The following is a 118,690-nucleotide window of genomic DNA, read 5'->3' on the forward strand; positions in this document are numbered from 1 at the left end:
GCACGCGTGGCTACAATGGTCGCCCGTCATCCGCGACGTGCACGGCTACGGTGGCCAGTCATCATCATCAACTCGCACGGCTACAGTGGTCGGTCGCCACGCACGTCTCGCGTGCTCGGCTACAGTGGCCGACCGCTGGGTCATCGATGGGACCCAACGGCAACCACCCCTCCTCGGTGGCCACGCTGACAGGACGCAGAAATCAGAAGGGAAGGCGGCCACCCCGGTGGCTCGACCCCTCTCCCTGTGCTTTACCTTCCTTGCTTACCTTTTTTTACTTCCCTTTACTCCTGGCTCAATGGTAACTCATGTGTCCTCTTTACGCTATAAAAGGAGGACCAGGGGGGCCGAGAAAGGGACGGCTCTCGAATGGAACGATCCAACTCCGACCCGCAATCCAACCTCACGAGCATCAGTGCACACCCACAGAGACTTGGGACCAGCTTCCCTCTCTCGCCCGTTTGTAACCCCTACTACAAACTTGGCACGAGTAACACGAGCAGCCTCCCACTCTGGACGTAGGGCTATTCGTGTCCGAACCAGTATAAATCTCGTGTCCTCTCGTGCAACCATCTGAGCCTTACACGCATAGAAAACAAATTTACTTGCCGGAGTCTTGACCCGTGATTCTTGACACCGACACAAAGGTAAATAAAATCTAGGCGAACCTTAATTGGGACCCATCAAGATTAAAAGTATTATGTGCATAACAATTTGTATTGAACATGAAAGTAAAGGTGAATAGGACTTAAAGAAATGATCAAGGACACGACTTGCCTTCTTGACCTTGCTCTTGCTATTCATACTCCTCGAAGGCTTGATCTTCAAATCCCTCGAACTGCTGAACGTCTACACGCGTCACATGAGCACGTACAAGCAAACAAATGCGTAACATGAAAAACAGTACACCAATCATAATAAACAGAGAAAACAAGATTGAAAAACTAATCTACGCATTAAAACGAACACGTGGATATAAAGAACGCGAAAAACGAAGTTAAGATGCAAAAGATATGATTAAACAAGTTTTAGGGGCTTTTCAGCGAGAAAAACAACTTCCAGGGCTAAACTGTGAGAAACCGAGGACTTATACGTAATTACGCATACAAACCGAAGGTTTAATGCGCAAAAACGCCACTCCGGATGGCGGGTTAATTTTATAAAAGAGCAGGGTTTAAAACAGAAGAAAACAGGACCGGCTCGTAAATATTTTTGAACTAGCTTGGACTGCAGGTTGATTTGCGGAGAACGCGAGGGTTAAAATGCAAAAATGATGCGGCGTGGCGCGGTTGACCGGTGCGCTGCTAGTTGACTCTCGCCCAGGCCGTCGATTCGAGATCGAGCGGCTGGCGAGGCGCTGCGCTGACGCCAGCAGCGGTGAGCGGCGGTGAGAGGCGGCAGTGCGGCGGTGCTCCGCCGGAGCTGCTCGAAAATGAGCTCCCGGCCATGGTTTCACGTGCGGATTGCACAGGAAGCACGAGGGGCGCACAGCGAACTCGTTTGGAGCTTCGGCGAGGGACTAGGCGCGGTCGAGACTCACCATGAGGCTGAGCTTGCAGCAGCGGCGCTGGAACTCGGAGGCGGCTAGGGTTTGGTGGTGCGGCAAAAAGGACCAGGGGTGGCGGCCTTATATAGGGGCGGAGGCGGCACCGGCTCAGCCCGAGCTCGACGCGGATGCAAGGACTCGGCGTGCGGAGGAAGGAAGGCGCGGCGCAAGAAAAAGGAAGGGGGCGGCGCGCTGAGAGGAAAGGAGCGGGAGGAGGAAGAAAGGAAGGTGAGGGACGACGCTGCCCACCTATCGGCGAGAGGAAGCGGTTGCTGCGCCGCGAGCAGGCTGGCGCGGAAATGGGCCAGGGAAAGGGAATGTGGGCCTGCGGAGCTGGTGGTGGGTTGGAGGAGAAGAAAGGGAGTAGTGTTGGAGGAAAAGGAGAAGGAAGGGGATGCAACCAAAAAGAGAAAGAAACAAAAAAGCCTTTTTATGTAAAAAGGGATTTGAGTTTAGAATTTGAATTTGATCAAACACAGTCAATCAAAATCAATGCACCAGCATGCATGCACAATAAACTCCTATGGTGAATCATTTTAATTTGAGAAAATAAAATTAAATGCCTAGAAATTTAAATAACATCCTAATTGAGCAATTTTTAGTGGATTTGAATTCTTTTAATTTTGGGTGTTACAATTTGGTGGTGCAAGCATACAGGGAGGGATGGACACTCGATAAGGAGCAGCTCCCGCTGGAAAACTTAAACGTCTCATCAATCGGGATGTTTAAGTTTAAGAACGCGCTTATTAAGTATGATCTGATTGAGGACTTTTTAGCTTTGTAGCTGGCAGTGGCTTCTCAAACGCTGGCGGTTTGCTTGCATGTAACTTGTTCCGAAATTAGAATTCAGAAGTACCCGGGAATGGCAGTTGAGTTGGACAGTATCATAGGCAGAAATAATGTGTGTATGCTTGACCATGCTCGTCGGAATGGAAGCCTCTGAACAGGCTAGTAGGTAAGATGAGAATGAATCGTTCAAATTCTCTCCGTTCCCCTCGGCTGTCCAGCGGCCAACTTGTTCTTATGGTTCTCTGAATTTTGATGCTGCTGTGATCTGGTACATGCTGTCAAGCTGATTGATCGTTAGACATGTGTGTGCTTTATTCTATTTGATAAACACATCTATTCCTTTCACTGTCTGCTAACTTGCATCAATTAGTATGGGTGTATGCTTGACTATGCTTCCAACAACGTTGGTAGTCTTAAGATGTGAAGGTGGTCCAATATCTTTAGACTTTAGGTCCCATCAGAATTTGTGAAGCATCAGTTTAATCATTTACATACAGACAAGCTTGTGTCAGCGGATGAGGATCAGGTCTAACCTCTTCGGATTGGGAGAGATGAAGCAATCTCCCAGGTCCCAGCAAACCACCTCTTCGGATTGGGAGAGTTGAAGCAATCTCCCAGCAAACCTAGGGGTTGGATATAATCCCTGGACCGCTATCATTCTTCTGAAGTAACCAATCCTGTCACATTTTCTACATCACAATAAATTATCAAAGTCCTTGTCTGTTCTAAAGTTTACAGATGGAAACCCGTATCGGTGAAACATGTTGTGTTAGTGATATTTGGGATTGCAATGACTGCGGGAGTTTACATTTTCAACAAGTTATATTTGCAAGACTTGGTAAAGATTTCTTCACAAGAAAGCTACTAACCTACAAGGCATCTCACGTTTGCCTTTCTGTCTTTAGCAATTGGATGGAACTGTTAGAAATGGACCATCCACTCTACTGACTAATGGATTGGATGATACTGTGCAATCCCACGTTTTGGTGGTAGTTTCCTTAAGATGAACAGCACCAAAGACGATGGCACAATCTCAACAAGCTGCATAAGACACAGTGAACACCAGCAATTATATCAGCAAGTGCGACGATTGATCATAAGGAGATATAAATGATATCACAAAGTTAGCTCATATATGCACCAACGATGCTACTAAGCCTATATGATTGAAATGAACTGACATTTATATATGTATCAAAAAACCATTTCCTATCATTATATATGAAGAAAATCTCCTAGAAGACATCAATATCTACATCAAACAAATGAAAGTGAAATCTAAACTTGCGAAGAAACACCAAGTGATCTGAAATAGCATGGTTAAAATTGCAGGTACTAACAACATACCAAGTAGTAAAAGAAGTTCAGGATTGGATGATTCAGAACATCGAGATCAGCTTCTTTATTAAAAGCACTAAAGCACATCTGTAAGATAGATATAATAAATCAAAATGTTTATTGGAATTATTTCAGAACTTAAGTTAGTGCCGTATAGGATTTACCATTATGCATCTGATCAAGAAGCAACCAAAGCATATGGTGGGCACATAGCCAACCTGTGTAAAAGGGGATAATGTTAAACATACAAAGTCATCTAGAAATTTCTACAATGCAAGAATCCTGATAGTGAAGTACCCCATTCAACTTTTTCCGCCGACCTTCCGACTTGACAGGGAAACGCAGCAACATCAGGAATAGCTTACACAAGGATATACACATTATTATAAGTAGCTCCTCTGTTATCAAAAGGATCAGAACAACATGACAGAAATCTACAGGCCCATGCTTGTTTGCATGTCCTCATTTTACATAAGCACATGGACGCATTTAGTGTATGGGAAATATTTATAACTTAGCAAACACCCTCATATTGCAGAATGCAGATATCAAGGGGCAACACTGTACAGAAAATTTTTTGCTCTCATATTAGTGGCATGCTAAGCTTCTTGTTTTCTGCAGTAGCAGTGTAACCATAATAATGCTCAAGGCCAAACAAAAAAAATTATCTAGTTTAAACAATGGAAATAGTATAGTTTTCATCTGATAAAGAACCATGATATATCAAGGAATAAGTTATTACCTTCCTCCATAGAGAAGGAAACGAAAAGCAGCAAATAAGGATGTAGCTGAAAAATAGCTCTGTGTTAGTAGCAGAGGTAAATAAGTACACAGTATAAAATCACAGACTGCGATATAATTTGCTTTAAATAACTTAATGTCCAATTTTATGTCTCTTTCCTGTCAAATAGTTGATACAAGGAGCTAAGGTTAAAAAATGTAGCTTCTGGAATTTGCTAATTGGGTATTATTTACATGAAACTAAGAATATTTTCATAACTAATATCAAAAATTTGTTTTTGAACATAGTGATAATGGGGGAGAAGTCATCGCATTATCTTTTTTTTAAAAGCCTCGCTTATGAGAGTACAAGTTGTAGTATCTGAACTTACACATAGACACACACCCCCACACACACCCAACACCACAATCACACATATCGCAAGCTAAATCCTACCCCTACACTCACACTCACATGCCTGCCATGAAGAGATGGTCTCGGACAGCAATTCCCAACACGTGTTGAGGTTGCAGCAATCCAGGAAAAATCCTAGAAAATCCCCTCGAAATCCGGTTCCAAAGGGATTCGAACTTGGGACCTTCTACTGAGGTTTGGTGCTACTACGGCTTCTGGTGACCAATTGGTCCCAGGCCTGTTCGCATTATCTCTGACTACCGCTGGAAAAATTTGTCTAAATGGTTATTCTTCGTTTGCCTTATATCCCACAGGTTGCTAGAGGTAGACCGTAGGTGGTGACAACCCTATTGATCCTTTGTAATCCTCCACGTCCGGATACAGCGTAGAGCTGGGTTCATAAAACCGCAGGCAAGAGTTGCCTGACAGATCAGGGGTAAGCCGATGCCCGAAGAAAGTTCTATTTGAGAGATCGACCCCTAACTCAACTATAGTGCTATCTTAGGAATCCTCTCTACGTTTGCCTCCTACCTTGGTGTGTCCTTGGACCGACTAAACTAGAAGTTAGTACACACGTTCCTTGGGATTCGATACCCTTGGAATACTTTGAGATGAAAGCTACAATGGTATCCGTGCGCTTGCGGATATATTCGTCATCGTTAATATATCCAACAGTAGGAGTTAACAAGAATCAACTGAGGGCAAGGTTGTTCCCTTTCTCTCTACTTTGGAGAGCACTTCAATGGTTTCGTTCTCTACCTACAGCAAAAGTTCAAAATTAGGATGAGTTGATGAAGGCTTATATGATAGAACATTATTCTCTAGTCAAGACGTAGAATCTGAGGAACAAGATCATCACTTATCTTAGTATATGTGATAGGACTGACTCGTCGCAACACATCGATGCGGCGGACGGTGCCTTGCTTTTGGGGTCAAGCAAGCGCCCGGCCGGTCTTCCACGGCTGAGGGCGACGCATGTGATGCTTGGGTAATTGGCTTGCTTGGTGGAGACAGGTGTGGAAGCTGCGGTAGTGCACGGCCATTTTCAGATCCTTTTCCGGCGTCCTAGTTGCCACTCAGGCACTCAGCGCTTGGCACTCGACCCAGACAGATAGCCTCTGGGATTTTCGTGTCAAATCGTGCTTGTGTGGCCCACCTCGAGTGAAAGGGCATGTTCGCTTCAGCTTATAAGCCGGCTGAAAAGCTGAAACGGCTGATTTGTTGTGAGAGGAAAACACTGTTCGGTGGCTGATAAACCGGCTGAATAAGCTGAAGGCGAAAAAAACTCGCTGTTTCACCTGTCCTTTCTTTCCTCCTTCGAACTTGCGTCGTAGTAGAGGGTGGCAGACTTGTAATAGCTGTGTTGACGCCTCGGATCCACACAACACTTGTTCAAAGTCAACGCGCCCGTCTTTTACATACGACCAAGTTCGACCTTTTGGAACTAGTCAACCCTTGGAGGTTAGTTTCGACGTGTTGGACCAAACAGAACAGCCACACCAGACGAAGAACCAACCTTTTTTTTTTCCAGTGCTACAGAGCGTATCTGTGCAGCAGCTAGCCAATAGATTCTGCCACCTATCCGTAGGAAAATAATGTTACACTGCTCCGTCCTCAATCACCCAGGTTAAGAATTATAAACACACGTGACATCGTCATGTCTTAATCCGACCTCATGCCTGATGCTCTCCTTTCAAATGAATCGAATTTCGACGCGTGTCCTTTTCAAAACCAAAAAAAAAAAACTTTTGACGCATGCCGTGCCAGGCATTTCCTGCGTAAAACAGCAGCATGCAGTCCACAGCTGAGTAACACAGAAACACACCACGGCCAACTCATCAAGCAAAACCAACAGAAACACAAACATCTCAGACAACGGCTAGTAGCACACATGACTAATCACATTCAGACACAAAACAATGGACATGGTGAAAATCAAATATGAGATGCTACCCGTCACATTCAGAATGCTCGGACTTGTGTAAAACTGATGATTTGTATCAGATATAAACAGGATTCCATGAGCGAAGAGAAACACGTCACAGCACCGATAATTCAGGCGACTGGACGAATAAAATCAAAATGTGAGACAAGAAAATGAATGAACTCTGGAGTTATCATAAGCAGTTTTCAGTTTTCGCTTCAGTCCCATGGTCCAATCCCCTATATATATTGTCTTAATAAACGGCCACACTGAAATGGCAGAGCAGGAGAATTAGCAGGCATTGTTCTCTTATATAATAACCAAGGGGGATGCAATTTACAGTTCATATATCAGCCATAGGGTGGTTTAGCCAGAGCAGAGCTTTTCGAGAGCCAGGTTCTCATCCCCATCGACACTCTTAAGGGTACTTCTCACAAGATCCTCTGGGAAGCCCATCTCAACCAGCTTCTGCACCTGTACTCCGCACGAACAAAAAGGCTCATCAACATGTACATGTCTTACATACACAATGAAATGATGAGCAGTACTGTAAGTACCTTCTCTTCCATGCCAGTGGACGCACTCTTTGCGAAGGCCTCTGTCCAGTAGCGAGCCGTAGCAGCGAATGTTGGATAATCACGCAGGTACTGCAGAAACAGAATCAACACATAGAAATTATGGGAGAAGGTTGGCAATAGTAATTCAGTTAAGAATCTCACAAGTTCTTCTACAGCTTTATGGGTCCACACTGTTCCATTCGTTCTTGCAGTGAATTTTCAGAGCTTATGCTTACACTCTGCATCACTGGACTAATTCTTGCAGTACAAATTCCAGAATGAAGTTACTAAGCCCATCCTGTAGGCTATATAATGCCTCCTCTGGGACTGGCTAGTGGCCTAGTCTGTTATCAAAGTAACAACCACAACATCACTAGCACACTCCAACAAAGCACCTAGCTGTGTTGCTGGACAAATATATCAAAGAGGTATTTCCTTGGAATTTGCTATCCTTCATTTCGGCTGAGGACATGGTCATATGTCATAGTAAAAACGGTTCATTAGAAACTTCTTACACCCAGCTTTCCATACAGCGTTATATATCCTTGTGGGCCATACTAAATGCATACGAGCTTGCTGAAAACCAAATAAAACTACCTTACGCCCTATCTTGCAGTCTAGCATCTGCATTAGCACATGGAGAACATGCAGGACTAATTGCACTAGTGGAAAAATTCTATAGCGGAAAAATAAAACATACAGGACTACCACAAACATATTCACCTGTGTAACATTACAACTGTAAAATTGCCAAGTGCGCTGCAGGCACAAGCTCATGTGATGGATGCAACAAAGTTCACATAGAATCTCATGCTTAATTTGCTGCGAAAATGTATGACGCTATTCAACCAACAGCATGACGAGGCAATTATGCAGCATAAACATATTTTCTGGACAAACAGTCATTCTGACTCATTTCATGGGAATCCACCAATGACAGGCTATGGCAATTTAACTCTCAACCAACTTTAGCTTAAATTGCAAAAATTAAATATATAGTGCACTAAAAATAGATCCACAGCAGGAAACAACCAGTTCAGACCTGTTGTGCAACAACAGCATCCTGAGGATCATCAGGTGCAGGAGAAGAAAGCAGAGCTTGAAGGGAAAGCAGTGCTGTCTTCAAAGTAAGGGCTGGGCTCCACTGATCTTTCAGAATGTCCAAGCAAATTGCCCCATTTTGGCTACTGATGTTAGGGTGCCTTCAAGATAGGTTGGAGGAGAAGTCAGAGCTGAACTGAAAAAAAAAACTAAGAGAGGGCAGCAGAACTTAGGAACACAAGGGGAGACATGTAACAAAATGGCAAGATAATAATCACTAAATCAAAAGGCTGAAGAAATGGATATAAGGAATCTGTCAGTGCTAGTTGTTCATGATCAGAGAAAACATAACAACACATATATGTAGGAGCATTGTGTAACAAGAATAAAAAGTCATCAATAAAAACAGAGGGGGTTAACCTGCATACCATACTTTGGTGACGAACTGCATCTTTGGAGGCTCAAAGGGATATCCACCTGCCAACCAAAGACAAAAATCAGTTAGGAAATAACATTTGCCACACCGTACTCTCTTACTTCTGAATTCCAGTTATTAGCAGATGGCGGTGCACAAGACATTTAACTCTGTGAGTTCTTAATAAGTGAATACAAAAGCACCACAAACACGACACCACAGAGGCACAGATTATTTACAACAGAACAGATAAAAGTGAAATGCACACTGAAGTGGTGCATATTAACACGTGTAAACATGGAACAGACACATCTGCCTGTTCAGATGCGATGCTTCATTGCACAGGTTAGCAAAGGCGAATCCACAATTCCACATGCAGCGACGCACCCACCGACGTCTGCCCTCCCATACCCTAATCCGGAATTGCAACCAGCCAAGGAGCGCGCCAAGTTCGCAGGCAGCAAACCCTAATCGACCCTAAACCCCTTCCGCGGGAGAGGCAATCGCGCGTCGCGGCAATCTATTCGGCCGACGAATCGCCCGGGGGAAGCGGAATCTGCAATTCCAGGCGCGCGAGGGCGAGGCCGACGAGTGGAGGGGGGATCCGATGGAAGGAAGGCGCGAGGTGGGGGAAGGGATCGGAAGAGGAGGGGCGGCTCACCGGGGAGGCGGATGTCGATGGTGAAGGTGCCGCCCTCGTAGGGGCTATCGGCGGGGCCGGCGATGGTGCCGGTGAGGTGGGAGATGTTGGCGCCGTCGTGCAGCGTGATGGAGACGCCCGAGACCTCCCGGTCGCGGTTGCACTCGGTGAGCTCCTTCTGCACGCGCGAGACGTCCACCATCGTCGCCGCCCCGCCCCCCGCTCCCTCCCCTCGCGCCCCGCCCGCGGCACCGACCCGCCGTCGCCTCCTGGAGAGCGGCGCGAGATGGGAAGAAGGGCAGGAAGGGGGCGGAAGGAGAGAGATCAGGAAATGGCAGCCCCCCACGCTACTAATAATACGGCCACTAATGATATGATATACTTAATTACCCTGCTAATAATCATCCTCCACGGTAATCTTGTTTAGTGAACTGCTACTAATTTTAAATGTAGTGCGTAGGAATTTGCGTGCTGGATGAGCGGAGATTCTTCTTTTGGGCTTGGTTGCTTGCCTTGAGGTGTGGGGAATTCCGAATCCCTTCACTTGTAGTTTGTTTGTTCTGCCGAATTCCTTCACTTGTGTTGATTGTTTAGCCTACTCCGTTTGGAATCTTACAAGTTTAAATCCATGTAAAGCCCATTGACATCGATCTGGCGATCTGCTCATCACAAGTAGTCGTAGGCTAATCAGATCAAAAACTCCAGCTTGTGGCAGGAGTGAAAATTGAAAAACAACTCCATCAGTTGCCACATTTGGAAGTGAAATGTTTTCTATGGGCTTATTTGGGCTGCAATATTTCAGGTTGCTTTGGGCTCAGTTTCACCGGCCTGCAATTTCTTCCACCCCCGCCACCGCCCCCGCCCCCACCGACCGGCGGAAAGTAGTAGGCCCAGCCTGTGCTTGCTGTATAGGCCGCGGAAAATCGGAAATGTCACGATCAAAATTAGGTAACAACAAGTTAACCTTCCCGATTGCATGTGCAGAATCTGAGTTCATGCATGTCCACTGCATTCTGTGTATAAATTGGCTCGTACTCCTTTCGTTCCAAATTGTAGATCCTTTTAACTTACTGGCTCGTACTCATTTCGTTCCAAATTATAGATCCTTTTAACTTTTTAATGTGCAGATGCTTAAAAAGATAAAATGACCTATAATTTAGAACGGAGGGAGCATGTGTTAGATGACCAACATCATAGCAACTTTTCTTATCTCCCGATGCACTCACGGCCGGGCCACGGGGCGCCTTGAAATAAACAAGCAGAGCAAGCTCGATTCTTCAATTTCCGAGAATCAGTGTAAAAAAAAAGATTGAGACTGCTTCAGAATATTTTGGCCAATTCAAAAGAGCTTCACGCCACAGCCACTCCGGGGCTTTCACTAGGATCCATCCATCTCTCTATCGACGACGCTGATTCCGGTTCCGCTTTGCCAATTCCGCTTCCTTTTTCAAACTCTATTGTTTTCGTATGGCAATCCCTAACCAAAGAGATAACAACTATATTCGTTTCGTAACATTATTTACAATGGGTTCCACTTTTTTTTTTGAAAAAGAAGGATTCCACTTGCTGATGGTTAAAAAAAAAAACCTAGCATGCATTCAACCCGTTTATACCGTGAGCTCCTCGACGGCAGTCTAGGTCCATGGATGCCCGGCAAGCTACATACCATTAGGGATCTTTTGTAACTCCAGGTACGCACGGCTTACCTTAGCATAATCACTGGATTTTGACAAAAAGAAAAAAAGAGAGAAAAAAAACGGAGGGAACATGAAAAGGAACGTAGTGGTTACAGTAAGACGTAATGTGCCAATCCCACTGTGAAAAAGGTTGCTCTTACTTTCTAGTATGTGTCGAGAGAGACTGCCATGCCGATAAGAGTACGTAGGATTCAGTTCAATCTGGTCTGGTCCGAACTTGTTAGCATGTTCGCTTCAGCTTATAAGCCGGCTGAAAAGCTGAAACGGCTGATTTATTGTGAGAGGAAAATACTGTTTGGTGGCTGATAAGCTAACTGAATAAGCTGAAGCGAACAGGCTAATGAGCTCCTGGAGGCTGGAAGCAGCCAAGAGCCATATGCGTGCGCGCCAACTTTAAATTATGTGTCGTCTACGCATTCCCTTCTCCGGGGCGGTGGTTCGTGGCTTCGTGCTGGGCCGCTGGCTGACGAGCTGTCGCAATCCGAACCAATGGAAGATGGACAGAGTGAAGGGTCTCTGGGCGACTGGGCGTAGTAGCTGGATGGCCCGAGCAGGGAGAAGTAGGACGAGACGCAACGGGCAGGCACATGCACGACAAGACCCGTCGACGAGACCCCCAGGGCGAAGTCGTTGGCTGGATATAGGCAGTGACGCGATCATACTAGTACACACGCGTGCTGAAATGGACTTGGTGCACAGTGCTTTTTCCCCTTTTCTTCGCAAGCGATGAGGAATCCTACTGTGCTGTGTGTGATATTCGTAGCATGCAGTTTCTGGCTTTTTCTCTGAAGAAAGAAACCATGGCAAGATGGCATTTGTATATCCGTCGCAGCACCCGGCGCTGGAGGACTGCCGGCCGGTACGAGGCGAGGCGCAGTCCGGCGATCGCCGGACTCTAGCTGTCGTGCATATGCCTGTTTCGTTCTTGTTCATAGGCGCCACTGTATCCTGCTCCTCTTTATTATGCTCGCCCTGTGTGGCTGTGTGGCCGGTGGCTACCATATTTTACACGTGCTCTTATTTAGCATACGCTTATTAAATCTCTTTCAATTCAGAATGCAAACCGGGTTAAAGTATTCGACAGAGTACCCCAAAAGCAGTTCTTTGTTTATCCATTCAAGTGTCTGCCTCTCCCAAGCAAGCGCCCAGCCTGTCCTGTATCCGTCTCCTCCTCTCTTTGTGTAGCTCGTGCCTGCTCTCCAAGGGGCAGCTCGTACTATACTTAGCTGACATCGACAGACGGGCGACCGAGCAGGAGTCCGATCGATATGGCCAAGCACGGGCACCCATCAGCTGACCACCCGCTGATGCGCAACCCCAACTCCTCTTCACCTCAAGGTAGATGTCTCGATCCATCGGATCATATAAGCATAGTTCAGGTCGATTCGCCTTTCTGTGTGATCTCACGCCGGTCGGGCTGGAACTGTACTGATTGCTCATGTCAATTTGTCTGTGTATATATTGATCATTCTCTATGTACCTCATCAACTGATTGACGTTGCGGGTAGTGTTCGTCGTGGGATCCTCGCTGCCGCCGCCGCCGCCGCCGCCGCCACCGTTGCAGACGAAGATGGCGAGCTTCTCCGGCGACTTCCTGACCAGGTAAATCGTCTCAATCCGATGATCGCAGTAGCAGGACCCTGCGTCTGCATGCCGCTGTTTATATATCTTTATTATCACATCAGTGTCGATCTTATTCTTCCTTGTTCGTGGCGGCGATGCAGCGGCGCCACCGCCAGCACCACGACTGCGGCGAAGACGAAGCCTCTGACGATGTTCTACAACGGCGGCGTCGCCGTGTTCCATCTCCCACAAGATAAGGTCCATGGACTGTATATCCGTCGATCTATGGTTCTTCTGTACAACTGAATCCGATCACTCTAGTTCAGCATGTATCATCAATCTTGCCTAGTTCTCGTTGCTCATGCCTTTTAGCGCGCGTGCCCTATGTGCCATGGCGGCAGGCGGAGGATCTCATGAAGATGGCGGCGGGTGAGAAGGGTGGGGACGGCCGCGCCGGTCCTCGCCGGGCAAACCACGGCGAGGAGTTGCTGGCCAAGTTGAGAAAAGGTATGTAATTTCTTGGTAAAATGATTTTTCTAGTATTACTCTTCAGTAGTCCGATCCTCTCTGTGTATCCGGCCGGGGCAAAAATGCAAGTTCAGTGTATCATATCCGGCCAAAATTGGTGATCGATTACATGCCTTATTTTTTGCACTATAAAGTTTACATGCCATGATGCCATTGCCATGCATGCAATGCTTTGGAAACTAGAATAGGGAAGGGAATAATGCCCTTTCTTGTTCCGTTGCACACGCAGAGATGCCTATTTCGAGCAAGAGATCTTTGCAGCGTTTCTTCCAGAAGCGCAAGGAGAGGTACGCATGCATCTCTCTCTCCCCCCTCCCTTTGTGTTTGTTTAGTTTTGCTTCACGAGTTTGTTTGAATTTTGAAACAAAAGAGTTTTGTTTGTTGCTTCTACTAATAGTGCAAGCAACGATAGATTATTAAAACCCTCGAATAGTAGTACTATATATAATTATATAGGCGGCGTGAAGCACGTTTGGATTGACGAAACACTACTCGTAGTTCTCTTGTTCTGTCCATATGTCGGTTCTCGGAATTGACGAACCGAGCTGTGCTAACTAAAGGTTGTTTATTCCATGGGCGCCCCCGTGACCCGGCCGCGAGCCAAGAAAAAGCTGTGGATGCTGTCGTCGTCCAACTGCGACCCGACTCTCTTCAATTCGTCACAAGAGAATTCCATTTTGACGTGAACTTGCCGTTTCCTTTCTCTCTCTTTTTTTTTTTTTGTTGTTGTCAATTATTCGTTGGTTTGTAGGTAGCTGGATAGGTTTGTCCTCTGCTAAAAGAAACACTAGCCAGGGTCAATTACTAACGCCACTTTAAAAAAAATACACCATATTTAAGGGTCATTTGGAAGGGCTTCTCCCAAAAGGTTTCACCGACGAAGTCAAAGAAACTGGTCTCATGTGGCAGAACCGTCCAAATTAAACTGGTTTAAGTGCGCTAACTATCCTCTTAATAGTTAACCCGGTCAATACGCACTTAAAACGGTGTAATCTCGTAGTCTGTCGGGTCAAGTCCGATTGAACCACTGAATATCTTGATCGAAACAATATGCAACAAGTCTCACACGAAGGTGAGTGCAGACGATACAACATGATATTTCAATTTACAAATATGGAGTACACAGATTTAATTTACAAACCGAGTTTGAAATACTTAAATAGATTACAAACCATAGATTACAAACCAGAGTTCTTAAATAAACACATCAGAAGACTAATACGATAAGTTCGAACAAAGATACATGATAACATGAGTAACCCGACAACATGTAATCCAAACACAAGACCATCTCAAAGTGAGGCCAGGACCCACTCAATCGACCACCCTTCTAGCAGAGGACGGTCATCCCAAGGTAGACTAGAACTCATCTCAAGAAAGGTTTCTTCGCTAGCACCTAAAAGTAATCAAGGATGAGTATACTAATACTTTGCAAGACTTACCCGACTATGGTATTATACTTAGCCGACTCCTAATATGCAAGGCTTTTGGTTGAGGGGTTTATTTTGCCAAAAAGCAACAAAGAGTGGATCCTTACTTTCAAGTTTTAGCATCCACTTTAAAGTTGAACTTAACCATTCTAAATGAGCAAGTTGTCAAAAACTTTTCAGTGTAGAAAAACATTTGATTAGACAATAGCTGCATCATCATTCACATTTCATTCCATTCCACTTCTTACTACGATATGACTCAGCGATCGAGGTTCTCTTAACCGAGAGCGGTGGCGAATCGATTCGATTTATAATATTGTAAGGTGGACCTAGACACACGATTTATGCATGCCCCGTCGAGCTGCATATGGCAAACGGTTCCCTTAAAGAGCGATAGCATTTGAGAACTCCTGCGACCCTCGAGTACTAATCACCACCGGTACCTCCCCAGATCAGAAGTGAGTTACTGACTAGCACACGAATAGAAAACAGGACCAACTCAATCTACTATCGTGCAATAAGGTACTAGATTTTACCGATTTCAACTACCTCTTACTTCTGGCATGTGGATAGTACAGTTCAAACTCAATCAAAGGGGCCAAAACGAATGGGCCTTAAGCAACACAGGCGGAGCGCAACCAACAACAATATCATCAATTTCATTTCTATCTCCACCTGATCTCCAACTTTTCTCATGTGCACCATTTACTTTAGATTTAAACCATAACTAGTAGAGGAACCTATATTTCGCGAGTGACAGACACACTCGACTTTGAAAGGATCTTGATGTCACCTAGGGGGGGAATAGGTATACCCTAAAATTATCGCAACTTAAAAATAAGTTTATCAGCGACTTCCGGTATTTCCAAAGATGTTTCCGGAAATTCCGTAACCTACGAAATTTTCAAAGAAATCTACGGAAATTTTCGAAGCTAGGAGAGTAAGCACTTTTGAAGCGGAATAAAACTCTCTCTACCAGAAATTGGAACCTCCGATTTTGGCTCGGGCAGAGAGAACCCCCAACACACATAGTGGCAAATGAGCTCGAGGTCCAACTAGACTTGGTGTAGAGGCTCAGTAGGTGTTTCTCATCAGGCTCACAAAGTTGCTGCACTTTACAAACACAAACACCCGAGTAGATCAACCAAATTCACAAGTTCAATAATGAATGAAAATGAGAGCAAATCAGCGAGGAGACACAATGATTTGTTTCACCGAAGTTCAGATTCACCACTATGAATCCTACATCTCCTTTGAGGAGCCCATTGGAATACGAGTCTACTCAACTTCCTTCCAATGTGTCGGGTCTAATTCAACCACTTTCCTCGTTTCCACTAGATGACCTTTTTTGCTTGCGGAGGCAAGATCGCAGCCTTCACAAACTTGCCGCTGCTCACCACACCTTTGGGAGCTAGCCGGCGACGCCTAGCCATCTAGGAGGCACACATCCAAGAATAACAAATGCTTCACTTGAAACTTAACAAGGCAAACGAGTAGGAGCTAGCCGGTGATGCCTAGCCGTCTAGGAGGTACACCTCCAAGAGTAACAATTGCTTCTCTTGAAACTTGACAAGGCAAACCAGTGCTCAAGGAACTGAGTGCTCTACTTATGCTCACGAATGGCTCCTCTCTGCTACCCAACTCACAAGATCTAATAAAGATCACACAACATCACAAAGAGGGGTTGTAGAGAGCTATTTTGGCTTTAGTTTAGTTTAGAACAAGCAGAAAATACATAAGCAACCTCAGAAGCAGCAGCAAGCAACTAGAGAGGGCATCGGGTATAAATACACGACCCCTAAAAAACTAGCCGTTAGTGTGTCAGACCAAAACCGGAACTACTGGTTTCCCAAAAACCAGAACCTCCGTTTTTTCAAACCAACTAGCCGTTAGTGACATGTGGCACCCATAGCCGTTAGTGACATGTGGCACCCAAAACTGAAACTTCTTGTTTATAAAATCGGAGCTTCCGATTTTTCCACTGTCTGACTCGACAGAGCGTGTACGTGTGGCTTTTGTGTCTCCCATCAACTCACATAGGAAACTTGAGCACTGAGACCTTTTCAAATGACCCTCTTGATAGTACAACATACATATACTTAAGATTAAAACATAAACACACTATTCCTTTACTCGAGTTTCATCATCATGAACCATGCCATACTTGATCAATATATCCACTTGAGAGCTACATCCATTTTTGTCTCTTTGGTTTGAGCACTTCAACCTTGAGTTAGTGACTTGGATCAATATTCAACACATATGAATGAAATCCAACTTTAGATCACAAGTCACCCTTTAGATGACTTGATAAATATTTGATGCATCCCATTGCTATACTCGGTAAAGCTTGACTTGATATCTCGAAATCCTCCAAGCACTAGCCACTTCACCCTAGCAAAGCTCATGGTCACCACTTGACCAAATTCCACTTAGTAATCGCTGCCACATTTGAGTCTAGCTTTGTTTTGACATCAAGAATGAAACCCACTTGAGATCATATCTTCTTTTGAATTGAATATTCCATTTGTTGCTAACAAACTTCTCATTTTATTTAGAGATCGAAGACTAACCCAATGCCACTATATCTCTATCTTCACCTTAATTTGCTTGTCATATATTACACATAAACACCATGGGATTATATAATATTCATTACTATGACATTCATCTTCAAATTAAGCAATCTTGCACTATGAGGCTATCAACCAAATCTCAACTCATCTTTAACACCATTGATTACTTTTCATGCTTAGATGAACAATGCCATATATCAAACTTGTTCTTTTCACCATATGAGCCATTTAATAGAATCTTTCCCCAAAAGATTATTCATCAATAATATTACACCTGCTCACATGCTTAGCAAGTTCATTAGACCTTTAATCTAGTTGTCATTCAACACACCAAAACCTACTAGGGGCCTAGATGCTCTTTCAGACTTTTACCGTTCTTAATTAAGCATAGTATTTCTATGGATCTACACATACTAGTATTTGAACTTGGGAGTCCTAGGGATCATGCAGCTAAGGTTTCATTCAACTCCTAGGAACTTAATGCATAATAGTAAAATATGTAAGTAAGATAATTGCATAGTTTTGGAATTAGTGATCATGCTCCGGTGCTTGCCTTCCATGGTAGCTTTGAGATCTCCTAAACTTTTGTTCAAGTCTTGTGACGCTTCAACTAGAGAGGCTTCACGCGACTCACTCTTGGACTCGGCAATCAATTCATACAATCCATCAGCTAGCAGGTTATCTACATGACAATGCATATGAATGAGTTGATTGAAAGGTGATGACACATGCACAACATCAAGTTTAAGGAGTGCAGCAACTCAATCGTACATGGTTTAAAGATCCAAGTAAAGCATAAAACATAATGCCATCTACACAAAGAAACATGGTTGGTGCAATAGAGTTAACTAGAGCTTTTCATGTGAAACACAACTACCAAGCTAAGTCAACAATATTTCAGTAACCTTGGGTTGCAGCATGGCATGAACATCAGGCTCTAACCAAGTGATTAACATGCCATGATGATGGCAAGATCTAAGTAAACACGTGTATGAATGGAACTATGGTGACAACATGCTAAAGACCATAAAGATTTTGGTAGCAACTTTTTCAGGGATGAATATACTACTAATGAAGAGCATAAAAATAATTTATGGGGTCACAATTTTAGCAGTAAGTATTTTTAATAAAATAAACTAGCTCACAACAAGAATAATTCTTCAGTAAGCATTCGTTCCTATATGAACATGAATCATTTACAGGAGCTCAGTCATCATACAAACACCTTGCTATAAAAATTGTAGCATGATTGGACTACCACAGAATTTAATAAAAATCAAACATGTTATAACTGTAGATATGAGGAATAAATTATAAATACAGTTTTATCCGACATTTAGTTCTACAAAATTCCTAGAATAGTTTTCAACACTAATAGATTATTGTGATTTTATCGGGATTTTAGGAGTACCGGAGCTATTTATTCTAAATTAAGAAGGTCAAACAACATGCATTTTAATCAGCAACAGAATCATATATTTCACATGAGCAAGTATTTTACTAGGTAGAAATGAGCATAATGAAACCGACAAAATTTAGTTTGCATTTTTATCATTTTTTCTATGATTTTATAAGGATTTCACAAGTTTCAGCCCCTTTCAACAAAACTAAGGACGAAAAAAGAAGAAGTACTTCTACAGTTACGCTCTTGAAAACAAACTTTACCATCAGCTCTACCCTTCCCTTTACAAAACCGCCCTTAGATCTAGCTCTTAGGCCCCTTGAAGATTTCGCACCTAGCACTTAAATCCTGCACTCTTACACAAAACTCCCCGAGCTTCTATTTCCTTCACACACAACACCCCGTCCCCTTCCTCCTCCTCAGGTCACCCGTGCGCGCGCACGGCCAGCGGCGGTGGCGCAACCACGCCGGCACGGAGATGGCTTTCCCCACCACATCGACTACCCGATAACCTTATTTTCACCCTAGCTCACCTTCTCCCCTACTTATTGCCTCGAAAACCTAGCCCTAAGGCTACCTATGATGAGCGGCGGCGGCACTCCGGCGGTGAGCGCGAAATCGAGCGTGGCAACTAGCCTAACTCCAAGAAATAGCAAGAGCATCATGACCATGGGCTCACCAAAGCTTGTTTTGTGTAGTTTTTTGGAGAAGAGAGGAGCGGGATGATGGGATTCGACGGTGAGGTGTGCCGGCAGCAATGGCGGCCACTGGAGCTTCAATCCCCAGCGCCTGGAGCTTCAATCCCTAGCGCCTGGGACCATGGAGCAGGGCAAGGAGAGGTGGAGGAGGTATCCGAGCAGGTAAGGCAGGTGTGGGCGGTGGTGATTTGAGAATGGTGGGGTGGAGCTCGGAGATTTTTGCCGGCGGATAGAGCTTGCTCTATTCGAGTTTTCTTGGGCTGGAGGAAGAAGAAGACTGAGACAGGGAGAAAAAGAGCCGGCTGGTTTGGAGAGGATAAGGCCGGGCGAGCGACGGTTGGACGTGTCGAGTAATGTCGGGAGGACGGCGAGCATTGGAGCAAGGACGATGCGAGGACGGCGCAGCAGTGGTGAGCGCGGTGCTGGCACGGACGTCAGCGGTATGGCGCAGCGGAGCAAGTGGGCAGGGGCGTCGCATCGGCTTGACCGACCCGCAGGGCCGTGCAGCGATGGCCACGGAAGCCGACGCGTGGCGACGGCACCGCTCGCCGGCGACGCGATGGCCGACGCGCGTCGTGCACAGGCAGGGGCAGTTGTGGTGCTCATGACCAAGGACAGTGCAAGTCAACGACTTAAGCACGACTATTGCTCTAACTTTTGCATCCACTGTGTCTGGAATTTCAGTGTTTGACCATTTGAATACTTAAACATAGTTTTCATGCTCCAATATCATACTCCTTTGGGAGTATAAAGAAATAACTCAAAGTTTTATATTGGACCAAGTTAAGCGTTTAGGTAAAATTAATTTAATCATCACCAAACAAAGCTACTTTTAGAACTTCCAACACTTAGGATTTTCTTAACATTTCATGGGTTTAAGCAAATTTAAACGGGAAAATTGTGTTTATTTCTTGTTGAAAACGTATTCATGGATCAGAAATGATTCATTTGTCATTATGAACAATGTTTGGCATAATTATCATATTTTTCATATTTATGCTTTTCATTAATATTTAAAAGTAAATCTAGCCTAAACTCTTCTAAGAATGTATTTTCAAAAGAGAACTAGCATCTTAAGTGCTCAAGTGCTAACAACAAATTTTAAATGCATTTTTGCATGCATGATTAATGTTACTACCATGTTAATTGCTAAGTGAGTGTCATTAACACTAGGGGTGTTACACCTCACCCGATTTCTAATTTATTTTAGCCCCGACTTACAAAATAGTTTCACACTATAGTGCGAGGTGAAGTTGAAGCCGAAATAAACCCTGCCAAACAGGACGTTAGATAGATGTGCATATCTAGATTTTGAAAATCTAGTTCAATTAATCAAGCTACGTATTGAAAAAAAATAGTTCGATTAAAGAGGATCGGTGGTGACTAAGGATTGGACTAAGAATAGAGTTTAAACTATTCTTTTAAAGGAACTAAATATTGAAAAGCTAAATTTTGAAGGAGCCATTTTAAAAAATTACAACTAAGAATTGAACTAAAGAGGGAAAGTCTCGGCTACTATATATACGGTGACGCCATTAGATAGAGTTTAGCACTAATAACTGAACTAAAGAGGAGGGTACATATTTTGACCTCAATGCATTGAGGGCATTCTACTGAATATAGTGGTCAAAATAGGACCAGTCTGGACTTTACCTTTTTTCAATAGAATCGGCATCTCTTGTATCTGTTTTTTTTTTCTAAAGGATGAGTTAACGTTAAAGTTCATTTACAAAGGTTAATTTATTTTCCTACGCAGGCTGTACAGGCCCTGATCAATGGCAGATGGATGATTGATGGAGCAGCTAGTTTGCACTATCAGGGTCCCGACGAAGAAGAATTGAAGATGGGCGTTTTGTTACGACTTCGTCAGTAAAATGATGTTCCATCTTGTTGGTCTTGTATATACCAGCAGAGTAACCATTTGTTCATCCGTTTCATGTTTCCGCAAAACAAAAATGTTAATCCGTTTTATGGACTGAATGTTAATCCGTCTGGAACTGGGATCATCGGTGTTGCCGTGGATAGTGGTTACGCAAACTGCCCCAAGGAGATTCTGCTGCACAGTACTGTTGTAGTCGTGTACCTTCTCTCGTGTTGGGCCTTGTAGTGTGAGTTCTTCGATCTTGGGCCTTTGCGGCACGGAGGCCCAACCGGCCGTTTGCTCTCGTTTCTGGTCCTGGCTGGTCTGCTGGCTGGATCCACCCACCCTAGCTTTGTTGTTTCTTGGGCGGCAGTTGCCAGCGCAGGTACACGGCGGCGCGGGGAGGCATGTGGCCGCCAACTCACTAAGCTCGCCGGATCGGAGGTTCCGCTTCCGATGGCAACCAGCAACATCCCTCGAACATACCTGCAGGAAGACAAGGCACTTGAAGTTCAAAGCCTAAAACGCGGATTCCAGAACTGGCAGATCTGAGAAAAGCTAACAACTACACGCCAGTAACTGCCAACTCGCCGGCGCCCTATGGCCAGCTAAACGCCACGGCTTGGATCTTGCTGCCATTCCATGCAAGAAATCCGGCTACTTTAGCATACAATTACACATGATAGTGGAGTGGTTACATTACCAAGCTACTATGTGTGTATGGGTGGTTACAATTTAGAAGAAGATTTTAACGTAGGAAAAAAAAAGTCTAACGACGAGGGATCTATATGTATTGTATTGTGACGTTTCAAGTCGGTCCGTGGCGGCGTGAAGTTTACGGTAGCGATTGGTTGCCTGGCTAGAATCTGGAGCCAGGCTAATCCAAACTTGTCTAATGCAGTGCAATCTATTTGTGTTTGGTTGCTTGCTCAGTCTAAGCCTGACTAGTCTAAGATTATGTTTGGTTGGCTGTCCAATTTATTAAGATGATCCTATACAAGCCATAGGTGAAGTTACCATCATATTTCCCCTTCTCTTCTCCACCACCTCCGGCCAACCCTTCACTCCCCCGCATGCTCCTCTCTCTCCTAATGCCTCCGCCTCCTACTCTGGTCCCCTCGCCGCAGGTACCTACGAAGTAGTACGGCCACTCCCTCCTCTCCTCATGCTGTAAGGTGAAAGATGATGAGCTTAATCGAGATCGTTGACTTCCAAATCAAGCTCAACACCATCCAATTTCAGCTAGTGAACTTCTAAATTGCGGTCACCACACTCCAATTCGAGCTCCTCCGTGGTAAGAATAGCAAACAACAAGGAGCGAAGGAGTACTACGGGACCGCGGCGAGCTCACGGAGTCACGGCAGCGGGTCTACTTGTGCGGCAGGCAAGGCGCGAGAACATCCAGATCCATGACAAGCAGCCGCCGTGGCACCCGCGCGCGAACACCAAGGTGACGTCCAAGAAGCCGGGCTAACACGTTGCCACCAGTGCCATCAATACGGGAGGGGCAGAGTCCGCCGTGCTTAGATCCGGTGCGAATCAAGGTTCGGCCGATCGCACGGGACGGGGAGGGTCGGCCGCGGTGGGCTCGGCGTGAAGGTAGCGACGCGGGACGGTGAAGGAAGGCGCGACACGAGATGGCGGAGGAGGTACCCGACGCAGGAGGTGAGCAGATACGCAAGTTCGAGCTAGACGAAGCCCACCTCCGTGGATGCGACTTCCTCTCTTATTTTCAGCTAGCCAGGCTAGGAGAGCCATGGTGTATAAGTTAGATCTGAGCTCATGCACCCAACCAATCGTACCTAAAATGCTAAAATGCATAAGTTAAGTGAAGCCGGGTGGAAGCTCACTACCACCTGGCGTGACCATACAGCGACACCCCACCGCACCGCGAGCCACTCCGCACGCGCACCAACCCTCTCGGCCTCTCCGCTCCCCTCCCCACGGCCTCCACCCCCCCGACTCCTCCGCGGTCCAGTGCTCCAGTCACCTCCGCTTCTCGCTCCCCGTCTCGTCGCTTTCCCCTCTCCCCCGCCCGGGCGCCGCGGCCGCCCGACCAGGCCTCGGAGGCCCCTTCCGATCCCACTTCCGCCGCCGACGTCGGAGCCGGCGGGCCGTAGGAGAGGTGCGCCCCTTCCTCCTTTCATCAGTCGCTCTCAGTTGGTGCTCGGTCCCTGAACCCAGCAGTCTGTCGGCGCTACTCAGCTCTTCCCTTACCCTCGCTCCGGTGCTCCCCTCCGACTCCGAGCGCGCTTCTAGGGTGCCCGCGTGCCGGCGCGATTCGGTGCGTCGCTTCTTATACGCTTATTTAGGAGATGCAGATCGGCCGCTGGTACAATTGTATGTGTGTTCGGACTTCGGAGATGCCAATGCTCTGAGCAAGCGCCTCGCTCTACTCCTAGTACTTAGTTCCCTTGATAGGTGCAAGGATCTAGCAGCGTTACCTAGGATGCTTTAGCCGGCCTAGTGCTGCGCGGGCACATCACTTGTATGTATTTCCAGGGCAATGGTTTCATTCTTTGGATTACCTCGAATATGCATACTTTTTTTAAGAAATCAAGTGTGGCATTTCGGGTTACAGTTGTGATCCCTATGCATCAAACCGTCAATGCAAGTATAATGCGTCTATGAACTGATGTAATACCTGGAACATACACAATGGAAGAATCTATCTTGCAGCTAGAAAGGCGTATACAAAAAAACAGGGCGTATGAACTTGGGCTTAAGACATTTTTTGCAGTTTTACTCTTCTGCCTGGTTACACACATGTTTGATCTTTTTTTTTCCTCAATGCAGTAACCTAAAGATCACACCTTTCGTTGTTTGGTTGCAGCTTGGAGAATGCTTTACTGCTATCGTTGATGGTAGACTTGGTTTTCCACGACCACCTGGAAATTTTGTTCGAGCTCCGTAGCTAGTAGCAACCATTTTTTTTTGTCCAGGGGGACTACTGGACAACTTTCTGAGGTATTTTTTTTTATCTCATACCTTATTTTATTTCCTTTTATTTGTCTGCATATGATAATGTTGTGGATGTGGGAGTTTCAGAACTAGTCCTATTTACGTCTGCTTACTCGGATTCTGATACTTCTAAACTGTGCAGTTTCCAGTGAATTATGGGTGGATTCTGCTGTTGCTTCAGTACTGAAGATTTTGAGGAATATGTCCATCCAAGCAACCCTATCTATAGGCAATGCATATCCTTGAGGCATTTTTTCCACAACATTTTTGGCGGGGTAATATGCATAACCGATTCTTTGTATTTTATAGGCTCTAGTCAAATATCACATAGTGTCACCGCTTACATTTACATGCGGGTTTGCTACTTATGTTGTCTATAGAACTGATGATATGCTAGGATTTTGTTCTCACAATCGATAATAGCGTGTTGATATGATCCAGTTCTTTGACTATGCTTGCGAAGAGTTAGATATTAACCTATAATTTTCAACAGTCACGTCCGCTTTTCTTGTTTCTGTCAAGGGGTCATGTACGCTGGCCATGGCCTGGATGCATTAGCTTTATTGATCACATGATGTTCAAAGCTAACCTATATTGCATTTTCTCAAGTATATTAGATAGCCCATATATTAGATGGCACCGTTGATGGATATTGGGTAAAAAGGATACAAAATTGTAGTGAACATGCAATAACTTTCTGAAGATGACTAAAACTAGCTGAAAAGGTGAAACATGGTCAAGGTAGAGGTTGAGGAACATATACGCTTGGCTAGATAGATACATCGTATACTTGTTAGTTATGTTGTAGATAAATCATATACTTGTAATGAAGCAAGTCCATCTAGTTACATTTTTGCCAGTCAATTACCAGAGTTTGATCTGTCCATTATCATATCTTTGGACTATTACTTGTTATAACTGTAGCATTTCTATTTCCTTGTTCTATGTAGTATACTGCAACATTCCAGAGGCTTGAGTCTAGGCCGAGCAACCCAGCCCAAGGGGCTGCTCCATTGGGATCCACTAATCCAAGTGCCAGCCTAAATGACAATTCACTGGATGAAACTTATCGCCTTGTTTCTAGACCACCCCCATATGATACTGATCCTAGATATGCCCGTGTTCAAAGAGAAGGCTTGGTATCAAGGCGTGAGAAGTCCATAAATCTCGCACAGGAAGAGTCACTAGCCCTTAGACGCAACGCAAGCAGCTCAGGTATTGAGCATTTAGCTGCTCAGAAGAAACGGAGCAGCACTGAAAATGAGGGTGAATATAAGGTCCATCGTTCTGAATCAACCAAGAGTTTGTCTGCAAAAGCTTATAACAGCAGCTATGCAGCTGTCGGTTCAGAAGATGAGGATGTCTGCCCTACTTGTCTGGAAGGTTTGTATTCATATAGCTTTGTGTAAATACATAACAGTTTATCTTGGTGTCTGAACATATTTTCCACCGATTCATTACGATAATTCCCTGTGCAGAATATACCCCGGACAATCCGAAAATTATAACAAAATGTTGTCACCATTTTCATCTTGGTTGTATTTATGAATGGATGGAGAGAAGTGATACATGTCCAATGTGTGGAAAGGTATGATACTGATAGTTCGGCATTTATAGTTTTCAAATCTCAATCGAAGATCATAATTGCTAATCACTCATCATCAGTTTCTAAGGAGGAGTAATTTTATGATACCGAGCTGACAATTTATCCCTCAATCTGATAACACTGCAGGAAATGGAGTTTTGCGAGAGCCCATGATAGACATTTGTTTTACATGATCTCACATCAGAGGAAGGGAAATGGTCTACAGTATGGAATGCTGGGGAATTGTAAATAATAGTAATGAGCCGTCCAAATAGATCTCTTTCGCGAGATCAGTTTCTTACATGTACTGAAATGATGATCTATATCTTACTAAAATTCGTGCTGGAATTTGCTTGCCCAATCTTTGGTTATATTTTCAAATGGTAGTTCAAGAATGGAAGCACAGATTAACCTGATCTTAATAGTGATTGCCTGGTGGGTTCTGTAGCCTATCTGATGGTGCCTCCTACTGAAGTGCGTAAAATGCTCAGCTCATCTTGCTGCAAAGCATTCGATGGTTGCCTAAAGCGTCTTTCCTAAAGACAATTGGTCGCAGAATATAATCGCAAGCCATGAACTTAAGTGTTTCGCAATGGCAATTTGCAAGAGTAGCAGCCATCAGGCCTTCAGGCACCGTTTTTAGCCCTTTTTTTAATCTAAATCTTAATAAAAACACCCATAAAGCTAGATTTTAAGAAGATTCAAGAGGGCAGCTGTCACGAGGAGATTAGTGTGACCCTAAATTATCACAAGCAGTTTGGCACGACTCACCTCTTGAGTCTTGTCAAGTTGATCAGCATAAATAATAGTTTTGCATGTACTATTATTGAAATTTTATTAGGTTAAAAATGGATAAAATTTAAAATTATTCACTGCCTCATCAGAGATTCAAGAATCGCAGTGTCATGGGTAAAACAAAATGTATCTTAGACAAACATTATATAAAACAAACATGATATATCCAGACAAATAATCTGCTCAAAAATTATTTATCGAATAGCGCATAGCAGTTACAAGCCATGAACATTGGTTACACAATGACAGCCAGGCAAGCCTAGAATACAAAGCCGATTCAGAAAATTGAGCGCAACCGTACACTCACAAAACTAAGAGGAGAACCAGCAAGCTAGCATTTTATTTTGTAATCGTTCACCGGCGGGTACCAATTCATTTCAGTTTTACACACTTGCCGTCTTGAGGCTATTGCCCTTCTCCTGCAGGCTCACAAGTAGGCTGTCAAAGCTCTTTTTGAACGAGTCTACGCCTTCCAGCTCAAGCTGCTTCCCGACCTCATCCCAGTCGATGCCAAGCTTCTCCAGGGCACTGTACACACCTTCCGCCTCAGACACATTCGCATCAACTGTCCTAGAAACAGTGCCATGGTCAATGAATGCCTGCAGCGCTTGGTCGGGCATTGTGTTGACCTGAAAGCAGAAGGGAATAGCTCATGTTTAGCATCACTCTAAGGCCACACTTTGCATGATGATAGAAAGAGAACCTATCTACGATTCAAACAAATTCGATCTAGGATGCTCATCGTGCAAACACACCGTGTCGGGTCCAATCAGACTGTCCACATAAAGGGTGTCAGGATAAGCAGGGTTCTTGACGCCAGTGGATGCCCACAACAACCTCTGTTTCTTGGCACCTTTCTTGGCCAAAGCCTCCCATCTTGGTCCAGAGAATTTCTTCTGGTAGAGCTGATTTGCTAGTTTCGCCTGTGCTACAGCAGCCTGGCAGAAAATAGGGAAGTCATATTACAGAAATTCATGGACAATTTAGTAAGTCCTAATATTAAGAGGCAGGCAACTTTTATTTTATTTACCTTTCCTCTAAGGGCAAGCGCCTCAGGTGTTCCAATCTTCTCTAGCATTTTGTCAATAAGGCTGTCAACTCGGCTGACAAAGAAGGATGCAACACTGGTAACTCGAGATAAGTCACTCAAACCAGAAGCCTCTAGCCCATCAAGGTAAGCATCAATCACGGCCTCATATCTTGCAATAGAGAAAATAAGCTGCAGTGACAGCAATGAACATGTCATCAATAAGCTTATGAAAGCAGTTCTGCAAGACGTAGTTTTACCACAACAATACCATAAGAAGGCAATGTCAAGACAACTCGATACTTACTGTGACATTGACGCTAATGCCATTAGAGATGACTTCCCGGATAGAAGGAACACATTCCGCGGTAGCAGGGATCTTTATGTAGACATTGGGGCGGTTGACCACTTTGTGCAACCACTTTGCGGCCTCAACTGTTCCCTGAGTGTCATTTGCCAACCTAGGAGACACTTCCACAGAGACATACCCATCAGCTCCATCTGTCTCGTTGTAGATAGGCTCAAAAAGTTTACATGCGTCTTGTATGTCCTTTATAACGAGTTCCCAGTAAGCACTCTCTGCATCCTTTCCAGCTGAAATGAGCTGCTTGAACTGATCATCATATGCGCTTGATGACGAAATGGCTTTCTGGAAAATCTGCATCGTGTCGAGACAGGGTTAGGAGTGAAGATGCAAATATGCAAGTGATCATACAATATGCACCAAAAAAAGGTGGAAATGGAGTATTACCGTAGGGTTGCTGGTGACTCCACGAACACCACTGGCGATAAAGGGCAGCAAGTCGGTGACAGGCCGGCAGAGGTTGTCGTACCATGGGGACAGGCCCTGGAGCTCATAGAGATCATGAAGTGAGGTCCTCTTGGTCGGAGCACCATTCCCTTCCTTGGCAGAAGCCATCGCACTGAAAATTGCATTTCACCAAGTAAGGTCATGTTCACAAGCTAGTTGAATTGCAAAAATGATGATGATGATATGTGTGATGAATTGTTCTAAGTTCATATGAGAAGACCACAATACAATCAATTCAGGGAGCTCATAAAGCTTATATCACTGCTAGTAGGTAGTAAATATGCATCCAAGTGACATAGTAGACCTATATATCTTTTTTTTTAGAGTTCCAGGGCAACCACCCCAGGAACTCTATCAAGAGACCCATATATATATATATATATATATATATATATATATATATATATATATATATATATATATATATATATATATATATATATATATATATATATATATATATATATATTCTTTTCTGAAAAGAAAATATCTATCAGTTTCATACTACCACTCTCTACCACATACCCAAAAGGCATTTCTGTTGAAGGCAGAAAGAGGTATGAAAACTAAAATTCTTTTGACGCTAATAGAAAGCGTTGCTACTTTTTGGCTGGCGTGTGGCTGCTATCAAGAGGTCTACAGAAGCAGCAAGTCAGCGACTCAGGTGTGCAGCCGTGATGCAGCATGCAACCAGCTCCCGGCACGGCACCTAAATAGGAGCGCTTGGCCACCCCCAACTCCACACGGATTCTGCACCAGCCCGGCGACTCGAGAAGCTGGTATGCCAGAAGCCTCTCCACCGTCCATTTCCCGATCGAACGGCCGCAGAAACGGACAGGCTTCAGAACCGGATCCGAGCGTCTCTATCGCCACATCTGGCGGCGTGGCGGGCTACGCCACGCATCGACGCGGCGGAGCATCAACCCGCGACCCAACCTTCGATGCTACCGATCTCCCATCCAAAGCACGCAGAGACGAACAGCTCGAATCTAATCAAACCTCGCCAATATCAATCACCCACCCAAGCACGCACGCGGATGCAAAGGCTACTTCAATCAAACCGCAAATCTAATCTCACTGATGCGGCACGGGCGAGGAAGAGGAGAGGGGAAGGAAGGTGGCGTTACGCACATGATGGGGCTCCTGGCGCGGCCGGCGATGGAGACGCGGAACCGGCGGGCGGAGGGGGCAAACCCGAGGGCGGCTGGGCGGAGGGACGCCGGGGGGAGCAGCGCCGCCGCCGGCCGGGGCGCCGCCAGCTTGGACACCGTGCCGCTCATCGCCGCCGGGGTTGGTGAGAACTGCAAGGAAGGGAAGTGGGGATGGATGGGTGGGGTTGGTCGCTCACGGGGGTTGTTGCGAGGTTTTGGAGCTGAGATTGAGACGAGGTCCTCTATTGCTCGTCAGCATCAATTTAAGTAGGCGCATTATCTGTTTTCGCCTGCCGTTTTTGCGCTTAGACCCCTTGATATTTGTGTATTCGTTCTTTACTACGTTCACATATTGTTCTTTTTCCAAACATGAAAAATCAACATGATGCCTATTTAGAACGCACACATTTTTCACATGAATATTTTTAGGAAAAGTAGTACCATTGTACCAATAGAAAAAAACCATTGGGGGGTCCTTGCTAATCGTTATTGTGCATCTTATATTCTTCATCCCCCTTTAAAATGCTCAGCTTAGCATTTTCTATATCCATTTGTACATTTTTTACGAACTTGAATGCACAGCTCATCCCAGGCGCAACAATGTAAGAAAGATTAATATTTGATGTGTTCTATAAAATGCAACCAATGTAAATGCACTTACACAGCTGTCAAGTCGTCTTCGACACCCTTGAAAACGACATCAGGTTGGAGGTAGCTCCTCTTTGACAATGATAGGAGGAAATGGCGAAATAGTTGAGCTAGATCCACCTGGTAAAGGTCAGATGTGTCTTTTGCTTTGAAAGGGAAAAAAAAAAGCGGAGAGTGTGAACCAAATGAGAAGAGGAATCGGTTGGTCATTGGTCGTGTTTTTGATACATGGGTTGTTGAAGATATTTTTGCCATTTCACATCGGCCAAAGTATCCAGAAAACAGAAATGAAAGGAAGGCACGATGCATGCCGGTCCCTAGGTTTCCTCGTATTGACGCGCCGGGTTGTGCCGTCGCAATGACGGAAGAAAAGCGCCCCTTGGACCGTGGAAAAGTCCAAACGATCCTGGCTGCTACGCATGCTTAGCAGTCAGCCCCCAGCGATGAACGCAGGGCGTCAGCTGGCTGGTGGGACGTCGGAGGCGGCTACCAGACTTGCTACGATGCTACCCTAAACCTAAGTTTATAAGTCGTCTAGTTCTCTTCCTCTTTTATTTTTTCTTTTATTTTCTGTTTTGAATTTTAGAAATCGTTTTCAGTGCGTTCCGGCAGCTGCTAGCCTCTGCTACGATCCTCCTCTAAACTCTAAGTTCACAAGTCGTCAAGTTCTCTTCCTCTTTTATTTTTTCTTTTATTTTCTATTTTGGTTTTCAGAAATCGTTTTCAGGGCGTTCTGGCGGCTGCTAGCCTCTGCTACGATTCTACCCTAAACCCTAAGTTCACAAGTCGTCAAGTTCTCTTCCTCTTTTATTTTTTGTTTTAGTTTTCAGAAATCGTTTTCAGGCGTTCCGGCGGCTGCTAGCCTCTGCTACGATCCTACCCTAAACCCTAAGTTCACAAGTCGTCAAGTTCTCCTCCTCTTTTATTTTTTCTTTTATTTTCTGTTTTGGTTTTCAGAAATCGTTTTCAGGACGTTCCGACGGCTGCTAGCCTCTGCTACGATCCTACCCTAAACCCTAAGTTCACAAGTCGTCAAGTTCTCTTCCTCTTTTATTTTTTCTTTTATTTTCTGTTTTGCTTTTCAGAAAGCGTTTTCAGTGCGTTAACGCGAAATGCAGATGATGGAATTTGAAGAGGAGAAACCCTGGCAGAGGTGCAGAAACAGAAACTAGTAAATGGACGGACTCAAACTCTCGTCCACCTGAGCGCAGGCGGGGACAGACCCTTCGCTGTGCTTGAGCTGTGAAGCAGGGCAAGCTCCATCCATGGGGCGTGGTGAGTGAAACTTGACCCATCCCAAGGGCCAACTTGCCCTTTGGCCGCTCTGCAGTGGCCGTGCTTCTCGTGCTCCTGACCCGGGGCGCGCAAGCTGCGGCGACCTGCCTCCGATCGGGCTCTTCAGAGTCCTACTCCATCTCCTCCTCTCCAAATCTGAACAGTTGCCGGCAGCGGCGTTTGCCGGTGCCCCAACTGGCAACTGAAAGAACATCCAGGTCTTCAGCTGTTCAGAGTTTGTCCGGTCTTTCCCTTTTTCTCCTTTGCTTGCAAAGATCCTCCTTTTTCCTCTGTTGCAGAGCTGCTCTTCGGATTGACCAACTTCTAGTTCTACCCCACACAATCATCCTCTGAACCTGAAACTGCTTTTCAGGTGCACCGGAATTCAGAGCGCAGGAGCAACTGAAACTGTCAGATGGACAGATGAGTTCAAAGGGGAGAGGGAAAAAAAACGTCAAGCAAAGCAGAACAGGTTAGAGGTGTTTGGATCCTTGAGCTAAAGTTTAATCCGTGTCACATCGAATCTTCGGAGGCTAATTAGGAGAACTAAATATGAGTTAATTATAAAACTAATTACACAGATGGAGACTAATTCACGAGACGAATCTATTAAGCCTAATTAATCCATCATTAGCAAATGGTTACTGTAGCAGCACATTGTCAAATCATGACTAATTAGGCTTAAAAGATTCATCTCGCGAATTAACCTCCATATGTGCAATGAGTTTTGTAATTAGTCTATGTTTAATACTTCTAATTAATATCTAAACATTCGATGTGACAGGGACTAAACTTTAGTCCTGGAACCTTAGTTAGCTCGATTTACAAACACTAAATCACATTGCAACCATCGATGCAGTGACCACTAAATCTAAATCACACAAGGCTGCCTCTCGTACCTCCTGACAAATCTCGCTCTATATTGCTGCTGCATGTAAACTGGTCGTGCAAAAACTAATGCGTGATCCATCCATCCATGGATCGATGTAAAAGAAAACAAAAAAGAACATGAACAAATGCAGACGCAACAAACGCAAATGGCTCTGTGTCGTCTACCACGGCTTGAGGTCGTTCTCGAGCCCGGCGTCCCAGTCCAGCACCTTCTCCCCGGGCTCCAGGAACACGCCCTTGCCGTGCGGCAGCTTGCGCGCCAGCCCGTTGAGTATCTGGTCGAAGGCGTCCCCGGGCCTGGCGGGCTGGTGGAAGAGCAGCGCCTGCTTCACGGACGCGCCGGCGAGCAGCCGCTGCTTCCGGAGGATGTCCTCCAGCGGGATGGAGGTGAGGATGTTGTCGAGCCGCGGCACGTCGCGCTCCGCCACGAACACGCTGATCTCCTCCCAGGGGATGGCGTCCGCGAACGGCAGCACGATGTCGTCGGCGATGATCACCGGGATGCAGCCGAACACCACCGCCTCCACCAGCCGGGGGCTCCATGGCGCCCAACCCAGCGGGCACAGGCAGAAGATGGCGCGCTGCATGTCCTCGTAGTACGTCGACGGGTGCTCCGTCGAGATGTCGAACAGCGGGTTGTCCTTGAAGTTCTCCCACACCGACGCGCGCGCGCCCCTGCATCATCAGGTAAGGCCATGGTCAATCACGTTATCTACAAGCAGCTTAACTATTTGCATCAATGTTGGAACGGCAAGAAATTAAGCATGAAAAAACGTGGATTACCTCGCGTAGTAGCCGCCCTCGGGGTCGTTGCCCATGTCGTAGAAGAGGCCGCGGAAGTAGACGAAGATGGAGCGCGGCGTGCCGGGGTTGATCAGGTGCGCCTGCATCTTGTGCGGGTTGGCGTAGGGCGGGATGGTGATGGACCCGTCCTGCAGGCACACGTGGTTCCGCTGCCCGAACGTCTGCACCAGCGTCGCGCGCCGGAGCAGCGGCAGGATGCCCCTCTCCATCGCCCTCTCCTCCTGAAACCACAAGCCAAGTGCCAATCAGTTCACTATTTCTTTTCAGCTCTGCAGCCTGTCTCCGGCAACGCACACACACCTGGTAGTGGAAGCATGCGCCGAAGTCGTGGGGCGTGAGGAAGAAGTGGTCGGCGCCCTCGGTCCTGTTCCAGTAGGGCCACGTCGTGGCGACGTACTTGATGGCGCTGCGCATGATCCGCGGCGCCCGGAACGGGAGGGGGAACCCCTGCGGCGTGAGGTCGCAGGTGGTGTACGCGGGGGTGTAGAACCAGTCGGCCTCCTCGGGGTCCAGCGTACGCACCGCGCTGTTCAGCAAGAACTGGTGCATGAAGATCTCGGCGGCGAACATGTGGTGCAGACACCGGCTGTCCTTGGCCAGCAGCATCAGGTTGTACTTGCGAGGCATCTCGTACACGAACACCTTCAGCTTCCCCACCGGGTTGTCGTCAAGCACGCCGCCGGCGGCCCCTGCTCACATCGTTCGTTCATTCAGGTTAGTAAATCGTCTCGCATGCAGTTCTTTCTGCACAAGTACTGTTTGAATGTTAAGCTTTTATAACATGCTGTAATGATTTGAACTGTCTTGAGCAATGCAATGATCAGGGAATTCGCCCTAGTACCCTACATACTCTGAAAAGGTTCTTTCTTCAGGAATAAACGAATTCATGTAGCTGATATTATCAATATTCAATGCACTGTGCTAAAATATGCAGAGTGGTCAGATCTTTACAGAACAAGTTTCAGTACTAACAGGGTTTCAGATTTCAGAAAAGGCAAACACAGAGATGTTTCAGTTAATGATGCAAGAAATCACTAGTGATGGGTACAATTGTTGGTGGAGTCGTTGCTTTCGGCAGTCCACCAACCACGAAATTTGAACTTTAATCAATAAAATACCGATCCCTTTCAAGTGGTCTCTACTTTAACGATACGTTGTTCTTATCCCTTTCTTTATCGGTACTAATCTGGTCGTTAGCATGTCCGGTTCAAGGGAAAAAAAATCGTTTGAAAGCGCCAGTGGTCAGTTGAGTGAGTGGATGGCCACCGCTCGATCTAGCTGCCACTTATCCTTTCTTTATAGTTATACCACTTCAAGCTCTTGCATAGTTGCATTGCAGGCCCTAAAATGCAGCTAATTAAATTAAACCCAATCTTGCTGGTGCCGCGCCACACTACAGTAGTTCTCCCCGCAAGAGATGCCTATTCTGGAAGCTGTTGCTTCGTGGACGCGTGACTGCGAAGAAGATGGTACAGAGCTAGAGATCTGAACCATCATCCACACTGATGATGATGCGATGCAATGTAGGATCAGGGAAAGCTACGAAGCAAAGCAATGAAGCATGATGCAATGCAATGGCCGCTTCAAAACAATTGATGCAATGCAATGGTTTAAGCTTCACTTCAGCAACCAATTAATCTGTTGCAGAAAGCAATGCTAAGCAAGCACTGCTTGATCCATTGCAGACGCAGGCATTTTACTCCTACAGTAATGCTAGTGGTTACTAGTTGCTGGCTTGCTGCTACCAGAGCAGGTACAGCTCTGTACAGTTGGTGTGAGGGCAGCGGCCACATGGTGGATCACAGGGGCGCGAGCCGCACACGGCAGCCGGTTAGAGACAGCCACCACGATTGATTGATCCCAGAAGAGGCTGTTGATTCCCAGCTGCGTGCGCGGCGGTGGAAGCCAGAGCCAAGCGGCGTCCGCCGGGGGTAGGGAGGGACCATCGGAATGCGGTGGCAGCGAGCACGAAACCCGGATCAAAATCGAAGCGTGAGCTGTCGGGCGCACGGATCACAACCTCACAGGGCGGCGAGCCGCGAGCCAGCGCAACCAATTCCGTCCAAACCAGGCGGCGGCGGCGGCGGCGGCATTGCAGTTTGGAGGCGGCGGGACTGCCAAATCTGAATCTCGAGGGGGGCACCCTCGCGCGCCCGCCGGCCGCGAGCGAATTCAAAATCTAGGAGGAGGATGCGAAGCGGGCGGCGCGTACCTGAGATCCTTGCGCGCTCGTGCTGCTGCCGCTGCGGCGGCGCCGCCGCGGCGACGCAGGAGACGACGAGCAGAACCGCGGCGGCCGCCGCCGCGGCGGGCCACGGCCTCCGGCCCCGCCCCATTGGCCTTGATCCTGCCGCGGGCGCCGCCCCGGAGTTGACCGAATCAAGCAGCTAGCGGCTAGCGCTCTCCCCTCCTGCTCGTGCTGCCGCTGCGGCCGTGCGTGTGGAGCTCGAGCGCCGGGCGGCAGCGAAGTGGTGCCGGGATACTTGTCGCTGGGGAGCGCTTTGTCGTCGTCCTCCGCTGTGCCTGTGCTGGTAGGCTGTCGTTGTCAGGCCCCGATGGCGCGGCCCGTGGAGGGGAGGGGAGTAGTAGAATAGGAGGTGAGGAGGCGGGGTAGTCAAGGCCGCGGCGACGGCGAGCCAATGGAGGGGGTGCAGCTGCGGAATTGGAAGCGGAATCTGCTGCTGGTGCTCTCGCACGCACGCAGGCACGCAGGGAGAGAGCGAGCTGGCGGGGGAAGAAGAGGAGAAAAGAAAAAGGAAAAGGAGGAGAGGGTGCAGCGCAGCAGCTACATGGCTCGCACGCGGCGGGTGGCGTGATACGAAAACAAGGGGGGCGCGCGGGGCGACCCGACCGACCGGGTCCGCGTCCGAGGCCAAACCAATTGCTTCTTGCAAAGGCTTATCGGCTCGGCATGTGCTCGTGCTACGCAGTTGCTAGGAGCAGCAGGCAGGCCCAACTTGCGTCGCTAATCATGTGGCCAGGGCCAGGCTTGAGTAACCAAGTCACCCTACGCACCTGCGCTAATCATGTTTGCTTGCTACAGCGATGCAGCCTCCTTTTGGGTACCGTTCCTGCTGTATTTTTTTAATTGTAAAGTCTGATGAATAAAAGCGATAATGTTAGAGATGGGCTAACGATTTTTTTTTTATACGTTCGTAGAAATGAGCTGCACGCGTTGGAGCTGGACACACGACGCCCCTCGAGAGCCAAACCTTTGCTGTAAACACGAATCAGTGCAGCAAACCCTTGGCTCCCTGAGTAATCGAGTCAGCAGCCAGCACAGGCTACGGCGATCATGTTTAGATTCCATGGCCGCTAAGACAGGAACGTATTTTGAACGTAGTGCTGGACTGAAGCATCTTTGGAAATGGCTTTTAGATTCCATGTTTGTACATATACACATATCCAAACTAGATTGGCTACACGTGGTGGAAACAGCTCCTTTTCTTTTCTTTTCCTTTCTTTCTTTGGAAAAGCGCGCTTGATTGGATTTGATCAGCAACCTTGGCCGGCCGCGTCCAATCACGGAGAGGCGTGCCTTGCGGTCACCTGCTCGATCGGCTTCTCCTGCCGCGAGCGTGAGGCCGAGGTGTAAAGAGGAGAGACCAACTGACCGAGCAAAAGCTCACCACACAAAACAAAGAGAGAAATCACAAGAGGGAGTAGAGGAGAAGAAAAAGGTGTGCGCCTGGTTGGCCCGCCGTGCCGTTAGGTCGCGGTGGTTGGCCTGCTCACTCCAACGAACGACGAATAGCCTGCCGCCTCCGCCTCCGTGATTACGGGCTTGCTAGTTTATGCGAGGAGCCACGGCAACCCATCGTCTCGCCAGCCGCAGGTAATGGATTACGATCCTCACGACTCCTTCACAATCCAACTTAACCATATTTATTTTTAATTTAAAATTATATATTTCATAATCCAACTCAGTTCTATCTATTTTTAATTTAAAATTATATATTATCTTCGTCCTCCGCTAATAAGTAACGTTGGTTATTAGCAACGTTGGTTAGTTTAGTTCATTTTTTAGCTAGCCAACGTCAGGATGGAGAGAGTTCGATCCTTATTAAATCTTAAATTTGCTGGATTAAATTAAAATTTGCTAGGTTAAATTAAAGTACCCCACATGTGACGCCGATGGTGACGCGCTGCGGCGACGACCTGCTGCTTGCACAGCACGGGAGCTGCAGCTACGACAGCGGGGACGACGAGGAATCTTCACCCACGTTGCCCGCATGCAGATGCAGCGCGCGGCCGGCCGCTCCCTTCCGGCGCCTGCGGGGACGACTAATTTTTCTCTCTCGTTTTTTACCGTCCCCTGCGCCTGTGCAACGCGCACGGGCACGGCGCGGCGCCATTAACACCCTGTGCGTCGTGTCGGTGCATCCGGACTCTGGCCGTTAACGAACCCATCAACTCCATTCATGTAGTGGTACAACACGCGCGGCAGTTTTAAAACCAACAGGAAAAAAAAAAGTTTATGTACGGATCAGCATCACCCCACCTTATTCCACCACTCGTTGTCCTATATCCTTTCAGTTTTTAAAGCCTCTTTTCATTTCCTTTTTCTCTGCTTTATGTCATGCGCACCTACCTTTTCTTTTTTCTAAAAAAAAAAGTTTGCTGGCTTTCCGTCGGCTGGAAATTTTGTTACACGGAACTGAAGTTACAGCGGTTACAGCTGCAGTGACGTGCTAGTGTTTGGATATCAGCTAGTCGCAAACAAATGGCTAAAAAAAGCAACGCAAGTATCAATCTCTTGAATATTGGATGCTCGTTTGATTTCCTCAATGAACAATGGGGCACACTGGCTCTGCATTTTGTTCCGCTGGTGTGGACAGCGTGCCGGAACACACAAGGGCTGATGGAATGTCCTAATGTCAACAGCAGAGTCTAATTGTCATGTTTCGCATTAAAAAGAAGAGTATGATCTCTTTATTACGAAAGTATTTTTTTTGGGACGCCATAAAGTATAGTTAATTACTTAAAAAAATTAAAAAAAGAAAACTAGGTAACGGTGAAGGCATGCTCATATAGTCTTATGAAGTGATGCTATGACATGAAGGTCTCTGCAGTCTACATACAACAACGACATTAGGCTAAAAAACATCCATCACGATTAAGATTGATAGGTGACGATGCATTGATCTAGGAGTTCTCGTGACCATTCAGAACTCGTCAAGATTGTGACCGGGTAACGAGCGGAACTGACGCATAAAATGGACTGGGAATAGCGTGTATGTAGCCTCGCGCAAGTCAAGAGAGCAGGTGTAGGATATATTGTTTAAGATTTGTTTTGGTTATCGATCAAGTTCTAAACAAATAATTAGTAAAAGCATTATTACATTGGAAGCACGCAATCATCACTTAATATAGACAGTATATGACAGAAAATATACTATCTTCCGGGAAAATTAGGCGAGGATGAGGGAATACTCGTACGAAATGACGACGCTATCACAGCAACAACTCTTAACATCGATAGGTGTCAGTCTATTGATCCATTGGTAACCGCTTGTCAAGACTCAAGACCGTGACCGGGCAACAAGCACAAAAGTATGACACAATTTCAAGAACATAATGCGGACTTGGAATAGCTTAGCTTCGTGCAAGTCAAGAACAGGTTCAGGATGGATTGGTCTTGATCCGTGCAGTCTAGTTACAAAAATAGAGAGAGAGGTGAGAAATAGCCAAGAAGTTGGCCAAAAGAAGCGAAGTGATTGCGAGACAATGGGTATGAAATTAAAAGTTAAAAAAAAATCAAGTGCGGTGAGCGTGGATCGAACACGCGACCTTCAGATCTTCAGTCTGACGCTCTCCCAACTGAGCTATCCCCGCTATTGTTTAATTTTTCTGAAAGTATATTTATATTAATTATCTAATCTCACGCTTGGCGGACTAGGATAATGCACGTGGGCCGTTGTAAGATGTGCGCCCCTAGTTATGTTGTGGCCCATCGAGTCCATTGCTGCCACTTCTGCTGTCATTAGGCGGCCCAGTCCTTGGCAATCCGGGACCGTGACGGCTTCCTGGTTCCTGCAACTGAGAAAAGGAAGTAAAAACCATGGCAGGTATCGATCAAACCGCTTTTCTGATTTTGCCTGCCGCCAGACGGCCGGCCAGGTTTCTCCAGCGCCGACGCCGACGCCGGAGCCCAGGAAGCAAGGAACGTCGCCGATGACCCCGTGGACCGTGGTTACTGGTACGCATCGCATCGACTCTCTCCTCGGCTATTCTGCACGCGCCGCCTCTGTTTCCAGGCTCCAGTCCTCGGCACAGGCCGCGTTGCCGTTGCTGTTGCGAATTGGGAATTTGTGATCCCCTTCCTTCCCTCCGGGTATGTAGCATCTCACCTACCCCCGGTCTGCGTCGGTGCACCATCATCAACGTGAATCGTCGTAGGCCCGTAGCACGTCTCACCAGTTTCTTCGTCATGATAAACCTTGGACAACGGCCCCCTGTTGCGTCCTTCTCTCTCACCAAAAGCCTCGAATATGTCCATGCCTCTTTTGCCCTGCACAAATCTCTCTTTTGATTTGGATCTATGGACTGGCAACAGATTGATATGGATGTTTAATCCTTGCTTGTCACTGCACCAATAACACTCAGAATTCAGTACTGAAAAGCACAGCATTTTGCAGGTTCCTGGATTGGAGTTAACTTTATTTTCCCCTATGGTAAACCGGTAACAGCATATAATATAATACATACAGTATACTACAACAGCCATACATTACATTTGCCACCATCTAGGCTAACACTAAATAAAGGTCAAAATAGGCACTGTCATACAGGGAAAGCAGGCCACATTGCCTCAGAAAGAAGCATGAAGGAGCTTTACATTTAGCGGCTATGGCTTGGTTCACTCACCAGCATCATTGGCACTGATGCTAGAGGAGTAGTCTTGCACATTGCCTCTCTTGGTTCACTGGTATGGTCTACACAAGAACACTAGCCATGGGGATGATGCCATGCCACTATGCCTACCATGGCTTCAGATCACCCCGGGGGCCCTCGGTCCAGTTCAGCACCTTCTGCCCGGGCTTCAGGAACACGTCCTTGCCGTGCGGCAGCTTCCGCGCCAGTCCGTTCAGGATCTGGTGGAAGGCGTCACCGGGCTGGGCGGGCTGCGGGAACAGCATGGCCTGCTTCATTGATGGGTTCGCAAGCAACCTCTGCTTGCGAAGGATCACCTCCATCGGTATGGAGGTCAGGATGGTGTCCAGCTTGGGGACGTCATCCTCAGCCACAAAGACGCCGATTTCCTCCCATGGGATCGCGTCCGCAAAGGGAAGGACAATGTCGTCAGCAATGATCACCGGGATGCAGCCAAAGACCACAGCCTCCACCAAACGGGGGCTCCATGGGGCCCAGCCCAGTGGGCACAAGCAGAAGACGGCACGTTGCATGTCCTCATAATAAGTTGGTGGGTGGTCTGTCGAGATGTCGAATAGTGGGTTGTTCTTGAAGTTCTCCCATACTGATGCACGGGCGCCCCTGTGTTGCACATGGTAGGTTCATCAGGATGTCTTATTCACTGATTCATTAAGACTACTTGTCAGCTATATAATTTAGATGTGTACCTTGCATAGTAACCACCCTCAGGATCATTTGCAGTATCGTAGAATAAACCACGGAAATAGACAAAGATTGAACGAGGGGTTTCTGGGGGGACAAGGTGAGTTTTCATCTTCTGAGGAGGAGCAAATGGTGGGATGGTGATGGAGCCTTCCTTTAGGCAGACATGATCTTTCTGCCCAAAAGTTTGGACTAGAGTAGCACGGCGAAGCAATGGAAGGACTCCTCGCTCGATAGCCTTCTCTTCCTGAACAATGGGAACATTTGAATGCATATTAGAAGAATGGTCCTAGAATCAAACACGAATAGAATGATAAAACATTGTGTTATTGTTCAAACATATGAGGATTCATGGTTTATTGTTCCACAACTCACCTGGTAATGGAAGCATGCACCAAAGTCATGAGGCACAACAAAGAAATGATCTGCTCCCTCTGTCCTGTTCCAGTATGGCCAACGCTTGGAAATGAACTGAATTGCACTTCTCATTATCCTTGGAGACTTGAAGGGTAAGGGATGACCCCATGGGGTAAGGTCGCAAGTTGTATATACTGGAGTATAGAACCAATCAGCTTCTTCTGGATTTAAAGTCCGGATTGCACTAGACAATAGGAACCGGTGCATGAAGATCTCTGCAGCGAACATGTGGCTGAGGCATCTAGAATCCTTGGCCACCATCTTCTTGTTGTACTTGGTGGGCAACTCGTACACATATACCTTGAGCCTCCCAACAGGATCATCTTCTAGCACATCACCAGCACTTCCTGAATTTTGATCATGATTGCAATGAAAATGTGAGAATCATGTACTGTAATACCACAATCCTAATTCAATGGGACTCAAACAGGCATTCAAAAGCCATTCTTCTTTCCCATCAAAGCATAATCCAAGCTACACTAACCAATAGCCACAGCATACAAGTTACAAATTTTGATGAGCTACTGCCAAAGCATAACGAGTACTCTGCTAACCAGCAAACATAATTCTCTTGGTAAGATGCAGCTAAATATATATCACATAAAGTAAGGATTTTGAGAATCCCTGGTTGTTGTATCAAGGGTCCTGTAGTTCGATGTGCATAATTAGTGGAGTCCAATCCAAAGGGACCATTAAATTTGCTAATTTCTACAACCTGAAGTGCCCTTGCCGATCTAGTAATGCACAATGCCAGACTAGCCGCTACAGAAGTTTGATACTTGACAGTGTATCTAGTTTGGCTATACTTGGAGAAAGAATTCCAACTTCATTTATGCTCAGCCGCTCAGCATAGGCTAGTTCAGGATCATAATCCACCACAGAGCACGCAACCCAGAGTTCTTGCAGTGTGCACTGTTGAGCAGTGAGCTGAGCGCAGGAGCTAGTTCATTCAATCATGGAATAAAAAAAAAATGGGGAAAGCGTAGAGCCACTCGTGCCAGGAGGTAATGTAGCGGGAGATCTCGCCAACTACCCGCCCGCTCGCCTTCCCAAGTCCGCTTCATCGGATTCCCCTCACACTCACTAGCAGATCCACTGGAAGCACCAAAACGCGTTGACAAGCATGGATTCCCGGGATCAACAACCGACGGGCGCAAGCAATGCATAACTACACAATCCAGGCATGGCGCAGGCAAGACGGAAGGGAGGGGAAAGGGAGCAGCTCCGCGCCGCGTACCTTCGATCCGCTCGGTGTCCTGCGCCGCGACGACGGCGACGTGAGCGAAGGCGAGAAGCAAGGCGAGCGCCAGTGCCGGCGCCCGCGCGCCCCCCGTACCCATTAGCCGTCCGTCCGCCCGACACCCGCGGTGGCCGCCGCCCGCCGCACCTTCTCTCCACGCCCGGCGGCTCGGTCAGGAAGGACGGGGAGAGATCGAGAGAGACTCGAGAGGGTCGGGGAAGTGGCAGCGAGCTGCTAGTGGGATCGATGAGGGAGGCGGCGATGGTGGCTTGGCTTGCGGGGCGTCGCCGTCAGTGATGAGCTGTCGGTGGACAGCAGGTGGTGGGTGCCAGGTTCCCCTCAGCAGCGTATACGCACACGTACGGTGTACAGGCACGCGTCGTTTCGTTTTGACCTGTCACTGCCAGTCGCTGTTCTTTTTTTTTCCCCCAACCTAGCCCTACACTACCACTACTACAGGAGGAGTGATCGCGATTTGGCCTCTCTGTCACTATACGAATTTGCGACCCTGAATTTGCATCCGCAATACAAAGCCAAAGCGAAGCAAAGCAGGGCGTTCCAGCAACAAATCACACCTCCGAATGGCTCTGCTGCGAGTCAGTGAGCCAGGTTTTGGCAACTGACGGGACGGAGCGATCAAAATCAGGCCGCGGGAGACGCGGGGCCGGAACCAGGGTTATTATCACTAATCTCTCCTTTTTCCCTCTGCTAATCTAATCTGAATGACTAAATCCAGTCCAAATCCAGCCTTATTAACGACCGGCTGCAGCTGCGTCTCATTTCCTTCCTTTCTTTCTTCTTCCATTTGGCGCCAACTACTCGCAGCTCGTGCCATTAAGAGGCTGTCGGTGTGGGGCAGCAGCTCCCGGTAGTTAGGCTAGGTTGTCCCCCTCGTCGTCTTCCCCAACTCGCTAGGGTTAGGCCACGCACCGCACGGCGGGGCAGGACTGCAGGAGAATGCATCTCCTTCTTCATCTTCTTCCACGTTCGTTGACCCCACGGACCATTGACGCCTCACCGGATTTTTTTTTTGTCGCCGCCGAGTACTGTTTGCACCTGGAAAACAAGCTTGGAATAGGTGACGCGTACAAACACAGCCCCATGGATTACCTATCTTTCTGGTGTTCGTCGACATCTCTCGATCAAATGCAGGTGCAGGGTAATGATACTGTTCCATTATTTCTTCTTCTTTCTCTTTCTGTATGACGTGTTATGATTTCAAATGGTCAAAAAAAAATTTAACTATACCAACAGTTAGTTTTGAGTCAAACTATATGCATGTTTAGTGCAGTGCATAGAGGTTGATTCATATTTCATAAATATTTTAGTACAATCTAACGATTTTGCAGCAATTGATAACAGCTGATGACATCTTGGTCCGAAAAAAAAAGCGCTGATGTTGACTCTTTCTAATCCATCTAGTCTAGCCTCCTGTTTGAGGCCTTGTTTAGTTCCCAAATTGGGAGTGGCAAAGTTTGCATTTTGCCATAAATGTGCAACTGTAGCATTTCGTTTGTATTTGTGAATTATTATCCAAACATTGACTAATTAGGCTCAAAAGATTCGTCTCGCAAAGTACAACAAAACTGTGCAATTAGTTTTTGATTTCGTCTACATTTAGTACTCCATGCATGTACCGCAAGTTTGATGTGATGGGGAATCTTCTTTTTGAATAGTGCTAAAGTTGGGAAAAAGGGGAACTAAACAAGGCCTGAAGTTACAGTACCAACCAACAATCTTTCTCTAGGTTACTGTACTCACATCACAACTTGCTGGAACATTCCTTGGGAACTCAGCAACATTCAGACAAAGACCACAACAGCGACATGATCTTTCTTATCACTGATCCGCAAATCAGACAGGCTTCCAGATGATCTTTGCTTCAAACAGCAGTTTCACGTTTATCACCCGATTTGCTTAGAGACAAATAAAAATGGAACCAGAATCAACCGGGTCATGCAGCACAAACACGATGGAGGATGGGCAAGACGAGGCGATTGCATCTGCAGTATGGCTATTGGCAGTGCAGGAGGATATTGAAATGAGATCAAGCATTCAGCATGAGTAAAATCTTGTAAATTTCGATTATGATATCCACATATGATTGACAAGGCTGACATTCTCATCACCTAATAAAAGAGGGAAAAAGAAGAAGAAGAAGAAATGAAGATATATAGTATAGCAGCTATAGGTAAAGAACATACAAAAATGTACATTTGGCTTCAGGTCAGCACTATGCAGCCATGGTAATTCAAAGGCGCATGTATATTATCATGTCCTCAAATCTTGCTTTTTCCAAAAAGTTCTAGAATTATGCCAGATGCTACCAAGGCTTCAGGTCACCCGGTGGTCCAGCGGTCCAGTTCAGGACCCTCTGCCCGGGCTTGAGGAAGACGTTGTCACCGTGCGGGAGCTTGCGCGCGAGCCCGTTCAGGATCTGGTGGAATGCATCTCCCGCCTGAGCAGGCTGGGGGAACAGCATGGCCTGCTTCATCGACGGGTTGGCGAGAAGTCTTTGCTTCCTCAGTATAACATCTGTGGGAATGGACGTTAGGATGCTGTCCAGCTTCGGAACATCCTCCTCGGCAACAAACACACCGATCTCCTCCCAAGGGATGGCGTCCGCGAAGGGCAGAACAATGTCATCAGCAATGATCACCGGGATGCAGCCGAAGACCACGGCTTCCACCAGCCTCGGACTCCATGGTGCCCAGCCCAATGGGCATAAGCAGAACACGGAACGCTGCATATCTTCATAGTAGGTCGGCGGGTGATCCGTCGAGATGTCAAAGAGCGGGTTGTTCTTGAAGTTCTCCCAGACAGACGCACGAGCACCTCTGTAAAGAAAATGCATATCATCAGAGGTCAAATCCAGGATGCAATGGGATGGAAGAAGAACAAGAGGCAGATATAGAGGTGTTGACTCTATCACTTGTAGACATAGAGATGATTTACCTTGCATAGTAACCACCCTCCGGATCGTTGCTGGTGTCGTAGAACAGACCACGGAAGTACACAAAGATGGATCGAGGCGTGTCTGGGGGGATAAGGTGAGCCTGCATTTTCTGGGGAGGCGCAAATGGTGGGATTGTGATGGATCCGTCCTTCAGGCAGACATGGTTCTTCTGTCCAAACGTCTGAACCAGTGTCGCACGCTGAAGCAAGGGAAGGATCCCCCGTCCAATTGCTTTCTCTTCCTGAAACAATGGAGGTATGCTCGTTACAGAAAGATCAAGACAATGAAACAGCCAGTAACAGAAGGCATCAATCAGAAGTATGGCAAGTGGTTACTATTAGGTGGTTAGTTTACCATGAATCTGAATATAAACATGACATCTTACAGTAAATCACAATATGGGACATGTTTCGTTCACAAGGGACGAAGAACATGTGGAGCCTGAATTAATTTATTCGAGAGTAGTTTATCAACTAGAATGAATACTGGAACAAGCATCTAGATATCCCATTGCCCCCATGTTCTGTGCCGCAATTAGATATGTCCCAGTTGTTCCCAACGCTGGAATTTTGTACTAAACTATTATAGCTTTACATCTAATCTTCATTAGTACAAGGATAAATTAATGCATGCGACAGCTACTTAATGTACTAGTGATTGTACCTGATAGTGGAAGCAAGCACCAAAGTCATGTGGTGTGACAAAGAAATGGTCTGCGCCCTCTGATCTATTCCAGTAAGGCCAGTTCGTGGCAATCAGCTCAATTGCGCTGCGCATCATTCGAGGAGACTTGAAGGGCAAAGGAAGACCCGAAGGAGTCAGATCACATGTTGTGTATACAGGCGTGTAGAACCAATCTGCTTCCTCAGGATTAAAAGTTCGAACAGCGCTTGACAACAGGAACCGATGCATAAAGATCTCAGCGGCAAACATGTGGTTCAGGCACCTGGGATCCTTCTTCAGGAGTTTCTTGTTGTATTTGCTGGGGAGATCATAGACATAGACCTTGAGCCTCCCAACAGGGTTATCTTCTAACACATCACCAGCACTTCCTGCATTTTTATCGGACACAGCATTAGGACTTGCACAGAAGTGGGGAAAAGAATACACTTGGTTTTAGAACCATGCTAGGAATGACAGGATCATATAGCACATTGATCCGAAGCAAACTATGCTAGCTAAGCCATCAATAGGTCTAAAGTGAATTTTGCGCCTTTGCAAAACTGAATGAAGGATGACATTTGACTGCTCTGTGAGTACGATCCTGTTTGTCTAAGCTTGAGGAACGAGCTGCCATGAGAAACCACTGAAAGAGGTAAACTAAGCATCAAACTGAATTCTACATTTTCCACAGCAGACAAATACAAAGTGCATCAGTCAAGCACAAAATCTAAAGCCCTTTTAGTGAGTGGTAGTGGATGTTCAAGAAATGTAATTTTTAACTGAATAAGCCAGAACCAGATCAAATAACCATGAACCTAAAGCCAAAGGATACACCTGCATCTGCATTCAATCTATCTGTAACCTATTACTCCATTAGCATATCAGATGGGGATCAAACTTGGGATTCAGAGACCTGATAGAGTGATAGATAAAGCTGACATACTTATAATTAGTAGCAGATGTATTACAGACAACCAGCTAGGTAAAACAAGCAGCTTGAGTTCGACAAACTGACAAGAATGTGCCTATCAAGATCAGAAGCGAGACGGAAACGAGCACAAGAAAAGGAATGGTCCCTCACCTGAGATCCTCTCTGTCTGGTGGCCCTGCTGCACCGCCTGGGCCTCAGCTCCAAGGAAGAGCGCTGCAACAAGAATGGCGATGGCCAAGGCCCGCCGCCTCATCTTCTTCTCGATCCCTCCCCACAAGCCTCCTCCCAGCGAGCACCCGATGTGTGTGTCTCTAGTCTCTACTCTCCTCTCCTTCTTCGGCGACCCTCTCCCTGTCCGCTCTTATGAGCCAGCCAATCCCCAGGGGTAATTAAAGAAGAGATCCCGGCCAAGGGGAAGCTTTTCCGCCAATTTTTCTCCTACCAAGCAGCGTTTGGTGGGGAGCCGAGAAGGTGAGCGGTGGCTTTCCTAGGCTTCCTTCCTCCTTCCTCCAACACACACCAGCTTCAGGAAGAAATAGAGGTCATGTTCTCTCCTTACTTGGAAGGAAGAAAGGGATGACTGAGAAAGGAGGGTAGGAAGGCTGTCCGCGGCTGATTCTTCTTTCTTTTGCTACTCCCCTACTACTATATGCTAATGCATCTCCCGGCCCCTTTTCCTCCTGCTTTCCTAATCTTTTTCCTCACACCAATGATGAGCTGTAATCCTGCCCCCTCTAATAACTAATTAGATTAGTGTAATAAACTAATGTAATTGTGGTACATGAATGGATGTTTGGTGAGGGGTTTACCTCGGCATCAGATGTCAGGTTTCTTTCTCTTTCCTTTCACCAAACTTGGACTGGACCTCTCACTTGTCTTATACCTTAATAAAACGTCAAACCTTGGTTTCTTCACTCCTTTTTAACTAGTTACCGATAGAACCTCGCGTCTGTGTCATGGTGTTTAGTATTCTGCCCCTGAGTCCTGTTCTTTTCTTCCTTTTCTCCCCCCACTGGCAATCATTTTTTTCCGTATTATAAATTGTGCTGATTGGGATTGTTCCTTTGCACATGGGGCACCCATGATCATTCACTGTCATGGGCTCATGTCTCATGAGGGTTTTTTTTGGACAAACAATTCGAGCCAAGGAATCTGGTTCAATGCTTTCCTTCTGTTTATTGAGGGAAATTAATTTTTTAAAAAAGAAAACAGAAAGCATTGGTGCTTGTTGACGGCATTGCGGATTTGGGGGAAAAGAGATTAGCAAGCTACTTACTGGTACTATCTGGAGGGGCCAGGGGTTTGGTACACGTTTATCAGTAGGGTTCAATAATTTCTAAGCAAGATCCAATCGGGACCCAACATACCAGAAATTGTACCACGCCTCGTGTTCTTCAACAGCATACCTATGCGATCAAAGGAAAATGCCCTCTTCTTGTTAGGGCACCCGCAATGGATGCCGTTAGGCTCTCTACAAGGTTCCACGTAGGAGAAAGAAGGTAGGAGAGAAGGTGCTCTCGCTTAAGCCAACGACGTTCTATAACACACAATTCAACACTCGTGGGCCCAACAATGCTGTCATCATCCCTTTCCTCTCTCCCTGCCTCGATCGCCAGGATATCGTCACCATGGCAATCGGCTGGTGAGTCAGGGTGGGCAGGTGCTACGACCGGTGAGAGGGAGGATGGCACCTGGGGCATCGCTCGGCCACCGCCTACTGTCCGAGCCAGCCTGCCGGCGTCAGCGCTATAGGTCACCACTTCACTGACTGGGGCGGAGCTCGGCATCCCGGCCAACCGGGGAGAACGTGCAGCGAGGAGAGGGTTTCCAATGCCGGCGAGGTGGCCGAGGCACGGAACCGGGCTGCCGGAGCATGGCCGATGCCGCGGACAGCCTCCGTCGGGGGCGGCACGCGACTCCCCCTCCCTCCAATCCAGCACCGGCTCTGCAGCGCACGGGGCTGGCTTGCTAGCGGCGTGCTCCGGAGCTCAAGTTCGCGCGTCGAGCCGCACGCCTTTCATGCCACGGCCGCGGCGAGGGGCATGAAGGGCGGGCTGCGGCTACCGCTGTGGGGCGACACCGGCAGGGGGAGAGAGGAGAGGGCGGGCCGCGGCCGCTGGCGTGGGGCAAGGCGGCACAGGGCTGGAGCGGGGAGAATGGGAGGCGGTAGCCCGTGCTGCAGAGCGCGCTGGCGGCGGGGTGACGGGAGGTAGCGGCCTGTGAAGCAGAGGGAGTTGGCCCGCTGGCTTGGGGAATGGGCGGTCGGAGGTGCGTGCGTGTGCTGGCTACCGGCGTGGTGGGGAAGATGGAGAAGAGGGGAAGAGAGAGAGGAAGAGGAGGAGAGGACAAGGATGATTAAAAATATCGTGACACTTGGGTCCTAGTACAGTTAGAAATAAATGTTATAGTGTGTCCGTTGACATGTCAACGGTCTCACAGGTCGTCTCATGCAATACCACGTAGGATTTTTGATAATGTGGAGGAGAGAGCGAGGAGAGAGAAAGAGGTCGTTGTTTCGTGAAATAACTGTCTCATAAGCTAAATTGTAGGACTACGAGATAACTCAACAACCATTGTACGAGTTATTGTTGCTATGCAACTTATAATATTTATTTTTTCATATGCACAAATTAAAGAATTATATAGTTCTACCAGACAACTTATAAAACAACCCATTGTACGGGTTGCCTGTTGAGTCGTCTCAAAATTACGTATCAATGCATGAGATCGACTATTAGATAACACCAATGTACTCGTCCTTATAAGGAGACTCTAGTAGAGAGCAGACAAGTTGTACCTATACCTAATCTAATATGGACAAGTTATAGAGAGCAGACTCTCCGTAACTCTTGCGGGTGCCCTTAACTGCTCCGAATTGTCCCAAAGAAAAAAAGATAAAGCTGGGCGCGCAGTGCCGGGGATCGTTTCGCTCGTTGGCAGCGTTTCTTGGATTTGCGATCCTCCCGTTCGAGCAGAATCGCGGTTTTGTCTGCATGATGAGGAAATCGGGTTCTGTCATGGTGACAGGATCGAAGAGCCCATGGTAGGGTAGGAGCACGACGCGATCGAAATGGACGTGTGCATGTGCTCCTCCGATCTCCACATGCTCCGATGATCTAGCTTTGACTTTCCGGCGAACATTGGTAGGGTAGGTCGCTGCGGCAGACAACGACATGCCCTGCACTACGCGGCTAGCGTCGGTGGCGTATGAACAGGCCGTCGTTGCCTCGTTGGCTCCTCCCCAACCCTCTTCTCGGAACATGGGATTGCACGCATCAATTTTTGAGCCTGTTCCTCCAAAATCTCAACTTTAGCACTATGCAAAAAGAAGATTCTTCATTACATCAAACTTGCGGTACATGCATGGAGTACATTATGAAATCAAAAACTAATTGCACAGTTTGATTGTGCTTTACGAGACGAATCTTTTGAGCCTAATTAGTCAATATTTGAACAATAATTTACAAATACAAACGAAATACTACAGTATGCTACAGAACTGGCGCGGTGATAAGACCTGAGGGATCGGTCAACTGCGACCCGCGTCAGTTGAGGATGGCGACAAAGTTCATCCGCCGCCGGTAAGTCAACTCCACGGCGCCAGGGGGGTGTCGCCGTGTCGGAATGTGATGTTCAGAACCTGAAAACAAAGGGATCTGCGCAGACCGTGAGATTTTTTGCTCGCGCAGAGGGAGACCGGCCGCGGTCGGGCAGAGCGCCGCCAACCCAACGCCCGGCCGCGCCGTACCAAACGCGGCGGCGGCGGCGCGTCGGTACGGGCGGCGGTGGGAACTGGCGGACGCGTCTTGCGATCCGGGGTGATCTAGCACGCACGGTGACCACGTGATGGCCAGCGCGGCGGTCTGGCGGACGCGGACTCGCTCGGGACGCGTCGGTCCGGCCGGAGCGGAGACCCCACCTAAAAGCACCGACGCGGCGCGGCCGTTGTTAATTATAGGATTGCGCCGCCGGCGATGGATAGTTAAGCTAATCCTCGGGACTCGGTTTGGCCGGCAGCCCTTGACTTGGTCGACGGGGAGGAACGGACAAGGGAGGAAGACGAGTACCAGTAGATGTTCCGTTCCGTTCCGAGCTACTGCCAGCAACGACTCGTTTTCGTCGTGCTTGCGTGTTCCCGTGCCTCTGACTCCGATGGATGCAGGAGCATACTGCCCGTGTCGTTTCCGCTGCCTGTTTCGTTTTGGCTATCGCAAGGTTTTTCTAGCATTTGACGCGCCATTTTCAGTTGGTGAAACAATGGATCAGTGTACAGCTGCGAAGTATGAGAGAGAGAGAGCAGCTGTGCAGATTAGAGAGAGAAGAGAGGACCGAAACGATCGCTGGATGTATCAATCCTCTTGGGCCTGTGTGGCGTACGGTCCAGTAATCCTGGCCTGTTACTCAAATGGGCCTTAATCTACATCGGTGTCGAGATGGGCTTGGCGACGTTGTCTCCATTTCCCCGGCCCCGGGCCATGCCGTCACGTCGACTCGAAGTTGTCAACAAAAGGCAGCGGGGCCTCACGCCCAAGATATTTATTATTCATCGCGCGGCTCGCTCATTACTGCAATTGCCCATCCGATTGTTGACGGCAGTTCGCGGTTGGAGGAAATGAACCGGGCCTGATCGCTTCAGCTTATTTGGTCAGCTTATCAGTCACCAAACAATATTTTTCTCTCACAACAAATCAGCCATTTCAACTTTTCAACCGACTTATAAGCTGAAGCGAACAGACTCACGATTGGGACCTGACCCCAATCGTCTTGGCGAAATGGCAAAGCACATGGCCCGGACTTCCTCGGGTCCGCGCGCGCAGCTCGTGATCACGCACCTTGTCATTGGTCGAGCTGGAAACCCGGAGCGACGGTACGGCGACGTGTCCTGTGATCCTGTCCTGCGCACGCAGGAGCAGGACCCCCCGCCGGGCCGGCGAGCTCCGAGGCACGTCACGGCACGGCCATCAATGATCGACGGGCGGACGGATGGTCCCTGCGAGACGTGCTGCCACTGCCAGTGAGCGGGCGACACGACACCGCGCGCGCCGCAGCGGTGTGCTCCTCCTCCCCCCTCCGGGTCCCCGTCCCGGGGGGGAAGATGGGAACAACACGACAGCCACGTCGCCATCCAATGTCTCGGGCGCCAGGAAAAACGCGCGCAAGAGAACAAAGCCGCGGCTCCAGCCTCCAGCCCTCCCTTCCTCCCTCCCTCCCAGGTGAGCGAGTCGAGTCGTCGGTCGCTCCAGCCCCATCGTCCTCGTCCACACAAGCTGCTGCTAGCAGCCCGCTTCATTAGCTTCCCCGTCCGCCCTCGAGTACTCGTATGCGGCGGCGCCACGCCACTGGCTCTCGCTGCTGCTAGATCGAGGAGGAGTGAGGAGGGAGGAGATCGACATGGCGAGCGCGGGAGGTGGGGCTGCGGGGGAAGGGGAGTGGCTCAAGGTCGCCGAGCTCAGGGCCGTGGTCCAGGCGCAGGACCCCCGCGCCAAGGTCAGTGACGACGACCTCCTCAATCTCTGATTCCTAACGATAATAGGTCGAGGCACCGCATGGGTCGCCAAGGATTGCAAGCAGCTCGTAGCACCAGTCGGCAACCCCGGCCTCTCGTCTGCCCGATTCGTGCTCGCCAGTATCTACTCCGTAGTTCCTTAGCCTGCTGCTTGCTCCGTCCTGTCTGGATGCATAATTTGCTGGCATAATTTACTCCCAGAGAATCATCACTTGCCAAGCTGCCCATGGTTGTCTACCGGCACTCCAGCAGGGGGTTGGGAGACACATGGACTGCCCCTTCTCTCTTCTGCGCACCGTTTAGGAACTATGCTGTATGCTTAAACCGTTTTGATCCTGCGTAAACAAACGTCAAAAGTGGCGTAATCTTACCACGATTTTTATATGGTTTCTGTCGACATCAACGTGATCAAACTGCAAAGTTTGACGGCCAGGCGTGTGTGTATTGGTGACCGCATCCATATGGCAAGTAAAGAAAGACCAGAGATCATTTTCTCAGCGTCTCCTGGTAGATCTCCTTTTTGCAACTGCAGCAGTTCCGGCAGCCACATCTTTTGAAGCCAGTGGTAATGAATTCATTCACTGAAGCGAATCTGCTGCATCTGAATGTATCCACCAGGAGGTGGACAACCTGACGCTGCGGAGGTTCCTGCGCGCGCGCGACCACAGCGTGGACAAGGCCGCCGCCATGTTCATCAAGTTCCTCAAGTGGCGGAGGGAGGCGGTGCCCGACGGCTTCGTGCCGGAGGAGCGGGTGCGGAGGGAGCTCGCGCAGGATAAGGCCTGGATGGGCGGCGTCGACAGGGCCGGCCGCCCCATCCTCGTCGGCTTCCTGGCAAGGCACTACTCCGCCGAACGCGACATGGCAGAGTACAAGAGTATGCGATCTCATCTGGAGTTGGCTTGGAAATGCAGCGCATTCGATTCGATTGAAACCATTGACTGTAGAGTCACGCTTGTTGTTGTTCTTCTTCTCCGCCTGCAGGTTTTGTTGTCTACTTCTTCGACAAGATCTGTGCCAGGTAATGACTTGTGCTCAGCTGATTGTGTAAACACACTCCATCTCTGCCCGGCAATGGAAATTTACACGCACTTCATCAGCTGATTGCCAGCAGATGTGGTATAACATGCTCACACTGTATGTCTTGCACTAGATTATCTTAACCTGTGGAGCAAATTAATGAACACGCAGGATCCCCAGAGGTCAGGAGAAGTTCCTGGCCATCATCGATCTTAAGGGCTGGGGGTACGCGAACTGCGACGTCAGGGCGTACATTGCTTCCATAGAGATTATGCAGGTCCGTTGTTTCTGTTTCTGCCTACGCTCAATCGGACGTCCACTCAAAACCTGTCCTGCACGATCAGATAATCGACATGATACAAGCAACTGCGCAATGACCACATAGATTCTCCTGGATCATGCAGAACTACTACCCGGAGCGGCTCGGCAAGGCGCTGATGATCAATGTGCCCTACATCTTCATGAAGGTGTGGAAGACGATGATCTACCCGTTCATCGACACCAACACCAGGGACAAGGTGAGCCGGCCTTCCCCGATTCAGCCATCGATATGACGGCACTAGCTGCTTCTATGAAGAGGAGGAAACTGTAACTCATTTGCGCCGCGATGTGGTTGCAGTTCGTTTTCGTGGAGGACAAGGACCAGCACGAGACGCTGCGCAAGGAGATCGACGAGAGCCAGCTCCCGGAGTTCCTTGGCGGGAAGATGCCTCTGGTCTCCCTCAAGGACTATGTCCAGCAGCCTGAATCCGTTTAGGCGCACACGTCGGTAATAATCTCCATTAGCGGTTTGGTGCGCAAAGCATGAACCTCTCTCTGGGTACAGAAGGGAGGAAGATGGCCTCTAACTACTAGCCCTGCAACTGCAATGCAACAATGGCGTACCTGTAAAGTGCGGCTCTGTCTGCTAGCGTTGTGTACAGCTGCTCCAATCAGCGTTGACCGAGGTCAGTGATCAGCATAACTGCAGCTGACATTGTCTGTACCCTATGGCTGGGCGCCTGGGCTATAAGAAAATGAAATGAAACTATCGGGGTGTTTGGGAGGAGGGGACTAGATTTTAGCTCCCGTCATATTGAATATTTGGACACTAATTAGGAGTATTAAATCTAAACTAATTACACAACATCTAGGCTAAATCGCGAGACGAATCTATTAAGCCTAATTAGTCCATGATTTGATAATGTGGTGCTACAATAACCATTCGCTAATGATGGATTAATTAGGCTTAATAGATTCGTCTCGTGATTAGCCTAGGGATTCTGCAATTAGTTTTGTAATAAGCTTATGTTTAGTCCTCCTAATTAGTATCCGAACATCCGATGTGACAGGACTAATTCGCGAGACGAATCTATTAAGCTTAATTAATCTATCATTAACACATGTTACTGTAGCATCATATTATCAAATCATGGACTAATTAGATTTAATAGATTCATCTCGTGAATTAGACTCCATCTGTACAATTGGTTTTGTAATTCTAATTAGTATCTAAATATTCGATGTGATAGGAATTTTAGGAGGTTGTAGAAAACCAAACACCGGCAAAACCACTCATCGCTGAATTGCTGGCTGCGTTTTCTGTTCTTCTTCAGTCCGGAAGAATAGGCAGCTGGCAGGCACGGACACGGACTCGTTTGAGATGCTAAATTCGGCAGAATCAACCACTCTATAACAAAAATATAGAGCTCACAATACTATGCAATACTATAATATAAAAACAATTAATTATATACTACTGAAAACTTCATCTTTTGTATGAGTAGTATACATCATGAGTAGTATAAGTAGCATAATGTTATCATGGTAAAAAAACACAAATAGTATCACTATAATCTTTTTTGACACTAGCATAAAGTCTAAAGGACCATTCTATTTGAAATATCATATTTTACAATATAATAATTACTAAATTGTTCATAATAATGAACAGTTAGATCTTATATATACTATATACCACTAAATAGTAGTATTGTGTATCGTAAAAAAGCTCAAAATATATCATTATCTAAATATAGTATAATAGATGGCATGCAAACGGGACCACATATATTTAAAAAAATCACATTCAATATGACCTCGGATAGGGACAAAAGATTATTAAAAATTACAATGCTCGATGACATCTACAAACTCTGCAACCCATCCTTTTGTTGAAATAATCAATATAGTATTTAAGTAGACAAATATAGATCTGAACTTGTATGGACTATTTGGCGATTGGCACCAAGATGGCTTTAAACAAAAACTCAGTAGACTAAACTTGTAGATGTCGTTGTGCTCTATAATTTCGGTATAAATTTTTATCTCTATCAAGCTCATATAAAAAAGTACTAAAAGTTTTTTTAAGAGGTGCTATAGAATGTAATAATTTAACTTTTTTTTTACCTTCATGTCAAAAAAATGCAGCTGCACTTGCTTCTTTTTCTTTATGTAGGGCATATTGTATTTGAAAAGGTCAAATTTAGGGGATGTTTGGATATGAGGTGCTAAACTTTAGCAGGTCACATCGGACGTTCGGATGTTAATTAGAAGAACTAAACGTGAGCTAATTATAAAACTAATTGCATAGATGGAATTTAATTCGCGAGACGAGTCTATTAAGGCTAATTAATCCATCATTAGCAAATCATGGACTAATTAGGTTTAATAGATTCGTCTCGCGAATTAGACTCCATCGGTGCAATTAGTTTTGTAATTAGACTATGTTTAATACTCCTAATTAGTATCTAAACGTTCGATTTGACAGCTGCTAAAGTTTAGCATGGTGTTCCAAACACCCCCTTAGTAAGTTTGATCAACAATTAGCTAAATTCTATGCATATGCATGTATAGTGTCCAATAGTTGCACTAACAAAGTTTAGTTTATTTCGCATCATATACTATTTAATATGATATTTTGTATTAAAAGCAGATGTTGTACTATGAAACTAGTTAATGGTCAAAGTTTGACCTTTTAAAACGCTATAACGTCTCAGGGTGTTTGGATACTATGTGCTAAACTTTAGCAGTGTCACATCGAATATTCGGATGCTAATTAGGAGGACTAAATATAGGCTAATTATAAAACTAATTGCAGACCCTGTGCTAATTCGCGAGATGAATCTATTAAGCCTAATTAATCCATCCTTAGCAAATGGTTACTGTAGCACCACATTATCAAATCATGGACTAATTAGGCTTAATAGATTCGTCTCGCGAATTAGACTTCATCTGTGCAATTAATTTTATAATTAGTCTATATTTAATATTTCTAATTAATATCAAACATCTGACATGATAGTGCTGAACTTTAGCGGGTATCCGAACGGGGCCTTATGCTAGTACCATACAACGGAGCGGCATACGGGCCGGATATATTCCCTCCCCGCCCCCCGTCGTCGCGGAGCAGGACTCAACAGAGCGGTCACGTCACATCATCGTCGTCGACTTCGCCGAGCCGAGCTCGCTCGCAGGGAGAAAAGTCGAAGAGAACGCCGCGGGAGAAAAGAAGTCCAGCGCACGCCATGCGACCCGCGCTTGCTCGCTTATTATAGCAAGCAAGTAGCAAGGGCCAAGGGAGCAGCCAGAGTCCACAGGCAGGCTTCCTCGATCCGTCGTCGTCTTCACCGCTTGAGCACCCCACTTTCTGCCCAACCTCCTGCTCCTCCTCATCTCGAGATCACCACCGCTACTGGGTCGAGGAGGAGGGGAGATGGCGAGCGCCGCTGGAGGTGGGCCGGCGGGTGAAGGGGAGTGGCTCAAGGTCGCCGAGCTCAGGGCCATGGTCCAGGCGCAGGACCCCCACGCCAAGGTCAGTGAGAGCTCATCGATCCAACCCATGATTAACTTGCTCCATCTCTTGTTATCGGTCAATCGTAGTATCGTCTGTTGCAGTCGCCATAAGACAGACGTCCTCCTAGCTATCTAGCGTCGGCTCTCCGGCCGGTTGCTCTTGATCCATCGCGCTACGCGATTCCACCTGCTGCCTCAGGGTGTTTGGATAATTAGTTAAAGTTTAATCCATGTCATATTGAATTTCTGGAAGCTAATTAGGAGAACTAAACATGAGTTAATTATAAAACTAGGCTAATTCGCGAGACGAATCTATTAAGTCTAATTAGTTCATGATTTGACAATGTGATTTGACAATATAATTAATCAATTATCAAATCATGGACTAATTAGGCTTAATAGATTCGTCTCGCAAATTTACTTCCATCTGAATTAATATCTAAATATTCAATATGACAATTACTAAACTTTACGACCAAACAGCACCAAATTTTTTGTTCTTGCGTGCGCAGGTGCGCTCCTGTGTCGTCTCTCTCTATCACCTCGTAGTTCATCGGCACTCGTTCTTTTCTTATCCTGTACAGCTGTACTACGTGCAGCTCTGCTGCTGGTCGTCTTCCCGGGCTTCGGGAGACTCCGGCCGGCTCTTTCTGGCGGAAAACTGTTCTAGGACGATGCAATTTGCTATTTCCTTTTATCTTAACACTTTTGCCATTGCGCAGTTTATTGCATTGGAATTGGATTCCTCCTAGCACAATAAATATAATACGAGTCCCCGATGCTCGTCTATTTCATCTTAAAAGGCGCTAGAGAGTAGAATATTATGAATCGACATCAAAAGTACCAATCTATCGTTATGCTTCCTGTCGTTAAAATAAAAGTTCAAAATGAAAAACTCTAAGATTGTGCGCATACTGAAAATGGAAGATAATGGAACATTCATTTTATATTATCTCGTGCTAGGTTTAATTGCCTTTACAACTGTTGACAGTAGCAGCACCATATCTTTGGTAGTTGCTCGATGAGATCAAGCCATGGATAATTTAAGCCATCTCGCACGAAGGATTCATCAGCATATGAGTTGTCAGTTGTCACCTTATCATTAGGTGTGCTCAACCAATTCACATTGGGGAATGGGAGCCTACTGTATACTTTTCTAAGCAGAAATCAATGCATTTTTGCAATAGTAAAATGTACAATGATAGAATAACCTCAAAGTCAAATACATCACTTTCAAAAAAAGAAAAAAGAAAAAACATTAGAGACACAGGCATGCCGGCCATTCTACCCGTCATTCTCTCTAGCCTCAACGCTCCAGCTGATCCGATCTATCGACATCCATCCGTGCTTGTTCAAGGACCTAAAATTAATCACAGTTTACTAGCACTAAACATCAACATCTCACTAGTTACTGGTACATTTCTTTTCGAAAGACCTTTCACTGACTGCGCTATCAGAAACTAACTGTAAGTTCATCTGCCATCGTCGTCGTCATACGCACGCACGCAAGCAGGAGGTGGACAACCTGACGCTGCGGAGGTTCCTTCGCGCGCGCGACCACAACGTCGACAAGGCCTCGGCCATGTTCCTCAAGTTCCTCCAGTGGCGGAGGGAGGCGGCGCCCGGCGGCTTCGTGCCGGAGGAGCAGGTGCGGAGGGAGCTCTCGCAGGACAAGATCTGCATGGGCGGCGTCGACAGGACCGGCCGACCCATCCTCGTCGGCTTACCGGCCAGGCACTACTCCGCCAGCCGCGACATGCCAGAGTTCAAGAGTATGCATCTAATGACGACCATGCTGATCCTTGACCCCCACGAGATGATGAGTTTCTGAGTTGCAGTTCTTCTTCTGCAGGTTTTGTTGTCTACTTCTTCGACAAGATCTGTGCCAGGTAACCATCGATCAAGCACATCAGTTCCTGAACTTCTGATTGTGCCATGCCTTGCAAAAGACTGTCCTGTAATTCACGAAGCAATATGCAAAATGCAGAATCCCCAGAGGCCAGGAGAAATTCCTCTGCATCGTTGATCTTAAGGGCTGGGGGTACTCGAACTGCGACATCCGGGCCTATATCGCAGCCATAGAGATCATGCAGGTCTGTCATTTCTGCCTTCACTCAGTTAAGCTACTTTCCTTGCACGCAATTGAGCAGCAGGAGCAATTGGCTGATGATTCTCCTGATTCTCTGCATCAGAACTACTACCCGGAGCGGCTCGGCAAGGCGCTGCTGATCCACGTGCCCTACATGTTCATGAAGGCCTGGAAGATGATCTACCCGTTCATCGACAACAACACCAGGGACAAGGTAACCCATCTCCCAAAAATCCCACCAACCGCTGCATTGGGAAACTGCTAGCGCAGGTCGATCATTTCCTCCTCCTCTTCTCCTGACTGTGTTTTGTGCAATGCGTTTGCAGTTTGTTTTCGTGGACGACAAGAGCCTGCAGGAGACACTGCGCCGTGAGATCGACGAGAACCAGCTCCCAGAGTTCCTTGGCGGCAAGATGCCCCTGATCCCCCTCAAGGACTATGTCCAGCATCCTCAGGCCGTTTAACCACATTGTGAGTCATATTTAGAGGCTAGGAGCACAGTACGATCCGTGATTACAACAAAGATGCATCTATTGGTCCCGAAATAGTGGCGTAACATCTTCGCAGGAAAAAAGAAGAAGAAAAAATAAATGGTGTAAGTGTACCTGTAAAATGCAGCTTTGTCCGCTTGCAGCGGGCGGGGTCAATTGACCAGCGACTGCAAACCAAATCCCTGAATATGTTATGTGCACGTGCATATGAAAACTATGAACAGGAAGGCACCCTGAAGACAAACACGATCATTCCTTCTCGCATCAGTTCTCCTTTTGACTCAGGTGGTCACAAGTGTTTCCTCTGTGGAACTAATAACACCATTCTAATAAGACTTTTAAAGAGATTGAGCGTGCTAGCCGTCCTAGCTCAGTGGTAGAGCGCGTGGCTTTTAACCACGTGGTCGTGGGTTCGATCCCCACGGACGGCGGTCGATTTTTTATTTGCCTCTGCCCGCTGTAATTTTCCCTCCCCCCCCCCCCTCTGCCCGCTGTAATTTTCAGTATCCTTTTTCAAGCGAATTTACCTTTGTATACTGAACGAAGTCACGTTTTTTCCCCCCTGTAAAGCGTGTGTTGGCTACCTGCACGTCCCGGCAAAAAGGAGGCATACAGATTTGATTGCGAATATGGAGCCAAACAAGTAACAATGGTAACAAAAAATTTTTACTTGAATAAAAGTAAATGATAAGGACCTCAGCATAATAACATACATACGACTTAAAACAAAAATATATCTATTCTGCACGAAATAAATTATCGCCAATGACAATACCTTTCTTGCAAATTGAGGATATGTGTGAACATCTTCTCCTCTTGAGTTTATGTTTCCATAGTGATGGCACGAAAGCAACGACCCATTCCTCTAGCCCAACTTATTACAACTATTGTGAATAAATGGTTCTTAATCTTATAGAAAAAAAAAGGCTCCAATACTTGCAAACACGCAAGACATGATAATAGTGTGGTGAGGGTACACAGTAGATATTTTTTTAGAGCTAGATATGCTGCCAGCTTTTATGTGTAGCATTGCCAAGTATGTTTGGTTTATATCTAATATTGTCATAACTAGCATTTGGTAAATATGGTGTAGATAGGCTAAAAGCAAGAGCTTATGACATGCGCCATCGCGAATAAAAAAAGATTGACAAGAGACATGTTGTGCCAACTGCAAAAGAAAAAAAAACTACATCTTAATTGAATTTTACATCTAGGTAATGTAAGGCATCCAACCTAACAACTCATACTAGATGTCAAGCCAAAAGATTGTATAACAGAAATCCAGATAATTTTACTTTTAAAGAAGGAGACATATACCCCACCCCACCCACAAGTTGTAGGATAAAAGAAAAGCTATGGCCGCACCAGCAATTATGACATTTCATATTCCAGTTGCGCCCTTGCTGGTGAAACCCTAACTCCACCTGCTTAAAAGTTCACAAACTAGCCCCATATATTAGACTCGATTTGAAAATACCCTTCATAAACCCATTTGTTACATTGAAACTTGAGCGCAAGAACCATCATATCATGCACACATTTGATAAGTTGTCGAATAAGAGTAACTGTTGTAGGTTGGTATATGGTGGGGCTAGGGGTAGGTCGGAAACTTACAAACTTAAATTTAAATGTGTTTTCATTGATGAAGGTTACTAGTCAAAGTTTAACATGGAAGATCGTGCACACGCTTGACAAGTTGCAGAATAAGAATAACAGTTGTAGGTTGGTATAAAGTGGGACTAGGGGTAGGTGGGAAACTTACGATCTTAATTCTGTTGTCGTTGATGAAGATTCCTAATCAAAGCTCAGCATGGGAGACCGAGCCCTCTTCACACGTCATAATTGCACTCCAGGTTAGTATTTTTATCATCTGACCTGTCTTTCGGCTACACGCCGACAAAAGATTTTAAAGTTTGAAAGAGCACAACAGTTGTATTGCTCGGAAAATGATGAAACATAGTGAGAGCGCGTCAAATCGTACTATGTGACCTGATATGGATGTACACCCTGTCTACCTGTCACACCCAAACAGCCATTTCAAAATTCAAAATTTGAAAGCACACAACACCTGCATTGTCTGGGAATTGATGAAGCATGCAAATGGAAACTCCAATCCCCCAGCTAGCTTCCCCTCTTTTTAGCCCCTCCCCTGCGTACGGTACGAAAGGTATGGAAGGAAATCACCGCGTTGGGCTGTTGCCCGTTGGTGATCCTTTCATGCGCGCGACTGGCGCAGCGATTTGACGCATCGGGTTCAAAGACGCGTCACCCCAATCGGACGGTGACGCGGGTGCCTGCAATTCGAACGGCCAATCCTCAGCCGCCCAATGTGCGCCTCGCCTAAAATTCAAACTCGCCCGGGCAAACGCCGCCCAACCCAGCAGGCCAGCACGCCGTGGGACGGTGGCAGTGCCGGTAAATAAACAACAAAACCCGGGGGCATTATTGTCATCTCTCCCTTGCAGCAAAAAGGAGGCGAGGGCCGAGGAGGCGCAGCCGTGCTCCTATTTTGCTGTGTTCTGGACGCTTCGCTCTCCTCCCCCTCCCCTTCGCCTTCCGCCATTCCCGCTATCGCGGAGCGCAAGGGGAGGAGTAGCTGCATCGTCTTCTCCGGCTGCACCGGAAGGGTGAGCTCCTCCTCTCTCTTGCCTTCTTTGATGCCGCGATCTGGGCGGCGGCGGTGTGAATTCGGTCGGCTTCATCGCTTCAGTCAGGAAATGGGGTTTTCTGTTCCTCTGTTTTTTCTAACTTTTTTCTCGGGTTTTTGTTGGGGTTTCCATTCGGTGAAGTTGGTGGCGTCCGGTGGATGGCGAAGATGGATTCGGTGGCTGTGATGGAGGTGGCGCCGGTGCCGGACCCGCCTTTCATCGACGCCACTCCCCTGCAGGCGCCGCCGCCGCCCGCGCCGCTGGCGGCGCTTGTGCTGCGCCGCAGCGCTCGTTGCCTCAACAGACCAACCCGGCCCAGCTACGCGGAGCAGGAGCCGCCCAAGCAGCCCAGCGGCCGCGGCCGTGGCAAGAGGAAGAGGGACGAGGAGAAGCAGGAGCCGGCAGCGGAGCAGGGTGCTAAGAGCCCGGGCAGGAAGGCCTCCAAGGCGGAGGCAGGGGAGAGGAAGCCGATGCCGGTGATTGCGGCGGTGCCAGTTTCTTGCGCTGGTGTTGCTCCAGCTGCTGTAGAAGATGATAGGATGGGGACTGGGAAGAGCGCCAAGCTGAGGGTGAAGGAGACATTGAGGGCGTTCAACAGCCACTACCTACATTTTGTGCAGGTAGCCTTGTGTGTCTGAATGCACGGATTTTTGTTAAGTTTATAGCGTGTTTTCAACTGACGTTTTATGTATGTTGCTGTGTAGGAGGAGCAGAAAAGAGCGCAGGCTGCGCTACAAGAAATTGAGGCAAAGGGTAGCCTAAAACGTCAGGCAAAGGGTGGCAAAAAGGTATGAATCTTCGTGATCTTGAATTCCTCGTAGCACATGTTCTTGTATCCCTTTAGTTGCCTGTATATTTGTTCGATTGTGCTAAGATTGTGATAAATATCGGGTAAATGTATATGCTCATTTGCCCTATAAATGCAGAAGGGCGGTAAACAGGAGGTTGAAGGTGAGGAGAAAGAGAAACGCCCATCAAAACGGCCTGACCTGAAGGCAATCACGAAGGTACTATATAATCTTTGCCATTCTTCTCAGTGCTATTTTACCAAAGTGTATCACTGTCTGAGTTTGCTCTACTTTCTGGCCTTCTTGTTATTGTATCCTAGATGCAAGAAACCAATGCCGTGCTTTATCCGGAGAAGAGGATAGGACATCTACCAGGTTAGTCTGTTTTTCCTCTAAGGAACGAATAGTCGTATTCTAAAGTTTAAGCTGCATGAGCTCACTGGAGTTTTTTCTTTTTACATATTTGCATTTTACTTTATGGATGTGCAATGTGATATTTTTTTTCTTTTCCTCCTCAGGGATCGATGTTGGAGATCAATTTTATTCTCGTGCAGAAATGGTTGTGTTAGGCGTCCACAGCCATTGGCTTAATGGGATTGATTACATGGGAATGAAATACCAAGGAAAGGTACTCAGCAAGCATTTCTGTAAAAACTTAATTCTGTTTTTAAAATTGAAGTGCAGGTTTTGAACTTGGAATTTCTTTCTTTCTGATCTTTCCTGCAATTTCTCTATTCAAAACATGCCAGAACACATCTCTTACTGTAACTGAGTTGTTCATTTGACGTTGGAACTACAGTTTGGTCCAACATGCTTATGCCGCTACCATTAGTTATTTAGTCCTAGTGCTTCCCTTTCATAATTCCCAAGTATCTAATTCTTTGTTGCTGCATCTAGTAGCTATTTCTCTGTATTTTTTAGTAGTTGAGCAAGTTACCTGTTATGCCATTTCCAGCTTCCGAATCAGAGCAGAAGTTGACATTGAAGGAATCATCATGTATCTTAACTAATACTTTTGAATTTAATTACGCAGAAGGAGTATGAGAACTTAATTTTCCCACTGGCCACCTGTATTGTAATGTCTGGGATATATGAAGATGATCTAGACAAAGCTGATGAAATTATTTATACGGGTCAAGGAGGAAATGATTTACTTGGAAACCATCGCCAAATTGGCTCTCAACAGTTGAAACGTGGAAATTTGGCGCTGAAGGTTTGTTTTGGTGGTTTTTCTATACATATTTTTTTTAACTTTGAAGAATGCTGAGTATTTTTGTTTTGCTATTTATAATGTGTTAGTGTGACATCCCAGCCTGATTTCAATTGGGCCTATGGTGGCTCATGTGCATATATGTATTATACGTTCGGTTAGTCTCATCATGCTAGTATAGGGTGAGAAACACCAAAATATAAGCTTGGCCTTGTTTGTTTCCTCCACAACTTATATAAGCTAGCTTATGAGTCCTGGGTATGATTTCAATTGGGCCTATGGTGGCTCATGTGCATATATGTATGATACGTTCGGTTAGTTTCACCATGCTAGTATAGGGTGAGAAACACCAAAATATAAGCTTGGCCTTGTTTGTTTCCTCCACAACTTATATAAGCTAGCTTATGAGTCCCGGGTAGTATGGTAAAATATCACCAAAGATTCCAAAGTAAGCTGGAATAAGCTGCCCAAGGGATGTTTATTTCAGCTTATTTTGGAATCTTGGGTAGCTTATTTTGGAATCTTGGGTAGCTTATTTTGGAATCTTTGTAGTATTTTACCATACTACCCATGACTTATAAGCTAGCTTAGAGCAACTCCAGCAGACCTTCTAAACAGCCTTCAATCCCAAATTTAGAGGGCCAAGCAAAAAAAGAGCACTCCAGTAGGCCCTCTATTATACCCTCCATTTTAGGGAGGCCTCCAAAATTTTCCCCACACCCTCCATTCTTGAGGGGTCTTTAGGGAGCCCTCTATCCATGGAGGCTGCTTAGAAGGTACTGCTGGAGTTGAGAGGAAAAATCAACCCCCTAGAAAGTAGGGGCAGCCCCTACTCAAAAAAAATAGAGGGCTTGTTTAGAGGGTATTGTTGGATAGGAAACAAAAAGGCCGCTGGTCCAAAATCCCATATTAACAATACCAGATTAATCCTTTATGTTTATAAACAAGGATGAAAGCATAAGTTGGTTGGTGCGAGCGTGATGTGCAGGAAGGCCTAATCCTAGTTGGATCTAGGGTGTTGCAATATTTGAGTTCATTCAAGCCATGACATGTTGAATACATTTCTGCATCGGAGTTTAGTTTGTACTCAACATTTTAGTTTTCTTATCGATCACAAGCGTTGTGCCTTATGGTTTCGAATAAATTGTTGATCTCATGCATATATACTAAGCTCTTGATAACCGTTTAGCATTTCTTGACCTCATTTTCTTTTACTCTTGCAGAATAGCAGGGATAATGGAAATCCTATCCGAGTTATCCGGGGTCATATTTCAAAGACTAGCTATACTGGCAAAGTCTACACCTACGATGGGCTTTACAAGGTCTTTGTATTTCTTTGTTCTCTTACAAATAATGTAGACTGGATCTTCACTTAATCTTGTGATAGGAGCTCGGGGCTTTTGACCTGCACTAACATGGATACACATTTCTGTTTCTAGCTTCTATTGGCTACATTATTCAGATTGTTCCATGGGAACACAACAGAAATAGCTTCGCTAGTATCTGGTTTGATTGCGTTCTGTCTTGACTATTTTTTCTTTTTGTCTCATTTCATGTCAATATTCTATAGGTTGTGGATGACTGGGTGCAGAATGGAGTGCAAGGTCATGTTGTTTTCAAGTATAAACTGAAGCGGCTTGAGGGTCAGCCATCATTGACAACTTCTGAGGTATGCCTGAACAAAGTTAACACGCTGTATTTGTTGTGCTGTGCTGATGCCACCCACTGTCTTGTTATTCCTTGGACTGTTGGACTCCTCTAGTTTTTATGCTACCTCGTTAATTGTGTAGAGAAGAAATGCAAAAATAACATAACACTCCTGAGGTTTGCTAGTTGAATGGCTAAAATACATGCTAATTGTTAGTGTTGGTAGCATTTTCTTTCATATATGCTGGTGTTTATCTAGCATTTTTAACTTTTTAATATATTATGTGTTCTTTACACAACTTCTTGTGCCTTATCCCATACATCAGGTGCGATTTACTCGTGCAGAAGCGCCCACAACTATTTCTGAATTACCTGGGTAAATGATCCAAACCCTGAACTTCCTATGTTACCATTCACAATTAATTTTTTTCGTGCATGAGTTATGTGCTGTAACGTAAAGTAGCTCATATTGCTTAGAGGGTAGAATAGCGAGACACAATTTTTGGCTGTATTGCCTCATTCCGGAGGTCAAATATATATAGTTTATGGTGCAAGTGAATTGGGAATCATGGCAGTCTACTAGAGATGATGTAGGATCTTTTTTAAGAAAAAAAATATATGACATAGGATCTATACAAAAATATAAATGCTACCTAATCTAGTTTTAAAGATTCTTCTCATAAGATGGTTCTTTAACAACATTGATGATTGTTGTAGTTTCACAACTGTGCTGTAGCTGTACTACCATCCATGAACGTATTGTTTTATTATGTTAGGGATATAGTGTTTATGCTTTCCTAATGAATGGCACTAATCATATGTTGCGTTTTACTTTGGTAGATTGGTTTGTGATGACATTTCTGGAGGGCAAGAAAATCTTCCAATTCCTGCTACTAACTTAGTTGATGATCCGCCTGTCCCTCCATCTGGTATGTTCGGTTATCAGTTTTCCATTTCATATTTTCATTGTTGGACACCTCTTTGCATTGTTCCTTTAAACTGGAGCAGTTGTTCAGAGTGATATTAAGATTTAAGTAAGCAACATCCTGGAATACATCAAATGGCTGTGGTTTAGGGTTAGTTGTGTTTATGTGGTGGTTGTGTTTTAAATTTTTAAAGCTGCTAATTTCTGTGGAAAAGCAGCTTAGAAAAAACTACAGTTTATTGGATTAAACTCGTTTCTGTTAACTACTCCTTTGGTTTCAAGTAAGTGATGTTTTGAGTTGCGTGCACTCAATCATTCCAAACTTTGATTACAATTTACTTTTAATATGTTGAGTTTGGGTGTTTAAAATGGTACGTGTAGATTTGAAATTTTGAATTAAAATGTACTTTCATAATACTATACTTTTGCTATGTTTTGTAAATTTATTAGAACGAAGTTTAGCTGTCAAAGTTTTATTGTAGGAACAATGTCTATGCCCAAACATCACTTATTTGTAGGATACAACAAAACAATACCTCCATTTGCAGTTTGGTTTATACCTCACAAACAGTAGTTAGCCAAAGTGCCAAACGACAATAACTGAGAGTAATACTAATACTTCCAAACAAGATAATCATAATTCAATAAAAATTCTAAATGGAACTTCCGAAATTTAATCGCAACTAAGTTGCCTAAATTTAGTGCCAAATCTTTCTTATTTCCATGAGAATTTCACCATTGACATATGTCAAGTTAATGTATAGTTGCTCCTAACAGATCTGCTATGTTCTACTGTTGTTTTTAGCCTTTGTTCCTGTTTCTTTTTCATATTATGTAGTAATGTTAGTGACTAATTAATATGTGTGTTACTTTTGGCAACATTCTAGGTTTCACGTACTTGAAATCGCTAAAAATTACAAAGGGCATCAAGATGCCGTCTAATATTATTGGCTGCGATTGTGAAGGAGATTGCGCTAGCAACAAAAACTGTTCATGTGCTCAGCGCAACGGTTCTGATCTTCCTTACGTATCATATAAGAACATTGGCAGGTAAAGTGCATTGTTAAAATGCTCCAACTAAGAGGAAGTGTCAGATGTACAAGAGTATATTGGTGCGCATATGCACAAATTCAATATCATTCCCTTGGATCCGATCTGAATGATCCAAGTGATACGTGTCAATTCTCTCATCCCCATGTCCACCTTTTAAATGGACTCAATCCATTTGGGGCTACGTTAGTCGAAGAGGGATGGGAGAACTCCCACCCCAATATGCGCCACTCGGATTGTAAATGAGGGACGGGATTGAATTTGTGCATAGGTTCACCAATATACTCTTGTGAACATGATATTTCCTGTATACTACAATCATTACTTATCTGTGCAATTTTACATTAAGGAAAGTATACTGTGTCTTGAATGTCATACGAGCAGCATGTATATTTCTTCTATAAGCATTTCAGCTGAAATTTTTAACTCTTGGTTAATTACTAGGTTGGTGGAGCCCAAAGCAGTAGTATTTGAATGTGGGGCTAACTGCAGCTGCAACCACAACTGTGTGAACAGAACATCTCAACAGGGTTTGCAGTATCGCCTGGAGGTTGGTATTTCCTTTTGCTTCTATATGTACACTTCCCATTTGCACTCAATTACAACTAGGAGATCAAAGGGCTCAAATCATTTGGGTGAATGCTCGTTGGTCAGATCACTTGGTTCTAATGAAGTTGTACGAATAGGTCACATATGAAGTTATTTCCCTTTTCCTAATACTACCACCTGCCTCTGTTACTGTGTAGTACATGAAGGTTTCCAACAAAAAACACCGCCATCGTTTGTTGTTGTATGTACACGTGCTTCTAAATACAGCTCTTTTCACTCTTATGGGGTGGATGCTTAGTGACAATGACCTTTTTCTCTCTTCACATCATCAAAATTTGTATGTGGCATTGCTTGGGATGACCTATGAAACCACTCGTTTACCAATGCACTTGCCATGACAAGCTGAACTATGCAGGTATTCAAGACAGCTTCAAAAGGTTGGGGTGTCAGGACTTGGGACACTATCCTCCCCGGGGCTCCCATCTGTGAGTACACCGGGGTGTTGAGGAGGACTGAGGATTTGGATGGTTCGCAGAACAACTATTGCTTCGACATTGACTGTCTTCAAACCATGAAGGGTTTGGATGGAAGGGAGGTAATGGTTTTCTCGTTTACAGTAACACGAAATATTAACTTATGCTATGTGCTTGATTGGCAAAGCTCCAACTTTGATGCGCCTACAGCTCCAGCTCCAAGAATTTCTGGAGCTAGGGATGGACAGCTCAAAAAATTCTTTGAGCTGGAGCTATGCCAAACATTAGCCTGTTTACTGTACAATAGATATTTAATGTTAAGGTGTGTTAAAATGTCATCAGATGCTTTTTAGGTACCAATTCTGGAGCCCTTATGTATACTCTGTTCCTGCAGAAAAGGGCTGGGTCTGAAATGCACCTGCCCAATCTTCATCCTGATAATGATTCAGAGGCACCACCTGCGCCAGAGTACTGCATAGATGCTAGTTCTATTGGTAATTTTGCGAGGTTCATAAACCACAGTTGCCAACCTAACCTTTTCGTCCAGTGCGTCTTGAGCTCGCACAATGACGTTAAGCTGGCAAAAGTCACACTTTTTGCTGCTGACACTATACTTCCGCTTCAGGTGAAATGGGTTTGACTTTTCTTTACCAAAATTTTAAATTCCATCCAAAAAATAAAGTACTGACGACCGTGTGCTTTTCAGGAGCTATCCTATGACTATGGTTATCGCTTGGACAGTGTTGTTGGGCCTGATGGAGAAATTGTGAAGCTGCCATGCCACTGTGGTGCTCCTGATTGCCGGAAGCGTCTCTACTAGACCTGCTGTGTGTTTCCATTTAGATTTTGGAGGAAACAAATTATTTTGTAGGAATGCAGCCTTAGCATGTGCTTCATAGTTAGACATGCTCTGATATATAGCAAAAGAGGAGCAACTTGATCTCCTTTTAGAGCATTCTTATTTTGTCATATGTGATATGTGGAGGGCATGCCAGACATGGTAGCCTATTTTGCAGACTATCAATTAACCGATATATCTAATGGTGGAACATTTAACCTATAAATATATATATGTTACACATCCTTCAAGTCATGGTTTGAATCTATGTGTTTATTAAAATGTGCTGCTGCTGCTGCGCATTTGTATATATGGATGCTGCTGCCGATTGTTAAATTATAGCAAAAACAAAAGTTTTCTGATGCATAATTTTTCTATGAAGGAGCCTACTGCACATTTCTTAGGTTACTACAATTGCCTGTATACTGACTGGCATCTCAGATGTCATGGCCTCAGCTGCCATTTCTTAGGTTAAAATTTGACGTCAATTTACTGGAATGACCTTCATGGTGGTATTCTAAGCTTAGGATATAGATGTTGCTGCAGGTGATTCTCAATATGTCATGTACTCATTCTCTTATTCATAGTTTCTATCACGGCACTAATTTGCATATCTGCCTGACTGTAAGCAGTGAGATTTCATTTGATCAACCCGTTTAATCCTTACTAATTGTTGCTCGTTGCTAATTGCCAGCAATTATACACTGATGTCTGCTGGATATGTACGATCAGATGGCATTTGCTGTACTGGATTCAATCCTCGCAGTTTTTTGCTCACCGCTGAAAAATGCAAGCTTTGATGCTGGTGTAATGGCCATGAAAATTCTGGTGATAAATCCCAGCTGAAGCTGGGCCAAGGCCTCACAGTGCGGCGCTGATCCTCATTGCCTCGGCGGCGCGCATGATGTCTGCCAACGACAACTCGCCGCCGGCGGTGGAGGCTGCGGCGGCCACCGCCTCCACGCCGCGGTCGCGGCTGCCCCGGTGGACGCGGCACGAGACGCTGGTCCTGATCCAGGCGAGGCGCGCCATGGAGCGGCGCGCCCTGCAGCTTCCCGTGCGACCGCGGCCCAAGTGGGCGGCGGTGTCGGCCTACTGCCGGCGCCACGGCGTGGAGCGCGGGCCCATGCAGTGCCGGAAGCGCTGGGGCAACCTGTCCTGGGACCTCAAGAAGATCGTCGCTTGGGAGGGGAAGGCCGCCGCCGGCGACGGCGCTGGCGCCGCGCTGCCGCCGCCGCAGCAGCATGAGTCGTTCTGGGACATGCGCGGCGAGCAGCGGCGCGCCAGGCAGCTGCCGTCGTCGTTCGACCGCGAGGTGTACGACGCGCTCGTCTGCGGCACGCCCGCCGTCGCCGAGGACGCCGCCGCCGCGCTACCGAACTTCGGCGACGGCGAGCTGGAGGGCGTGTACCGGCAGCCGCCCATCATGGTCATGCCCATATCAGGTATGCATCAGTAGTCGCTCATCCTGTCACGTTCGTGCAGTGCTTGTGATTTGTCGTGCATCAGCAGCCGTATACAACGTAACACGTTTCATGTTTTGGTTGTGTTCCATGCAGCAAGGAAGTATGAGCCACCACCTGCCTCCTCTGAACACGAATGCTCTGGTCCAGGTGCGCAGGAATTGTGTCATCAAAATTACACGAGTTATATCACGTGATTTATGAAGAAATTCATGTGATCCAATGAATTTGCACGATAAGTTGTTTTCTACGTACATCTGACACTGACAGCTACTTTGGTGCACATTTTTGTCAGTGACGGAGAGCGACAAGAAGGCCGGCGCGGCGGCGTCGGACAAGAACTCGACGTCGCAGCACGACGGCGGCGGCGGGTACAAGGACAGCGACGCGACGTTCGTGGCCGGCGAAGCAGAGGGCACCACGACGGCGACGCCGGCGGCGACGGTGAGCATCGGGAAGCAGGTGATCGAGGCCCTGGAGCGGGGCAACCGGGCGCTGGAGCAGCAGCTGGAGGCGCAGAAGTGCAGCTGGCGCGCGGACAGGGAGCAGAGGGCGGCCCTCCTCGGCGCGCTGGACAGGCTCGCCGGCGCCGTCGGCAGGATCGCCGACAAGCTCTGAGGAATGCCAGTGTGATCTGACGCCTCTGCTGCGCCGGTCGTGAAAAAACTAAGACCTTTGGCGTATGTTACCGGATTATTGGAGCTGTGAATCACGAACTGGCAACTCTTGGATCTTGATGATGAAATAACGTGACCTTCACCCACATCTATCATGTGTCTGCTGAAATTTGCGCCCTGGCGTGGCCGCAGGCTCGGTCGGCACTGACAGCCGGGCCTCCATTTTCCGCCACTGACAGCTCCACCCCACCGCCAGTGAACATCTCATGGCTGGGGCCGCCACCGACGGGAAGATCACCGCCGCCTACGCGTTGGCGGAGAGCCGCGCCCACCGCCCACCACTCCGTGCCTCATCTCACCAGTAGTCGTCGCTAAACAACATGAAGTCTGGTCTTCCTCACCATAGCACACCCCGTAATGGTGTCCATTCAAGTTCAGTTGGTTCAGAAACTCATTTTTCTGACAGAGTGTACACCAACACCAGCGAAGCCCATCTGATGCAGCACGGTTGGATCGTGCTTCTGCACGCGTGGAGCATTTCGTCGTCCGGTCCCCATCACCGGATCTCTGGGCATCTCATCCTCCGTTTCTGTTCGTGTTTGGACCCTGGGAAGGAATGATCGCACTCCTGCTGCTGCTGGTGCGTTCAGCTTTTCTCTTTTCGAAAGGCAGCCGCACCGATCCGATCTTGCCATCTTTGATCCCTCTCCCTCTTATGATTAGCAGCAGTGCGTGCTTTACCGACTGAATCCAATCCACCCCGATGCCTTTTTTGTTTATCCAAAACAAAATCCATCATTTTCTTTTTCTCGCAGCTCAAACACTCAACCAGTCAGTGTTCGTTCATGTTACTGACCAGCGACTACGGCTCAGCGACTGTGACACTGAATCACCGATGCAAGTTCGCGATTCCATGTCTTTTCTTGTGCTCAGCTCAGCTCAGGCCTCTCAGTTCCGACAGTTGGTTAACTCTCGCGAGCATCCGCACGTGAAGAATATTCAGGCGACGCGACAGACACAGGTGCCAGCCGCCGGTCGACACGGCCGGACCAAGCAGCGCCAGTTCCCTAACGCTTCCCCTGTCTTTCCTCGTCATCTCGGCCTCCGCGATCGCAACGCCCATGAAATTCTCTGCAGCATGGCACCGACGCCCGTTGAGCCCCGGCACGGATCCGGTTCTCCGGGCAGGAGGGGTCGTGGTGGGCTGCACTGATCTGAACGTTACGTTGCCGGACGACGAGACTGCTGGCAGGTGCTCGGCAGACGGCGACGCCAAAGGGGATTTTTGTTCGGCAACTATACGTCTATACGTGAGATGACAACGCAACAGTGAGGAGGCAGGATAATGCCTGAATGAGAATGAATATGCAGAGATGTGGAGGATCGGGGAGCACGCGCACGTGCATAGCATTTACAATGGCAGCCGCATTACAATTACTACAGCTACATTATTTTTCTGAATACAGTAAAAAAATAATGGCAAAAGGAAAAAAAAAGCAAGGAAAGAATTACAAGAGGATAACAAAAGGTTACAATTAATATTTATATAACACATACTCCTATAGGTGTGGTAGTATAGACTAGTATACTGCTAGCTACTACGAGGCGTAGCATCCCAAGAACCAGGAGAGCGTCGTCCTGCCATGACCGGGCGACGCCGACGACTTGGTCTCCCAGCCTGCCGCGAAGGGATTCTTGTGCTTCCTCCTCTTCTTGGTGTGCGCCACCTTCCCCCTCACCGTCACCTCCTTCTTCCCGAAATCCACCATGTAATCCAGCAGCCCTGCTAACCACACAAAGCAAGCACGTGATGAGCAAGAAAGCGCGCGGCTGTACATCGGTGATGCGTAAAGAACGATGCTTTAGCAGCCTACTTAAACGATACGTGTCCTAACAAGTGGTGCTGATTGATGGTGCACTACCTGCATTGACGAGCTGCGTCCTCTTGTTTTTTTCTTTTACAATGCGTATTTCATTTTTGTTAGAATGAAGCTTTGAGAAAAAAAATACACTTTATGTGATATAAACGTATAAAGGTGTAAAATTCTTTGTTGGTCAATAGGTGTTGTAATTTCAGACGAGGTGAGTATCTCAGGTCAGGTCAGGGCAGTGATTGATTGAGATGCTCACCGTTCATCTTGGAGACGACGTTGGCGACGCGCTGTCGGCAGTGCGAGCACCCCATGTTGGCGCTCATCACCACAACCTGCACCTGCATTCCCACCAGTTTAATTTGTTTATCAATCGCTCGTACTTTCTCCATCAACACTACTAAGTACGTAGCATTCACTCTCCATGTCGAGCGTCATTATATTGCCAATGCCAGCCATCACCGCCACCCCCAACTCATCACCCAGCCGTATTTGCATTTGCATTGCTTCTACGCAACTAAGCCATGGACCAGCCGTGGCCACTGATCCACTCAGCTTGCACGGACGCTTGTTAAAAACGCCGGCCAAGTTGGGTTAGCCTTCGCCGTAGCTGTTGATGATGATCAATTATGTGAGGGCCGGGGTTAAGTGCTAGCAGTCCTACCCTAATTAAAAAGGGTAGGTGACTAATGCCGCCTCTCTCACCTACCCTTTCCATCATCCATACTGGAATTTACTCCATCCGTTTCATGTTTACAAGGCGTGCGAGTATATCAAGATTTAAACTTCACAATCTTTGACTAATAATTTAACCAACAAATTTTTTTATCTTTAATATAAACTTGACATGGTTACTTTCCAATGATTATAAGTCTATAACCATAACTAAGATAATATTAGATAAATGAATGGTCAAAGTTTAATTTAGAAGACCGTACCATGTCATATCACGGCTTGTAAACAGGAATGGAGGGAGTACTTAGGTAATCACCCATAATTAAACTATCTGTGAGGAATATACCATACAAAGGAGGGAAAAAAACATGATACAGTATAACTGTTCTGTTTCTCTCTCTGAAGTCTCAAGTCACATGGCTGCCACTTTTGAACCCTATTGTTAAATTGTACTCCTCCTATCAGGCAAGCAGCAATAGGATAGCACATTGCTGATTTGCTGTCCCTGACTCTGCATGCATGGCTCCATGGCAGCAGAACATAACAATGTAAACACATGCTAATCTATGGCCTATTCAAGCCACTTGCATTATAGTACGGATACTGTATCACGTGCAGTGCCCGGGCTGGGTCTGGTCGCATGCGTATATGCACGCCTACCGTTTGTGTTTGTGATCTTCTTGACTTCTCTTCGTTCTAGCGATCAGGCCAAGGACTCTATCAGATACCATTGCCAGCAGCTGCTGCTGCAGGGCAAGTGCATGCGGCCGTGTGGTGCCTCTCATCATCCCTTGCTGTCGGCTTATTAAAATTACTGGGAGGATGTGTGGATGGCTGTGATGGCATTAACGTCTCTCCAAGAATCTTGAACAGAAGGAATTTTTTTTTAAGCAGAAGCAGTGCCTGAATTGTGAAAGATCTTAGCGGCTTTGTTGTTTATTCTTCCACAAATCTATCTTAGCAATGAGGGAATTCTATTTGATATCCAAATCCCCTCGTCCAAAGCATGTTTGCAGGATGCTGAAGGTCCATAAGTGCGCATTTTTAATTCAGAAGATGCGAAGAAATGTCCAGTCAGAGCTAAAGCTAATAGATTACTGCCCCGGCGAACTGATGGCGAAGTGGTGGACGGGATCAAATGGCAGGAGATATATATTTTATATATATTTGCACTCACGGTCAAAATTAACGGGGTGCACGCACGTGCGTCAGTTTGTCACCCGAGACGCGTTGCTGGCAGGCAGAAGGTTTGCTGGGATGAGAACGCATGAACGAAGGGGATGTTTCTGACTGATGATTCCGTGTACGTATCGTATAGCATTTGACTGCATTTATAAGATGCAGAGTGTATCCGAATGGGCATAGGAAAAGAGAAAACGACTCTGGGTTCATCCATTGACCTGCAGAATGTTAACATCCAAAACGACTCTGGGTTCAAGCTCTGATCCAATGGTCGAGAGGAGGAGAGATGAACAGCTAATGTTCAGGTCCAACGGCTAAGAGACCGACAAGTTCGTCAGGAGGAGCATTCAGGCATGGCGGCTACAGTGTCCGCTCCGACCCTCGCGAGGATCGGGGACGACGCTGCCTGCCACGCACGTGATGCTCGCTCATGCCGAGTTGTCCACCGCACGCCCATGCCGCCCGCCATGGTCAAAGCTGGAAACACTACTCCACGGGAAGGCGCCGAGATCAGTGACGCCTTCACCTTCGTGGCCAGACAAGCAGCTCGACCTCCCAGCAGCTGCTCTGCAGCTGGAGCTGTGACCAAGCCAAGCCCAGCACACAACACGGTAGCACACACCAAGCATGGAAGCATGGTCCAACTCCTAGTCTCATACAGGCTACAGCTTCTGCATGCGCGCCCGGTGTCCGCTGCCAGATTCTTGCCACCGCTCTCCATTTCCAATTTCCAGTTTCCATGTGAAGAAATGGAATTGGATGGATCATCCTGATTTCCAGCCTGAGATGAGAAGTTTGCTTCTATTCCCATCCAGTGCAGAGGCTAGAAAGCCTGAGGAAGGAATTGTCCTCCTGCTGCTGCTGCGGCAGTGGAGTTGTTTGGCGGATTGGCACTAGGCCACTAGCGAGACTTTTCACCTTTCCGCTAAAAGCCGGGCTGGAGGGCAATAGCGATGGCAAATGGGGTCTCCTGTGCCTTGAGAATCCAAGGATGCACCTGCATGCGTTCCTCTCTCGATTTGCGGGGGGCAGTGGGGCACAGAATATGTGGATACTGTCTGTCTAAATGCAGTGAGGGATAGAGTAATTTAATATATAGCACCGATGAAGGATTCCACTGAGAAAAAGGTGAAGGAAGAGGTTCTGATGGCTCTGTTGTTCAGGGTTCAGAGAACTGGGTTGGGGAAGAGCAAATGGCTGAATGAGCAATGGCGTCAAGAAACGGCCAGTTGTTTGAGGAGCGGAGCCTAATGGCTTCTGGAATGGCAGGGTTTGGATCCTCCTCGAAGCAAAAAGAACAGAGTACTTCAGAGGACGGCTCTAATTTGGCAGATAAACTAATGGCACCTGGGATTTCACGAACTCTGACGAGAAGTCATTGCAGATTTCTAGATGCTGATTAGGCGATCAGCTAACTGACCATTGACGAAAAAGAGGGGGAGAGGGAGAGCGTACCGATGGCAGGGAGAGGTCCTCTGCAAATCTCAGAGCTTGCAGCTTGCTTGCTGTGCTGCTAACGGTAGCATCCGACGAAGCACCCAAGCTCCTCTTGGACGATTCGCTCCGTGTCTCCTCCTCATCCCCTCCATGCTCAAGCTCCATGTCCATGGCGGCCTGTGGCTCCCGTTAGGGAACACCACCCCCTCTGTCCTCTTGAGCTCCCCTTTTTCTTGCAGAATGACAGCACCAAGAGCTTCTCCTTTTTATACTAGCAGTCCTCGGAGAAGAAGAAGAGAGAGAGAGAAAGATATGAACAGTTACTTGCCGAGGCCACCCACTGAAGAAAGGCCTACTATTTTAAGCACCTGTGAATGAAATTAGGCGCAGGATGAATTGAAGGTGAACTACAGAAACCATACTTAATTTGATGATGGATTCCCTTTGCAAAGACCCACCCGGTCCGGTCCACTGTATCATGGTCATTCACTTTCATTGGATGACTAAGATTATATGATGTCACTTGTCAGGGAGTCTGGTGGCGATTTCCAACTGAAGGTGGCCCACTTTGTATCGGATTCCTGCCTCTTCTGTGTGCCTGTTTTTTCCCCCCCACTCTGTCGGTTTACAGTGAGAAATTAAGAAGTCACCACATCAGAGAGGTTACTTGCAAAGGTAAATAACTCAAAAGTAAAAAAAGAAAGGCCTCCAAAGTCTAAAATGGCCGTCATGGAAGGTGAAATGTGACATTAGAACAACAGAGTACACAATCAGGAAGAATCATCCAGAATCCATATGCTAATCTATTGTTTTTTAGTTAGAAATTTAGGATCTTGTAAAGTTTTCTTCCTGAAACTGCTAGTGCTATGTGTATTTTTACCTTGTATAGGTAGGGTTTACAGAGAAAAAGGGGTTCCAGTTCTTAACACCTTATAGCGTGATGGTTATATATTGTACTAGGTAGAGTTGATAATGAAAAATAAAGGGGCAGAGGAACAAAAGTTGCAGTGACATAAAGGTAGAATCAAAGTGCTCTTTAGGTACACTATCTCTGGGCATCTTTAAGTTTAATACACTGTTAGCACGAAATGATTAGCATACACTGTAGTACTGCTTCACCCTTAAAACGTACAACAAAAAGGCCAGGATAAGAGACACCAAGCTACTGCTATTTAAGTGGTAGGCAAAGAGGAACTATCAATCTCCGAAACCCCAAGATCATCGCTGGCATGCATTCAGTGTTCACCTATACTGAAAGTACGATGGGTTTGAACCAAGAAGTAAGATATGACAAGGAGGGAGACATACTCCATAGAACCACTGAATGAAATTCCATCTTCATGTCTCAGGGCTATCAAGTGGAGACTTTATTTTAGAAACATAAATGAAAACTTAAAAATCAAATGGTCCAGGATCTCCAAAAATAAAATGACTGAAAACTCATTGACCCTGATTGATGTCGTATGCAAGACTAACCTATAAATTTGGATAAGCCGCTTTCATTTTCTTGATGCACGTAGCATGCATTGTTAAGGCCAAACCGACACGCTACCTAATAACCTTGAAAACTGTTAGCAGCTAAATAGTTAAAAACATAGGGTGCCAAATCGCCATTGATAGCTGAATGCATGAAGTACCCAAAGGAATTTCAGAACAACGCTGCAAATTCAATGTAAAGAATAAGGGGAGGGCCTCTGCCCACCTACAACCCTTTCTGAGCACGCTACTGACCAAAGATTGCGCTTTCAAGTTTGTTTCCATGTCAGCGAGGACAAAAATCTCCACTTCGAGCATTACTAAGACCTGGTTTGGTTCCTCTGACTTATTTTTAGCACACGTCACATCGAATGTTTAGATACTAATTAGAAGTATTAAACGTAGATTATTTACAAAACCCATTACATAAGTGGAGGCTAAACGGCGAGACGAATCTATTAAGCCTAATTAGTCCATGATTTGACAATGTGTTGCTACAGTAAACATTTGCTAATGATGAATTAATTAGGTTTAATAGATTCATCTCGCCGCTTAGCCTCCACTTATGTAATGGATTTTGTAAATAGTTTACGTTTAATACTCCTAATTAGTATCTAAATATTCGATGTGACACGTGCTAAAAATAAGCAAAGGAACCGAACGTCCCCTAACAACGTGTAGCTTACAGAGTAATATGCGCTCTCAGCATATTTGTAGGTGTGATGATGTTGACATCTGGATGGTGGACGAAATAATCTCCAGAATGAGCAACACAGAATGCTTCACGTCTCTTGCTGAATCATGAATATAACTGTCTCTGTAGTTTCTTGAAAGTTTTTTAAAGCCACTTGGAAAGCAGGAAACTTCATATTTGAATGCAAAAACACTTGAAAACAGTTGCACTTGAGCACAAGAAAAACGCATAGACTATGCTCGTGCAACAAGCAAAGAGCTGGTGACGACTTGTCAAGAAAAAAGGGCTTACTGGAAACTAGTTGCGTACCACAATTGACAATACGATACAGTGCAGATTATTAAGACAGATGAAAAAGTTACATTTATACCAAGATGCCGTCTAATTTTATTGTAAGTTGCCTATATATGATGTATACATCTTAGCCCACCAAAAGGTTTGGACAGATCCGGGCTGCACACCGAGACGTATCAACATTTGGACAGATTCGGGCTGCACACCAAAACGTATCAGATATGGAGACTATGGTGCAGGATGGCGTAGTCTACATGGAGTCCAAGGGACTAGTCGAGGACAAAGAAACTATTCTTCCTAGTCGGAATAGAATTCTCTGGTCGAATCTGACTACTACTCTTGTCCGCTCCCCTGGTATACAAGGGAGGCAGAGACCCCCTCCAGATAAGTTCAATCCAATCCAGAGACGTAGGGTATTACACGATCTAACGGCTCGAACCTGTCTAAATCGCGTGGCTACGTACACCATCGAGTTCCTGATATCGGCGACACCCACCAACCAAAAAACTCTACCTCAGGTACTCCGACAAGGACCAAAATATGCTACTTATAATCTAACATTTCCTTTGAATGTAGCAATTTACAAGGCTGAACTGAGCAGAAAGATATCCAGCACACAAGAATTGGACCAAATTCAGTCTCTGGTTGGAGATTTTTATCAAAATCCAATTGTTGTGTTGGAACTGTAAATATCACAGTGCTGACATTTGAATGAATGTATAGGTTTAGCTGCTAGTAAAGACAGAAATTAATTACCTAACAAGCCTTACAAGATACCCAAATAACAAGGAAAAGGAATCTTTAGTGTATCCACAAAGTCAGTAGCACTTAATTGATACTGTGCTGATATGGACCTTCAAACAGCTTAAGAGGGTGACTACAGAAGACATCATTCTCTTGTTTCTACGTCTGCAAACATCATTCTGATATCGAGACAAATCATCTCAATAGAATTATCTAGCACTGACAACGATATTTTGGACACCCTGTCACAAGGAAACACATATTATTGGTTGACGAAAATGTATTTCCTTTCTTTGACAATAATGCAGTGTCGGCAGAATCACCCAAGAGAGATCATTTACTCAACGCTCCATTAGACCAAATGGATCAAAGTAGATGGTGATTGCATACAATGCTCATCAAGAAGCAACTAAAAGAACAGAAGGACTGATCAACAGATAACCCAACTGGAGTGCATGTGGCAGTGTAAATGGGCAGTTGATAGCAAAGTAAAATAATCATATGGTAAACCTTGATTTCAGTTACATTAATTTCTCATTTGGCCTTGTATCATCATTTCATGGTGAAAAAACTCTTTTTTTTTAACACCTGACAGTCTTAATTTTCAATTGGTAAAGCATTATAATTAGGAAGCGGTGATCAAACAAATCTCTTCACAAAAGACAATGAATGGAAGATTATTAACCGAGGTAGGAAAAGTATTTAAAATGGGGTGATAAAGACGGGTGGAGTCATTACAATTGGGCTATTGACTACATCTGCTACTATACATGCGTTAGTGTATGATCCTTGTAGGAAGGGCACTTGGTTCCAAATGCCAGGACCCTTTTGGTATAGCAAGATCTTTGATTTCAACAACAATGAAAGCAGGAACACGATGGGAAAAGCTGAGCATTTCAGACCTTGGAATCCACCTTGTCAAATGGAAATCTTCCATTACTACCCTATGAAAAAAGGTTAAGCAACCTTTTACCCGAACCAAGCTGCAAACATTGACTCCATTTTCATCAGAGTAGTCTGAGAGGATCTCAACCATGCGAGGTTCACATTTGTCAATATCAGTGCTATTCAAGGTGATCTTCCAATTTTTGTACATTGCCCATATTTCCCCTTTCTTTGGGAAAATACGGTAGAAAGATCTCTTTGCACTCCAATCACACTCTACAGGGTGAGAGAATTCCCAGACATCCTTGTAAGTGGTTTCAGTACCAGCACGAAATACCCCAGAAGCAACGGGTAGACTATCTTCAACCCACCGTATCTCTTCATTAAGCATAGGGTGAGGCTCCAACTTCAACACAAAAACTGAAGTTGATGAAACCACACGGATTATTCTGACATAAGACCTAGGCATTCGATCTCGAGAATCAAATACAGCCCATATCTGGCCCTCCAGAAAATTCTTGGGTGACAACTTGTTATCGCAGCTCATCATGGCTTGCAATGGGGCACCTGAATCCATTTTGCTTGTTGAAGGATTTGAGGATTGTGCAACAGCAGCTTCATGAAAGCTGTTTGTGTCATCATGTAAACCGGAAAGCAACAAAGGAGAAATACATGCCAATGCAGTTTCTTGGTGCAGGTTTTCCGGAACTGCAGAATGTTCAAGCTCGAACATAATTCCAACCTCAGGAGTAAATCTGAAAGAAGGGATCATGTGAGAAAACATGAGCAGATTGTCGCTGTGTATTTGCAGTAGACGCTCTGTTCCACTCTTCAAATGCCTTTGGAAAATGCTTCCATGTCCATCTACCTTTACCAAGTGTGCAACGGTGCAACCTGATTCTTTTGAATAACTAGTAAGAATTTCAACAATATAGAAGGCGCACTTCTTCCACATCCCAGGATCAGTGTACCACTCAATATCCCAGTCACTGTATATGGCCCATACCTCACCTTCCTGGGGATATACTTCAAGATGTTGATTCAGATTATCACTGGAAATTTGATGGCAGAAAATAGTTGGACAAGTTAAAGAGATTCGACGTTCTTCTGTGGCAAAAGTTCCACAAACCAACGGCAAGCCTGCACGCGACCATTTCTTCTCTTCATGAGATTGCAGGCAGGGCTCAAACCATGAGACATATAACTGCATCTTATCCATCAATACTTTAACTATCAGTGCATATCTGCGAGGAAACCTCTCCCAGTCATATGCTGCCCAAACCTGGCCAGTAGAAAAATTCTCTATCGCCCTGTCTTCTTCGAAGTTATGGTATTCATACTGTTTTCTAGAGCAGTGTTCATCTTCCTTGGCATCTGACGGATCATCAAAGCGGACATCCAAATCTTCCTGTGAGGGCAACGCGCAATAAAGATCATCTTCACAGACACTCTTTTGCTTCTTGTCAATATGGCCATCGTCAGGTGACTGCAAGTCACCATCATCACCTAAGCAAGGATCCACCCTCTTAGTTCTGGAAGAACTAGCCACATTTGAAAGATGGGAATTCCTCTCTTCAAAACATGACTTGTCGGTGGTGCGCTGAACATGTGAGACTGCATTGCTTGTAAAATCCGCTGTCCTAGTATCCTTTGTGTGAAGACTGTTTAGCTTGTCAGAGTGGACCATTGTACTATCAGGAGTTGGTGCGACAACAACACCAGAACGAACAAACCGAGCAAAAATGTCCCTGGAATCGAGCCCCTCTCTCTTCTCCGGATCAGACAGCACCGCGTACGCCTCCCTGACAAGCCTGAGAGCCAATTCAGCACCGGGCAGGTCGGCCCCGATCGGCTCCAACTGAGCCACAATGCTCCTGTACCGCGCCTCGATCCTGGCAGCATCGTCGCCGGGCAGGACCTGGAGGACCCTGTACCAGTCCACACCACGGCCGCGGCCGGCGAGCGTCTCCCCGGCGGCGCAGAGGACCTCGAGGACGGGGAGCATCTCCAGTGCGCCCTCCAGCCTGGGGTTGGTCTGCAGCGTCTGCAGTAGCAGCGCCCTCGCGCCGGCGTAGTCCTGGCTCCGCATCCTCGCGGTGATCGCGTCCCGCTGGGCCGCCTCCGCGTCCCCGTCCTCCATCCTGCATCGAAATCAAGCTCAGAACCAGCGGGTAGAGGCGGAATCCGATCAGAACGAAAGCGTTCCACCGCAGATTCGAATGTGAAAAACAAATTAGCCGCGTTTGAGCCTGTGCATTTGATTAATCCGCCCCCGAAATCGGGGAACCTGATCGAGCGGAAATGGGGATCGGTGGTTGGTTGGTTCTTACCGAACCGATCGATCCTGCTCCGCGTGTGTGCAGCTCCGAGGGGCGGATGGAATTGGGCGAGGAAGCCCTAAACCCTAGCACCACCGAGCCATGGATTATCTCGCCGGATGAACACAGCCGAGCGATCTCGGTGGATGCAACTGCTAACGAAGGAATTTCAGTGGCCAGTTGGTTGACACTCTACAGTCTACACTCTTCAACAATAAATATGGGCCTCGAAGGATAACGAACGCTGGCTTCGCGGGCTGGCCCAGGACTCATATGGGGAAGCTATTAAGGATCACACCTAACGGCAGCCCATCGTCCTCATGGGCTAAAGAGCGTAGCTCCTGACAGGTCGGCCCACCACACCCAAACAAACCGCCGCGCGCCGGCGACCGCGAGAGCGGCGCGGCGCGCGGCCCGCTTCGCGGGACGTGGATGACGGGGTGCATAGGGTCCCCACATGTCAGGGTCACGTCGCGGCAGCCGAAAAGAGGCCCGAACACAAGCGGCGGGAAAAGGGAAAGGGCATCTCAAAGTACGGGCCCGGGTATAATTACCCGGCTCCAGCATCCGTGCTTTTACTCCACTAATCCTCCCCCCCCCCCCCGAAAGCAAGCAGCCAAAAGAAAGTTTTTAGTCCTTGCTGTTCGTCAGATTACGGAGCAGTAATTGTAGGTTTGTAATTCTACTAGGGCCACTTGAAAGCAGTCTCATTCGGTCATTCCTACCAGACAGTGATCAAAGAAGTACTGCTGGACACCAGAGAGTTTGATGAAACTCCATTAACCAGGTGCTGCTGTTTGGGCGAGTCAAGTTTTGGATTAAGCAGTCAACTCCTTGCAGGATTACAGTGACATCATTTCAGCAAGCTTGTGTGTTTTGACCATTGTTTCCCACGCGGCAGTAATGGCAGTACCGAATCTGGAAAGGAAAATTTTACTGGAGTGCTGCCGGTATTCCAGGCGAAGAACGAAAGGAAAAATCACCAGCAAGACTGTGGGGAGAAGCGACAGTTCTCACTTTGAGGAAGGACAGGTTAAAAAAAGAGATTCGAAACAGTGTGGGCAATTGTGCACGGGCATCAAAGCATCTCTGCTCCGTCTCGGGCTTCTCTCTCCGCGCCCTCCGCCGCTACAGCCACGCGACGCGATGCACCCCCCGCGCCCGGAGGGGATATGAGAGAGGTGAGGGGTAAAAACGGGAGAATTCAGAGAGAGAGAGAGAGAGAGAGAGAGCGGTCGAGTCGCGGCGGGGGAGAATGTTTGGCTGGTCCGGTCGCTGTGCCTGTGCATGGTGGATGCGAAGCCAAGCCGCCTGAGGCTGAAGAAGAGGGAGGGGTGCGCCGAGAAAAGTCTTGGCTTTTAGCTTTAGGCGCCCACACCAATGCCACACTGCTCTGCTCTCCGAGTAACTTATTGCAAGCAGTCACCCAGGTGAGCGAGCCGGCGAGGGGCTCAGCTTTGGATAATTCTTGCTCCCTGTCGTTTCGGTTTGAAGCTTTCTGGAGGGAGCACACGGCTCGGTATCAGTGAGAGCCTGAGAGTTGATAGTAAGCGAGAGCAAAGGGGGGAGTTGGGATTTCTCTCGCGGAGATCACGCTTGCGGAGTGTGCTCTCCGTGCTGTGGCGAGTCCCGCTAATCTCGCTTGATTTCTTGGTGGTGGGAGGCGACAGGTGCGTGAGCCGCCTGCTTGGGTGCTTGTGGGAGGTGAAAGGAGGAGGGAGGGGGTTTCTTCGCTGTTGTCTCTGTCCTGGTTCTTTTCGTCAGGTACTTTTCATTCCATGTTCCACGCCGCTCTCGCCTTGGGCAGCTGCCTTTCCGTCTTGTTTCTTGCCAAATTTCTGTTCTTAAGATCACGAGGACCATGCACAAGTTGAAGGTATGCCAGTTCCTCGCTTGTGTTATCCTTTGCAACTCCAGTTCTCCTTTGATTTCCATGGAGGAAAACTGTAGGGGGGTATGAGTGACGGTGGGCGAGAAGTAAGCGAAAACTAGCATCTTGAACCTCCTTTGATCCTGCGCATTGATCGTTTTCCCCCCTATCTATCCCAAGTAATTTTGTTTGTTTTTCCTAGCAAGTTTTGTTCTTGTTTCATGGAGCAACAATTTAAGATGACGAGCAAGAACCCTACCAAAACCCCGCCGCTCCTGGCCACCCTTCTCCTCCTGCTCGCCTTCCTCGCCCTGTGCGCGCCCGCCGCCTCCCAGCCGCTCCACTCGGAGCCCATGGCCACCCAGTCCCCTCCGCCCTCACCCGCGCCGCCGCAATCCAGGATTCCCCGCGCGCAGGTCGGCGGCGCCGCGCGCCTCCGCCGCATCGCGCTCGGCGTCCTCTTCGGTTCCCTCTCCGGCTTCCTCCTTGCGCTCGCCTTCCTCTATGCCATCCGCGTCGCCATCCTCCACGCCAAGAGTGCGCCCGCGATCGTCAAGGGCCCTGTCTCCTTCACCCCTCAAATCTCCCCCAAGAACCTCCTGGCCGCGCTCCCCTCCTCGCAGCCGCTCGCCCATGGTCCCCATGGCAAGTATTACAAGCTGACCCTTGACAATGACCTCACCGTTGCCGTCAAGCGGCTTGAGGCGGCCAGCCGCCCCGAGGCCTCGCCGTCAATGTCCCCGAGCACATCGAAGTCTGACATGAGGAGGGTGCAGAGGCAGCTTGAGGCCCTTGCCCGGGTGAGGCACCAGAATGTAATGACCTTGAAGGCGTATGTTCGTGAGGCTGACCGCCTTTCACTCGTGTATGACTTCATTCCTGGGGGCAGCCTCGAGGATGTGATGAAGAGGGTGAGATCGCAGCAGGTCAGCCTTAATTGGGATGCCAGGAGCAGGATTGCTGTTGGGATCGCCAAGGGGTTGAGGCACTTGCATTTTGATTGCAGTCCAAGGATACTCCATTGCAACCTCAAACCTTCAAACGTTATGCTGGATGAAGGCTTTGAACCAATATTGGCAGATTGTGGTGTTGCAAGGCTGATTGCAGCAGGTTCAGGTGATCCAGAATTATGCAGTGGCCTCTATGCAGCTCCAGAGTGCTACCAGAGCAGCAGGTAAACATACATGCATTACTACTTCAGTTTTTTTGTTGATTTGTTACCAGTTAAATCCCTGAATAAATATTCTTAGCCCCCTCTTGGAAAGCATGAATTTCAGAGCAAAGAGTAGAATTCTTGCAGGAAGGTTGAAAATGAAATCCCACATTCTAAGGGCCCTTAGCTTATTGTTGATGCTTTATGATACAAATCAATATGCTTTCAGATTTATCAATGCCTTCACCCTTGTATTGAATTTTGAACCAAAGAAGGAAATTTAAATCGAAGTGATAATCTTTTAGAATATCAGCTCAATCTTACCTATGTAGCATTCTTGAATGCGTTCTCATCATCTAACATTCTCACTGAATAGAAGGTTACCCAAGAAAACATATGTTGTAGATTTGAGCAGTCTGGTGTTGGCTATCAGATGTCAACTGTTCTAGTAAAAATCTCGGACCATGCAAATAACTGAAGGTGTTTCATTGTAGAAATATGAAGATAAAAAAGGCCTTGTTGAAATCTGTGATGTATGCGGTGGTGTTTAGTGTTTTCTTTTCGCATTGTCTAGTCTAGTTGACATTGTAGATTTAAAATATAATACTGTAATGATTTTATCAGATCATACTTTACATCTGAGTGACACCAAAAGCATCCTAGCATCATCTTTGAAAACCTAGTGGCAGTTTAACAGATCTCCTGTTTGGCAAAACAAATGTTAAGACCCTTTATTTGCTTACTCTTCCATGTTGCATCAACAGATTCCTTCAATAAAATTACTAATTCTCTTATCCCCACTAGACTCAATTGACTTGTGGATGCTACCATTAAGTTTTCCTAATTACTATTGTTAGTCTTCTTTATCATGAAATGGTGAGAAGAGTAACAGAGAAGGTATAAAGCATAAAAATGATGATTATCCCTAGGGATTAGTGAAGGTATCCAACTTTTGCTTTTTGCGACATGAGAATCTTTACTTTGCTAGAGGACCTCCATTTGCCTGCCCCTGCCTTTGATACTTATGCTTTTCATATATTCCTGCGTGAGGGCATACTGAATACGGTCTGCTCCCCTTTTTCCTCTTAAAAATTATAACTATCCTTTTTCATTCAGACCTTCCACATCTCCATCAGAGAATAAATCCTTTGAGGATTGGCATTCTGATTCCGTAGTTCATATTCCATCGACTTTTATGGAATGCCTAGCTATGCTAGTAAATTTTCGACGGTTAATTCCTAAGCAGGTACTTTTACGAGACTCAAATATCTTTCTCAGAAAAAAGCAGGCTCATTTATCTCAAATAAATAGAAGGGTCTGAATGATGCGTTGTTTCAGCCATGGTGGATTTAAAATTTACGCCCCTTGAGTTGGAAGTATACTGATTTTTTTAATATAATTGATCTTCTTTCCTGTACAAGTACTGTGGTCGACTTTGTTTATATATTTCCTTTGTGATTATCTAATACCATAATGACTTGCTCGTGTAGGTGCCTTATCTCATATAAATTCAACTAATTGATGGTGCAGGTACACAGATAAGAGTGATGTCTACGCCCTTGGCATGATCCTGGGTGTGCTGCTCACCGGGAGAGACCCAACAGATCCTTTCTTCTCCGGCGAAACTGGGCAGGGTGGCCTCGCCAGATGGCTCCGGCATATTCAGCAATCTTCGGATCCAAAAGAAGCACTGGATAGTAGCATCGTAGGAGATGAAGGGGAAGAAGAGGAGATGCTTATGGCTATTAGGGTTGCCATTGTCTGCCTGTCGGATTCGCCAGTGGATCGGCCATCCAGCGATGAGCTCGTCGCGATGCTAACGCAGCTCCACAGCTTATAATCATCTTCAATCATTTCTTGAGAGCTGCATATGTTCTTCCATCATGGCACTGGCACAGCGCTAAATCATGTTGGATCAATGCTTATTGCTTACTGCTGCACAAGTGAGTGTGTGGTAGTAGCTTTCAGTGTCTTGGGCTGGAGTGTCCAAGCCAAATGGTCCACAAGGGAAGCAACAGTTTCAGAATTACAAACATGCAGCAGCTGCTCCCTGTGATTTGATTCAAAATGTAGCCACATGCTGGTGGCTGAGCTTCCTGGGTTGTTCTGCCCATGGAGTTGTGAATATGTCTTTGTAGAAAGCTCTGTGGCATGGATCTGTTGCTGTAAGCTGTAGAAGGATGATGTGCTTGTGAATTGAGATCCATTCATGTACACCGGCTCCTCCACTCTGCCTGTGACTATGATGCCTAGTATTTAACAGGCTGTTGGGCCCAAGTGCTCAACTGTTTCCACGGCATTTCTCTGCATCTCACGTGTTTGCAAGGGCCAAGGGAGAGCACTGCTGTGCTCATGAACTGCTGGCCACTGTGCTTGACTCCATGTGCAACTTGTTCATGTAGACTCTGATAGGCTCTTTGACTCTGTCTGACACTGAAAAATAATAAGAATCCTATGTGAGGCCGGACCGTTGGTAAAATTATCTTCTTGTCCCTGGCTCTGGACTGGAGAGCTTCAAGCACCATTTCAGAAGGCTTTATTGCCACCCAGCCTCTTTGTTTCGCAACCTCCTGCCTGGCTCCCTCCCTGTGAGGCTGTCTATGACTGGACTGCAAAGGCCTGAATGGCATGCATGGGCCTTGTGAAAATTGTGAGTCCTGCACAGTGCAGGCAGGATCAGGATGGCAAGGCCTGCAGCGATGCAGTGCACCAAGGCCTATTGCCTGGACCGTGTGTCGAGCAAAGCAAGGTGCTGGTGGTACAATGCAATGCATGCCAGTGGGCCACGCGTGCAACACGAGAAGGGGCCCAGTGGCAGGACGAGAGAGAGAGGAGAGCATCCAGCATCGCACAAGAGAGAGTACAGCATGCATGCCGCCTTGCAGGCTTTGCATGTGGGCACTGAAAGGAGCAGCTGTTCCCGGTGGCCAACCTTTCCATTTCTTTGGTAGCAGAAAGATGAAATAGGACCATAGGAGAGGAACATGTGCTAAAGAAGGGGCATGCGGTAGGGGAAAAAAAGGGTACTAGGGGGACTATGTCGAGCTTTTCTTTCTATCTTTATTTGAAGTTACAGGGGCTTCTCCTCTTTCAATCCAAAGCCATGAACTACGTGAATCGACTTTATGTTTGGTGAAATTAGCATCATTTGGGGAAATGCTTGGCACACAAACTTTTGGTTCATATAAGGGATGCTGCTCAATGATTCAAGGTACTACTCCTTCGGTTCCAAATTATAAGGTATTTTAGCGTTTCTAGATCCGTAGATATTATTATGCATCTAAACATAAGTTATATCTAAGTGCATAACAAAATCTATGAATCTAAATAATTTAAAACGACCTATATTTAGAAATCGAGGGATAACATTTTAATGTCTTTGGTTGCATAACAAATGGGTTATTATGTATGAACATCGTGCCCTAGAGAATTGGATATATCGTACTCCTACCATGGGGAAGCATGAGATGCGAAAGAGCGAGTATAGAGCCCTTTTGGCAAGGCTCCAAAAACCGCTCCACTCCGGCTTCATTTGAAGCTCTACCAAACACACAAAAATAAAACAGCTTTAGGGGAGAAGCTGGGCTGGAGCCGTTTGAGAAATGAACTACGCTGAAGGAGCTGAAAAAAATAGCTCCTCCCGGCTCCTCCTCCACCTCGCATCAAGGAATACGAAACTACCCCGTATTCATCAAAATCACACATGAATTACCACCCAAGTCCTATGCTCCCTGTGCAGGCTTGGAGCAGCGACGGCAGCCGGCATAGGCGCGTGGGCCCGCTGGTCCTGCTTCGGCCGGCGCCGGCGTGGCCATAGCCATGTCGCCCGCGGCTCCTCCAGGACTTGGGCAAGCAGTAGCAACGACAGCCGACAGGCGCGGGCAGCAGCAATGGTAGAGCAGCAGCGACAAAGGAGCATCAATGGCGTTGGAGCAGCAGGCTGGGAAGGCTGGGAAGGGGCGGTAGGGAGCAGCAGGCCGGAAAAAGGCCGGCGAGGAGAAGGGACACGAGGGGCCGTTGGCCTGTTACGAATGGATGAGGGGAAAAAAGGAGTGAGCAAGGGAGAGGCCGGATAAGGATAGAAAAAATATGCGAAAAGAAAAGGGAAAAAAGAAATCATAAATCGGTATACAAGTATATTCATTAATCCTTCTTATTCATATGAAATCATACTATATATTGAGGAGAAAAGGAAAGTGCAAATTGGACATTTGACATGTTTCATCCATCAATGAAAAATAGGAGAAGCTTTCTACCAAATGATTTTCAAAAACAGTTTCAGCTCCAATGAAGAAGTCGCTTCATCGAAGGAGCTGGAACCGGAGCCGTTTTAGCAGGAGCCACAGCTTTGCTAAATTAGCCCATAATTGGAGAGATGGAGAGCAATGTGAGCCTGCGTAGGCAGGCATGAGGGCCCAAGCAAGGAAATGACGGCGTGCAAGCAGCAGCAGGAGCAGCAGGCCGGCCAGCAGCGGCCATCCATGATCCATCGGCGGGGGCATCGAGAGCGAGGCAGACCCGTGAGTGCCGTCCAGTGGGGGATGTGTGGTTTATCAGGCCACGGGCTGTACGGCCCACAGAGACGCATCCCGGAGAAAGAACTCCCCGCCCGTCGGATCCGCAGCTGGACGGCCCGGATCAACCTCACCCCTCGGATTCACCTCGGTATATAGAGAGCGCGCATGGGGCATCATCATCGGATCCGCGAGGCCGAGCCTGTCGGGCCGTACGCCGGACGACGGCCCGCTTTTTACGGTCGCCGGAGTGACTGACTGATGAAACTTGACAGGGAGAGAGAGAGAGAGAGAGACTGGAGAGACCACGTGTGTGCTTGGTACGCTCCTGGGCTCTCTCTCTCTCCACCCCAGAGCGATCATGGTGGGCCGTCTGCTTTGTTCTCTGACGGGGGGCCGTGCTTAGCCTACAGGCGAGTGGGCCGGCGCGTCCCCAATCAGAGGATCAGATTGCAGCCGAGCAGACCATATCAGATCGGATCAAATCGGGTGCACGCGTACCTGTTACGTACTCGCCATTACTACGGTGACAACTATCCGGCGTATGTACCCACCGATCGTTGTGGTATGCGTGTACATGTACGGTGTGTATACTGGGGTGGTCCTGGCCCGGCGACGCGGAGGGAGGGCACTCGCTCAGGCACAGTACTCGGCTACTCGCACACGTCTCCATCGGCCTGTAGCAACAAGGCCGGGAGGGGGCCGGCACGGGCACGGCCTCGGGCAGGCGTGCGACACGGCGCCACGACCTGTCGGCGTCTGTCCCTCCGCGCACCGTCCTCCTTGCCTCCTCCCCGTCTCCGGAAAGCAGCAGCTTTGACGACGCACGTCCTACTCTGGCTTGCTGCTCCGGCCACACGACAATTGTATCGCGAATCGCATCAAAATCTTTGTACTGCTACAGTATATTTCACAGCTCCTCTCTTTTTTTTGGGGGAGGTTTCAGGCACGGCTAATTTCAAGATAATTTGTCTAGGTTTGTGCTTATTACGCGTTAACCTCTTGCTTTGGAGAAGTGGTTCCCATGTTAGGGTGTTTGGATACGAGGTGTTAAACTTTAGCAGGATCACATCGGATATTTAGATGCTAATTAGGAGGACTAAACATGAGCTAATTACAAAACTAATTGCACGGGTGAAGTCTAATTCGCGAGACGAATCTATTAAGGCTAATTAATCCATCATTAGCAAACGGTTACTGTAGCACCACATTGTCAAATCATGGACTATTAGGCTTAATAGATTCATCTCGCGAATTAGACTCCATCTGTGCAATTAGTTTTGTAATTAGATTATGTTTAATACTCCTAATTAGTATCCAAACATCCGATGTAACAGGTGCTAAAGTTTAGCACGGTGTTTCCAAACACCCCTTAGTAGTAGCAGGAGCGGCAGGGGGCGTTTTCCTTTTTTGTTTTGTTTGGAGGTGACTTTTGTTCCTCTGGACGGGAAGCACACGGGGACAGCGACCACCACCAGCACGCGCGTGGGTTGAATGTTCCTTGCCCTTCCCTGTGCGTTTGCGTGTGCATTTCGGAGGGTTTTTCACCGGGATGCAATGCAATTCGGTGGGGAGTCAACTCTCACCCCCTCAGCATTCCTCACGGTCACACCCTGATTAAACCTTTGCACGCGATATAATTCCTCGGCAGAATTTGACGATGGCTTATTCACGTTGCTGTCATGCATAATAGTAGCGTTTTCTGAACCATACCAGGTACTCCTAGTTAGTAGCCTTTTCGTCCGGAATGACTAGGCAGCCTAGCCCTAGACTTGGTTTGGACTTCTTCACAGACACGGGGAAATATCAAATATCTGGTTCAGAAAACGCTCCAAATTCCAGTGTGTTCAGATGTAACGTGAGACTCAGATGCTGCGGATTCGCCCTGAAGAATGTTAGCCCAAGCCATGGACGAGCGACCATCCACATCAAAAACCTGGGATTTGGGAAAAGAAGAGGTCAAATGGAGAAGAGGTGTGGAAAAACCGATGCGCTGCCAATCGCAAAGAGTTCGTCGACAGACGGAGATGGCACCGAAACGAAACGAGGCCTAGCAAACTACAGGCGCTCCCAACCACGACCCCCCACTAGGATCCACTGGCAGCGACAAGGCGGTCGCCATTCCCGGCCTGCCCATCCCCAACTCCTCCAGTTCAAAAAAAAAGAAGAAAAAAAAAAGAAAAACAACTCCTCCGTGCGGAGCAGAGGAATTATTAGCCAATCGAGTCAAAGCTAATCGATCGCCACCAAACTCCATCGCCGATGCTAATTTCCTCCGGAAATAAATGCGGATCGGGCCAGATCGCGGGTACAATTTTCTAGCGTTTTCCTTTATTTTTTGCAAAGAAGAAGGAAAAAAACATGCCTGCTCTACATGGGGATTATAGTTTGTCGGGGCGTCTCCATTATCATTTTGTCAGCATCGGTTCCGGCTTAACTAATTACGAGATTGCCGGCACTGGATTTAGCAGCGTGTGGTCGACGAGTCCAAATCCACGCAGTGTGGTGGGCTGGTGGCGGAGGTTAACATGGCTGGCTGGCTGGGCTTAACTTGAGGCAGCGTACAAATTACGGAGACCAATCTCCGGTCCATCCAATGGCCGAGCTACGTGTGTACAGACGCAGCACAAAAAGGCATGGAAAATGCTACTACCAGTAGTGATGGTGTTAACCCCGGCTCGGTCTACGCGTCCGTGTCCCTGTCCGACGTGGCCCTGTCGGCTGAGCTGGAAGGACAGCTCAAGCCATGACTCTCCACTAAACTTCACCGCTGGCGACGACGTAGGACGACGAGCAAAACATGTGGAGGAACTCGGTCCTGGGCGTGCGCTTTGCTCGATCCGATCTCGTGCCGTGCCGACCGGCAACAGGAGTGGGCGAGGGAGGTGGGGGAAAAAAAAAAGTAAAAAGGCGGGCAGGGGCAGCGATGATATGGTAGTACGCTAATCAAGGGACCAGACGGATTAATCAACAAACCATCCATCCAATTAATTGATTAATTAATCAATCCATCCGGCTGGATTCCTTGGATGCAGCAGTGCAGGAGCAGTAGCGCCTGGTGGTGGTGGTAGGCTAGGCGGCAGGTTAGGTCTTCACGTCAGGATACGATAAACTAAACAAATCCTGGAGGGAGGAGGAGTAATTATCGTCGCTAATGACCCGGTAATGATGACGGCGACGAGACCGGCTGCGCTGCGAGGCAACAGGAGACAGCGCCCTCCTCCTCCTCCTCGCAACCTAGGATTATCGCCGCGGCGTCCATCCATGCGCGCGCCCGCGGAGCACGTCAAAGGTGGGGGCCCGGGCGCCACACAGCCGCGGGATTAGTTTAATCCACCGCGATGAGGCAGCGGGATTAGCCGATGGGATTAGATTAATCGGCTGATCGGGGTGTGGTGGAGATGCCGAGACGATGCTGCTGCCGCTGCTGCTGTCACTGTTGCCTTTGCGATTAGTTTATTGGAAGGCCCCCGGCGACGGGAACAGGAGCGCCCCCCCGCCCCGCGTGCCGTCCGATGCCGCGACACCGCCGCGCCTGCCCCCCTCGCCCCCGGCGCGCCAACCCCGTCGCCGTCAGCCGCGGCCGGCCCGAGCCCAAAAACCCCCTCCGCCACTTTCTGTTCCTTTCACACCGCAATTATTGGCCCCTCTTTCTTCCTTTCTTTCGTCGGGACGGACATCCAAATCCTTCCATCCTGATTAAACTACTAAACCCTCGCGATGAGGTTGTTAATCTCTCTGGCTCTCTGCGCTGTTGCGTTGGTGATGGTGTGCTCGCACGCGAGCTGAGCTGCCTTTTCCTTTGGCCTCCCCACTTTATTATGCGCTAATAATATTCAGAACCAGAAAGAAAGAAGGGAAGAAAAAGCGCTGGCCACATATCATTTGTCGCCATTGCTCGCTGATAGAGTAATTTGCAGGCATAAAGCTGTGCGTGTTTATCTTCTTCTTCTTCTCTAAACACTGGGCCCCACCAGCCTAGATTAGGGGAACAGTACCATCACCAAGTTGAGGGTGGACGCCCTCGTTAATGCCCCCATTTATGCCATCAGCGTAGGTGAGCTCCGGCGCCCCCTCTTTTCGCCCCGGAAAAAGAAATCTGCGCGTACGTGTAGGACGTTGGTTGGCTGCCAGGGCAGGGACAGGGGTTTTCTATTGATTTCCGTTTAGGGGCTTCCTCTGCCTTGCCTTTTATGGGCCGCGATAAAATACTCTTGACCTTGCTTAACACTTCCAGTTCAAGCTCTGCTTTGCTTCGCCGAAAATCCAACCCCCCCTTCCTTTTTTATTTCTTGGGTACCTGCATCCATCGCTTGCCGGAATTCCACACCTGGGCGTGGAAAAGAAAACCATGGCTGAACTGACCCATCGTAGTGTGGAAAAGAGAGGCTTATCACATTAGCTGCTAGTCCATTCGTGGGATAAAAATGCAACGAAAGGGAGTGCCACTGGTCGCAAAAATAGAATGGCTAAGACCTCTCAAGTCTTCCCTGTCCATTTCCGCCACCGGAAAATATCTCGTATTTTTCATAAAAAGAGTAATATTAATGTGGACTAATAATTGGAAGTGTGACGTGTCAGTTGGACTTCAACACGTTAATTCTCTGCAGACACATTCAACAATTGCCCATCACTTTAGGATTTGCCTCCACGATCAAACAAAAAAACCAAAACAGCAGTGCAATTCCAGGAACCATTCATGTTTACTGTACTGTTAATTCCACATCTAGCCTGCTGGCATACTACTCGTAATGTTTAGCAGTAAGACACGCCATTAACGAGGCCTTCTTGCTAGTACGAGTCACGACTCACGAGTGGACCTGAAAAGCCACACGGAAATGAATGGCAGCCAGCGCTTCATGTTCGTTGCGGTGAATTTTTCGGTATCAAAAAACAACCTCGGCCATTTTTCTTATGAAAAAAGAAAACCTCGGCCATGTTCACATTTTATTCGGAGGAAAAAAAAGAAAAAGAACAGCATAGCAGGGCGGTGCAGTGCAGCAGAGAGAGAGAGGGCACTGTTGTGGCGTAGGTGTCCATTCTCCAATGAATTGCGCCCCCTATAAAGCCGTGTGCGTCCGTAGGTGTGGTGGTGAGGTGCGCGGCAGCGGCCGTCGTCAGTGCTCTGCTGCACAGCACTGCACCCACCAGCCAGCCCCCCCCCCCCCCCCCCCCCCCCCCCAACCCATCGCTCGCTGCTGCAGGCCGGTAAAAGACCAGACAGCCCCGCACACGCAAGCACAGGCCCGGACCCACCAGACGAACCGGGCCGAGCCGCCCGCCCGGACCGAACCGGTGGTCCTCGCTGAGAACGAGAAGGGCGTGAGGCGAAGGAAAGCCAACGCGGTCGGTCGGGTCACCACCGGCTCTCGGCTTTCTTTTTGTCCGAACGCCACCGCGCCTGCCTTGCACTGCCCGCCTCCCTCTCCCTCTCCCTCTCCCTCTCCCTCTCTCTCCTCTTGTTCCTATCTCTCTCTAGGATTGAGGAGGGGGCTCGTGGGTGTGTCTCTCTCTACTCCCTACAAAGAGACCACACCAAATCCCCCTACCCCATCTCCTTCCTCCCCCCCACAAAAACATTTCTCCCCCTTCGACTGCTGCTGCCGCTGCCTCCCCCTTTCCGCCTGCCTTCCCCTTTCCCTCCCCACCTCCCTCCTTCTAGGGTTTCCCCCGCCGCCGCCGCCGCCACCCGATCCGAGGCAGATGCCGCCCGCCATCATGGCGCCGCCGCCGACGCCCCAGGCACCGTCGAACTCAGGTACGCGCGCCGCTCCGGCGGCCAGATCCGGTCAGCTTCGGCGGGCTGCTGGGTTTTTCTCTCCCTTCCGCTCGCCGGCTCTCCCGGCTGGGCTACCCGTGCTCTCGTGCTCATGGGTGGCTGTGTTCCGGCAGGGGATCCGCTGTACCCGGAGCTCTGGCGCGCCTGCGCCGGCCCGCTCGTCACCGTCCCGCGCCCCGGTGACCTCGTCTTCTACTTCCCGCAGGGACACATCGAGCAGGTACCTTCTCCAGCTACAACCGCTTCCCCTGCTTCCGCTGGACCTGGTTTCCTCTGTTCCTGGCGCTGATTTTGTGCTGCTTGGGGTCTTTTCAGGTGGAGGCGTCCATGAACCAGGTCGCCGGAAACCAGATGCGACTCTACGATCTGCCCTCCAAGCTGCTCTGCCGCGTGCTCAACGTCGAGCTCAAGGTTCCTCCTCTTCCCGCTGTGCCCCCCCCCCCCAATTTTGCTGCCAATTCGCGTCTCTTTTCTCTGCGGCCAGCAATTTCAGTCTGGATGCTTACGAGCTCTCCCAATTTTAACAGGCGGAGACGGATACCGACGAGGTCTACGCACAGATCATGCTGATGCCAGAGCCCGAGGTAGTCTATTGACTCCAGAGGGTTCATTTTGGGCGTGTATTTGGGGATTTTTTTTTTCGGTATGAGCAGATGCTTACTTGCGCGCTGCTCGCTCGTGCAGCAGAACGAGGTAGCGGCTGAGAAGGCGAGTTCTGGGTCTGCCGCCACGCCGAGGCCAGCAGTCAGGTCCTTCTGCAAGACTCTCACCGCGTCCGACACCAGCACACACGGTGGCTTCTCTGTGCTGCGCCGCCACGCTGACGAGTGCCTCCCTCCCCTGGTGTGTGTTCTCCATCCCTTGTTGATTTTCTACTAATAATAGAACAGAGACGCATGTACTTCTGCTTAAGATGTCCGTCTCCGGGTGAGCTTATCTCCTTTGTTTTGTCGGCAGGATATGACCCAGTCGCCTCCCACACAGGAGCTTGTGGCGAAGGATCTGCATGGCATGGAGTGGCGCTTCCGCCACATCTTTCGTGGTAAGTTGTGTTCCTCTCTTCCCTGGGATTTATTGCATCCTTTTCACTGGTCGTCTATGCTTTGGGTTTGTTCGATCTGTTGCACCATTACTGTAATTGTCTTGTGCGATGCCGATTTGGGCAGTAATTGTAATTTATCATAGCCAAATTTTCACTATGATATATTGCATCTGTCTACTGAAAACCTTGTTTATGTACTTGATGTGGATCATTGATGGGTTTATGCAAAATCGTCAGGGCAACCTAGGAGGCATCTCCTTCAGAGTGGCTGGAGTGTGTTTGTTAGTTCTAAAAGGCTTGTTGCTGGCGACGCCTTCATTTTCCTCAGGTCTGTTGATGTTCCCTGCCCACCAAGCATGATAGCAATTTCCCAATCCAGTGCTAAGTTTCTGTTGTGCCTTCTGCAGAGGAGAAAATGGTGAACTTCGAGTTGGTGTTAGGCGGGCTATGAGGCAGCTGTCGAACATACCTTCTTCAGTCATATCTAGCCAAAGCATGCACCTCGGAGTCCTTGCAACTGCTTGGCATGCCATCAACACTAAATCCATGTTCACTGTGTACTACAAACCTAGGTATGTTGAAATGTCTGCAAAAAAAGCCGATTACATTTTTGAGACAAATATACTGATTTGTCTTGGTTATCTTGCATGAGATTGTGACCTGCAATCTGTTCTAACTAAAGATAGTGTACCCTGTGTCTGATCTCTAAATACCAATGTTAGGACGAGCCCCTCAGAGTTCATCATACCATATGATCAGTATATGGAGTCATTAAAAAACAATTATTCTATTGGGATGAGATTTAGGATGCGGTTTGAAGGTGAAGAGGCACCAGAGCAGAGGTAATTATCTTATTGGCCTTCTGTACTCGCCTTGTTTCTTGTCACCTCGTCGCAGCATTCTCTCTGGTGGTTATTTGCCGTTACTCAAAGTAATTATTGTGATATATCGTTATCTTGTCCTGTAGGTTTACTGGTACTATAGTTGGTTGTGAAAATCTTGACCCACTATGGCCTGATTCAAGTTGGAGATACTTGAAGGTAACTGCTTGTTTAATGTTTACTACTGCCATTATGATCGAAACTTTTGTGCTTATGGAGGATTGGTTTTTTTATTATTATTGTAGGTGCGTTGGGATGAGCCTTCAACTATCCCACGTCCAGAAAGGGTCTCTCCTTGGAAGATAGAGCCTGCCTCATCACCTCCTGTCAACCCCCTTCCAGTTTCTTCTAGAGTCAAGAGACCTAGACAAAATGCTCCCCAGCCTTCACCTGAATCATCTGTTCTTACAAAAGAAGGCAAGTTTGAGATCATTTCAGTTTCAAGCGTAAGGGTGATGAAAAATACAACCTTGCTAATGCTGTTCAAATTATCTGTGCAATTTGCAGGTGCATCTAAGGTTGATATTGGTTCTGCTCAAACACAACATCAAAACTCGGTCTTGCAAGGTCAAGAGCAGATGACCTTGAGAAACAACATGAATGAAAGTACCGACTCTGATGCCACTGTTCAGAAACCTATGATGTGGTCCCCATCACCCAATGGGAAAACCCACACTAGTTTTCAGCAGAGACCCTCTATGGATAATTGGATGCCATTGGGAAGGCGTGAAACTGATTTCAAGGACAACCGTTCTGCATTCAAGGATGCCCGTACATCCTCTCAATCATTTGGAGATACCCAGGGGTTCTTTATGCAAACTTTTGATGACAATCAGCACCGTCTTTCTTTCAACAATCAGTTTCAAGATCAAGGCTCAGCTCATCGCTTTGCGGACCCATACTTCTTTATGCCTCAGCAACCTTCTCTGACTGTTGAATCAAGCACAAGGACGCAAACAGCAAACAACGAGTTGCGATTCTGGAGCGATCAGAATACGGTCTATGGTAACACAACTGATCAGCAGGGTTTCAGATATGGACAGAATCCATCAAATTGGTTGAATCAGCCATTCCCCCTGGTTGAACAGCCACGAGTTGTCAGACCTCACGCAACGGTTGCTCCATTTGATTTAGAGAAGACAAGAGAAGGCAGCGGGTTTAAGATTTTTGGGTTCAAAGTTGATACCGCGAGTGCATCTCCTATTCAGTTGAGCTCTCCGATGTCTGCAATGCGGGAGCATGTGGTACAAACTCAACCATCAGCATCGGTGAATGAATTGCAACCCGTGCAAACTGAATGCTTGCCTGAGGGGTCTGTAAGCACAGCTGGAACATCAACTGAGAATGAGAAAAGCATTCAGCAAGCTACACAAAGTTCAAAAGATATTCAAAGCAAGTCCCAGGGTGCTTCAACAAGGAGTTGCACGAAGGTACGGTTGTTTTACCTGTTCATGGACATAACTTGTCTGTACTTATGTTATCCTGTCTGTGCAAATGAATAGGAATGTCCTAGCAGTTATTGGCACATTCATTTATCGAAGCAAAAGCGATTTATAGCCTTGTTTAGGTAGTGAGTATTGCTCAAGAATTGTTTAAATCCTAGGGATTTGGATCCTGAACCTCCCTTATCCAAACAGACCACTTGACTGTCCCTTAACTGAAAATTGTTCTTTTGGCTGACACTAATAAAACCAGACAGTGATTGCTTGATGTGCCTCCTAGGTTGCCTAATTTTAGGTTTGTCCATGTGATATAAGCTTCAATGGTTTTGTGGTTACATTAGTGCTGCTGATTGTTATTATTTGGGGGGAAAAAGACAGCACTTAAACGTGATCTGCTTGATGATACATAGATCCTTTCCTGTTCTGCGTGGATTTATTTTGGTGTTCATTTATGTTTTCATGATTAAATAATGGATTATTCAGTCCTGTGTAGAGTGCCTTGTTTTTACTTTTTACAGATTACAACATTGCATATTTGTAGTGCCTACATTTTTCTGGAGGTCTATCCTCTTCAATTTACGCTTCTCTTTCAACATTCTCCAGGTTCATAAGCAAGGAGTTGCACTTGGCAGATCTGTGGACCTCTCAAAGTTCAGTGACTATGATGAGCTCAAAGCAGAACTAGACAAAATGTTTGAATTTGAGGGTGAATTGGTATCTGCTAACAAGAACTGGCAGATTGTTTATACCGACAATGAGGGTGATATGATGCTTGTGGGAGATGACCCGTGGGAGTATGTCCTTATCTTAGTGCTCGCTCGATAAGTGTATGAGCTTTCATTCCAATATTGACACAGTGCATTATTTTATTGAGCAGAGAGTTCTGCAGCATAGTGCGCAAGATCTACATTTACACGAAGGAGGAGGTCCAGAAGATGAACTCAAAATCATCTGCCCCAAGAAAGGAGGAACCTCCAGCTGCTGGTGAAGTATGTGCAGCCACAAATGAGTAGGGCTTGTCTGCCTGCAGCAAGCATTTTAGATAACTAGGTAAGTCCACCAAATTGGTCCTTAGTATTTTGTTCTGTATAATTTATGGAAAATGAGTTTTTAAATAAACTAAAGAAACATCTATATGGAAAGAAAGATGGCATGTTACTAAAGCAAAGCTAAAGTTTAGGGATGGTAATTTTAATATCTGTAAATGCATTGTAATATTCAGCATGCAGTAGGCTTTCGTCACATGGTGCTGCTGTTTGCCATGATAAGCTGCACCGAAGGGGACTAATCTTCCTGCTATCGCTTTTTGGCATGTGTATGTAGGTTGTGTGAAGGAAGCTGACGATGCATGAAGAGGAACTTGCATTGTGCCGGGTCCCAGCCAAGTAACACCTCAAATCTTTTGCTTGTCTGTTGCAGCCCATCCCATCCCATCCGTCTGGGTTTAGTAGGGAAGTGTAGACCTGTCAATTTACTTCTCCGCGGTTTGCTCTTGGCAGAAAGTTGAAGGGCCGAGGTTCTTATTGTTATTTTTATTGCTGATTTGCCTCTCTCACCCTTTTGGATGTAAATATTTATCTACCCAGTCCAGTAGTAGCAAGCAGTAGCAGTACCTTTGTATTAACCAGCTATTCGCGGCTTTTTAATCCCTGTAAGCTAGCTCTGTAGCGTGAGATAAATGACAAACACTGGTATATGTATGTCTGATCTTCTCACTGAATGTATTATAGTAAGAGAGTTAATAGAGGACCCCAGGCACCTCCCCTTGCTGCCCTCAGATGCTTTATTGGTGTAAACAAATTCATGTCGCTTGCAATCCCTGTGATGGCGACGGTGACCTAAAGGCAAGGCACACCCTCTATTTTTGTCATGCATGATTGGCGATGGTAATGCCGGAGCGAGCGGCAATTGTCTGGCGGGGCCCTTCTCCTTATCTCCTCCCTGCCGGGTGATGCAACGCGATTGCGCAGAGCAAGGCAAGTCGAGCTGGGACTCTTGAGTTGTGGACACGAATCCTTGTCCGCTTTTGGTGTGTTTTGGTAATGAGGGAGACCACGGAAGCGTTGGTGGTGCCGAGCAATTCCAGGGAAAGTGAGCCGGGACATCCAACCAACCAACCTACGGAAGGGTGTGGTTGACGGACGCTGATCCTGCCTGCCTGCCTCCCCCCGTGCTGCGCCGTTGGCCCCTTGCCTCCCCTCCCCGTGGAAAAAAACAGCGTGCGGCGAGGCAGGTGGGCACTGGGCAGGTCGTGAAAGGCCAAGTGTATTTCTTTCCTTCCCCACTTGGCGCCATCAGTATCTTGTTTGACCCGTCCACGTAGTTGCTTCCCCGGCTTGCAATTACAGTGGCAGTTGCGCTGGCTCGGACTCGAAGGAAGCGTGCGTGCACCGGCGCCGCCTCGGCCGGTCAACATGGTTTTGCCTCCGATCCGGCGAGGACACCGGAACACGAGCGTACACAGCCGTGTAAAGTGACCTCGCTTTTGCGATGTGCGCGAGGCCGGATGGGGTCGAAACGTGGCGAGGCGATGAGATTCGCTGCACCCGGTCTCGTGCGCTGCCTGCCTCCTGCCTCCATCTCCATGGGTCCGGCGCGGGAACGTGCCAATCCTTCCTACGAGCGCCGGTCAGTCACTGCTGCGGCGGCCGCTGTCGTGGCTGTCGTGGCACCGCCTGCTCCCACCATGGCCTACCACGGATGCAGCAGCAGTGGAGTGCGCCACGCCCAAGCCGGGTCGAAGCTTTGACTAGGTGCTGGACCCCGGCCGGTCGAATTTCCTTTTCCTTTTTTTTGGCAAAAAAAGAAGGAATTAAAGACGTCGATCTCGATCCTCATCTACGAGCAGTTTGACTGGATCTGGACACGGCGGGTGACGACGGGGCGGCGATCTGGTAGGGTTCGCGCTCGGTTCTCCCTGTCGAGGACGCAGGGGGAATCATCATGGCCTCGCGTACCGGCGCTACTGCCCCCCCGGCGGCCCGGCCAGCCTCCGCCTGCGTTCTGCCTGTTGCAGCAGCAGGCAGCAGAGGTCAGATTGCACTGAAGCGAGATGCAGTAGCAGCAGTACAACGGGATGACGAAACTGACATGCCGGGCCCACCGTGCAGTCGAGGGCCCCACTCCGAGGCGCATTTATACCGTATTCATTACGCCGTGGGCTGCTGTGCTACTGACCTGCTGAGTGCTGACTACTGTAGTAGCGTCGTCCTCAGCGGCTGGGACTACTTCAAACTGCAGCGGCAGCTATCACTGACTAGTTTGGGCGGTTGGATGGATCCGCGTCGTCGTTTGGTACAGCAGCAGTGCAGAGGCAAGCGAGCCCAGCAGCCCAGCCCACCAAGAGAGAGGCAGGTGGGGCCGCCGCGCGCTGCACCGCACCGGGCTGGGGCCCAACCAATGACGCGGACGGGAAATGGATCTTGGCAGGCCGCAGGCCAGTCCAAGCGCGTGGCGACAAGGCCGGCTTTACTCGTGGCCGCAGCGCCTGGGCCCCAGCCTCCGCCTACCTCAGCACGCCCACGCCTCGTCGTCGTCTCTGACAGTCTGACCTCGTTTTTCTCACGCTACGGGGCTGTTTGATAAAGGTGTTAGACTTTAATCTTATCACGTTCGGATAGTAATTAGAACTAAACACGAACTAATTATAAAACTAATTGTAGAACCTCTAAACTAATTCACGAGATGAATCTATCAAGCCTACTTAATCCATCATTAGCAAATGATTACTGTAGTATCACATTGTCAAATTGTGAACTAATTAAGTCTAATGGATTCATCTCACGAATTAGCCTCTATCTGTGTAATTAATTTTATAATTAGACTATGTTTAGGGGCCGTTTGGTTCCCGAGGCTAAACTTTAGCCCCTATCACATCGAATGTTTAGATATTAGGAGTATTAAATATAGACTATTTACAAAATCCATTACACAGATGGAGGCTAAACATCGAGACGAATCTATTAAGCCTAATTAGTCCATGATTTGACCAGTGCTGCTACGGTAACCATTTGCTAATGATGGATTAATTAGGCTTAATAGATTTGTCTCGCCGTTTAGCCTCCATCTGTGTAATTAATTTTATAATTAACTCATATTTAGTTCTGCTAATTAGCCTTCGAATATTCGATGTGACACAGACTAAACTTTAGCTCCAGGAACCGAATACCCTCTTAATACTCCCCTCTTAATCCTCTTAGTTTGTAAACATCCGATGTGATTTAGCCTCCTCAGCCGAACACCCCTTGCGTCGACGTCGGAGCAGCAGAAATGGTGTGCTCGGACTCGCCCGGTCTTCGTCTTCCCGTATGGTCTGAGTATGCAGGCCGGGCGCGGGCACCGACGCTTCCGTTGAAAAACACACCAGCATTGGGTTTACCGATCGACGCTGTAGCGAAGTGAATGCTCGTAGTAGCTACTCCGGCCAGCTCCGGCCGGCCCGCCGCCGCGTCCTGGGGAGACGCCGACGGGGAACGTCCAGGAACCCGTGTCAGCGCTGCATCTTTGACGTGGTTGCACTGCACGCAGGAGACGACCAGACCGGCAGTCGTTTTCGTGGAACACGCAAAACAACACGACCCCTCCAACTGTCAAGACACCGTGTTTACTCTCGCTGGTGGTGTCGTCCTCTGGTCTACAGACTACAGGTCTAGTACGCGCACGTACGTGTGATCACAGCTGGCACAGTAGCACTCTTGTAGACTGTAGACCTGTAGTAGCGAACCCAGCCACAGCTTGACCGGATCATACTCGCTCTCGCGCGTACTTGCATAGTTCATACATGCTCCACATCCTTGCCATTATAGCGAAGCCATGGCGAGTACACACTGTGTTCATTGATGTGTGCACAACTGTGCATTCAAATGCTGTTCAACTGCTCATTGTTATCTCTCTCAAAAACATCCATTCAGTGTTCATGCACAAGCGGTGTTCGTTGTGTTCACCCGAGTTGGGAACAATAAAAAGCCATGTCTTTTTTCAGCCATTCAGTGGGAAGCAGACTGACAAATTAAATACACAATGCTGTTCACGCAAAGCGGATTAAGCCACTGATGATGGAGATAGATGACAAGGTGGAGCTGATGCTGGATAACATGCTGGAGACGGCGACCTGTATCGGTCAACCCACCAGCAGGTTCTCCGTTTCAACTTGTGTGAGAACATCCTCGTCCTCGAAGAATGCCTGATGGAGGGCTTTGATGCAGGCCTTCGCCTCGCTGTCATGAACTATCAGCGACATGTTAACCTGCGCAGGATGAAGGCATGGGTAACGTTGGAGCCAGATCATGCATACATGAGGCACTCAGTTTGGTTTGCTATGATAACTCTGGGTACAGCGAATTAGTACCTTGGATGCCCCTTGTGAGATCATCTGAATATTGACACCGCATTTCCTCAGCACCTGGAAGGTCTGAAGATTTATAAGATGGTTAGCGTGTGGTTCGCATATCAAAAGAGCAAAGACAGGAAAATCTAGAAACATTTCTGTTCAAAATGTGCAAAGTACTGTACCTTTTCTAGTATAAGAGATGATCGTTTCACGTTTCCGATGAGCGAAATTATTGCCCTCTGCTGAAGTAGATGAACAATTGCTATTTTCTCAAGCTCTTCGACTACATTGTCAAGTTCCTACAAGATTGGTAACAATATTGAAGCACAGAGAATTAGTAACAGATATAGTGTCAAACTCATGTACTTCTACTTGCTAATTTTCCTTATGACCGAATGAAATTCAGTAAGAGTACAACTAGTTGTCATTAGGCATTCAGATAGAAGCACTTGCCTGCTGAATAAGTTCCCTACTCCAGATCTTTGATGGATCAAGTGACACAGAAATGCTAACTTCACTAGTGGCAACACAATCCACAGATATGCCTAGATCTTCAAATATAGAAAATACCTGCTCAAGCTCATACATACAGAGATAAGAATACAATGAAATATAAGTAAACAAAATGGCTCAGTGGTCAACGTACCCTTGCCAGAAAACCAAACTGACCAAGCATCCGAGTGCTCACTATGTCCAACATAGTGACATTTGACTTCAGCACTATACTAGTAAGTACAACCTAATAGTGAAAAAGAGGGGGGGCAAAATCAATGCCACGAGAGCCAAAACACATGTTGTGAGAATACACCTTGAATATTCTGACACACACCTTATCCATCTCTCTTTGTTTAGTGATAAGGGTGCCTGGAGCTTTAGGGTTGTATGAATTCTTAACCCTAACTGGTATATCACCTTCTCTAGCAGGTCTCATTGATTGTGGATGCAAAACCTGCATTGGAGCGGAACAATCCATTGTAATGAATCTAAGTTATATTGAGTAAAGGAGTATCTAAGGCTGACATCGTGAGCTTCATCTACAATTCATTATGATTACAAATGCAAATGCCCACCAACACACCATATTTCGGATAAACAACAGAGGGCATTCAGTTTATCTTCTGAACTCTTAATAATGCACTAAAGAGTGTAGGTATAAAATGCGTTTGGCAGTGTTTGCTTTTTCAAAAGCATGCAACTGAACGATGTATTTATTCATTGTGTTGAGAAGGATGTTACATATAATACATAAAGTCCTGAAAAACTGCAACGAACATGAATTATCTTGTGCCTACCATCATTGTAATCTAGTTAAGAATACTCTTCTTGAACAATCTTAGACACTCAAAATATTTTTTTAGAAAGAATCAGTAGTGCTCAAAATGAATTATCAATTGCCATTGCCAGGTATAATCACAATTCCACTTTAGAATCTTCTTTAACAATCTTAGATACATAAACATTTCTTGGAAAAAAAAGTTTCTGATCTTCGCTCAAAATGAATGCATACCTGGGCACCAAAATAAGCAAGTTCTGTAGCCTCTTCAAATGTTAAGTACGGAACAGTCTTTGCATGTGGGTAGATATTTGGATCACAAGTGAGTACACCATCAACATCCTTCCATACCTATCATAGGCACAGTCTGCTTTCAGACCAAACATGCAGTGAATGGGGATAAGCAACAATTTTCTTGAAAGTACATGCTAGCTTAATTATTAGCATGAATCAAATGTTGGCTCAACATTTTGTCGTTAGAAAGAAAAATATGGTTTATTTGATATCTATTCAGACTTAACATAGACCTGAATTTCTCTCAGTCCCAAGGCTTTACCAATGGTTGTAGCAGTCAAGTCACTACCACCTCGGCCTAAAGTAGTAACAGCTCCTGATTTCCAGCCCTGCAAGTGCAAGTGATGGAAGTTGTGATAGATAATAAGTTGCTTCGTTAATGAATAGATTGTTCGTGATGAGATACCTTCCCAAGGAATCCAGTTACTACGGGTATTGCTGGATCCCGTATCCAGTCTCCATGAAGTCTCTTAGCAACAGCAGGATAAGTTGCTTCCAAGACATCAGCGTTACCGAAATCGTCTGTTGTTATGAAACCAATATCAAATGCGTCATACTGCACAAGAGTTTGAAAATAGAATTAGCCAACATGAGTTTACATCAGGGCATAACGCTGAAGAAGTTGGATACATATGGATATACATAGGGGATTTTCAGCCTGTCTGGTTAAATTTATGGGTCCCTGTATCAAAGTGAGACATCTGAGAAAGGAAAATCAAGCAACAACCTATCTTCAAATTACAATGTTCAGTTCAGATTGTAATCAAGCACTTGATTGTATGTTTATGGCAATTCCGAATCAGTCACACAAGTGTACATTTCCAGCAACAATGAAGCATAGTCCCAAGCAGGTTGGGCTAGTCTAGAGATTTAAACCAACAAGTTTACATTTCTAAATATCATAAAAATAATCAAAGAATCTTTTCCACCAATGAAAGAAATCAATGAACGAATCAGTATTGAAATGTGAAATTTCTGCAGAATACTAGTGGAATGCAACTAACAAAATGAGCTGAGACTTGAGAACATGAAATGATTAAGCAGTAAAAGATTCAGTGACTAATCAAATTTTCAGGGCATCCCACAATAGGAGAGGAATATTACAACAAATTCATGAAGGTTGGTGCACTCGTAACCTGAGAAGAACACTGATTTAAGGTGATTGAAGGAAATGTCAAGCAGTACCTGCCGTGCTTTGACACCAATTTTGTTCAAATAAGCAGCAAAGATCCGTGTGGACATGCATTCTCCAAATGAAACAAGGTAGTCTCTGGTTCGAAGTGTCAGCTCTTTCATCATTGCGATACCTTTCAAGAGTTGCTCCAGTTCATCCAGCATGTCTAGAAGTTCAGAGTGCAGCAAAAGGTAATTTTGTTATGTAAAGGTCAGAAAATCCAGAAGAAAAGGTTATTAATGTTGTAACCTTTACCATGTATTTCGGATCTTGGCAGTCCAAGTTCATCAACAGTTCTGGATTGACAGTAAACAGACTAACATCAATTGAAATTGTTGCAAGTATTCCAATAGTAAACCGTCCGAAAAGTAAGCATACTTAATATGCAGGTCTTTGATTGTGTTCCACTCTTCGATTTCAGAAACATGGATCACTCCACAACCCACTGCCTTCTCTCCAGCCTAAAAAAAACGCATATACTGCACTTGAGTGTATCCATTAAACAATGCCCAAAATGTCCTAGGAGTAGTTAACCCTGTTCTCGAGGATCTATGCAACAATGCAAGAGTCAATCCTGTATAAAGGTTCAGTATAGTTAACTGTACCTTTGTTTATAGTTATTGTTGATGGGCAAAGAGACTATTTAGCATCTACAAAGGCCTACAGATCCATTATTAGTCGCAAGGAAAATAATCACTGATAAAGATGAAAACTTTACTTTAGGTGATTGATGAAGATTCTTCTTGATGCATTCAACCAGTGAATTATGCAGCCAAAGGGAATATTAAACTTTTGGTAAAGCAAAGAAAGATTGCAGAGCTAGAGCCTAATGTGGAATCAATCAAAAGCAGGGAGATGCGATCAGTACGAGGAGCAGGAGGTTGGTGGTTTTCCCCATTGCAGAGAGGACGACGACGGGGCGCTCCTCGGGGAACGCCAGGATGAGGTCGGCAACCTCCTCCATCCTCGCGGCCGACGACACCGAGGATCCCCCGAACTTCATCACCACGCTCAACTGATCCCCCAATTCCGCCCCGGGCCCTCCAAGGACGGGAGCCCCGAGGACGCTGTCCCCGCTGCCAAACTTGGCCCGACGGCGGGTGGAGTCGGCAACCACCATTGACAATCCTCGGGCACCGAGGGGCCCGGTTCGATTACCGAAGCGCGCCAATCCTCGGACATGCCCGGCGCTCGCCGGAGGTGCCGACGGAGCGAGGCGGCGCGGCGCTGCTGCCGATCGCACTGAGGTCGCCATTTCTTAGCACCTTCTATACACTGCCAGGCTGTCAGCAGCCGAGATTAGGGACCCCCGCGAGAAGGCGGGTTTTTGTGTTTACGTGTTAAGGCCATCAAGACGGAAACCGAGTCGTAAGCTATGGAATCCATTTCTGGACTATTTCAGGACCATATAGGAACTTAAGAAATTACAATAGATAAGTTTTTATTTTTATAAAAAGTTCAAATAGTTGTGATGGTGGTGTTAATGGGGTGTCGCTAGTACAGTAGCGTCATGCCGACGTGTAGTGCAAGTGCAAGATAACAAAAGAAAAATAGTAAAAGGAAGGGGATGATCGGGTAAAATGTGGTACGTATATGGATAACTCAAGTATTACTCACCTATATAGATTTTTAGAGATAAATATGTCATACCTTGTATCATATTTCAAAAACGAGAAAATTGCTAGTTTAGGGAAAGTACATTTATGTTATCTAATATACGGTTTCATATATTGACATGTAATTTTGAGGTGACTTATATTTAACAAACAACCCATACAATGGATTGTCTTCTAAGTTGTCTGATAAAACTATATAATTTCTTGATTTGTGCATACGAGTAAAGAAATATTATAAGTTGCATGGCAACAACTACTTGTACAATAGTGAAGTTGTCTTGTGGTCCTGAAATTTAGCTTATGAGGTAGTTGTTTCGCGAAACAACGACCTCTTTCTCCCACCTTGCTCTTTCTCCTCCACACCAATTGCATGAGACGAACTATGAGATCGCTTATGTGTAACAATGTACTTGCTTGAAGAAAATAATCAATCTTTGTATAGACAAAGTGACACCCCAACAATATCCATAAAAAGTTTCTCTTCTGCTGGACTGGAGTTTTGATTTTGGCCAGTTTCATATCTCGAGCGTTGATCTGCGATCACAGAGGTCAAACTACATGTTATATCAGACATTTTAATGGGAATATTGATTATCACACCTAACCCCGCTAGATTGGACAAATGTGTTTAAAGTTAGAGCCGTTAGCCCTGCAGCTGCACTGCAGATCTCGCAGTGGTCTAGGAGGGACATGGCTCAAGGCAAGAACTGCATCCTGCAGGTAGGAGGCAGGCAGGGATCACGGAATCAGAGCAGTGACGCAACCAATCCCATTCCCAACAAATCCTTCACTATTTATCAGCTATCAGCCGATTCATCTAGTAGCCTCACACTCCCAGTCTTCACATGGGGCAGGATTCATTCAACAGGCAGGCTTCACTGACTGCAAAACAGTTAGCATAAATACTACCAAGAACCCAGAGGATTCAATTCATTTGGATCAAGGACCATATCCCAGCTTGCCTGCCACACTGCCAGTGACAATCATTGCTGGAGTCTATGTGCATCATCTCTGACCGACATGGCACTGAATCTGATTATATCTCATCACCATTCACCAGATTGTTTAACACACGACATAGATTCTATTACATCACAGTACCAAAGAGAAAATTCGACATTAAACGAAAGAGAATCCATAGTTACATCATCACTTCATATCCCTAGATGGCGAGCATCATCTCATCTCTTGACCAAGAAACCGATGAACAGCACAGCTTAACTTCCGAATCGAAGCACTTTGTTTTCAGACCAGCTACATTGCGTTTTGAAGACCAGCAGTGTGCAGCAGCACCGCCTTAATTTCTTCAGGCACGAGTCCAGGACCATCCCCGCATTGCTGGAGCAGACAACAGAGATATGAAGAGGGCGAGTAACGTTGGGTTTGGTTGAATTGAATCCATAAGAAGCAGAAATGGTTATGATGTGGTGAGCACAGACCTCAGCTCGGAAGACATCCATTGCAAACCCATTGAAGCAGCTGATGACTGCCTGCTCGATGTCGAGACCCAGGCCGTCCAGAGCTGTCATTGTGGACAGCAGGATGCCTGGCCTACGCGCGCAGAACATGTGGATATTGACTGCATGCCCTTCCCTCATCCTGACTTCAACCTGAGGCCAACAAGATTGGTGTATCTCATTCAGTATCATGCACAATTCTCAAAAAAGAAGTAAAGGATGAAGAACCTGCACAAATAACGTACTGGTACTAATATGAACTGTAAAACATTCAGTATATGAATGTTGAGCATAAAACAGACTTAGGTTGTGACTCCCAACTTAGAATTAGTTCATAATCAAACTAACCGTGGCTTGCTGCCCATTAGGGCTAGGGAATGCGGCTGGGCAAAGCTCCTCTTTGACATGTCCAGGAAATGTTTGCAATGTGGGCGTCGACGGATGGAAGCTAGCTGATGTTGGCCCAACAACCGAAGAGCTTGGAGCAGACTCAATTTCATTGTGAAGATCGTTGATCCTCTGCAGGAGTTCCTTCAAATACTCAATTGCATCACCAAGGATGGAAGCCCTATCCATCTGTCACATGAGAAGAAAACTGTTGATGAGCTAATCAACTACTATATCGTTAAACATGAATGAGCTGTCCTGCTGCATTAAAAATGTGTTACTTGTAAATGGCGTTGCATTGATACACTGCAACTTGTCATGTATCTTAATAGTTGTACTTGAAGTCTTCTTTTATTGTTCAAAACAATCTTGATCATTGGGATGAACTAGAAAAATAAGTTGATTACAATCAAACATGTACCATCATGGTTAAATTTCCAAGTGCACATATTGTTTAGGATAAAACAGCAATACGTAGAAAAAAGCCTGCAAAACCGAGAATCATCATTAACAGAAATCAGAAAGAAAGAAAAACAAACAATTCATTATCTCACAAGCTATGGGTTGATGGATCGCTTTCAGTGACATGTCGTGCATGGGACTGTGTTAACCTTGCATCAATGAATCTGGGCATGTCTCAGAACTGAAGGCCCCAATAAGTAAGAATTAAACAATACGGGAAAACATTTCAAGTACGTAACTGAAATTACCATGGGTGGACAGTAAACCAATCATCAAGGAAATGAAAAGTAACAGTAATTCCATTTGGTGCTCAAAATTACATGATAAAAATTTACAGTCTAACATAAGGAGTAATCAAAAGCATACATATATACTTCTGTATATGATTTACCATGAAAGAAAGAAGACCGCTTTCAACGTATGAAGGCGCTATCCGCTGCTAGCTAAAGCAATGAACATAGGCACATATAGCTACTAGGCGTGCCATAGATCTACCAAAGAGAGTAGCTTTTGGATCTAAACATAGACAATTCAAGAATTCATCGCCAAAATTCACACATAGTAAAGTGACATGATCGTAATAAAATCCTACCATAATGCTAGAACACCACCATTATCACAAACATCAGTGTAAGGATAAACTAAAACATGCAGCACAGATGGGAAGCGATAGATACAAGAGACGAATATGGAGAGGCCACGGTGGATCACCTTGCTGATCTTGGGCACCACCGAGCGCAGCATGTAGAGGCGGTCATTGAGCTTCTTCCGGCGGCGGCGCTCCGCCATGAGGTTCTTGGCCGGCAGCCCCTTCTTGTTCTTGCCCCTCCCGCTGCCGCCGCCACCGCCACCTCCACCCGTGGCCGCGCCCGCAGCATTCTCCATGGAGGCTGAGATGGCCATGGATGACGCGTCGACGCTGTGCTCGATCTCCTCGTCGTCGTCCCAGTCCATCCCGCCGTGGACGAAGGCCGGGGCCGCCGCCGGCGCCAAGAACCCACCTTTCTGCACCTGCTGGTGCTCCGCCTGCGCCGGCGGGGGCGCGGCGAGGAACTGCCCGGCGTCGTCGAAGGGGTTGTTGGAGGTGAAGTCGTGGAAGGCAGGCAGCGCGGAGCCGCCGCCACCGCCGGGGGTGGAGGAGGAGGGCGGGGCGAAGGCGCCGTGGAGGTCGAAGAGCGCCGCGGGGTCCATGGAGAGGAGCAGCGAGGCGGGCGTCGGCGTGGAGAGGGCGTCCCTGGGGAAGGGGAAGAGCGGGAAGGAGCCGGAGGCCATCCCGTCCGACGAGAGGTAGGCCCAGTCCCCGGCCGCCCCTCCCCCTCCCTCGATCTCGTCCAGCTTCCCCGGCGCCGAGTTGTCCATGGCTACCGCCACGCCCCTCCTCCGCTCCTTGTCGATCGGTCTCCTCACTAATTATCCTTCTCTTCTGCGGCTCAGTAGTGGCAACTCTCTCTCTCTTCTCTCCGCCCAGAGCGCCGAAGCCTTGGTTGCCCTCTTATAGGGGGAGGAGAGAGAGGGATGTAGAGAGAGAAAGGAGTTAGAGACTAGAGAGAGAGAGCCGTTTTCTTTTTTAGAGAGTGAGGAGAGAAGAAGAGAGACGTTTGTGTGCAAGCCTTGCTTCGTTCACCCATGCAAGGTCCATTTGTTTGGTTGCTGCATGGCTCTTGTGTCACGTTACAAAATTACAAATCTTGGCACAATTTTGTTCCCTTCTCACCACCTTTCAAAAAAGCCAGCCGGATCAAATTACCTCCAATCCAAGAAGAAAAAGCTTAATAGAATTTCTTGGAACGAACACCACAATTCACAGTTTGGTGGCTAGGATGTAATGACGTGCCATGCCAATGTTGCAACAAAAACCGTTGCAGCGACTAGTTGCCGATCGATGTGATTTGGACTCGGTAGTGATGTGGAATCCATGGATGATTTACCAAAGCTGACAATATGGATCAAAGCAAAACAAAGTTTGCAGCTTGGAAGGAAGGAAGCGTTCAGCTTGGAAGGAAGGAAGCGTTCGGCGGCCGCCAGACGACATGTGTAGGGTCGGTCAGGCGTCACTGTCGGTTTCCACTAGTTTCTTTGGCAGTACCATTGTAGTCTGCATGCCAAAAGGCTGCTCTGATCTGTTGCTCGGCTTTGGAGGGTTCTGCCAAAATGCCACTACCGGGTCGCTTAAGTGAATCGATCCGGTTTATTTTTGATAGAAATGAACTTTTTTCAAGTTTCAATACTCTCATCTCTGTCACAGAATGGTGTACCGCATTTAGAACTTTGAAAGATCATGTGTCAGGGTGAGTTTGTTATGTTCCTCCTATATTCAATCTCTAGAACATGATTTTATGGGTTTAGACCTAAATATCTAACGTCTAATTTTTCCCCTCCCACTGATTTCTTTTGCTGGACCATAGACAATGTGGCCTTGCCCTCCTCCTCCAGTCTTCCTCCACTCACCTTCACATTCTTATCATCTCGAACGCATTGGTAGCTCAAGCGACAAAGTGACCCTTACAAGAGGAGACTTATTGTACATCTGTAAATCGTGGACCTATTAATGCTATCTCGTAAACTAGTTATTTATTGTCATATTTGTTGCAGTTACATCATGTTGCAAACGCTTCAAAAAGCGATATATCTGAAGATGGATTGCCGAGCTGTATAGATCGAAAACCGTTGACCTACGTAGATAGCGTAAATAACGGACCTACAAGTGCGTGTTGGTATCGTAAAATCCGACATAATAAACAATCAACCAATAGGAATCTACATTTTGCAGTTGCCTCCGCAAATTATGCGGGCACGTGCGGTTTGCACTGATGTTGCTTGGATCATCCAACTCATATTTTTCACTTACTATATGCTTCCCACATGCCACGCGTGTATGCACGCATATTCAATTTCTCATGCCCTTGATTTGCTAAACTTTCTAGTCATACAGATGCTTATATGCTTATATGCACGCACACATATTCACCGTCACGTGTATTATATTCTTAGTATCTAGTTTCTTTTATAAGATATATTTTTGCATGTAGCTTCTATGTTGCGCGTTTAATTGTACAAGATTTGCTTCACACATGCGCTTGTGTCACGCCACATAGTTTTGTTCCCTTCTTACGGCCTTCCAAAAAAGTTTATTTGTCAAGACGATTGCACGACATTACAAAAGTTTACTGTCAAGACGATTGCACGACATTACAATTAGGTGTACACTACCACCACCACTTTTTTCTAAAGAAAAAATAGATGTTTATACGCAACGCAACGCTGTGCCATGCTGCAACAAAAACTGTTGCATCCCAACAACCTGATCAGGACTCAGCAGTGAGTGATGTCTGATGTGGAAATGTGTAGTGCGTGGAGTGAGTACTCATCAGAAGAACCAGGACTGGCAGATTGGAAGGAAGCGCTGCAGCCCGGCGAGAGAAAAGCTGGTCTCTCGCACGGTTTCTGCTGGGATTCCCTTTTGCTCTGGCAGTGTAGCCACAGCCGGAAAAGCCGGTCCCGTCGCCATCTGTTGCTCGTCTTTCACGGAGAAGCGAGAACGGAGAACGGACGCCGGCCGGACGCCCGGCTTTGCGTGTGACGGTTTGCTTTGCTTTGGTTAATCGATCGCCGGCTTGATCCATCCGCCTTGGGCTTTTGGTTGATTGCCTAGCTTTGCTTCATCTGATTCATTTGGTGATCCCGTCCAAAATTGGTCGGCAGGATCAGCACGTACTCATCTAGACACGTACGTAGAGGAGGTGTGTTGGATTTATATAGTAGAAAAAAGAACAAGAAAATTTGTGCATCTCACACACATAAGCTTATTACCTCATTTGGAAGCAAGAGTTTCATATATGGCTTTATTGTGCAAGGGAAAAGATGCATGGGCCACTGCTAATCTATGAACAAGGCGAATACGAGTTGTGCATCTTGTTAATTCGTATGTAAATCCTATTCGTCGAATAAGTTATTGTTGTTTTCGTGACGATTGCCTCATTTTGAATGCCACTTTCTAAATGTTTCATGAAACGACAACGTGACCAAGAATCCGATAAAAAGGGAAAAAGAAAAAGAACACTACGCAAGGGAACTGACACGATGAAACGAGCGCAAACTGTAAATCAATGTACGCAACTTGCATGACGAACCCATTGAGTGCAATTTTGGTGTCCAAGAAACCGACTACATCAAAAGTTAACCGTTAGAAATCATTTCCCCGGCCTACTGCACACTGCACGCAAGACGAGAGTCGCATCGAATTCTTTTCTTTTCAGTTTGGGGTATCTTGATAATATCTTAATTTGTGCTCTGCCCTCATGGTTAAACTCTCCTACCAAATTTGTCTATTGTGCTCCCTTCGATCTCCCATTCTCATCATCTCTAGCGATTTTTTTTGCAAAGATAAAATCCGAGAATGAATGAGGGGTTGTTTCTTTGCATGTTGATCGGAAAACAGCTGCGCATGAACTATCCCTTTATCTAAAAAAATTTCATTGGGCACAGGATTGAAAATCATACGAATTAGAAGAATGGAGGAATGGTGGATAACAATTATCCTATAGTGGTGTTAAATTTCTTGGGAATGATTTTATAGTGTTAAATGCCAATAACGGTTGGACATTTACTCAGAATGTTAAAAATAGATGGAAAATTAATATAGATGTAAAAAGAGACAAAACGTTATAGAAACTACATTAATCCATTCCTCGTATTTTAAATTAAGATATAGAATATTTGGAAATGGAGGGGTAATACATGATTTGGTGTGGTCATCCCTTGTTGCCAAGTTATCCACCGCAGCGGAGGAAGAGTAAAATCTATCAATAAGAAAAAAAAAGAACGGGTAGAACCGAAGAATGGGGAGGGAACAAAAGGGCGAGATCATTCTGTTCACGGTTTGGGGATGAGGGGAAGGGTACATGATTGAAATGAATTCCTACTCAACCCCTCGAGTGTGCGCAACCCAATTACAAGGTCTCTCATGCATCCTGTGACGCTGCCGGAGCCCAGCCAGCCAGAAGAAACCATCGGACACACGCAGGGCAAGGGAATGTAAACCCGCGGCAACACAACGCTATGGAAAGAGAAGAGGAAAAAAAAAGAGGCTTGCTCTGCCTACCACGGTTCACACATCACATGAGCGTTTCTGCAAAGCGAGGTAGCAGAGAATTCAGAGCTGTTCTTTCCGCGGCTCGACGGCACAGGTGACAAGTGAGGTCAAGCGGTCGAGGAAGAAGTTACGGTGTGTACTCTAAAGGCTACGGCCACATGGAACATGAAATTTCAGGCCAAGCAGTTCAGACGGCTTCGCTGTTTAGAAGACTTGGAGATCAGGGAGGGGCTAATTGGGGATTTTGTTTAGGGAGTTCTGTTTCTTTATGATGATGTAGTAATAAATCCAATTTTGTCATGATTGGCAGTACAACAGTTTCAGTAACGCAGGTGTTACCAGTGACGAACGTTACTAATTCCTTGGGCAGATTGATGTTTACTGGCAGGTCAGTTGCAGCTTTCTGGATTTGTTATGATTAAAAAAGACCTTCGAATTGAGGGCCCACTTGTAGATGAGAGGATGCATCAAGTACAAGTAGTAGACCTGTCCATTTGCACGTTAATGATTGATCATCATCGTCAGTATTGGCATCGAACCAACACTCCAGGGAGAGTGCATGCACCTTCACGAATCGTGGATGCAAAACCAGTTCGTTCGAGAACCCATCCATAAACAACTCATTGTTCAGTTAATCTCTCGATCGTTTTACGGTTTTTCGTTGAAGCACTCTCCATAACCAGGATACAGTACTAATTTTTCTGGAGGCACCACCAGAGCGCCGGATCATATCCCAGCTAGCGCTAGCAGGCGCCAACCGTAGCCGACGGCGACGGCGCGACGACGAGGCCTCCCTCAAGAAGCCTTTAACGTGCCGGCGAGGGAATGAGCAGGGCAACATGTAATGTCGCGGGTGAATGCCCGGCGACGGAAGATATGAAAGGGAAGCGGGGAATAAATAAGCGGAAAGGCGAGCGGCACCACCCCAGGCTTCCCGTGACGGCTCTAAACCCGTTTTGACCCCCCCTCCTCCTCCCCTCACAGAAAAAAAAGAAGGGCGATTAATTCTTTGCTAGCTAGCCGGAGCGTGTCTAATCGAGGTACAAGGACGCCTCACCAATCGCCGCCGGCCAGCCGGGGTCGCCGGCTTCCCTCCTCGCCATGCAACCGATCCGCCGCTGGATTCCACAGAAACTTCATGCCTACTCTCACCACGCTCAATAGGGGTGCGAATTGGAGTCGCCGTCGATCATTTTTACTCCCTCCGCTCCAAATTGTAAGTCTAGTTGCGTGTTGCCTACTTGCAACGGAGATCCAGAGTCTGTTTCATCTGGGTGAGTGAAACAGGAACAAGGAGTTGCTGTTCCGAAGGATCGCACTGGTTCAACGCGTTTTTTGTCGTTAAAACTGGATGCTGCCGGTATATTTTTGCACGTGGCGTCCGTGCAGGA

General features: G+C 46.9%; 17 protein-coding genes and 2 non-coding genes across 25 annotated transcripts; 9 read left to right on the forward strand and 10 right to left on the reverse strand.

The window, feature by feature from the left end:
• Positions 1–6,906: 6,906 nt before the first annotated feature.
• LOC117857175 (ubiquitin-conjugating enzyme E2 27) lies at positions 6,907–9,707 on the reverse strand. Its single transcript, XM_034739688.2, has 5 exons — positions 9,407–9,707; positions 8,759–8,807; positions 8,332–8,491; positions 7,290–7,379; positions 6,907–7,206 (listed from the first exon to the last, which is right to left on the reverse strand). Exons 1-5 carry the CDS (start codon positions 9,585–9,587, stop codon positions 7,099–7,101), a joined length of 588 nt encoding a protein of 195 aa, XP_034595579.1. The 5' UTR covers positions 9,588–9,707; the 3' UTR covers positions 6,907–7,098.
• Positions 9,708–11,869: 2,162 nt separating this feature from the next.
• LOC117857176 (protein TIFY 9) lies at positions 11,870–21,361 on the forward strand. Its single transcript, XM_034739689.2, has 6 exons — positions 11,870–12,420; positions 12,591–12,684; positions 12,807–12,903; positions 13,047–13,152; positions 13,403–13,460; positions 21,036–21,361. The coding sequence occupies exons 1-6, from the start codon at positions 12,351–12,353 to the stop codon at positions 21,049–21,051; spliced, it is 441 nt and encodes a 146-aa protein (XP_034595580.1). The 5' UTR covers positions 11,870–12,350; the 3' UTR covers positions 21,052–21,361.
• Positions 21,362–23,029: 1,668 nt separating this feature from the next.
• Positions 23,030–26,047, forward strand: LOC117857289 (E3 ubiquitin-protein ligase At3g02290). 2 transcript variants are annotated; one of them, XM_034739877.2, is made up of 6 exons: positions 23,030–23,265; positions 23,974–24,107; positions 24,244–24,376; positions 25,052–25,484; positions 25,580–25,689; positions 25,834–26,047. In XM_034739877.2, the coding sequence occupies exons 3-6, from the start codon at positions 24,257–24,259 to the stop codon at positions 25,858–25,860; spliced, it is 690 nt and encodes a 229-aa protein (XP_034595768.1). In that variant the 5' UTR covers positions 23,030–23,265; positions 23,974–24,107; positions 24,244–24,256; the 3' UTR covers positions 25,861–26,047. The 2 variants fall into 2 exon arrangements, with proteins under 2 accessions (XP_034595768.1, XP_034595769.1); XM_034739878.2 differs by lacking the exon at positions 23,030–23,265 and adding an exon at positions 23,310–23,424.
• A 597-nt stretch (positions 26,048–26,644) lies between these two features.
• On the reverse strand, positions 26,645–29,694 carry LOC117857288 (uncharacterized). The gene is made up of 6 exons (XM_034739874.2): positions 29,451–29,694; positions 28,260–28,431; positions 27,816–28,166; positions 27,512–27,700; positions 27,237–27,419; positions 26,645–27,110 (listed from the first exon to the last, which is right to left on the reverse strand). The coding sequence occupies exons 1-6, from the start codon at positions 29,597–29,599 to the stop codon at positions 26,865–26,867; spliced, it is 1,290 nt and encodes a 429-aa protein (XP_034595765.1). The 5' UTR covers positions 29,600–29,694; the 3' UTR covers positions 26,645–26,864.
• Positions 29,695–32,171: 2,477 nt separating this feature from the next.
• Positions 32,172–35,989, reverse strand: LOC117858151 (probable glucuronosyltransferase Os01g0926400). The gene is made up of 4 exons (XM_034741164.2): positions 35,301–35,989; positions 33,389–33,777; positions 33,068–33,309; positions 32,172–32,959 (listed from the first exon to the last, which is right to left on the reverse strand). The coding sequence occupies exons 1-4, from the start codon at positions 35,422–35,424 to the stop codon at positions 32,446–32,448; spliced, it is 1,269 nt and encodes a 422-aa protein (XP_034597055.1). The 5' UTR covers positions 35,425–35,989; the 3' UTR covers positions 32,172–32,445.
• Positions 35,990–38,850: 2,861 nt separating this feature from the next.
• TRNAF-GAA (transfer RNA phenylalanine (anticodon GAA)) lies at positions 38,851–38,923 on the reverse strand. The gene has a single exon. It is a non-coding gene; the product is annotated as a tRNA-Phe (tRNA).
• Positions 38,924–39,718: 795 nt separating this feature from the next.
• On the reverse strand, positions 39,719–42,659 carry LOC117858774 (probable glucuronosyltransferase Os01g0926600). Its single transcript, XM_034741902.2, has 4 exons — positions 42,318–42,659; positions 41,039–41,427; positions 40,669–40,910; positions 39,719–40,582 (listed from the first exon to the last, which is right to left on the reverse strand). Exons 1-4 carry the CDS (start codon positions 42,418–42,420, stop codon positions 40,069–40,071), a joined length of 1,248 nt encoding a protein of 415 aa, XP_034597793.1. The 5' UTR covers positions 42,421–42,659; the 3' UTR covers positions 39,719–40,068.
• A 1,722-nt stretch (positions 42,660–44,381) lies between these two features.
• LOC117858352 (probable glucuronosyltransferase Os01g0926700) lies at positions 44,382–47,500 on the reverse strand. Its single transcript, XM_034741410.2, has 4 exons — positions 47,021–47,500; positions 45,940–46,328; positions 45,276–45,517; positions 44,382–45,157 (listed from the first exon to the last, which is right to left on the reverse strand). Exons 1-4 carry the CDS (start codon positions 47,121–47,123, stop codon positions 44,644–44,646), a joined length of 1,248 nt encoding a protein of 415 aa, XP_034597301.1. The 5' UTR covers positions 47,124–47,500; the 3' UTR covers positions 44,382–44,643.
• Positions 47,501–52,025: 4,525 nt separating this feature from the next.
• Positions 52,026–54,490, forward strand: LOC117857728 (CRAL-TRIO domain-containing protein YKL091C). The gene is made up of 6 exons (XM_034740556.2): positions 52,026–52,357; positions 52,995–53,253; positions 53,361–53,397; positions 53,568–53,673; positions 53,801–53,914; positions 54,016–54,490. Exons 1-6 carry the CDS (start codon positions 52,262–52,264, stop codon positions 54,151–54,153), a joined length of 750 nt encoding a protein of 249 aa, XP_034596447.1. The 5' UTR covers positions 52,026–52,261; the 3' UTR covers positions 54,154–54,490.
• Positions 54,491–54,642: 152 nt separating this feature from the next.
• On the forward strand, positions 54,643–60,017 carry LOC117857730 (uncharacterized). The gene is made up of 6 exons (XM_034740557.2): positions 54,643–57,189; positions 58,684–58,942; positions 59,023–59,059; positions 59,158–59,263; positions 59,363–59,473; positions 59,586–60,017. Exons 1-6 carry the CDS (start codon positions 57,091–57,093, stop codon positions 59,721–59,723), a joined length of 750 nt encoding a protein of 249 aa, XP_034596448.1. The 5' UTR covers positions 54,643–57,090; the 3' UTR covers positions 59,724–60,017.
• Positions 60,018–60,109: 92 nt separating this feature from the next.
• On the forward strand, positions 60,110–60,181 carry TRNAK-UUU (transfer RNA lysine (anticodon UUU)). The gene has a single exon. It is a non-coding gene; the product is annotated as a tRNA-Lys (tRNA).
• Positions 60,182–62,221: 2,040 nt separating this feature from the next.
• LOC117858146 (histone-lysine N-methyltransferase, H3 lysine-9 specific SUVH4) lies at positions 62,222–70,133 on the forward strand. 2 transcript variants are annotated; one of them, XM_034741158.2, is made up of 16 exons: positions 62,222–62,377; positions 62,540–63,018; positions 63,103–63,186; positions 63,325–63,405; positions 63,507–63,561; positions 63,705–63,814; positions 64,220–64,399; positions 65,620–65,718; positions 65,967–66,065; positions 66,370–66,419; positions 66,884–66,972; positions 67,856–68,018; positions 68,463–68,568; positions 68,983–69,162; positions 69,435–69,665; positions 69,747–70,133. In XM_034741158.2, the coding sequence occupies exons 2-16, from the start codon at positions 62,557–62,559 to the stop codon at positions 69,858–69,860; spliced, it is 2,103 nt and encodes a 700-aa protein (XP_034597049.1). In that variant the 5' UTR covers positions 62,222–62,377; positions 62,540–62,556; the 3' UTR covers positions 69,861–70,133. The 2 variants fall into 2 exon arrangements, with proteins under 2 accessions (XP_034597049.1, XP_034597050.1); XM_034741159.2 differs by lacking the exon at positions 69,747–70,133 and having other exon boundaries at positions 69,394–69,659.
• A 154-nt stretch (positions 70,134–70,287) lies between these two features.
• Positions 70,288–72,106, forward strand: LOC117858148 (trihelix transcription factor ASR3). Its single transcript, XM_034741160.2, has 3 exons — positions 70,288–71,323; positions 71,438–71,491; positions 71,637–72,106. The coding sequence occupies exons 1-3, from the start codon at positions 70,780–70,782 to the stop codon at positions 71,957–71,959; spliced, it is 921 nt and encodes a 306-aa protein (XP_034597051.1). The 5' UTR covers positions 70,288–70,779; the 3' UTR covers positions 71,960–72,106.
• Positions 72,107–73,334: 1,228 nt separating this feature from the next.
• Positions 73,335–77,521, reverse strand: LOC117859064 (uncharacterized). Of its 2 annotated transcripts, none has more exons than XM_034742238.2 (3): positions 77,142–77,521; positions 74,089–74,170; positions 73,335–73,744 (listed from the first exon to the last, which is right to left on the reverse strand). In XM_034742238.2, the coding sequence occupies exons 1-3, from the start codon at positions 77,292–77,294 to the stop codon at positions 73,557–73,559; spliced, it is 423 nt and encodes a 140-aa protein (XP_034598129.1). In that variant the 5' UTR covers positions 77,295–77,521; the 3' UTR covers positions 73,335–73,556. The 2 variants fall into 2 exon arrangements, with proteins under 2 accessions (XP_034598129.1, XP_034598130.1); XM_034742239.2 differs by having other exon boundaries at positions 73,335–73,741; positions 77,142–77,517.
• A 2,746-nt stretch (positions 77,522–80,267) lies between these two features.
• On the reverse strand, positions 80,268–83,735 carry LOC117854567 (uncharacterized). Of its 2 annotated transcripts, XM_034736794.2 has the most exons (3): positions 83,547–83,735; positions 81,234–83,357; positions 80,268–80,573 (listed from the first exon to the last, which is right to left on the reverse strand). In XM_034736794.2, exons 2-3 carry the CDS (start codon positions 83,354–83,356, stop codon positions 80,477–80,479), a joined length of 2,220 nt encoding a protein of 739 aa, XP_034592685.1. In that variant the 5' UTR covers position 83,357; positions 83,547–83,735; the 3' UTR covers positions 80,268–80,476. The 2 variants fall into 2 exon arrangements, with proteins under 2 accessions (XP_034592685.1, XP_034592684.1); XM_034736793.2 differs by lacking the exon at positions 80,268–80,573 and having other exon boundaries at positions 80,984–83,357.
• Positions 83,736–84,643: 908 nt separating this feature from the next.
• Positions 84,644–88,771, forward strand: LOC117858060 (inactive leucine-rich repeat receptor-like protein kinase CORYNE). 2 transcript variants are annotated; one of them, XM_034741044.2, is made up of 3 exons: positions 84,644–86,578; positions 87,674–87,803; positions 88,088–88,248. In XM_034741044.2, the coding sequence occupies exons 1-3, from the start codon at positions 85,626–85,628 to the stop codon at positions 88,097–88,099; spliced, it is 1,095 nt and encodes a 364-aa protein (XP_034596935.1). In that variant the 5' UTR covers positions 84,644–85,625; the 3' UTR covers positions 88,100–88,248. The 2 variants fall into 2 exon arrangements, with proteins under 2 accessions (XP_034596935.1, XP_034596934.1); XM_034741043.2 differs by lacking the exon at positions 87,674–87,803 and having other exon boundaries at positions 84,662–86,578; positions 88,088–88,771.
• A 7,847-nt stretch (positions 88,772–96,618) lies between these two features.
• Positions 96,619–101,992, forward strand: LOC117856795 (auxin response factor 4). Of its 2 annotated transcripts, none has more exons than XM_034739185.2 (15): positions 96,619–96,829; positions 96,964–97,070; positions 97,166–97,261; positions 97,378–97,434; positions 97,535–97,693; positions 97,808–97,892; positions 98,130–98,220; positions 98,300–98,464; positions 98,615–98,734; positions 98,860–98,932; positions 99,019–99,190; positions 99,281–100,203; positions 100,819–101,009; positions 101,093–101,265; positions 101,539–101,992. In XM_034739185.2, the coding sequence occupies exons 1-14, from the start codon at positions 96,775–96,777 to the stop codon at positions 101,226–101,228; spliced, it is 2,430 nt and encodes an 809-aa protein (XP_034595076.1). In that variant the 5' UTR covers positions 96,619–96,774; the 3' UTR covers positions 101,229–101,265; positions 101,539–101,992. The 2 variants fall into 2 exon arrangements, with proteins under 2 accessions (XP_034595076.1, XP_034595077.1); XM_034739186.2 differs by having other exon boundaries at positions 97,538–97,693.
• A 3,058-nt stretch (positions 101,993–105,050) lies between these two features.
• LOC117857467 (aspartokinase 1, chloroplastic) lies at positions 105,051–109,586 on the reverse strand. The gene is made up of 13 exons (XM_034740128.2): positions 109,154–109,586; positions 108,664–108,746; positions 108,541–108,581; positions 108,297–108,451; positions 107,518–107,667; positions 107,345–107,440; positions 107,052–107,168; positions 106,374–106,493; positions 106,191–106,283; positions 105,998–106,114; positions 105,727–105,843; positions 105,563–105,625; positions 105,051–105,460 (listed from the first exon to the last, which is right to left on the reverse strand). Exons 1-13 carry the CDS (start codon positions 109,538–109,540, stop codon positions 105,335–105,337), a joined length of 1,665 nt encoding a protein of 554 aa, XP_034596019.1. The 5' UTR covers positions 109,541–109,586; the 3' UTR covers positions 105,051–105,334.
• Positions 109,587–110,928: 1,342 nt separating this feature from the next.
• Positions 110,929–113,713, reverse strand: LOC117857468 (transcription factor ICE1). Its single transcript, XM_034740129.2, has 4 exons — positions 112,919–113,713; positions 111,707–111,934; positions 111,341–111,511; positions 110,929–111,239 (listed from the first exon to the last, which is right to left on the reverse strand). Exons 1-4 carry the CDS (start codon positions 113,564–113,566, stop codon positions 111,156–111,158), a joined length of 1,131 nt encoding a protein of 376 aa, XP_034596020.1. The 5' UTR covers positions 113,567–113,713; the 3' UTR covers positions 110,929–111,155.
• Positions 113,714–118,690: the final 4,977 nt, after the last annotated feature.

This window comes from Setaria viridis, chromosome 5 (genome assembly GCF_005286985.2).
Source record: "Setaria viridis chromosome 5, Setaria_viridis_v4.0, whole genome shotgun sequence".
NCBI classification, from domain to species: Eukaryota; Viridiplantae; Streptophyta; class Magnoliopsida; order Poales; family Poaceae; genus Setaria; species Setaria viridis.

Coding starts and splice junctions, on each gene's coding strand:
- LOC117857467 (XM_034740128.2), bottom strand. CDS start 109,540: ATGGCGACCTCAGTGCGATCGGCAGCAGCGCCGCGCCGCCTCGCTCCG. Junction 107,668..108,296: donor TTGGTGTCAAAGCACGGCAG/GTACTGCTTGAC, acceptor ACTCTTGTGCAG/TATGACGCATTTGATATTGG. Junction 105,844..105,997: donor GTAGGGAACTTATTCAGCAG/GCAAGTGCTTCT, acceptor CCAATCTTGTAG/GAACTTGACAATGTAGTCGA.
- LOC117857728 (XM_034740556.2), top strand. CDS start 52,262: ATGGCGAGCGCGGGAGGTGGGGCTGCGGGGGAAGGGGAGTGGCTCAAG. Junction 53,254..53,360: donor CGACATGGCAGAGTACAAGA/GTATGCGATCTC, acceptor CTCCGCCTGCAG/GTTTTGTTGTCTACTTCTTC. Junction 53,398..53,567: donor TTCGACAAGATCTGTGCCAG/GTAATGACTTGT, acceptor ATGAACACGCAG/GATCCCCAGAGGTCAGGAGA.
- LOC117857176 (XM_034739689.2), top strand. CDS start 12,351: ATGGCCAAGCACGGGCACCCATCAGCTGACCACCCGCTGATGCGCAAC. Junction 12,421..12,590: donor CAACTCCTCTTCACCTCAAG/GTAGATGTCTCG, acceptor CGTTGCGGGTAG/TGTTCGTCGTGGGATCCTCG. Junction 12,685..12,806: donor TCCGGCGACTTCCTGACCAG/GTAAATCGTCTC, acceptor GCGGCGATGCAG/CGGCGCCACCGCCAGCACCA.
- LOC117857288 (XM_034739874.2), bottom strand. CDS start 29,599: ATGAGCGGCACGGTGTCCAAGCTGGCGGCGCCCCGGCCGGCGGCGGCG. Junction 28,432..29,450: donor CGCGCCAGGAGCCCCATCAT/GTGCGTAACGCC, acceptor TGCAATTTTCAG/TGCGATGGCTTCTGCCAAGG. Junction 27,420..27,511: donor CGCTTGCCCTTAGAGGAAAG/GTAAATAAAATA, acceptor ATTTTCTGCCAG/GCTGCTGTAGCACAGGCGAA.
- LOC117858060 (XM_034741043.2), top strand. CDS start 85,626: ATGGAGCAACAATTTAAGATGACGAGCAAGAACCCTACCAAAACCCCG. Junction 86,579..88,087: donor GAGTGCTACCAGAGCAGCAG/GTAAACATACAT, acceptor TTGATGGTGCAG/GTACACAGATAAGAGTGATG.
- LOC117857175 (XM_034739688.2), bottom strand. CDS start 9,587: ATGGTGGACGTCTCGCGCGTGCAGAAGGAGCTCACCGAGTGCAACCGC. Junction 8,492..8,758: donor CAGTTCGTCACCAAAGTATG/GTATGCAGGTTA, acceptor CCTATCTTGAAG/GCACCCTAACATCAGTAGCC. Junction 7,207..7,289: donor CCACTGGCATGGAAGAGAAG/GTACTTACAGTA, acceptor TGCGGAGTACAG/GTGCAGAAGCTGGTTGAGAT.
- LOC117857468 (XM_034740129.2), bottom strand. CDS start 113,566: ATGGACAACTCGGCGCCGGGGAAGCTGGACGAGATCGAGGGAGGGGGA. Junction 111,935..112,918: donor TGGTGCCCAAGATCAGCAAG/GTGATCCACCGT, acceptor CTCATGTGACAG/ATGGATAGGGCTTCCATCCT. Junction 111,240..111,340: donor TGGATGTCTTCCGAGCTGAG/GTCTGTGCTCAC, acceptor TGTCTGCTCCAG/CAATGCGGGGATGGTCCTGG.
- LOC117856795 (XM_034739185.2), top strand. CDS start 96,775: ATGCCGCCCGCCATCATGGCGCCGCCGCCGACGCCCCAGGCACCGTCG. Junction 97,893..98,129: donor CTTCCGCCACATCTTTCGTG/GTAAGTTGTGTT, acceptor CAAAATCGTCAG/GGCAACCTAGGAGGCATCTC. Junction 100,204..100,818: donor CAACAAGGAGTTGCACGAAG/GTACGGTTGTTT, acceptor AACATTCTCCAG/GTTCATAAGCAAGGAGTTGC.
- LOC117858352 (XM_034741410.2), bottom strand. CDS start 47,123: ATGAGGCGGCGGGCCTTGGCCATCGCCATTCTTGTTGCAGCGCTCTTC. Junction 46,329..47,020: donor CCAGACAGAGAGGATCTCAG/GTGAGGGACCAT, acceptor ATAAAAATGCAG/GAAGTGCTGGTGATGTGTTA. Junction 45,518..45,939: donor GTGCTTGCTTCCACTATCAG/GTACAATCACTA, acceptor CCATTGTTTCAG/GAAGAGAAAGCAATTGGACG.
- LOC117858774 (XM_034741902.2), bottom strand. CDS start 42,420: ATGGGTACGGGGGGCGCGCGGGCGCCGGCACTGGCGCTCGCCTTGCTT. Junction 41,428..42,317: donor GGACACCGAGCGGATCGAAG/GTACGCGGCGCG, acceptor ATCAAAATTCAG/GAAGTGCTGGTGATGTGCTA. Junction 40,911..41,038: donor GTGCATGCTTCCATTACCAG/GTGAGTTGTGGA, acceptor CCCATTGTTCAG/GAAGAGAAGGCTATCGAGCG.
- LOC117858146 (XM_034741158.2), top strand. CDS start 62,557: ATGGCGAAGATGGATTCGGTGGCTGTGATGGAGGTGGCGCCGGTGCCG. Junction 63,562..63,704: donor GAGGATAGGACATCTACCAG/GTTAGTCTGTTT, acceptor TTTCCTCCTCAG/GGATCGATGTTGGAGATCAA. Junction 68,569..68,982: donor GTTTGCAGTATCGCCTGGAG/GTTGGTATTTCC, acceptor TGAACTATGCAG/GTATTCAAGACAGCTTCAAA.
- LOC117857730 (XM_034740557.2), top strand. CDS start 57,091: ATGGCGAGCGCCGCTGGAGGTGGGCCGGCGGGTGAAGGGGAGTGGCTC. Junction 57,190..58,683: donor CGCAGGACCCCCACGCCAAG/GTCAGTGAGAGC, acceptor GCACGCAAGCAG/GAGGTGGACAACCTGACGCT. Junction 59,060..59,157: donor TTCGACAAGATCTGTGCCAG/GTAACCATCGAT, acceptor TGCAAAATGCAG/AATCCCCAGAGGCCAGGAGA.
- LOC117859064 (XM_034742238.2), bottom strand. CDS start 77,294: ATGGACATGGAGCTTGAGCATGGAGGGGATGAGGAGGAGACACGGAGC. Junction 74,171..77,141: donor AGGACCTCTCCCTGCCATCG/GTACGCTCTCCC, acceptor GTGGGAATGCAG/GTGCAGGTTGTGGTGATGAG. Junction 73,745..74,088: donor CGTCGTCTCCAAGATGAACG/GTGAGCATCTCA, acceptor TTGTGTGGTTAG/CAGGGCTGCTGGATTACATG.
- LOC117857289 (XM_034739877.2), top strand. CDS start 24,257: ATGGGTGGATTCTGCTGTTGCTTCAGTACTGAAGATTTTGAGGAATAT. Junction 24,377..25,051: donor TCCACAACATTTTTGGCGGG/GTAATATGCATA, acceptor TGTTCTATGTAG/TATACTGCAACATTCCAGAG. Junction 25,485..25,579: donor CTGCCCTACTTGTCTGGAAG/GTTTGTATTCAT, acceptor TTCCCTGTGCAG/AATATACCCCGGACAATCCG.
- LOC117858148 (XM_034741160.2), top strand. CDS start 70,780: ATGATGTCTGCCAACGACAACTCGCCGCCGGCGGTGGAGGCTGCGGCG. Junction 71,324..71,437: donor CATGGTCATGCCCATATCAG/GTATGCATCAGT, acceptor TGTTCCATGCAG/CAAGGAAGTATGAGCCACCA. Junction 71,492..71,636: donor ACACGAATGCTCTGGTCCAG/GTGCGCAGGAAT, acceptor CATTTTTGTCAG/TGACGGAGAGCGACAAGAAG.
- LOC117854567 (XM_034736793.2), bottom strand. CDS start 83,356: ATGGAGGACGGGGACGCGGAGGCGGCCCAGCGGGACGCGATCACCGCG.
- LOC117858151 (XM_034741164.2), bottom strand. CDS start 35,424: ATGGGGCGGGGCCGGAGGCCGTGGCCCGCCGCGGCGGCGGCCGCCGCG. Junction 33,778..35,300: donor CGAGCGCGCAAGGATCTCAG/GTACGCGCCGCC, acceptor CGATGTGAGCAG/GGGCCGCCGGCGGCGTGCTT. Junction 32,960..33,067: donor GAGGGCGGCTACTACGCGAG/GTAATCCACGTT, acceptor CTGATGATGCAG/GGGCGCGCGCGCGTCGGTGT.